The sequence below is a fragment of the Macaca nemestrina genome, chromosome 3 (genome assembly GCF_043159975.1).
Source record: "Macaca nemestrina isolate mMacNem1 chromosome 3, mMacNem.hap1, whole genome shotgun sequence".
Taxonomy (NCBI): Eukaryota; Metazoa; Chordata; class Mammalia; order Primates; family Cercopithecidae; genus Macaca; species Macaca nemestrina.
This window is the reverse complement of record NC_092127.1, coordinates 56,362,157-56,486,028: the sequence shown is the minus strand read 5'-3', so window position 1 is coordinate 56,486,028 and position 123,872 is coordinate 56,362,157. Positions and strand designations below refer to the sequence as shown.

The window sequence follows — 123,872 nt, the reverse complement described above, 5'->3', positions numbered from 1 at the left end:
GTTTTGTTTTGTGGGTGACGGGGTGTGGTTGTTTTAAAGGCTCTAGGGTAAAGAAGCACAGAAGACTATTAATGCCAATATCTGATCTTGGCTCCAAACAAAATGCTCTTGGAATTGCCCTTTGCTGGAGCTATCTAGCGGGAGGCGGAGGACCAGGCTCTGTTCTGTTCTGCTGGGAAGAAGACCCCACCGTCACCCCGCCGGTCCCTGGCTGGCGCCACAGAGACTAGAAGTCGGAGAGGCGAGACCTCTAGGGGACCTGGGCTCAGCGACGCTGGTGCAGACACAGACACCTATGACCCAAGAAATCTCGTAGAGCCCCCAAAAGGCGAGCTCTCCAAAGCAAAATTCTCTGGTCTGCCCTATGCTGATTTCGCCGCTAGGAGACGCCTGTAACCCACGTTTGCGGAGAGAGTTCCATTCAAACACAGCTGCTACCAAAAAAAAAAAAAAAAAAAAAAAAAAAAAAAGCAGCTCAAGTGTTACAGTGGATGTAGTGATTATTTACAGGCAAATCTGGCCATCTCATCTCCACCTCTGGAAGCTCTCTGGTTTTCAGCATACGCCCCAAGTCAGCTCAAAGTTCATCTGTATTTCGGGGGCAGAAATCCTCTTCCCCAATTTCTGGATCTGCATTGTCATTCAGCTGCATGTCTCTCACATGCAAACACGCGCGCACTCGCGCGCACACACACAAGTGTTTCCATACGTACAAATGAACACATTAGAAAATTACCGTCATTTTTTAAAAGGCTCCAGGATTCTGACGAGTCAGCTTGAAGAGCTCAAAACATTTCATTTCAACTCTGCAGATCTGAAGAAAAAGAAAGGGGGGAGGGGTGGGAAGTACAGATGCAATACCGTATTAATATTCAGATACACTATAATCTCCTTTTCATTGATCCACAGGTCCCTTTATACACTGCCGCTCCATTCTCAGCCGCAGACATGATGCTAAAATCATTTTAACTGCAGCGGTTTTCGCTTGGCTTTGGTCAGTCTTCAATTTACTGCAGCTGGAAAAGGATTAGCCATTTTTGCTGGCATCCTTTCCTTCTAAGCGCTCAAAGGCAGGACCCATCTTCATGAAAGAACGAAGTGCGGGGGCCGGGGGGACCCGGCGTTGCGGGGAGGGGGGTGGCGCGGAAATCGAGGCAGTGCATTCGCGGGACTCTCAGAAGCACGTCTCAGGCTACAATCACGCCCATGGACACCTGCCCTCCTTAATTCCCTGCCAGGAGGGAATGGCAACGTATCTCCGGGTCGGGAAAAAGACTCTACCTTTCCCGCAGGTTGTGGTGGTCGTATTCTTGGGTCATTCATTACCAGAAAGCAGCAAAGGACCTTCCTATCTCTTTGCAAAGGAAGGAGGTTGAATAGGGGCTTCTATCGTGAATAAACAACCAATTCCTTGCTAGTAGCCCGTTAATTAAAAATATATATTTACATATCTTTCCTTAGAGAATTGGCATTCTATCCACTCTCTAGCATTAAAGAGTTCGCGCTGTTTTTTAACTTCACAAGAACTATCTATGTAGATGTGCCACGTTGCCCCTGCGCCTCCGGAATGGGCACTGACAGCTGGTCAAGCGCGTCCTTCAGAACTCAGGAAGGCTCCGCTGGGGCTTACACATAGCTAAGCCCTGGGCCAGGGAGGATGGATGCAAGTACCGTGCATGTGCAAACGTGTTCGCAGATACCCGCAGCGGTGCACACTCGGGTCCCTCTTGTGCACGGTTCCTGCCCACCACTCCGCCCGCCTTCGCCGCCGCCCTACTGTCCTCACCCCGCGGGCTGACCCCAGGATTGGCAGAAATCAGTGGTCAAGTCTAGCATGGTGGGTAAAGGGATCGATCTCCAATTGCCAAAAAAATTAGAAAATAGTCGGTGTTCCCAGCCGCTGCGTGGCACTTGGCCGCACAAGGCGCAGGGATATCAGAGGCGCTTTGCAGCGCTTGGCTTTGCTGTGTGCCGGTTGCCCAAGGGCCCGGCGTTAGGATGGCGGGCTCGTGGGAAGCGGCTCAAATCAAACCCCTCAGTCACTGATAAACGCACTCACGGCTCGAAGCTAGGTCCTCGAGTGAGTTAATCTACTTGGTAAGTATTTTGTGAATATGTATTTAGGGAAGAAAGAGGCACGTCGAACGCGTCTGCCCGTCTATAAGCGCTGTCATCCCACATCCTTTAGCGTGAATTCCTCCGCTTTTTAGGAGCCACCTCCACCCCCCACTCCGTTTGCTTCACCCCTTTCCTCGCGGCCCCGTCAGACCCCTCACCCTTAGATTGGCACATGTCATATAATACCCACTTTTGAAATGCCCTGCCAATCTCTGCTAGGGTCCCTTAATTAGGTAACCCTTGCCAATTAGTGGCCCCTGCGCTACTTTTTCCCCTTCCAGATGATTTAGTTCCATGATCCGTATCAGGGAAAATACCTTAAAGGAAAAAGAATGTTAGCATCATTGGAAATCCCGCTCCTAGGAGAGGATACCGCAGCTGTTGCTATTATGTTTTCGCATTTGCTGATGCAAACAGGGGAACCTCTCTATTCCCTCCCCATTACCTGCGGCTGGGGACTGGGAACTTTCCGCGGCAGTGTCCCCAGCCAGCGCCTCGGGACCTGCGGGGCTGTTCTCGCTCTCACACTCACACTCACCCCGGCCGCTCGGGCGAGAGTTCTGTCCCGCCCCGCCCGGCTGCCCCGTGACGTGTCTGTTTGGCGGCCGGTTTGGCCAGTCACCGGCAGCCCGGTGGGTGGTGCTCCTCGGCGATTGGTTGGCAGAATGAGGGCGCTGCGCAAAAACGGAGAAGCCGAGCGCTCGGAGCTCAGAAACTGCCAGTCCAGACCACAAGCTCAGAGGCTGAAGCAGGAGGAAGGAAGGACTGGAAGGAAAAAGAGGTTAGAGGGAAAGAGGCTTGGGAAGAAAACAGCAGAAAAGAAATTGCTCATTACACTTACAGAGAGGCAAGTAACGGTGGAGATGAGGACAGAGGGAACCAAGACGATGAAAGACAAAAAATACAAATAGAACGAAAGAGGAAAAAAATGTCAAGAAGAACATCCATCCGGAGAAATGAAGAGAATGAAAGTTTTAAGCTGCAGAGCCGTTCTGTGCTTTTCCGGCACAAAATTCTGTCGCTGATTTTAAGCCCTTTTGCATTTGCCAGCCGTTGACATTAAGAGGCATGTTTAACGGTGCCAACAGCATCTCCTTTTCCTTCTCCTCTTCCTCCTCTTCTTCTTCTTCTTCCTCCTCCTCCTCTTTTTCCTCCTCCTCATTCTCCTCCCATCAGCAAGAAGAGAAACCGAGGACAGTCTTGAAATACCGAAATTTCCTCTTTGGGATTTGCCAGCGCCGCGTTGCGCCAAGACTGTCGGAATAAAGGACGCTGACTATTGTATTATTGTTATTTTATTAATTGGTCAGTGGAAAGATTACAGATGAGGAAAGGGGACGCCTGTCACCCTTCCTCTGCTAAGATTAAAAAAATGAGGCTGGATTGCGGGAAGCTCTAAAATGAAGCAAAAGGAGTAAGATTTTTAAAGACAGAAAGCCACAGGAGCCCCTACGTAGCGCACTTTTATTTGTATTTTTTCAGATTTTTTTTTTTCGTGGTGGTGGGGGAGGTGATTGGGTAGCTGACTGGCTGCGGGAAGCTACTTCCTTTCCTTTTGGAGATGATTGTGCTATTATTCTTTGCCTTGCTCTGGATGGTGGAAGGAGTCTTTTCCCAGCTTCACTACACGGTACAGGAGGAGCAGGAACATGGCACTTTCGTGGGGAATATCGCTGAAGATCTGGGTCTGGACATTACAAAACTTTCGGCTCGCGGGTTTCAGACGGTGCCAAACTCAAGGACCCCCTACTTAGACCTCAACCTGGAGACCGGGGTGCTGTACGTGAACGAGAAAATAGACCGCGAGCAAATCTGCAAACAGAGCCCCTCCTGTGTCCTGCACCTGGAGGTCTTTCTGGAGAACCCCCTGGAGCTGTTCCAGGTGGAGATCGAGGTGCTGGACATTAATGACAACCCCCCCTCTTTCCCGGAGCCGGACCTGACGGTGGAAATCTCTGAAAGCGCCACACCAGGCACTCGCTTCCCCTTGGAGAGCGCATTCGACCCAGACGTGGGCACCAACTCCTTGCGCGACTACGAGATCACCCCCAACAGCTACTTCTCCCTGGACGTGCAGACCCAGGGGGATGGCAACCGATTCGCTGAGCTGGTGCTGGAGAAGCCACTGGACCGAGAGCAGCAAGCGGTGCACCGCTACGTGCTGACCGCGGTGGACGGGGGAGGAGGGGGAGGAGTAGGAGAAGGAGGGGGAGGTGGCGGGGGAGCAGGCCTGCCCCCCCAGCAGCAGCGCACCGGCACGGCCCTACTCACCATCCGAGTGCTGGACTCCAATGACAATGTGCCCGCTTTCGACCAACCCGTCTACACTGTGTCCCTACCAGAGAACTCGCCCCCAGGCACTCTCGTGATCCAGCTCAACGCCACCGACCCGGACGAGGGCCAGAACGGTGAGGTCGTGTACTCCTTCAGCAGCCACATTTCGCCCCGGGCGCGGGAGCTTTTCGGACTCTCGCCGCGCACTGGCCGACTGGAGGTAAGCGGCGAGTTGGACTATGAAGAGAGCCCAGTGTACCAAGTGTACGTGCAAGCCAAGGACCTGGGCCCCAACGCCGTGCCTGCGCACTGCAAGGTGCTAGTGCGAGTGTTGGATGCTAACGACAACGCGCCAGAGATCAGCTTCAGCACCGTGAAGGAGGCGGTGAGCGAGGGTGCGGCGCCCGGCACTGTGGTGGCCCTTTTCAGCGTGACTGACCGCGACTCAGAGGAGAATGGGCAGGTGCAGTGCGAGCTACTGGGAGACGTGCCTTTCCGCCTCAAGTCTTCATTTAAGAATTACTACACCATCGTTACCGAAGCCCCTCTGGACCGAGAGGCGGGGGATTCCTACACCCTGACCGTAGTGGCCCGGGACCGGGGCGAGCCTGCGCTCTCCACCAGTAAGTCGATCCAGGTACAAGTGTCGGATGTGAACGACAACGCGCCGCGTTTCAGCCAGCCGGTCTACGACGTGTATGTGACTGAGAACAACGTGCCTGGCGCCTACATCTACGCGGTGAGCGCCACCGACCGCGATGAGGGCGCCAACGCCCAGCTTGCCTACTCTATCCTCGAGTGCCAGATCCAAGGCATGAGCGTCTTCACCTACGTGTCTATCAACTCTGAGAACGGCTACTTGTACGCCCTGCGCTCCTTCGACTATGAGCAGCTCAAGGACTTCAGTTTTCAGGTGGAAGCCCGGGACGCTGGCAGCCCCCAGGCGCTGGCGGGTAACGCCACTGTCAACATCCTCATAGTAGATCAAAATGACAACGCCCCTGCCATCGTGGCGCCTCTACCAGGGCGCAACGGGACTCCAGCTCGTGAGGTGCTGCCCCGCTCGGCTGAGCCGGGTTACCTGCTCACCCGCGTGGCCGCCGTGGACGCGGACGATGGCGAGAACGCCCGGCTCACTTATAGCATCGTGCGTGGCAACGAAATGAACCTCTTTCGCATGGACTGGCGCACCGGGGAGCTGCGCACAGCGCGCCGAGTCCCGGCCAAGCGCGACCCCCAGCGGCCTTATGAGCTGGTGATCGAGGTGCGCGACCATGGGCAGCCGCCCCTGTCCTCTACCGCCACCCTGGTGGTTCAGCTGGTGGATGGCGCCGTGGAGCCCCAGGGCGGGGGCGGGAGCGGAGGCGGAGGGTCAGGAGAGCACCAGCGCCCCAGCCGCTCTGGCGGCGGGGAAACCTCGCTAGACCTCACCCTCATCCTCATCATCGCGTTGGGCTCGGTGTCCTTCATCTTCCTGCTGGCCATGATCGTGCTGGCCGTGCGTTGCCAAAAAGAGAAAAAGCTCAACATCTACACTTGTCTGGCCAGCGATTGCTGCCTCTGCTGCTGCTGCTGCGGTGGTGGAGGTTCGACCTGCTGTGGCCGCCAAGCCCGCGCGCGCAAGAAGAAACTCAGCAAGTCGGACATCATGCTGGTGCAGAGCTCCAATGTGCCCAGTAACCCGGCCCAGGTGCCGGTGGAGGAGTCCGGGGGCTTTGGCTCCCACCACCACAACCAGAATTACTGCTACCAGGTCTGCCTGACCCCAGAGTCCGCCAAGACCGACCTGATGTTTCTTAAGCCCTGCAGCCCTTCGCGGAGTACGGACACTGAGCACAACCCCTGCGGGGCCATAGTCACCGGTTACACCGACCAGCAGCCTGATATCATCTCCAACGGAAGCATTTTGTCCAACGAGGTAAGGCTGAAGCGAAAGGACCACCATCTCTCATCTCCTCCATCAGAAAGCCTCCTCTAGCCCGGCCCTTGTATCTCTGGTGCACTGTGTATCTATTTTTAGGATATTACCTTATGTGTATCGTTGTGGGAGCGGAGATGGGCGGTCACCTTCTCCCACTCCTTGGTGTGTAACGTAACTTTCGCGTTGTTCCACCCCTTCACATTTATTTTCATTCCGTCCCCTTGGTACTTTGCCACCTTGGAGCTCCCTCCTTTGCTCTTCCATCTTTCCTTTAAAACCTTAATTCCTGTCAGCCCTTTCCCTTCTCAGTAACCTGGGGATAAAGGGAAATTGCGTGAAGGGAGAGGGAAATGTGGAGGAGGGACTTACTTTCTAGCACTGGCAAAGGTCTTTTTTCTTTGCGTCTGTCCCAGGCGTTAATAAAGTTGGCTCTATTTAGCTTTGTTTAACTATGCTTTCAGTCGCCTGTACAAGTAAGCTATAGATTGTTTAACTTTACACAGTTGTCTAACCTCGAATGCATGTTTTAGTGAACAAGTTATCAGATCCTTGTCCTCTGAACTCGGGTTGCAAAAAAATCCTTCAGTTCGGCTCTGGACAGCATTTACAGACGCTCTTGAAGCCGAGCGCCCACACAGTGTGAATTTGAATGAAGCTGCTTTGGCACAAACCCCTGTTAAGAGTAAACTAACGAAAGGCTTAAACAATTGTTGTCTTAAATATATCTTTTTAGCTAATAATCACCTTCTTGCCACTGTTTTGGATAAATCACTGCTGTTGGCTTTCTTCATAAAAGAATTTGGCTTGTCAATTCTGACTTCTTTTTAAAAGGATGGAGAAGTGACAGAGCTGGAGGGTGGGGGTTGGGGGGAGAACAAAGTTGGTTTATGTAAAAGAAAGTTTGGACCGGAAAGGTGTGTGGGCGGTAGAGGTGGGGAGGCAAATGCAGAGATCCTTTGGAGTGGAAAAGAATGGGGGTGTGGCGGGGAGGGCAGGATTATGAACTCCTTTCCTGGCAGGTTATTTTATTTGAGTCTTAGATATTATTAATTGACTTTCATGAATATTTGTACAGCTCATTTGTATCTTAAGCACATTTTGAAAATAAACAACAACATAATTCCACAAAATATCCAAACTTTTTGCTTATTGAGCGTGCTGTTTTTCTTGTGTCAACCAGTATGCACCTAAACACTTTTTTTAAGCCACTGAAAAAAAAGACTGCAGAATATAAACAGGTTGACTCTGTTAGAGACAATAGTATATGTGCTTTAGCCATGAAGTCATTTGTATTTTCTCTTTAAAAAAAACACACACACATTTAAAGTTAGCCAATTTTATTTTTTTAACCTTTACAAGTGACTAAAATGTGGTTTCAAGTGTCTCTGCCTATCTCCCCTGCCCTTACACAGAAATCACTAGGATGAGGTCTTAGGAGAGCTTGGAAATTCATAAAAATATATACAATTACTTAAGCTAGATATAGTCCCTAACCTCAAAAGTAGACTACTAGTTCAACCCATAGCATTCAAATGCTCTTGATTTATTTATTTTTTTTTCTAGACTAAACACCAGCGAGCAGAGCTCAGCTATCTAGTTGACAGACCTCGCCGAGTTAACAGGTATGGACTCTTTTTTTCCCTAGAAGTAATGGACAATTTACTACCTAGTAAAAGTAGGAAGTAGGTATATTATTCTAAATTAAAATTAAAATGTATAAAATATTTTCAATCAAGGCAGGACATAAATATGGATTATATTGTGTTTCCTAAACAAAACATTAAAAATTATACATTATATTTCATTTATATACATTTAAAATATATTTGAATATTTTGTCAATTTACACTCCTACAGGGCTTCTGATAGTCTTCCTTACTGTTCCAAATGTATATATATTTTATGAAAATGTTATAAACATGTATTTAGCTCCAATTGTAGAATAATGCCTAAATTTTATATGACTTAAGTGCTCAAAATGACTGTTAATCGATCATTTTTAAAGAGTTACGCTTAGGTTACAAAAACTAGCTTTATGCAGAAACAAAGCCAACTAAGAGGTCTGTGGGTCTGCAGCACCATCTGTGACCATGTGGTGGCAGAAGAATGTTTTCTGTGTTTCTTCACCTTTTTTATTCTAATATTCACATTTTTGTACTTCTAGTTCTGCATTCCAGGAAGCCGACATAGTAAGCTCTAAGGACAGTGGTCATGGAGACAGTGAACAGGGAGATAGTGATCATGATGCCACCAACCGTGCCCAGTCAGCTGGTAAGTGTGATCAAAGGGCAATCTAAATGCTAACTTTTATAGTTTTTATTTTTAAAAATAAACCCAGGAAGGATGATGTCCTAGGCAATTTTCCGTATGTTTAATGCTGGTAACTCTACAGAAAAAGAGTGTCACTCTACTTTGATAATTGCAGACTTAAAGAGAATTGTAAAAATGCAATGCTCCTTTGGAGAGTTAAAGTTAGGAATTCATTGTGGAGAGTTTCAGAATATGAAATATATCTTGCTTATGTAATGTTCTTTAATGGACACATTGCATACAGAAAGACATAGCTCTCTCACCTGGTCCAGTTACCAGTCTTCAGTCAATTAAGGTATTCTTAAACTTGTTTATGGATGAGATAACTGAAGATGGATAAAATTGATTGACCTGCACAAGGTCACAAGAGGATTAATAGATGACTGAACACTAGAATCCACATTTCTTGTTTTCCAGGGCAATGCATTTTACACACCACCAAGTATTGAATGAGAAAAGTAATGGTGATTAAAAGTCATTAATGGGTTGAAAACAGGGTTTCTAATCTTGAGTCTTAGGCTTCAGAATGTTAGGTAATACGTGATAATGTGTATTTTCTGAAGTGTCCTTGGTTTCTTCATATTTTCAACAGGGTCCATGACACATCAAAAGGTGAACTCTGAGAATATTTGTATTTGGGCTTGACGGTAGTCATTGACAGGTTCCAATGTGATATATATTTATTTTATTTCATTTTACTTTTCTTATTATAAGTCAAGTTTTATGAGATACTGGTAACTCTTATCACTAATACTAAAAGGAAACTCTTACATGAAATAAAATATGTGTGTTAAAATGAAAATGATTTAATAAACTTCTGGTGTCCTTCCTAATTATTTGGTTTTCATCTTTGAAGGGTATTTGTTGAATATTTTACTTTTTCTAACTAGTTTTGGGTTTATATGACACATGAAGAAATAGAAAGGCTAGTCAACTTTTCTAACTCCTGAAAATGTCGATCTTAGACTGTCTCTGGGTTCAACTCAGCTCTGTTGAGACTGGACCTTTATTTTAGTTAATAATATAACCATAGGTTCTTATTTTCAAGGTGATATTAGTCCTCGAGAGCACTCATTCCTTAACACACTTGGTGGACCTCTGGATGGTGCTGAGGCAGTGTGTCAAAGGGCAGCGTACACCCCGTGGTGGCCTGGCAGCAGTGGTTGCTACAAGCCTCTCACTTGGCTAATGTGTGCTGTGTCTGTGGCTGCCTTAGCCTTGGGAAACCCAGGCAGGAGGAAGGGAAAAAAGGCTGCTCAAGGGTCTCTTTATATTGCTGTGAGTCATTAATATGCAGGCCTAATGAGACTTGAGAACTGCCAAGAATCCCCGGAGGTCCCTGCCCCTTGCGGGCCTTCACGCTAAGTGAACAGAGCATCTATTTAGTGTCTGGGAACCTGACAACAAACCAGATCTTGCCAGAAGTTTATATGTGAGTACAAAGTCCCTTTCATTTTTGCCCTATATATGGCATATGATTTATTGTTATCTTTAAAAACTGTACATTTAGCATTGCTCATTCTTGTTCTTTTTCAGAGTTTCTAATTTAACTGTCAGTCTTTTAAAACTTTTAAAACAAAATGTTTAATGTTTTAAAAAGAGTATCTGTTGCATGTTTCTTTGGATGCATTTTACTCCTTTCCCACCCCACACGCCCGGCTTTGTTTTTCTTGTAGCACTTCAATCTCAATGAACATTTCAATTAGTTTAGTCCCTCAGACATAATGACCCATAATAACCTAACTGAAGAAAGAGTAATGAATAAACATCTGCAAAAAGAGCCAAATTTGGAAGATAGATGAGAACATATTCTTATCAGTACATCTTCCCAGTAGCTACTTTATTTTACAGTCACCCAGTGTTACAATTTCTGTAATGTTTCTTTCAAATTATTGGAGATGTCAAAGCATTTTAAAAAATACAAAAATGTTAAAATGTGTTGTGGAAAACACTTTAGCCAGGCAGTTTTCATTTTTATCAAAATGTTAAAAATTTTTCCTTATCTTTAAGTTCTTAAACATGTAAAAGTATTATAGAATTAGCAATCCGTTTATGTATCTCATTAGTAGTTACAGGGCAGCCACAACATACTGGGCACAATAATAGCTATTTTAGGATTGTAATAAAACACTTATGTTAAGAAGTGATTGCACCTTTGTGTGCTGAATTGCAATCAGATTTAATGTCTAATTTTATTATAAGAATGATTTTGAAGTGTTTTCTTTTTTAAGTATAAAACCTCAAATGCAGAGAATTAAGGTGCATTTACTTAAAGACTTTTTTCAATCCATACTGCTGTTACGTACTATAAGCCTCACATCAAGCAGCTAGACTACTTCCAAAAATTTAAGCCCATTTCAGATAAATCTGTTGTATTTCACTGTAAAGCCAGATATTAATGATCTTACTATTTTGCAAAATTAGGTAATATTACTCATAGCATAGCTTTCTAAGTTCAGGATAGAAAAAAAAAATTATGCTGTAATAAGCAAATCTCACTTAACTAGGTTTTAGTGGGGAAAAGTTAGATTATCAAGTAAAGCTAACATTGGAAAGATAAAGACTCCGAATTCTCTCTTTCAGTTTGTACCACATTCCACACTATAGTGTACAGACTGTTTAGCTCAGTGCTTCACCTGTTTAAACTTCCTTTTTCTTTACTACTATTTCTTTTTCTTCATTAACATTATTCTGTATTATTTATTTAGATATGCCTTCTATTTATTCTTTTATGAATAGTTTTCTTTTTTTGTTCTATCTTACACCCCCTCCTTCTTGCTTTTCTTTTTTCTAAGCCATTTGCCGTCACCAATGTTGTTCATAGAAGGGCTTTAAACACGAAGACAGCTGCACGGAGAATCACATAAGCTTTTTCAGTTTTCCACTGCACCTGGCTCCATGTGTGAAATTCTTCGCCTTGACCATTGCTCTGTGGCACTTTCTTTATATAGCCTTGTCAAGGTGCTTTCCGTTTTTTTCAGTGCACTATTGATGTATTGGTTAGATATGGCAGTAGTCCAAGGAGAAGTGGTAAATGCAAACATAAACCATCACAAGAGGAAAAACTGATTAATCACAGCTTAAATAGCCAAAGAACTGGACTTTAAAGATATATGTTTTCAACTTTATTATGTCATTAGATTAAAACATAATTATTTTTTTTCTATTTTAGGGTACAGATAGAATATTTTAAATTGTATATTCTTAAACATTTTAATATTATTTGAGGTATATTTAAAGTGATCTGTTAGTAGTGACAGGTTGCTTTTCCCATTATAAAATACCTACACTGTCAATAATGCTAAGCTTAATTATAGATTTATTTTTAATACCTTATGCCTTTAAAAAAATATGTTGAAGAATCCTAATGAGTGATTGAATTACTTGTTAGACATTCTCTGAAAATTATCAAATTTCTCTTCAATAATTTTTTCTTTCAGTTATAAGAGAACTTATCTTCCAACTATGTTTAGTTTCTAACTAATTATAGATATAGATATAATACATGGTCAAAATTTGACTATGAATTTTAAAAACAAAATGAGTTGATTGGTCAGTAATTTCAAATTAGTAGATAAAATATATCATTGAAATGCATTAAGCCATTGCATTACTACAATATCAGCAATAGAATTATTGGTTTATTATAAACACAAATACCTATTTCCAAACTCCATTAAGAATTTAGATAATTGTCAAATTTGCTTTTTGGTTTATGTATAAAATGAATTTACACCAGTATTTATAAAACCTTATTCACTGGTGAAACTTGGAGCTACAACTTGAAAATGTGGAGAGATTTATAACTGGAAGCAATATAGAAGACAAAATATTGAGGGGAAATGGTGAAAAATATATACATGTTGAAAGATTATAGGTAGGGAGAAAATTTTATGGACTTATTTTGATTTTTTCATGAGTGAGTTATGTTAATAACTATCTGCTTCAAAACCATGTTTTCCTAAAATATACTGCAATTTTTGCGGTTACAATTAATGTATCTTAAGTAGTTAAAAGACTAGAAATCTTCTCAAAATGTGAGAAGTTTTTTATCTTCTTTAAAATTAATTTATCATATTTGGAAAAAAAATGTTTTGAATGAAAGCTTGTTGCACAAAAAGAAATGTTCACACAATATTGTATTATGACAGTCACCAAAAAAATAGCACAAATTAAATTCTAAAACTTCTGAAATCACAATTTGGTCTCAATGGAAATATCCACTGCCTCTGAGTATACAGGACAAGTTACTTGCCAGTTGAAAACCATGTACTTCAAAATTTGTTTACATATATATTTGCATAACAGGCAGTCTATCACGTCAGCTGTCATCCCTTGCAGAACAGATTATTTCTGAAAAGTGGAAAAATAAATAACTAGAAAAAGAGATTGCAAGTAAAAGGTATATGTTGAAACATTTATTAGATATTACCAAAATTTCAAAACTGAGGTTTGGAATAGTAGATATTGGAGACTCTGAAAGGTGGGAAGACTGAAGACAGGTGAGGGATGTGAAATTATCTAATGAGTACAATTTACATTATTCAGGTGATGGTTACACTAAAAATCCAGACTACACCACTACACAATAAATTCATATAACAAAATTGCACATGTATCCCTAAAGTCTATTTATTTATTTATTTTTTTTTAATTTAATTGAGGTTTGGTCTGTAATTTTCTGTTGTAAAAACCCACAGTTTCCATAGTAAGGGCAGTTGAATGAGAAAAAGAAAAATTAAGTTAAACTTACCAACTTTTGAGGTGTCAATTTGAGCTATTAAAAAAATTGTAAGAGCAGTGTTAAAGTTATGCATTTTAATATATCCTAGCTACTGTAATATCTGGCATCCCTGTGCATCATAAAGTCATTTATCACAACAAAACTTAAATATACCTCTGGTTATTTGGTAATTAAAGTACTATATTTAATGGGACTAACAACAGATGATAAAAGATAAAATGTTAGTTATACAATGTCTTCCGAAGGTGAGGAATCGTAACGGAATAAATTTATGTGGCTCTCAAACTATATAACTATACAACAAATGAAAAAATCAATTTTCAATTAATTTTTCTGTTACTTATCTGAAGTTTATTGATTTACTATTAATGTTATGTTTTAAATGTTTGTTTCTATGTCTGATTTTTCTTCCTGAGAAATAGGTACACTTATCAATAAAACTGGTGAAACATTTATGTACAATTTGAGCCACCTTACCTTTCCTTCTAGTTATATGAAGCTGCATATTATTACTAAAGGACTTCCACTTTAAAAGGATTAATTCCTAGATTTATTAAGAACGTTATTTACATGTTTATTGCCTTGGTAGAGTGATACTGTTCTTTAAACAAAAAACTTTTCTATATCTTCACTTTTTTTTTTTTTTTGCCATGCACATGCTACAGTTTATTTTTAATACCAATTCTCAACGTGTGTGAACTTTACTATGTAATCTGAGGAAATTTTAACCAAACTCAAATAATCAAAAGAGACAGAAGAAAAACATACTTTCCAGATAAGAAAATGGGCACATTGGGGTATAAACTACATAAAAGTAATTTCTACCAAAATCAAGCAGTATCCTAATGTATGTTGACATACTAGATTATTAAAGTTATGTGTAGAATTGTCATATTCACAGGTAGAAGAGTAGTTGGGCCTAGGTGCAAAAAAATATGTGAAAGGTTGTATATTGTCTTATCTAGCATATTTAAAATGATATTTATTTGTCATGTGGGAAAAATGGTATTAGTTCTAATTTATATTGGAATGTAATTATATCAGCTATTCAAATTGAGTATATATTAAGTTTATTTTAAAAATAAATAATTGCTCATAATAATTTTACTCTTAAAGACAGTTTCTACTATCAAAAAAATCTATGTTCCCCTATCATTCTATTAACAAATAGGCAGCATTTATCATGTCAAAATATAAATCTTCTCTCTGGTTCTGTAGCCTCTACCTAGTTAGTATGTAAACGTGTATCAGGGACATTCTATTTCCCTTTCTCTTTTTCTTTTCACATATCTTATTCCTAAAATAGGATAAAGGAGTGAGTTTCTCTGGTGTCTAGTGAAACATTTACATGTTTTACATGCTGTTCTCAGTCAGATTCCTTAATCCCAGCTTCAGCTCACGTTTCTGTTCCTCAACAGTTCACTGATCAGTAATTTATTTCCAGACTTATACAGGAAAATTATCAGTGAAATATTATAATCAAAGTCAGAGTTAGCATTCTACATAGTTTAATATAAAATTTTTAAACAGTCATTACACAGTGAGATTAATATATGATAAGCAGCTTTGTGTTACTTTTTTTAATTTATGTAATTAGCTGTTCTTAACTCCAAAATACTAGAGTTAAGTATTAGATAATCTAGATAATCTAGATAGTATTAGACAAACTAATCTAGAGTGTTCATAATTTTGAAAAATTATTTTTAGACAAACTGAAGTGTTCATAATTTTGAAAAAATATTTTATTTTTTATATGCAGATAACATATACACACACACACATAAATCAATATATAACAGAATACTATCAGGAATTTAAAATCCAAAACTTGTTCAAGAGCTCAAATCACTTTTGATATTAATAGAAGTAACAATCAAGTATGTTCATTAAATAAATATTACTTTTTTGATTTAAAAAATGTTTTTCCAGACTGTGTATGGACTCGAGTTTCTTTTCTACAGACTAATAATATACTTTTGTTTTTCAAATTTATCCTGTTTTAAAATTTTTAAATTATTTTTTCTTTTTTTTAAATATTATTTAGAAAATAAAAGTGGCCTACTAGGCACTGTCATTCCACACCCAGCTCCATGCCAGTGAGCCGGGGAGCTTCTTATCCATTTAAAGTTTGAGAATAAGTTGAGATCGTTTCGGCCCTGTTTAAAATATTTGATAGATATGTTACTATGTTTAGAAAAACATTAAAATGCTATTTTTGTTTATGTGTTTTTCTGTGTAGTGCTATGTATTAGCATTCATATTAAATAGTATTCTGTATTGCTCGAAAATTCTTATGCTTTGCTTAAGAAACTGAATGACCTTTCTTGATCATAATCAGATAATATTTGTAATCTTGTCAATCTAAGGAAGACAATGAAATTTGAACTTGTCCTTTGAAATCTTGGTATTATAGGATTAGTAAGCAAACAACTCTTTGTTGACTAGGACAAGTGTGTTCCAATATAGAGCAAGTAATAAGGTATTTGTCAATAGTATCTGCAGTTGATTTACACTGCATTTGGTTACCTTGGTTTCACTAATTACAGTCGTTCGTTCTGGATTTGTCTAAGGTGGTAAATGATAAGTGGTTTTTAGTAATATGGACTACCACAGTGTCATTGAGGAATACCTTTAGGAAGTCATTTCCTAGAAACCTCAGAAAATATGCTTTTGGCTGCTAATGAAATTGTGTTTTATTCTTGATTTTTACTGATATTCCTCTGTGTATACCACATTTCTGTTGAATTTCACTTTCTGCTTCATATTCAAATTTCATAATCTAAATATTTTTGGTGCTTGGCATATTTCTTATGTTTATTTGTTTTTAAGGAAAAAATTCAGATATCATTGTTAGGGATCACGGATTTTAAAGCTTTTACACCTTGTTGTTTTCTCTATTATACACTTCATGAGAGATTTTTTAAAAGATGTCTACTTTTTTTACTCATCATTTCCCAGTTATTTAAATTATTTAGAGCCAGTATTTTTTCACAATACCTTAAGTAGTTTAGAAACTATTTCAGAGACCTCTTTGCCAGAAGAATCTTATCTTTTACATTTGCCGATCATTTTCTCTTTTTAAAGTGATGGACAAAAATGAGACAAAATGATATTTGGTTCCTGTCAGGATAAGCCAGGGAAAATTTGTTAAGACACCTTCACTTGTCACCCTTTATGCTGACTGTAATCTTACCCTGCTAAGTAACTGGTCATGTTGGTGAAGACTACATCTGTAGTTTCTTTTTTCTGCTAACAGGTATGGATCTCTTCTCCAATTGCACTGAGGAATGTAAAGCTCTGGGCCACTCAGATCGGTGCTGGATGCCTTCTTTTGTCCCTTCTGATGGACGCCAGGCTGCTGATTATCGCAGCAATCTGCATGTTCCCGGCATGGACTCTGTTCCAGACACTGAGGTGTTTGAAACTCCAGAAGCCCAGCCTGGGGCAGAGCGGTCCTTCTCCACCTTTGGCAAAGAGAAGGCCCTTCACAGCACTCTGGAGAGGAAGGAGCTGGACGGACTGCTGTCTAATACGCGAGCGCCTTACAAACCACCATATTTGAGTAAGTATTACACAAAGGGCTCTGTGAAAGTGTTCCCTTTGAGGAGATAAAGTTCAACATTCCACTCTTTTTGGTAAAAATGGAGTTCAGGTTTTTTTAAGAAACAAGGATAAAAGTGACAGGATGCTGGCAACACTTTAGAGCAATATTCTTTATTTATTTAAAATAATAGATTCCTCTAACATTGAGACATTAATAATCGCACTCAGCTCTTTCAAAATTTAGGACTATATTCTCCAAATTTATTATTTTATGTAATCATTGTGAAGAATAAAAATGCTTTGAGATTCCATAATGCATTTCCTTTGAGGATCTTGGTAATGAGAAATATAAATATTTTTCATTTAATTAATGGATAAATGTTACCGACAATTCAATATCTTGGTCAAACTACATAAATAATGTTTGATAAAGATAAAAACTCATGACAACTCAATCAAAAGATGACTTACCTTGTATAGCAGATCCATCCTACATAATGTTTTCTTTCATCTACTACAAAAATAACTGTGGAACTTATAAGCTAGAAACAAAAGATGAGACAGATTGTAGATATATCATTTCGTTTATGATCGATGAAATGGAAAAGTAAAAGTGTTTTTAAAAACCTAAAGAAAAAAAACAGAAGAATATTTATTTTAGCCCTTATGATGTATAATGTGAAAAGCAAAGATTGAATGCATTGAGGTTGTGGCTACTAATCTGGACAGAGATAATGCAAATAGACAAGTGTTATATGCTTAAAGGAATGGTCTTTTATTAGATGCATACATTGTGGTGACAACAATAGTCAGGGGGTGTTTTATGAAAGATTGTTTTCAGCTTTTCAAATTACTCAGAACCACAAATACCCCAGCGTGATGTAACACTTTAGCACTTCAGAACCAAAAAATCATTTGTTTTGCTTTATTTTTTAAAGTTATACAAAGAGAGAACAAATACTTAAAGACAGGAAATATTGAGATGTCTGAAATGCAATTTGGATGCTAATGTCTTTAGTTTAACTCACAAATCCACACATGATAGTGAAATAAAGTAGCCTAAAACCAAATTTTAGTAAGTGAGGAACATGATGCTGTCTTTGCCTCTGAAATTGAATTCTGGACTCAAAATTATATTTATTATTAAAAGTAAAACTTTTCCAAATTTTAAATAGTGAATTTAACTACTGTTTCACTTAAACTAAGAATATACATTAAAGAAATACATTATTAATAATTTCAAGGCAAAAAGTGAAGGGTATATAATTCAGATTAATAAAAATTTGTATTTTTAAATAAATACAATATTTGCTTTTACCATATAATAACAGGTAAATCTACTTCAAATATAGTGGGAAAATCAACTTGCCCTCTTTTGCTCTTAGTGCTCTTGGTGAAATTACACTTACATATAGACCTGGAATTTTTTTTTTTTTTTTTTTTTTTTTTTTTTTGAGACGGAGTCTCGTTCTGTCGCCCAGGCTGGAGTGCAGTGGCCGGATCTCAGCTCACTGCAAGCTCTGCCTTCCGGGTTTATGCCATTCTCCTGCCTCAGCGTCCCGAGTAGCTGGGACAACAGGCGCCCGCCACCTCGCCTGGCTAGTTTTTTTGTATTTTTTAGTAGAGACGGGTTTTCAACATGTTAGCCAGGATGGTCTCGATCTCGTGACCTTGTGATCCGCCTGTCTCGGCCTCCTAAAGTGCTGGGATTACAGGCTTAAGCCACCGCCCCCAGCCGACGACCTGGAATTTTAAACATCTACAAATGTCTTTTCTTTACTGACTAGATTTTTTTATTAATAAGACTATTGGAAGCAATTTTTTATTATTAAAATATTAACGCTGCATATATATTTAATACAAATTTTTCTATTTCTTAAGAATCTGGTATTTCATTTAGAAATCTCATTCAGGGATTATGAAATTTATTAACATTTATGTGTGTTGCTAAAAATCAAAACAATGCATCTATTATTTCACCAGGAAATTTTTAATTATTTGCACATTATTCATATATATATTCAACATATATATATGTATGTATGTTGGAATGAGTTAGTTTTTAATAGTAGTTTTTTTGTTTGTTTTGTTTTGTTTGTTTGTTTGTTTGTTTGTTTTCCCCCTAATCTGTTTTAGCCAGTTCACACTGCTCAAAATTTAGGGTTTGGGTTGACATGTGACCCGGGGTGGAAAATTTGCAGAAGAATAGCTATTTTGTTGTTTTCACTTCTACTCTTCTTAGTTCTTCATACAACTTTAATCATGTCTAGACTTTTTTTTTTTTTTTTTAACTTTTAGTATTTAATGTCATCTTAGAGCCATCCAATTATATTTAAAATTACACCATGGCTCTGACTTAATAATCATAAAAAATTTGTGGTTAGTCTGATAATATAAACTCTAAAACAAGACTACTCCTGACCATTTTGCCCCACAAATTCATATGGTGACAGTTACCGATACTTGTGTTCTTTTTCATTCAGAATAGAAATAGTGTCATCTTTTAAGTCTAAAAGCAAGTCCCTTACATAATTAAAAAAGCTAAAAATTGGCACTAATTACTTGCTTTTAATCAGAATATTTTTATAATTATTAAAGTTGTAGGTTTTTTTGCTAAATATGCAGTTTCATAATGAATATAATATACATTTTAATGTTAGGAAAAAAGAGCAGTATATTTAGTTATGTTTGTGTAAAGCTCTGAAAAGCCTAATGAAACTGTCACTGTCAATTCTACAATAATGACAAGGAAATGACGATATGCTTAAAATTACAAAAGAGATCATTGTCAATACAAATAACTTTTGATTTCTATACCTCCGATTGCTAAAGTTAAAACTAAAAACTGCAAGAAAACAACTTTTACACAAAAATAGGTGGATGCAAACATTAAATAATGTACTTCATGTTCTTAAAAATATGCTTACAGTTATGTTTCTTTTTATTTTAATGTATTAACAAAAGACACATGAAGAGCATAAATGATGTATTTAATAAAAGGAGACTTTTAAAAATCAGGAATAATATTGAACACATCTTTCAATACTTGCTAAATTATTCATGAGCACTTTCTGAGCTTGTTTTCTCTTATTTTTGTTATAATGTTATAGTTTGCTAAGTTGATATGGAGCAAAGGGATACACTCAAAGATTGCATAAATAAATTTAAACATGTAGAACATGGCCATATATTCAGAAATGCCATATTTACATTTACCTTAAAACGTTAATAAATTTCAGTTTTACTTTACCTTTAATTTTCATTAGTGTAATTAAAAACACTAAAATACCACTTTCATTTTTAATTAAAATTAATAATTACCTGCAGCACTTTAAATAATCATGTTAAAATGAAAGAAAATATTTTCTGGAGTTTTAAAATAACATTGCATTTTTATCATGAAAATTTTAAGGATTTGTTTAGAATCCTAGACATCTTACTTAAAATAATTCATTCTTTCAAATGACACAATAAGTTATGTGTAAAACCATCTGGATAATCTCCATAAATAAAAATATAAAATGAATATAAAGTCGATAATGTAATTGACAAAAGTTATATTATTAGTATAATTTCAGAAAACCCTACTAGTTAAAACACTTTAATATTTTTATAGTCATTCCTGCTTATGATTTTGGCTTTATACTTTGAACACCATCTCTTAAGATTTTTGTCAGTAAATGAACATGAAATTCAATTCCTATCAGCCTGAACTATACAGTAATAAAGGCGTAAGTATTTGTTATTTGGATACTTGTTGATTCTTGCCAATAAACATAATTAATTCCTAAAAATTGAAGACAATCATAAGATGCTCAATACAATTACATCAAAATATACTCATGAAAATATTTCTTTAAGTGTCATACAATGATAAATTGGACTGAATGAAGTGAAAAAAACTGCATCATAATGACTACATTTCTGAATCAATGGAGCTTTCTAGAGTCTAAAGGGAACAATTTATTTTCATGGCACATCCTGCCTTCATCTTATACAACATTTGGACTAGTCCAAGTATGCTAAAAGTCATTCTGGTTGTCTCCTGACCTAATTTTATTTTTGCCAACTTGTTAACCTTCTTGAAATTTCAACTTGACACACCCATATCATGATTAAAAAAATAAATTTCTATAACAGTTCATTTAAAATACTGCTAAACCTTTATCTAGACCTTTTATCGATAAACTTTAAATGGGGGAAATTTTTAGGTATCTATATTATGTCTATGTGCACTTCAAGTTTTTAGTTGATTGAAATTGGAGAACATGTTTTGTTTAGTAACATTTCTTCCAATCCCTTCATTATCTCAGCCTGCCTTCTGTGAGTTTTCATAATTTGTTGAACTCAGTAGTGCAGTAAGAGCATACACAGAATTCAAAATAAAATGATTTTTCTTATTGATACACATTACCCTCATACTTATGTACCTCTGTATAGTGCTTTCTCTAGGATTTGTATTTTCCTCTAATGTCGTAAATATGGTGTCACTATCCAATATTAAAGTCCAAAAATAAATATTTTTATAGAAGGCCTTGCTTTCATATAGGCCCATACACCACTAAATGAACGGACCTCTCTTTCAGGATTTTTTCTTTTTTACTTGATGTGTTAATTTCTGATTAGTTTTCCTCCATGTTGTGCTACTATGTGTACTCTGAGGGTGGGTTCTTTTTGTTGTTCTTTTACTCTTTTATATACATACAGATTGGTGAACCTAATTTTCTCACTTTTTCAGTTTATTTCTTTGGGACAGTTTTATGGTCTTAGAAATATACTAGTCATTCTATTTTATCATTAAATCCCTTTATCCAGGAATTATGAATAAATCTGTCATTATCAAAAAGTTTACTCACTTCAACTCCAGGAATAGGAAACAAATGATAACTAGGCATCAGAAAAAAAAAAAAAATTAACTCTGTTCATTTTCTCTATCTGAATTTTATTATATTTTATACTATTTTAAAATATTATTTATTTTATTGTATTTGGTGAATTTTTTATATTCTACTTCTCTGAAAAATGGTCATCTATTCATAATTCGTGTCATTCCTCCAGTTAACTAACTGTGCAGCAGTTGGTGGGAACTTCTCTGTAACACTAGATACATGAGATATTGTATTTTGTTTCTTTTTCTTTAATTGTTGTATAGTGGTCTATCTCAGCTAGTACAATTTAAAGTGAAAGCTATGAAAATCCTTCTGAGGTGCAGATATGAAACACAGCAGTTTTTTATATATAAATATCTGGTCATTTCTGTAAGCAATTTTTTTTTTACTTACTCAGACATCAGTACTTCTCTGTGACTTATTTCAAGTCATTTAAAATTTGTGCCTGTGGGTAATTTGGAACTAGTTAGCATGCAAGAAATTTCTATTGCCCCAGTTAAAGAACAATTTCATAGTTTCTTTTATCAGTATAGTTATCTTTATAATTATCTGCAATATTTAAAAGTGCCATTTTAATGACTTTCAATTGAATTGACTTTATTTTGATAATTTGACCTGTGGTTCACCCCAAACTTTATATTCTAAATATTCAAAACTTACACAATAATAAGTACTATGTTTTGTAACTGCTTTCTTACCATTTATTAACTTTGCTAAAATCTGCTCCAGCTCTACTACAATTTTTCTTCCCAATACAATTACTCTCTTGGCATATTTCGACTCATTATCCAGCTATGCATATTATAAATGCTAAATAATTATGTGATGAAAAATGAATTAATGGGCATTTTTAAAGTATGCAAAATTTCATTAATGTTGTCATTATTTATTCATTCATTTATGCACACACGCCGTTGTTGATACCTCCAAGCAAACTTTATTCTTTTCTTCCAATTTTTAAAAAATGTTTTAAATTAGTTATATTCTTTGTTAGCTACACCTACAGATTTTTACATGGGGAAGTAGAATTTAAACTAATTCAAGCTATTGAAATGCACCCAACTAGTGTGTTTGTGTAAAATATCATGGAGTGTTTCAGGACTTTGAGATTTTAAACTTCTTTTGATTTGTTCTAAGAACTTATTTCATATCCTAAGGCAGAGTTAAATTGTTTCATATTTCTTAACACTCTTAGAATTTTGATTACTCCCCATTCTTCCCCATCTGCAATACCATCTTTCTTTTATTTACTAGCAACTTAATATGTTAGCTCTCATGTTTCATCTTTTTATAAAACTAAGAGGTTTATGTTTTCCTCTAGTTTAGTCACTTTTTTTCTTTATTTAATTCCCATGTAGGATTTATTTATTTACATTTTAAAATTACGTTTTTGAGTTCACAAATAAATGGTTAAGTAAAATATTGTCATTTAAGGGCATGTAGAGAAAACATAATCGATAAAAGTTAATTATACTTTTATTCAATATTTTATAGCTCTTTAGTATGACTCTTCAACTGCTTTTCAAAGCAGTTTATCTCATGCATATTTAGGACTTCTTAGAATTAACATTTAGCATATTAATATTATTATATACCTCATTTTATATTACAGATCATTTTCATCCTCTTTCTTATTTTGTACATTGATATAAAACTGTGTAAGCATTTGTCTATCATATGAGCTTAACAAAGTAAGACTATCAATTAGAATATAAACAGAATTATTCAATGAAAAGAAATACCTACTTGGGAATTTTTTCCTGCCTCATCATACTGAAGATATATGAGTCAAAATTTGAATATGTTAAGTTATAAAGATATTGTAAATAAGTCTGGAATCTACAAATTCAATTGCCTATAAATATCATTAAACATTATACAATACTCAATGTGCCAGACATTTTTTGGGTGAGTCTTCGTCATCTTCAATCCTTTTAATAGAAATTAGATAGTGTCATTTAGATAATAAAGATTAGAAACTGTTTCGAACTCTGAGATTCACTGTTCAAGATTAAATAACATGACTGATTAAGATTAAACTCCGCATAATGTGAGTCATTTTAATGTTTCCTGGAGTGTAACAAAATATTTTAGGTTTGTATTGAGTTTTAATAAGACTTCCTAGTCACTGTAAATTAGCTTGACCTACTTCAATTTAGGTGAGGAGAGTGTAGGAAATTCAAAAACCTTGTCTCTCAAAACAGAATTACATACCAAAAACATAGATTAAAAACAAATTATAAGGTAGAAATTTTGCAGATAAAAATCAGGATTTTATTTATGATTCTATAATTCGTACCTTATATGACATAATGTATATACATTATGTATGGTAATAGTAAGACACTTACTCATACCCTTTCTCTTAGAGATACAATTCTTTTGACTGTATGGATTGAAGAGGCAATATTTGAAATTAACTTTGATAAAGTGTCTGTATATATATACAACACAGTGTTAGTCTGAATTATCAATGATAACTTCAAGTCATTCAATAAGGGATTATAAATTCATTTTATATGTTCTAGTTTCTTGATTCAGTCATATGGATACACTCATATACATTTAAATCCCATATAGAATCATTACATTTTTAATCAGTTATATTTAATTTTTAATTATATCTATGGAACAAACTTTGATTATGTGCAACATAGGAGATAGGAGTCAATGTATTTAACTAATGGCTACTTTATTATCAGAAGCTGTTAACATGACAATATGGTGCTTGTTGAGAAACAGATACATGATTCAATTCATTTTAGCATTTTAGTATATTCTTTTTTTTTTTTTTTTTTTTGAGATGAAGTCTCGCTCTGTCACCCAGGCTGGAGTGCAGTGGTGCGATCTCGGCTCACTGCAACCTCCACCTCCCAGGTTCAAGGGATCTTCCTGCATCAGCCTCCCGAGTAGCTGGGAACTACAGGCACATGCCATCACACCCGGCTAATTTTTTGTATTTTTAGTAGAGACGGGGTGTCATCCTGTTAGCCCAGATGGTCTCTATCTCTTGGCCTGGGCCTCCCAAAGTGTTGGGATTAGAGGCACGAACCACCCCGCCTGGGTAGTCTATTTTTTTTTTTAAGGTACTGATTGTTAAGTTTACAGTGCTTAAGTATGGCAAAATAAACTATGACACTGTAGATGAAACAGGTTTCTGGTACTAGTGTTTATGTATTATGAGAAAGGCAGTATTTTTAACTGCTAGTAAAAATGTTGTAGTCAGTAGGTGGTTTTCCCCACCTTAAGATTGGCCTGAATCTTACACTAGATTCCAATATTACCTGTGTTTGATATTCATCATATATTTTACGCAAACTAGAAAATTAGCTTTAGTTTATCACCAAGTGTTTTAAGGCACATCTATATGTCAGTCACTATATTTGGGCTGAAAATTACCACTTTATTCCATAAAAACGTATTTTAAAATGTTTTCATCATATTTTTCAATTAAGTTTCTTTAAACAAGACATAAACATAGAAGTAACATATAACTAAAATCAATATTAAATATATATTTTCTGTATTAAATTCTGAATCACCTTGGATACAGAAATAGTCAAGATAGAGGAGCTCGCCTCTTCCAATAAAAGATATGGGTTTGTTTCTTAAAGTGCAAAACATAGTAGAAAGTTCTGAGCCAACAATGGCAACAGTAGACAAAATAGATATAATAAATTTGTCATAATGATATACACCTGATGGTGTATGTAAGCTTAAATGTTTCACAGGTAGATTTAATATGAATGGTAGGAATAAGTCTATAGATATGAGAGTTAATGTTACAGCTTGGCAGTTGCCAGACATTGTACGCTTAGAAAATGTATAGGAAACTTGAGGCTGACCTGAAAAATTAGGATAAAATTCTTGTGTATTATTTTCACCATTAATAAGCCTAGTTCTGATTCCAGAATTAACTGCCCTGTTAGTCACTGGTAGTACAGATTTTAGGTCTATTTTCTTTAGAAATGCACATCAGATGATTATATTAGAGGTCATGAAATATCTTTATCCTGATTCTTTACTTACCTCAATCTTTAAAAAAAAAAAAAACAATGGTAACAGAGGACAATATTATACAAATCTAAAGAGTTCTCATAAGCAATATTTTTAAATATTTTTAAATGATGAATAATTTCAAGCATACAATGGTATAGAGAATAGTGTACTAAATCTTTCAGGTTTTCCATTGCTCAGCTTAAAGAATCAACTCTTGACCAAACTTGTTTCATCCAAACACTGATAAAACTGCTCCTTCATTCAGATGTTTCAAAGCAAATCCAGAAGGATTCTACCATTTAATCCATTAATGTTTACACTTTGCTTGTAAAAGATACAGTTTTTAACATAACCACAAGAGCAATATTTCTTCTTAAAAATAAGTTTTTTTTACTATCATTGGTTATCTACTTATTATTTAAATTTCCATAATTTTCTCACATATATTAATATTACTTATATTTCCAATTGATTTGATTCATGACTGAAATCAGCTTTACAGGTAGCAATTTTTTTATTTTAAAAAATTTTAATCAAGGTACAATATGCGTATAGAAAAGTACAAAAATCATAAATGTATAACTCAAGAAATTTTTACAAAATGAGTACACCTGTATAGTTACCAAAACATTGTCACATAATATGTCCAGTAGCCAAAATATTACCGCTATAGTATGTCAAGAAATCCATTCTTTTGCCCACTTAGAGTTACTACTACCCGAAGCATTACTACTATCCTAGTCTGTAACCAAAAATTAGTTTTTCTGGGGTTTAAACTTGATATAATTGGAGAAATAATGGAGTATGTTTGAGTTCCACTCAAATTTAATAGCCAGTGATTTCCTTGATAATATAGGGAAAAAACATCTGCAGAGCCTAAATATATACCAGTGTGTGAGCAAAGAAGACAATTTAGTTAGCATTAATTATCCAAAGTCACATTGCCTCCTACCCTTAAATCTAGAAGTGATACATGCTTTCTTCATCATTTTGGAAGATATAGTGTTCTCCTTGGATATAATTTCTCTATCTTTGGAGTTCTCTTTATGGCTAGTCTATCAGAAATGCTTTATGCTTGTCTTCATGTCTTATTGACTGAAATGTAATCCTTTGTTAACTTAATGGCTTTTATAGCAACAAATATTTAAAATATATTAACTTGAATACCATCTACTAGCAAAAGAGTAGAAAAAATGAGATGTTTGTATTTCATTTTTCTTTGAACACATATTAGAAGATTGTGACAAATTGTGGACTATGATGCATAAAGGAAATTTTAAATAGAGTAAAGAGATTAACATTTTGGGAAATAGCGTATCTGAAGAGAGTTTAAATGGCACAAGGAATTGTGAATTGAGAGGAAAAGTAAAGAGGTGACATAATAAATGTTAAGTATTTAAACAAATGATACACAGATAAGATGGTAATCAGTTAATCTGTCTTTATGGAGAGCAGAAAAGGGGGAATGGATCTATATAGCTCCTGTGAGATTTAAATTACACATTACAGGAAATATCCTAACCTTGACATTGGTTCTTGCTCCTGAGTGATATGGAAACATTTTACCTAGAAAGCTTTGTAAACTACATACGTATGCATATGCCATCTTTGATTTGGTGAAATATCACGTTCTAGCCCTGCATTGTATTTTCCCACAAAATGCCTTTCCTCATCTGCATCTGGCAAAGGAGAGAAGGGTTCAATTTACTTGAAGATGAAGAAGAGACAATTGAAAAAGCATTGATTTCATTTCCCTCCCTTCCTGTTTCTCTGGGAATGACTTTATCTTTCTTTCTTTGGAATTTTTTAGAGGAAAAAAATTTAGTTTCCTAAAGTCTTTTTTTTTTTCTCTCATCTCACATGTTGAATTGCAATGGAGAATGAAATGTCCAGGAACAAAAATTAAGATATTGTAATTTTAGAAAGAGATTTAGGGAGATGCATAGAGTATAAATGTTGAGTATGAAAATGTCAAATATGTACATATGTAATAAATACCATAGATTGTGTATATTAAAAAGTATGCATCATAACTCGCAGGTTTAAAACTTCATATTGTATGTAATAATAGTTTACACATTAAGTTATTATTGTACAACAAAGTCAGTTGACTCTAGATGAAAAATATCTTAACCTTGTCTAATATGGAGTCTTCTCTTTACTACATTGGCTTATTTCTCTTATAATGAGAATTTTCACTTTTGGTGTCACATCATCCTCTATTGAAGTTTAAGGCAATCCATGGTGGCAGTTAGTATAGAACGACTGACAATTAAATAAAAAGGAAACAGCCCTTATTAATCATTCAAAGTCATAATTGCCTGCTACCCTTAAACCTAGAAGGAATACATGCTTTCTTCATCACTTTGGAAGATATAACAAGCAGGTCTTATATGCCATATACAATTATTCTATCTGGAGTTGATGTTTGGAGATTAAATTATAATATAGCCTAACTTGGTAATGTGGAAGCATGAATTAGTCACACATTTCAGAAAAATAAAAGGAAAGAGAAAATAATAAAATGGAAAACTTACATTGGCTAAACATTAATACTAAATTTAGTAATAACAGAAGTAATTACCTACTGAGTGTCCATTTTATAGGCATGAGTAAATGAAATAAGACAAAATAAAGATATCACTTTTGTAAATTGTTACAAGGTGACAGTTCTCTTCTGTCAAGGATCACAGTAAGTCCTGTGAAATAGGCTATAGTAAATAATTTTAGAATCAATTTATAAATATTTTATATTATTATATAAATATACTTAATTTTATATAGGCAAAATGACTGGTATTAGACAATGCAGAAATGCCTTTTTTGATGGATTGGAGTGAATTCTAACTTCTTAGAGCTTGAATTAAGCTAATGATTGAGGAAATCTATAATTTTAAGTTATATTATGGAGTGGTGTGAAGATAATTATTTCTCAAGTTATGACAACATAATATTAATGCCTATTGAAATTATTACAAAAATTAAACATTCAGGCTTATATTAGAATTATTTTTAGCAAATACTTAACATTGAATAATTTAATATTTGCCTCTCACAGTTAAAATTGAGCTTGAAATCTAGTAATATATTCCTTGATAATGTAAATCACTCTTTGTAATAATTTTTGTAGAAATTGTTTTCATAATGCTTATAAAAAGTGTGCTTATATATCCAATATAGAGAAAGATTACCTTTTTTTTTTTTTCAAGGAAACATCTAAAGTAGTTACAAAGGCACATTGTATTGTTTTGAAGTTAATTTTAAGTCTGTGTTCTTTTTTCTAATATTTTAAGTTTCTTCTCCTTTAACTTACTTTCCTCTCTAATTTCAAAGGGACATCAATTGGCCCTATTATTTTTAGTGGTATTATTTATTGTAAAGAAGCACCATAACAATTTAAAACTGTAAATAAACACTTTTTAACCAGCTGCTTTAAGCAAGTCTTCCCAAGCTACTGACAAGAACAGTGTGACCCACATTCAAGAAAACTCATTGTTGGTCACAACTGTATTCCAAGCACAGTGGTCTTCAGTTTTGTTTGGCCTGGAACTAGATTATATAAATGTTCTCGTGGCCTGGAGTATAGGAAAATGCTTATGTTTCATGAACTCATCACAGGCTGATATATGGAAATAAGATTAATATTTTAATTTAAAATACCAATATAATAGTCAAATAAACTGAAATACTCTTAAGAGCTCTCCACAGGAAAAATAAAAATAAATACTGTCAGAACTCTGATTGATAATGTAAAGGGAATTAGATCAACTTAATTACTATTGACCACACATAGCCCAATGCATCCTCACTTGATGTTAAGTGATCTGTACCTACTGCACAAATAAAAATATTCCAATGAGGTTTTCTCAGTGTGATATGCTCTGGGTCATCCTAGAAACATTGAAAAATGCAAAACATGAAAAAATGCAAAAGTATTTTGAATTATTGTATCCTCCTTCCCTTCCCTAAACCTCATGCAAATCAACAGTCTTCCTTTGAGATTTTTAGCAATGAATAAACCAGCCTTGGGCATATTGGATTACTCCTGAAAAGTTTTCAGCTTTAAAATGTGCCTGAAGCACAACCTGCTCACCTGGTTGGATGTGGTATACTAAGTAAATACATGTTTGAAACATACCCTGTTCTTATTGATTTCAGAACAGTTTTTCCATAAGCATCACAAATTTTACCATTTTTATAGCTTGGAACTTTTAATTTTAGAAGATATCATATTTTATTTTGCTCTCCAAGTATGCTTTTAATTCCATTGAACTTATAGCATACTATGGATTTATGAGTGACCTTTGTACATGTATGTTCTCACTTCAGAGAAGCAATGTGGTGAAGAGCACCAGTTATGGGGTCAGTCAGCCAGGTTTCAACTACTGACCCAGTCAGCTACTATCTGTGGGACCTCTCTAATTTCTTTAACCTTCCTATAATTCCTTTTCTGCATCTGTGACATAGTTCCTCCAAAGCTCATTGTGGAAATTAAATTATTTAACATGTTTAAAGCAGTGAGTGCCTGCCCAAAAGAAGCACTCATTAAGTGTTCAAGGCAACCATATATTCAGTTAAAATTGGAACAATGACATCAGTCTGTGTATGGACAAAATTACAATTCTGGGCTTAAATAGAACTAATTATGCTCTCTTTTACTCCCAGAGAAAAATCAGACTCCAAATATTCTTTTCACTATATATCACTATTTTACATCTGCAGTATATATATTCTTTCACATAATACATATTTTAAAAGTACAGTCTCTTTATTTTCCTGTTCCATCCAAGAAACCAACGGAACAGACATTATAGAACTAAATACATAATACTCAGCAAAGGTTAAGCTTCATTTGTTTCATGTGTTAATCACAAAGCATGATTATAACTTTTAAAATTTCACATTCTCATTATTTTACTTAACTTGTATACTTATAATAACTAAAGATACTTCGTTATGTACAACAGTGAAAATCATCTGAAGAATACAAGCAACAGATTTTTATTTCAGTGTAGGAAGTAGCATATTATATTTGATAATTGTAGAAAAAGGATTTCTATTTGCTCAGGCAAAAAGAAATTAAAATGATGAAAATCAATGTCCATATAGAATTTGACTCGTCTATGTTTAGAGAATTGTATTGGCACATTGGTGCAAATTCTAGCCTTATACAAGATATTGTTATCCTATTGTGTCCTGATAGCCCTGTGTAAAAGACACAGATGCCCTAAAATGCTTAAAGTAAATGAAAGTCATCTGTTAATACGGAAAACCATGTCTTTCTGTAACATATAGCAAATATATCTATATCTGTCACAGATCAGTATTTGAACACATAAAAGCCTACAGATACTTTTGCCTCTTTGTTCTTCACCAAAATATTATTATCTGGTAAACCTGATTCTCTCAATCAGCTTTCTATTTATATTTTTGTATCTTTGTCTTTCAATGTGATACAGAACTAACAAATAGTGTCACAAACCCCTTTGAAAAAACACCTAAAAAACCACCCAAACTTTAGTTTCAGCTTGTAGTTTATTCATTGGGCTCTCTGTGTAATTCTCATATTTTTTTATTCTATGTGTTTCTGTCTTCTAACTTCTACATCAGTTTTGCATATATATCACTATTTTGCCCAAATAACAAGATACCTAACAACTAAGTTTTAGTGCCCAATTTCATTTCAGAATCATTCTCATTTATGTTTATTTCTCATATGAAAAGAAAAAAATTTCTCATTTTTTATACAGTGATAAGGCTTTTGCATTTAATATTGCTGTTTCTAGCTGTGGAAGAAGTTAAATATTAAATAAATGTAATTGTTTTTTAATCTAATATGCTTGTGAATATAATTACTGTAGTCACCTGCAATTAAGCATTTTCCTTTTATCAAAATGCACTCGTTTTCAATGAGTCTATGTTAAGTTTATCATCTCATTTACGGAGGAATATGATATTTAATTTATTAGAATAAAATATCTTTGGTTATCTTTGAGAAAGACTCTTTACAGTGTAATCAAGGAAGAATATGTAGAACTCACTTTGGGGCCACTATTCAAGCACTATCTGTGTGATTTTTAATGGATAGAGACCAAGGGTATTCTAGCAGCAGGAAAGTGCATGCACCAAAATGCGGAATTAGAGAGCAAATAATAAATATGGAGAAGTAAATCTTCTAACTTGTCCAATCTATCAGATATATCCAGAGGTATAGTGAAGGTTAAGATTTAAAAGTTGTTTTGGATAGACCAAGACACATTTTGAGTAATAGTACCAATAGTAATAGTAGCTAACATTTATTGAGACGGCACAAAAAGCCAGTGTCCTTTTTTTTTTTTTTCGTTCTTGTTGCCCAGGCTAGAGTGCAATGGCGTGCTCTTGGCTCACCGCAACCTCTGCCTCCCGGGTTCAAGTGATTCTCCTGCCTCAGCCTCCCAAGTAGCTGGGATTACAGGCATGTGCAACCACAAATGGCTAATTTTGTATTTTTAATAGAGATGAGGTTTCTCCATGTTGGTCAGGCTGGTCTCAAACTCCCGACTTCAGGTGATCAGCTTGCCTTGGCCTCCCAAAGTGCTGGGATTACAGATATGAGCCACCCTGCCCGGCCTTTTTTTTTTTTTTTTTTTTAATTAAAAATTTTGGAAGCAAAAACTAGACATGAGGAAAGATGATAACTTAAAATATTGTTAAATTGAAATGTAGCAGGGGTTATTTTTGCATAGGAGAGATTTAATCAAATGTATGTTACTTTTAATCACTTAAAGTATGTTATTTGAAATGCCGTAATTCAAATTATCCATATGTCTTTACTAATTCTGTGAGTTGCAGACCAGATCTTTCTAGGGTAAGGTTTACTTCCTAGGGTAAGAGACATCATAGAGAGACATAAATGTCTCTCTATGAAAGAAGAAACCTAGAAGCAATTATTTATTTTAAAAAGTTTCAGTCTCACGGTTATAAAGTGAATTCAGTATTAGTCTGTGATCATTATGTGCCTTATTTTTTCTTCATTAAATGTTATGGGAAAAAAATCCCGTACTCTTCTATAGGTTCCTAGGTTTTGTTGCTGTGGGAAATACCCGAGGCTTGAGACAGTGGCATGGAATCCCTTCTTTGAGCATCTCATTTCATCACTTTTTTCCTTTCACAGTCATCCTTAGAATCAGTATTCAGGCAGTCTTTGTGAGTGCAGTGTTTTGTTACATTTTGAAGATTTAGAGTAATGGAATGCAAACTTACATCCAGATATGGAAAGTATTAACCCTGAGTTCTCCCACTGTGCTCTGTGAGAAAGCAGGCATTTACTTTGTATTCCTCAAATCCAGTCCTTTCTAACTAGCTTACCAAAAGCAATGAGGACTCCTCTCCTTTACTATCTAGCTATAAATATTAACTAATTAGACTATTTCTCCAAAACATTTGACTCATGTTCTCCTCTTAATACATCTTTGAGGCTCTCTGTTGGAGCCACAGTAACCTCCATATTTATTCTAGTTTTTAAAGACTTTTATACTTAAGCTCTGCCTACATTTCTGTTTCACATCATTTAATGATTGGTCAGCTTCTTCATGGATACTTTTTCTTAAGCCCTTGTGTGTTTAGACATTCTGTTCTTCTGGCATCCTCTCTCATCTGAAAACCCGCTTTTCTCTCCATTCATCTGCATGACCGTCTCTTACTCATCAATCAAGATTCAATTTATTTTACTTTTAATGAGAAGACTTCTCAGACACTGAGATACAGACACTCTAACTGTAACGTCTTATAGACTCTTATACGTAATTGCTGTCTTTAGAATAGTTTGTGAAACAATTTTCGGTCCATTGGAGTGTAAGATCTTTTAGAGCTGAATCATGTGCTCCATGTAAAGGTTCCATGTTCCATAACTGTGCCTGGGATAAAGTAGAAGCCCAGAAATGCTTATAGACTACAGCAATGAATCAGTAAATGAAATATTCTGAATGGAAATGAGGTGCAATTCTTTTTTCTTCAAGGTACTTAGTCTAGACCTCTACCCTGACTTAGATAAATAATAAAATTACAGTAGTCCCTGAATAACATTTAAAAAAGCAAACTAAAGCAACAAAAAATCTTAACCATTTCCAGTCCTAAATAATCTCCGCTGTATTTTATCTTCTTTCAGATTTTCTTAATTTTCTGTTTTTATTCTGGCCTTATCTATACTAGTTCTTTTATTCTTTCTTCTGACATATCACTTTCTCTTTCACAAGTCCTTAAAGTTCATGTTTCACCATCACTCCCGGGTAATTTCACTAAGCTATTTCCTTTTCAATTGTCTGCCACGTATCATTTGCAAACATATACGTAAACAGTAAGTAAATATAAAGTTATCTTAAATATAAACATAATGGGTGAGCCATTGTGGATATGTATAATATTTATGAACATGAGGTTGTTGATAGTACTGGATACCTATGGCTGGAGGCGATTCATCTGACTTTTCCTTCAGGTTTCTGAAGTTTTTATGTAACAGTTTGTATGTATATGACATTCTTACTTATCGTCATTATTGCGTAAGTTATATCTGTTTTATGGCATTGTAGTAATGAATGGGTACGTCAGATGCTGTTTTTTAAATATCATGTTGAAGAATTTTACTTTCTTTATGAGAACATTATTATGAGATATATAGGTAGTTTTGTACACTTCTGATAGTTTAATAATAATGCATATATATAAGTATGCATTTTCAAAACTGTTTGACTAGAATTCTTTACTGGCCCCAACAAAGATTGATTAATTAAAATTTGAACTTTTATTTAAATTTATTGTAATACTTTGCATAGATAGTAAATATATAATGCAATATTTTTACTTTGCTATGTAATTAAATGTTTATAATAATTTACATGATCTCTAATTGAACACCAAGTTTAAAGTTTCCAAAAGTAACATAATGATTTAAGGATCTAAATCTTGGCATCTAATTAGAATGTAATTAAATGAATTTTAACCTTTAATAAGCATATTATCTTGTTTCAATAATTAAGCATTTTTGTGTTTTTTTTAAAGCCAAGTTTAATTCATTGCTTATCAGTTTTTCAAATCTCTAATTATCTGATGACAGGTTAAATTGAAAGGAAGAAAAGGAGGTGGTTTAATGAGTTTCTAGAGTATAACTAAAACTAAAGTATGTACCCAGGCTTTCATTCTAGGATAGGCAATTAAAAATTATACCTATTACACCAAGAAGAAATAATATTGATTTAATATGCGCTATCCATCTCACCAAAACAAAAATTTCACTCAAAACATGGGGATAAAATTTAATCGTAATCAAGGAAATAATTTAAATAACAGTTAAGATTATACAATATATGATAATTAGAAAATTAATCATTAAAAATTTATATTCTAGATAACTTAATTATGTTTTTTTATCTCTTTCTGAACTCACATGCCTTAATTTTAAATTATTTTGACACAGATATATAGAGAACTTATTATACGAACTAGTCCTATATTATAATTTAAAAACACAATGCAACATTTTTTTTTTTTGGCTTTAGTGGTAAGTAGTGTCATCTGTGCTATCATGAAGTAGATGCCCTGAGGACAGCATTGCCAGACTTAACAAATAAAATATACTTGGCACCCAAATATTCTATGAGACATACACCTACTAAAAATGATTCATTTGTTGTTTATCTGAAATTCAAATGTTATTGGGCCCTCTGTACTTTTTATGGCAACCCAACTCAAGGGGTTATCAGAACGTATAGTCTTGGTGCTTTAGTGCCGTGTTGTTTTTTCTACATCTCTTCTCTGTGGCCAGTTTTCAGTGTGTGAACCTTTTTAACCCCCTTCTTAGTCTGTCCTTCCTGCTTTTAACCTTCTACTTGCCTTGACGTAGAAGTAACCAAATTATGTTAGGGGAAATCTGATCATCAAGTATGCAAATAGCCATACATTTACACACTGTTTCTAAGTTGTATGTGTTGTGTCTTCTTTGAATGTATCTTTGAATAGGCTGTTTAGAAATATTTATCAACCCAGAGCTTCCAATTGTTTATGTGTCTTAAATCTGTTTGGTTGTGAGTAAATTATTTTGAAACTTTACCCTTTTTTAAGTAGGTTGTTGATGGATAATACTTTAGCTACACAGCTATATATTTTTTAATGAAGGTCTTATTATTTACTTGTATTTTTTTTCTCATCTTACTTTGTTGGAATTTACACTTGGTTTTCATATAAAAGATGAAGTGGTGCACATCACAAGTATTTGGAGTAAATATTGTGATACAATAGGTGCAAATACGCTTATACAAGCACAACATTCCTGTAATTACGAGAATGACCAATCCCATTCAGGATTTTCATGCTTTCTGTTTTGAAAATCAGTGCTAATTTCAACCTCACAGGAAATGTGCTAATTTAGTCTTCTTATAATGTTTTGTTGAAGGAAAACACTTGAAAAGTAAGTGCCTAAATATCACTAAATATTATCAGCTCTGCGCTTCTCAAAAAAAAGAACTGCGTATTTTTTTAAGTATGGATATTTTGTTGGAACTTCAGATACACACAATACTGATACAGTAACTTAAATGAAAGTATCCTTTGTTGTTATTAAAGTAAGATATAACTGAGGGAATTGTCTTCAAAATAAATTTTAAGGGTACTTCATTGCTAATGTAAACAATGCTATTTTCAAATATTTCTAGAACAAATCCCAATTTCCGTATTTTATTGGGCTGTGATGAAGGATTCCAGAAAAATCGTCAGTGATATTATAAACATGCAGAGAAAGATATATTATATTTACATTTCCTCAATATACACCAGTATAGGGTCAGCACATGTGAAAAATAATTCAGTCTCCAAACTTTACTTTGAGATACTAATTGGGCGATGGTGTTCTGTTTGTTGAATGGTATGGTGCCCAAAGGGGCTAGGTTAGGGTCATATCCTGTTATTTTTCTCCTGAGGAAAAATTTATTACGCTTCTAGAACATAATTTTTCACATTTTTAGAGAAACTTGAACTAAGTTCAAGAACATTTTACAAATTTCTATGCTAGTACATTGTCTTGGCTTCTTTTTTAAACAAATATATTAATATAAAAGTTTAATGTTTTTAGAGTTTCAAAAATAGATGTTTAGAATACTGACAATTCTTGTTTCTAAATGGAAAAGTTAAAAATGATTACTCTGTGTTTTTAGATATCTTCCTCAAGTCAATTCAAATAATAATATTCAAAGCATTTTGACTATAGGAGTTAATACACTATCACTAGTTTTTGTCATAGTTAAAAGCACTGTTGATTCATATAATTAATTAGAGGTATTATTAAATCAAACAAAACTGAGTTACTATAACTGCATCTACTCTCTTAATAATATGAGAGTAGTTGGCATAGTTGCACTAATCCACTGGGTAGATATTTCCTGGTGAAACAGTTGTAAATATACTATTGCCTTGTGACAAGGTAGTTTTGATTTACACATACACATATATGCACGCACACACACACATATAGAAATTTCTAAGTGCCTGCTGATCTTCTATCTAGAAAAAAATATCTGTAATGTTTCAGTTGATTCACTTTGTCATACAAAGCTATGTGAGGGTAATTGTATACCATTGTATCTGTGTAGTACACTTTTGGACAAATAAAAGCTCCTATTTTTAAAGCTGTTAAGTCCTTTGCCTAGCAATGAAATTTGGTTTAAAAATAAACACTGATCAATACTAATATCTGAAATTGTCTTGGTAGTAAATTTAGGGCCTTTCACAGTATGTCAACTCTACTTGATTCGGAAGGTACCTCACAGATTATGAAATAAGTTTATTCATTGCACACACTCTGCTAGGTGAGAAAATTAGGATGGATCCATTTTTAACTCAGAGCTTGAAGTGGTAAATAGTCTCTCCCACAACGGTAACATTAGAATTTTAGGAGAGATGGCCAACTATTTAAGGCTGCCAGAGTTGCTAGAATGAGAATGTCTATGATACAATTATTATGCTCAACATGCTTCTCTCTTCTATTTGAAATGATACATTTTATTCATCCATTGATGCATATTTCTATTTTACAAAACTGTGTTTGCCTATTTTCTTATTTTTAAATATCCCTGGATTTAAATTCTAATTTAATAACTATTCATTGCAAACTATGCTGTAAGTATTCTATATACATATAACTAAAGTAAAAATCAATACCTGGCTTTACTATGTATTTCTCACATTAATGGTCTAAAGGATTGTTTGAGTCATTTATTTTATGAGATTTACTTTCTAAAAGATTAATCAGGTTTACATGTAGTACATATTATAATACTACCATCTCCAAATTCCTGTTTTCCACCTATGTTCTATAATGTCTTATCTCTGTCAAAATAGAATAAAAAAGCATTAAAGCATTCTGGCTGGTGAAAGGAAAAAAACACATTTAGTGTAAGAGAGTATGAACCTTATGAATTAAAATTAAGAACATAGTTTGGTGAGGCACAGTGGCTCATGCCTGTAATTTCAGGACTTTGGGAGACCCAGGTGAGCAGATCATTTGAGGCCAGAAGTTTGAGACCAGCCTGGGCAACATGGTGAAACCCTGTCTCTACTAAAATTACAAAAATTAGCCTGGCGTGGTGGTGCGCACGCGTAATCCCAGCTACTTAGTAATCTGAGACAGAAGAATCGCCTGAACCCGGGAAGCTGAGGTTGCAGTGAGCCAGGATTGCACCACTGCATACCAGAGCGAGACTCTATCTCAAAAATAAATAAATAAATAAATAAATAAATAAACAAACCAAAGTAATCAAGGTTTTTAAATATATATATTATAAATCTATGTAAATAATATATAAATATATATTGTATAAAAATCTATGTAAATATGTATTTACATAGATTCATATATATTTAAATTTAAAATCTAATCTATTCATAATGTCTGGGGAGAGAAAGATAATGATTTAAAGTCCAAACAATATACAACTATATTTTAAAAAATAAAAGCAAATATGAGTGTTCAAATGGCAGGTAAATAAAAAATCAAGCAGTTACCCTCTTTTAATAGTTAACACTACTGTGCTTATTTCTGGATGTAAGGTTAAACTGAAAAAAAAAAATTCAAAAAGATTTTAAAGGGAACCCTTAAACATGACTCAAGAATAAGACAGAGGAAAGTTAAAAGAATGGATTATCTGTACAAATTTCTAATGGAGGCTTACTTTAAAACTATTCTGAAGTGTGTGATGTGCTTTTACATAGAGCAGAGACCAGATATTTCTGACTTCCACAGGGGGGAATGTGTTCAAGTTCTTGTACGCTAGATGCATTTATATGTAAAGAAGTGTCCTGATGATGAGGCTTATTGAACACTTGGATAAGCTCTGGAATAGGTTACTGATCTCAGCCTCCGGAAATTTTTCACTGCAGTGGAGAGTCTCAGGCATCAGAGATATTTGAAGGGTGTCCTTTCTTTAAATTGCAGAAATAGATTATTTCATAAACTTAATGTATTTCTTTAGTGTCTGAGGTTTATACAATCATAAAGTATAAAGTGTATTTTCTTTCCTCTTTTGCAAGTTTGACAATGTGAATATTCAATTTATAAAATTTTTATTTTAATGTATTATGTAAGATAATTTTTACCAGGCAATTACATGCAATAAATAGTATATCAGTACTGACAATTTTACAATTATTTTTGCAACATACATGTGATAGTTGTCTTAAGTTATTAGTCAATTTAATACCTTAAAATATTAATTTAAGTATTTAATTTTTTCTCATAGCTTAATATCAGTTGCAAATTATAAAAGGCAAAAATAGGATTCCACAATATAAGGAAAAAATATACACCATGGAATTTTTATTAAAAATTATATCCATGCTAAGTTATGAGAAGGTAGATATTTGAGAATCTCTTTTCCATTAAGGATACGTTTTCACCTAGTGTTTAGATATTAAGATAATTGTCTTAATCTAGCATTTATGACTCACTATGAAGAATAAATGCACTGAATGAATAAAATTGAAAAGGAACACAATCCTTTTCCTATTACTTCTGATTTTATTTGATTGAAAATAAAACCTTCTTTCCCATCGAGTGACCAATTCCCTACATGTTGATGCATCACAAGAAAAAAATGCTTTTGTGAAATAAAAAGAAAAAGAAATTCTCCGAGTATGCTTTGATAATTCCAAAACATACATAGAATACATTAGAAAACATAGAGATTCTCTGTGTATTTGACTCATTCTGTCGAACCTGAAATGCATCAGCAAATGTTCCATGTTACTTAACACTGGAATAATTGTCCTGGTACTGGCTCTAAAATGTCATCAATTAATATTTTTTTTGTGGGGAGGGTCAGATAATATTTGCTTGCTACTTGTCCAACATTAGCCCATACAACGCTAAAAGAATAATAGGTTTTGTTTGTTTTTTGAGGCAGAGCCTTGCTCTCTCTCCTAGGCTGGAGTGCAGTGGCAGGATCTCAGCTCATTGCAACCTCCACTTCACAGATTCAAACAATTCTTGTTCCTCAGCCTCTGGAGTAGCTGAGATTATAGGCCTGTGACACTAAACCCTACTAACTTTTGTATTTCTAGTAGAGACGGGCTTTCGACATGTTGGTCAGGCTGGTCTCAAACTCCTGGGCTCAAGTGATCCACCGGCCTCGGCCTCCCAAAGTGTTGGAATTACAGGCGTGAGCCATCATGCCCAGCCAAGAATAATAGTTATTCAGTGTTTAAACTCAACCCTTAAAAGGTTTGAAATAAAGCGGATGTGACTAAAACTTTAGTAATAGTATAAACTATTTCTAGGTTGGCAGGATTTTGGCTCCTCTGCATCCTTGGACTCCTTATCTGTGGATTCAATCAACTGTGGATTAAAAATATTTGGAAAAAAAAGTCCTGCAAAGTTTCAAAAAGCAAAACTCTAATTTGTCATGCACTGAGTACTATCTTGAATTTATGTGAACAAAGTGATGTGCCTGCTGTTAGGCATTATATTAGATGTTGTAAGTAACCTGAAGATAATTTAGCATATTTAGGAGGACATGCATAGGATATATGCATACACTACAGGCCATTTATAAGGGACTTGAGCATCCTCCGATTTGGGGGGCAACCTGGAACCAGGCCCTCACAGATACTGACGGATAACTCTTCACAAATGTACGATTAACTTCTGACATGGAGGAAATTTTCCTTCCTCAATCTAATTAGTTCTGACCTTCAGAACTTAGATCAGATCTAAGTTCAGATCTTATATTCGTCCTATCCAAATCTGCATTACTGAATTAACGCATAGGTGGGAGGAAGTAAATTTAATAAAAGGTGATTAAATTATTCAGACAAGTAGAATAGGTGTATTATTCAGACAAGTAGAATAGTGAACTTTAAAAAAAAAAAAATGTAACTCTAAGCAGCAATTAGAAGATGTCTTTTAAGTTTATATTTAAGATATTGAGTATAACATATGTTAAGCTTCTGTGTTCTTATAACTGTGAACCATATTAATACTTTCTTTTATTAAAAAGGAACAATTTCTTTTTGAATCCTAACTAAATCAAGTGAACATATAATATTTATGTTAATGACTTTTAAGCCATAAGAACTAGAAATGATATTTTATACTCTAAACATATGCTCAGTTGACTACTTTCTGAATTTATACTAAGATGTAGTTTTTCAGTATATTAGTTTTTTGACATAATGAATTAGTTTATAGGTTGACTATAGGCCACTCCTGAGTTTCTTTTGTTCTTGAACTAAGAAAAGAATGTTTCCTCTAAATCAGCATTTTCTGATTTTTACTATTAAAAAATAAAGGCCCCAACCCGGCTTATTTTGAAAGAAGTAATATTATTTGTAGGTGACAATATTTTCCTTGGTTGTCTAGAAAGCACAAAATCTTCTGTAAGTAATGATAGTGTTTCTTTTCATTCACCAGTGGGTCCAGTTTGGACAACAAATTATTTGGTGACCGTAATGATTTGCTCTGAGTCATTTTATAAACTTGAACTTCTATGGTTTCACTATTCTAATTTATTGAATAATTTTCAATTCTGATTGGTGTACACATTTATTTGAATTATTTCACATGTAAGTTTCTCATGAAACAGTTTGAACTCAAGGACACAGAAAAATAGGATTTCATTCCATTAAAATAATAATTCCATTTACTTGTAGAATATTCTGTGGAATATTATGACCTGGCTACTGTGTGGTACAATATTGTATCAAATTCATTTTATACTTCTTGATATCATATAATATTACAAAATATGTTCTGATTACTTTCAATACTAGTTATTATACTACATAATACATGTAGATATTTATTTTCATTTTCATTTCTGTTGATGATAGTGCCTGACTGCTATGGTTTTTGTTGTTGTTGTTGTTGTTGTTGTTTGAGATGGAGTTTCGCTCTTGTCTCACAGGCTGGAGTGCAATGGCACGATCTTGGCTCACTGCAACCTCTGCCTCCTGGGTTCAAGCAATTCTCCTGCCTCAGCCTCCACAGTAGCTGGGATTATAGGCGCCCACCACCATGCCAGGCTAATATTTTGTATTTTTAGTAGAGACAAGGATTCACCATGTTGGCCAGACTGGTTTCAAACTCCTGACCTCAGGTGACCCACCCACCTCGGCCTTCCAAATTGCTGGGATTACCGGCGAGAACCACCACATCTGGCTGACTCTATGGTTTTAATTGATGTGCCTGCTAAATGGTGAACTAGTAAACAACTGTTTCATGATCAGAAACTAAGCTTTTGAGGAAAAATAAATGAGGATAAATAGATAATTAGATAGACTTGAAATGAGTTGAAATACCAGAGAATAAGGTTGAGAAGATCAATGTGTTCTTATCTTTGTTTAAAAAAAGCAACCATTTATGAAATTAAAATAATTCAGTTTTGCTACTTAATGTGCTTTGTAACTTTAATGAGATATATGAAAATTTTATCTAAATTCAACTAGCTTTATTTTCAGCACATTTTTGTTATACGTCTGTTATGTGCCACATACTGATTGATATGATACAACTGCTCTCATTGTGCTTATGGTCAAATATTACAAAGTTTATGGATAAGGGAAGAAATATTATTTATCATTACAAATAAAATACTTAAAATTATGAAATCTGGACAATCAAATCTGGGCATTCTGCTTTGTAATTTAATATATTTTATATAACTGGAACAAATTTGATAATATTTTTCTCCCCTTTGCCTTTATTAATTCCTTTGTGAGAAAACTGATTCTCATAAATAAGAATACTTTAAAAAAATGTATGGACCATAAAAAGACTTGGTTTTAAAATTTTATAAATGAGATTAAATAAACCTAGAAAATGTGAGTCATCTTTAAATTATTTTACTACATAAATACTTCCTGGTACCATTTTCTGTAATAAATATTGGTTTAATATATATAATTTATAATTTATGAAATTAAATATAAAACAAGCTATTTATAGATTTTGCTAGAGACATTTTCTAGAAATGTAAGGGCCACACATTTTTTTTTTCTATACTCTTACATAATGAAGTGTAGGGATTGTTTTATTTAGATAACTTTAAGAAGTTAAATCTTGACAAATTTCGTCTTTGGTATATAAAATATCCATTTCCCATGCAAAACTAATTTATAAGAATATCAAAATTATCATTTTCAGAATACCAAACAACAGAATGGCTATGACTACTAGCAGTGAAAAAGTTTGACACTACATGTGTTTGGTATGAGGGTACAACTAGTTTCTAATTGTATTTCTTTCTTTTACAATAACATGTAATTCTAAACTCCAAAAATCAACCTATTTTTCTTAGAGTATTTTTCTTTCTTTTTCACAGCACGGAAAAGGATATGCTAGTCAATTCTACAGGACTTACCTGAAGCAGCATGATTTGCACAAAGTCGACCAACAAAAGCATCAACTTTTCAACTTCATTATCTTGGCCATCCAGTTAGTCATGTGTAACTGATTTAGATTTCGGGCGGAGTCATCATGGCCAATTATAGGACCTAATTGCTCTCAGCAGGCCTGAGAAATGAGTTGAAATGTGCAGAACTGTAGAAACTTTAGAGGCAACTGATTTTGCCTCCCCGATCAGTGTGTGCCTGTTTACAGCACTATCTATCTTTCTCTCTCCAAATGTCACTGAGCCCTTTAGATGTTTATATTCACCTCGAGAAGCCAGTCATAAAGATAAAGGAAATTTGTGCATTATAAATGCAATATCACTGTTTTAAACTTGACTGTTTTATATTATTTTTGTGTGATCAAGTGTCCCCCAAACTATTCCAACTTTACAAGAGAAATTGTGATTATGTTCTTTTCACCTGTGGGTTATAAAAAATGTTGTATTCTGAAGACCCACAAAATATCAAAGACATTCTGTAGTTTATACACCGTGTTGCAAAGTGTTTACTGTACTATTTCAAAGCTTCTAAATAAATATAAAATATATATATTATATTATATAATTTTCCTAAAATGTGGTACAACTCAGTTGGTTTTTAAATGGATGCATACAGTCCACATAATACAATAAAATAAAAGGTAATTCAGGGTCCCAACGACAAACTTACTAAGAAAAAATCATTAATAGTTTTCTCCCAATTTTCATATCTTACTCAACCCTGTTTTTCCTTGTTTAAAAGAAAATGATGCTCTAAGCTACAAAATTTTGTCAAAAACTCATACTGAATTTTCAATGCCAAAGACGTAGCTATTAATGTTATCAGACAGAGCACTGACTATGTACTATCAAACTATCTAACAATCTACATGAATCTGATTCTATTTCTATGGCTTTGAATTTAGAATCACTTAAAGCTTTTATAAAGAATCGATAAATTCACCTCTATTTGTTGTTAGAAAAAAAAAAAACACTGGGTGTCTGTACATTTTGTGGTGTAAAATATGTAACTGAAGATTACTATTTTAAGAAGTCATCAGTCATATAACTCACACAGAATTTTATTTTGCATAGTTTTACATAGTTTTTTGACTTAATTACACATGAATATAACATCTATAACTCTATATGAATATATGGAGATATATAAACATCTGAACTGGTAAAGAATAACTAAAATATGAAAGATCTCTAAATTTAAGATAAATTTAGAGATAGAAACATATTACATTTTTGTTTCAGTATTCCATGTGAAAATTTTATAGCTTAAATGTAGTCAGTGTTTGATTAATGAAAAAATTCTTCATGAGTCAGCCTTCAAAAGTTAAGCTTGCCTTTTACTTTTATGTCAACAATATTAATTATTAAATTTAGTAAGAAGCACTTTCCTTTCTTTTATATATTTTTTCTACTGTTTATGCTGGTTAGAACACATTGGAGAGAGGGGAAAAAAATCAGACAATGTAAGATAATCTTTCAAGGAAAAAACAAAATTGTCACAGCTCCCCTCACCCTTTAAAACATTATATCAAAACATTATATCAAACCTTCAACATTATAGCAAAATGTTTGCCCAGTTCAAATTAGAAACCTGTTTTGAAATACTTCCCTTAATTTTTAACTGATCTTATATTCAATGACAATTTGAGCTGCACTGTGTTATTAAAGAATAGACTAAAACTTAACACTTGACAAATGTTCTTCATCACATTTTATGTAACTTAAGTGGAAATTTTTCCTTAGATTTAACATTAAAATGCGTATAGACACACACACACACATACACACACACACACACACACACACTTAGGTCCTGATATGTACATTTAGAGTGATATATTGGTATCTCTCATTTGACTGTTATCAAATTAGATATTAATATATCATATTCCAGTCAGTTCATATATCAAAATAATGTATGTAATGTTCCAGCCTTTCGAAGTCTCTTTAAACATATATGAAGCTAACAGATCATATGTAATACAAAAAGCACATAAATTCACTAAGTGCAGCAGTAACATTTTCTTAAACTTTTGGCATTGCTACTACATTAGTATTTTGAATGATAGACTATTTTAGTAAGGAAATGTTTATACATAATTTAACAGGAAAAAAATCTATTTGTTCCAATTCTTTTGTTTAACAAGAAAATGATTTTCTTGTTGAGTCACTCTGCTTTAATTAAAACTTTTCATGCATCATTTTGCAATCATGGATGAATATCCACATCTATCTTCCTTACTGCATGCATTGAAAATAAGATTATGCTCACTTCATGTATAGTAATTATATTAAGTCACTTACTTCAAAGACATTTTTCTTTAATTATTTAACCTTTTATATCATTGTATATAATCTCCCTTGAACCAACTTTTTATATTATATATTTGTGTATTAGTTATTTTCATATATCCTAGTAACCAGTTATACTAACTTACATTTTAGTTCTTAAATTACACCATCAATCTACAAAACCAAAACCAGAATTTCTTCCAAATTTGGGGGACAAATAGTATTGTTTAAGGATAAAATGCTAAATTATTAGGTCATTAATCAACTATCTGTTGCATCCAAAGTAAATTAGAAGTTACAGCAGAGTAAGGATATGATTCTAGTAAGTTGGTTAAAATGTTTTCTTCCCATGAGGGGTACTATAAAATGGAAAGTGCAACCAACAAATAATGAAAGTTTCTAATTAAGCATTTACTAGATTAATATATCAAGGAATTTTAGAATAGGCTTTCTATTTAATCTGGTCATTCTAATATCCAATCTTACATAATTTTATATACATCAAAGAAAAATAATATCCATCTTATTAGACAGTATTTCATCAGTAAATTATTTCAGAAAAAAATAATCATGTCATTTACTCCTTGTTAACATGGTTAGTTTTAGAGCAGTCAAAGTCAAAAAAAAAATTTCCTGTGGAAACAGTGTCTTAATGTTTCAAAGGTATGTCAAAAGACAATTTTTAGAAAATATTTCATCCACATGTAGAATTCTAATTTTTAACGTGTGAACATAGTTTGGTGAAATCATCTTAAATCATATTTAAATATCACATCAGAATTACTTCACAGATATAATAGTGTCAATATGTGTGTCTTTTCTCGGCAAATATTAAGGAAATGTGTATTTTATTTTATAAAGATATTAAATGCAATGCCTTTATCAAACATTGCAAATTAAGAACTATAGTTGAATATTTGAATATTTTAATTTCTCATTGTTTTATTTGTTAATTGGGTTGTAATTTGCCATCAGATTCTCTGTATTATAGAAGCTATCTTGCTTCTTCAATTAAGAGGAGGAAAAAGAATCTCACAATTCTCAACATAATCTTTAACAACTGTACATTAATTGTACCATTTTACCTTCTAAACATTGTTTACTGGAGCTCAGTTAATCTTTAAAACAATTACTCAGGCAGAATGTGGCAAAAGTTCAGCAAGATCAAGAAAAGTATTTAAGTTACTGACTGATCATAGCACTGTTATTTGTCATTGCATGTATTTTCCCCCCTCATTTTTCTATGTGTGCTATTGATACCCAAGGAACTCAAAAATACTTAAAATATTGGTATACTTGATGATTTTTCTGAAAATCTTATATTTTTCATATTACAATTTCTTGGGTTCTTTATCTTTTTCAAGTCTAATTTTGTAGTGGTAAAGGCTTTGCACTTAACATCCTTTTATGTTCCTTTTTAACAAGGAAAAACAGAAAATAATGGAATTCCATATTTTTTACACCATGAAGTAGTAAAATTATTTTATATATTGTTAGTACTTCAAGAAACATCCCTCTGTGAAGTCAGACAAAATCCTTATACAGTAATTTGTGAAACTGTTCAGTAGAGTATTTTTTTCTTCAAATCTTGGCATAGGTTTTAGATTATAGCATTCTGTAAGAATGCGGGTAGATGGGTGCCGCCAGAGTATTGCAGGCAATAATACGACTAAAATTCTAATACTTTTAGTGTGCATGCATGTATTTCTAATCACTGTTATTTTTTAAGTATTTGTAACATTAGAAAAATTGCTTTTATTTCTTGAAAATTTGTCACATGCTTAGTTTGAAGTTTTACTCTCCAGATGTTTTTGAGTTGCATAAAAATCTTGCATTCATCATTCAAAAAATACTAAATTTCACATGAGACTCAAAAATTTCTGAATGATAGAACTCAGACTTCCAATACATTCATACATGCTAGAGCTGAAAGTAAGCAGGGAATTTCAGCTCTAAACACATTTTTGAGACAGTTATCTGTGAGTGAAAACAGGGTATTATAACTAAAGATGAGTTTCAATCTTAACTATAGTGTTTGTTACTGTGAATGCTATAATAATACATAAGTAAAATGAGTGTAAATGTAATAAATTATTTTATACTGCTGTATACATATGAAATAAATAAAACTAGGATACATATTATGCCATTTTTCCATGCATGCATCTTCCACTGACGCCTGAGGGAGCTTTGAATAAAAATCAGTGGCAAATATGGCTCTAAGTTTAAAAACATCTAATGCTGATTTAGTAATTTCAGTCTTAATATAACAGGTCTAAGGGGACATCTGTTCAAAACTGAGTCTCATTTGAAGCAGCATATGCTAGGTTTTAAAGAATTTCATTATATTTATAGTTTTGAAAGTAGACATTTCGTTGTATATGATTCTCATGATACCCAAAATGAGTCATAGAAGCATCTATTTTTCCACCTAATGCTGTATTTACTTTTTAACTTTTTTTTGATGTGTAGTAAATCCAAGGGTCCACAAAGATTAACATAGAGGTTGTACTTAAGATATGAGTGCCTTCAAGCAATAAAAGAAAAGGATTTTATCTAAAACTTTAGAAACACAGCATTTCATATTTAAAGTTGACAGAAATGTAAGGAAAAAATCCATATGGGTATCATTTTCCAGGTAGAAAATGTGAATTAAGGGACAGATACTTTTTACAATATTAAAATAATCAAATTAACCCCATAGAAATTTAGGTCTGAATTAACTACAAGGTAAAATAAGAAATGTGCTTCTTAATCTCATGTTTTTTTCTCTGTAACTGATTTTCTTGAGTTCAAATTGCACATATCTGAACCAAGGTTCATTTTATAAGGCAACAAGTTGGCCGGGGGGGAGGGTGTGGCTAGGCGTTTCTCTTGCTTTGAACATCTAATAAACCAATTCAGTGGAAGAGAAGGGAATGAAATACAGAAGAATGATAGTTCTCAATGAAATGTTAACAGCTATGATTACAAGTTGCCTTGGTTCTCCCTGTATATCTCTACCTTTTATCCCTTACTTTCACTCTTTCTGGGAAATATAACATAGACTCTTTAAAATTATGAATTTTCAGTGGTAAAATTAAATTGTATTAGATGACAGACATATACTGAGGTCTGACAGTGAGAGAATGTACGAATGAATGGTACTATTTGCTTTTAGGAAAATTCTAATTTCCAAGGAAATTGGAGGAAAATATTAAATAATCAAATAATTAAGTGATCAAAATTTATGGTTGAGAGTTATCAGTGGCCCGAGATTATAACATAAAAAAATAAGTAAATAGAATAGAAAAATAGATTAGAAAAGCATCAAAATACATCATTTATGTAAAAGCAAATGGTTCTTTGTGAAGCTTTTTTCAGATATATGTATAAAATAGGTCACAATGTAAAATATATTTCTTACTGTGAATCACTCCCCAAAATATTTGAAAAGCACTACACCATATGATCTGTATTTCAAATTTAAACTTATTTAATGCTGTGGAAACAGGGAAGATATTTTTGAAGTTAGCTCACATCTGAATCTTAATCTTTTACCCTTTGTAAAATATGGATAAGTACACTTAGTTGTAGAATAGATGTGAGGATTAGATGAGCGGATAAATCTGAAATGCATAGCACAATGCTAACACAGACTTGTAACTGCCCAACAGGTTCACCTTGCCCACTGCTTAGACACAGCCAATTTATCATGACAGGGGAATTGCAATAGAGAAAGTTGTTCATGCAGAGCCTGCTGTTAGGGAGACAAGAGTTTTATTATTACTCAAATCAGTTTTCCAGAGTATTTGGGGAATCAGAGTTTTTAAGGATAATTTGGTGGGTAAGGGGACCAGTGAATCAGGTCTGATTAGATGGTTCAGAGAAGAAATCATAGGAAATAGAAGCTGTTAAGCTGTCATGTTGCACTGTTAGTTCCTGGCTGGGGGTCACAAGACCGGATGCACCAGTTTATCAATCTGGGTGGTGCCAACTGATTGATTAAGTACAGAGTCTCCAAAATATCTCAAACAGTGATCTTAGGTATTACAATAGTGAGGTTATCCCCAGAAGAAATTTAGAAAAGGTCAGAATCTTGTAGCCTTCAACTGCATGACTCTTAAACCATAATCTCTAATCTTGTGGCTAATTTTTTAGTCCTACAAAGGCAGTCTAGTCCCCAGACAGGAAAGGGGTTTGTTTTGGGAAAGGGCTGTTATCATCTTTGTTTCAAAGTTAAACTATAAACCAAGTTTCTCCCAAAGTTAGCTTGGCCTATGCCTAGGAGTGAACAAGGACAGCTTGGAGGTTAAAAGCAAGATGGGATTGGCTAGTTTGGATCTCTTTCACTGCAATAATTTTCTCAGTTATAATTTTACAATGGTAGTTTCACAATGAAAGTAGTATATGTTATTACTTTTTTTTCCCAACATTTAACCACTGATCTTGGTTACCAAAAGTATAGAATACAGTCTACAAACAAAAGAAATTCTTTTCTCTAAATTCCAACCTGCCACAGAGTTGTGTCTAAGCAGTGCAAATTTCAAACCCTCAAGATGAAAGTAGACTTGCCTTTGGTATCCACTCATCAGCTCAGTTCATATTTGCCTCTCCATTTATCAGTAGTATGGAGTACAAAAAATAAAACACATCTGGCTAGCTTCACTTTCTTCCACCCCTTCATTTTACGACTCTCAAATAGTCCTCTATCTCTACTGTTGAAAAATACATGTGTATGTTTGCACTAGGACATATTTAACTGACCCTAATGTCCTTTCTGAATATGTATTTCCATACAAATAAATGCTTGTTGGAAATACCGAATATTTGAAAGAATCATTTTGTTTGCATATGATTTTCATAAAAATGAATTAGGGCAGTGTTTAGTATCTGCTCAATAGAATTGAATTTTAAAAGTTGCTGTAATAGTAGACTTCTTGAAATTGTCATTACTTAGCTTGACAGGCTCTGTTCCCTAGAGGTGTCCTTTGGGTGTTCAGAATATAACTAAAATCTCCTTTTTTTTTTTTTTTTTTTTCTTTTGAATCAAAAGTTTTATCTCCTTGTCAGGAAAACTAGGTTTTAAATTTCCCAGTTAAGGTAGTTCAAATTAATCTGTAACTTAACTGATATTTCTAAAGGAGTATTCATATTGTGAAGGGAATTAATTGATCCATATTGAAAATATTGTGTAGGTGAAGATATTTTTGTTTTGGTATGCTTCTTTATTTTTTGTAGAAAACATCTGATGATCATTGGGCAGTTCCTCAACCAATCTGTCTGAAAGATAGGAACATTTAGATAACATTGCAATCACCTAATCTGAAACACAATCCCCATCTCCATTTTCTCCCTAGCATTATGAAAAACTCTTATCTTGATCATGAAAAAAAGAAGTGTTGGCATGGTGAATTGTGTAAGCCCACAACTCTAAATGTTACTTCAAAAATGTGAGAATTCTCTTATTCTCAGTTGTGTTTCTTAATTAATAATAGAGTGAATAGCCAATTTCAAACTTCTCTAGCAAAATATTTCTCTCAAAATTGTGTGTGTGTGTGTGTGTGTGTGTGTGTGTGTAATTGGGAAAAGTAATAACAGGCTCATATGAAAGAATTACATGAACATAAAGAATCATATTATAGGTAAAACATCCACCTTTTGTTCCCCTCTAATGTTAGTCTTTAAAGTATCAACATGCCTGTTTGGAAAGCAATAGTATTTGATCATCAACAAACTGGCATGGGCCTTTCAACACCACGCAATCAATGATTTATTTTAACATTACATGAAAACCACCCTTATTTATGACAGGGCTACGAAGACTCAAAAAAAAAAAAAAAAAAAAAAAAAAAAAAAAAAAAAAAAAAAAAAACATGGTTGTAACAGAATATACCAAATGAAACTGAATTAAAAACAGAGAGAATGAGAGGTGTGTGAGAGTTACATTTTAAGATACATAAGTTAAGATAAGGAAAAAAGTAATGAAAACAAATGATAAGTAATTCTATTTTAACCTGACAAAGAATGAAATAAAGTGGTATAGTACTCCTTAAGCAACATTAAGAAGTATATTAAATTTTATTTTAAAATGTGGTAATATCAAACCACCTCATTGAATGCCTCCATAGATGCTTACGTTGCTTCCATTGCCTCTTTGACAATGATGTATGGCCTCACATGACAGTGTTTGCAAATATTACTCCATTTAAAGGTGTCTTCCTGATGCTAGGATGATGTCCTTATAACTTTAGAAACCAGAATAGGGAAACATTGGTGATACCACTAACATCATGCAAAAATATGTAATACTGGCCTAGCTTTTTATCAAGTTATATGATAAGGCTACAACAGTGTGGTTATTGGTTATAGATGTTACTGCTGAGGTGAGAAGCAAACTTCTAACTGGAAATCAGTTATTGGGAGTGAAAAGGATATATTAGGTGATTTTTTTACTTTAAGATGTATTTTTGTGTGTGTGAGAAAGCATTTTTTAACACTCTATAGAAGTGTCTATCCAAGTCCTACATATAATAACAATAAAAGATAAAAATAAATGCTACAAATAACTAAGAATTGACTAATTTAGAGTTAGCAAGATAACTTGTCTGGCTGGCGGCTCATACTTGTAATCCCAGCACTTTAGGAGGACGAGGTGTAAGGATCGCTTGAGTTCAGGAGTTGGAGATCAGCCTGGGTGACATGGAGAGACTCTGTCTCTACAAAACAATGTTTTAAAAATTTAGCCGGGAGTAGTGGCGTGCACCTGTAGTCCCAGCTACTTGAAAGGCTGAAATGGTAGGATCACTTGAGCCGGAGAGGTGGCGGTTGCAGTGAGCTGAGACTGTGTCACTGCACTCCAGCCTGGGTGACAGAGTGAAACCCTGTCTAAATAATAATAATAATAATAATAATAATAATAATAATAATACGTTGATTAATTAAATAGCAAGATAACTTGCAACAATGGAAAAGAGAAAAAGAGATGTTGGGGTAAGAAGAGACTACTGTGAATCTCTAGGTAAGGAACAAATGAACCCAATTGACTTAGAATGAACTGGTAAAAATGGAGGGGAGAGGGTAGAATTGAGAGGCCTTTCAGAGGACAAATAGACTGTACTTCTTCACTACCTTGATGGTCAGTCAGCTGATGAAGACGAGGGAGAAATGATGGAGAGGACCATAATGCCATTAAACAAGTTAAGGTAAAGGAAAACAAACAAACAAAAAAAAAAACAATGTGCAGAAAGGTATCTTATTTGTAGAAAGGCTTTCTAATTCTATTATTTAATTTTACTATGTTTTCTGCCAATGTGGGGCCTGAAGTACATTATAGTTGAACAATTCCACAGTTGTTGTTAATTTTTTATTTTTTATTTATTTAGTTATTTTTTGTTTTGAGACGGAATCTTGCTCTGTCACCCAGGCTGGAGTTCGGTGGCGCAATCTCGGCTCACTGCAAGGTCCACCTCCTGGGTTCACACCATTCTGCTGCCTCAGCCTCCCCAGCAGCTGGGACTACAGGCGGACGCCACCACGCCTGGCTAATTTTTTTGTGTTTTTAGTAGAGACGGGATTTCACCATGTTAGCCAGGATGGTCTCGATCTCCTGACCTCGTGATCCACCCGCCTCGGCCTCCCAAACTGTTGGGATTACAGGGGTGAGCCACCCCGCCCGGCCTTTAATTTTTATTCTAATATAAAATGGTACTATCCATGCTGCATTCTGCTTTATTCTCTGTGTAATAACTGATGGTTATTAATACTATTTAAATTAAATATCTTAAGTCAAAACTTTCTCATTAATGTTTAGAAGCAATTTTATAAATATATGTAAATTATAAATAGTTTTAAAGTTTTTTTGTATGTATAACTTTGACTAGTATATGTACCCAATTAGGCTTGACTCATGTAAAAATAACACAGGTTAAGTCCAACTTTCTGGCTTTTTTGTTTGTTTGTTTGTTTTGTAACACACCCATAACAATAAGTAATAAAGATAAAGAAAATGTTAATAAAAAAATTAAAAGATGCAACAATTGTAAAAGGCATTTTAAAATCTTTCCTATAAATCTGAGTTCAACTAATGTTTTCAACAATTATTTTTGAAGAAGTCTTAACACCTTCAAGTTGTTAAGTCTATGTTCATCAACTATCTTCTAACCTCTACTAGCAATTAATCTCATTTTCTATTTTTTAAGCAGGTCCCACAGGATGATAGAATTTTAATGCAGAACAGGGCCTTAAAAATATTTTGGTCTGAATCCCACCTATGAAGAAAATAACACAAATATAAGTCAACTCATGGAAGAACCTAATAATAAACCTAACAACCTACACTAATCCTTTCTCTTGACTCTGAACTCTCCACCTGTGCCAAGCTATGTTTCCATTCTCTGTGTCTTATTTTAAATTGAAATCTTGGGAGTAGTTATATTTGAAAATATGCAAGTAAATTATAACATCTAGAACCTCACTTTATATTTTAAAATTTCCACTTCTTAGTATGTTCATCCATAATGATGATTCTCTCATAAAAGGCACTGTTAAATTTGGTCTAAGTAACTAAAGACAGTTCTTACTATTCTTTTATAGATTTATATTAAAATGAAATGTAGGCATTTTTATTCCTCTTAATGACAAGTTATATTGGTAGTGAGTAAGCACAATTAGAGCCAAATATGAGTATGTCTCCCAGAGAAATCACATTGAACAAACTGCTGCATCACCAAGAGTAAATCTGACTAACCTGATTTTACAAAATCATCATCATTTCACCCAATAATTTCACCCAAGCTAGCTCAATATACTTCAACTAATTTAGTGAAGCATTGAAAGAAAAATAGGAAGGCATGCAAAGGGTAGTTTAGTCATGTATTATTCACCCCATTGAAGGAGGCATTCCCACCATAGGGTTATGGGAATGGAGACACACACCTAACAGTGGACAGATGGATGACAATGACAGCAATTTTTTAGTCAAATATTCTCACAACCTTGGGGAAGAACCTGCACGACAAAAAAGGCCTTGCTGGGGTTGCACTCGGGGACAGAGCAAACAACCTCCCACTAGAGGATGTGACTGAATTGTTTGAGTAATTCTCTGGGTCTGGGCCTGGAACTGAAACCTCACTACTTAGGGATAAAAAGGAATTATGCTGGGCACGGTGGCTCATGCCTGTAATCCCAGCATTTTGGGAGGCCGAGGCAGGCAGATCACCTGAGGTCGGAAGTTCGAGACCAGCCTGACCAACATAGTCTCTACTAAAAATACAAAACTAGCCGGGCATGGTGGATCATGCCTGTAATCCCAGCTACTCTGGAGGCTGAGGCAGGAGAATGGCTTGAACCTGGGAGGCGGAAGTTGCAGTGAGCCGAGATCATGCCATTACACTCCAGCCTGGGCAACCAGGATTAAACTCCATCTCAAAAAAAAAAAAAAGAAAAAGAAAAAAAGGAATTGTGCTTGAGGATCCCTAATAAAGACAATTCTTTGGCTAGGGGAATCTTATCTTTGGGATCAGAATGCAGAAGGCTTAGGGCATTTGAGGCTCTCTCGGTTATATAAGATATCAAGGCAGCACGTAATATTGGGCCTTAATTTTAGACCCCCACTATCTCCTTGAAGCCTTGGCATCAGTTTATATCTTTGTCATAAGTAGATTGCTATGCAGTGGAACAAACTCCCTAGGATGTGAAGTATGCACTTGACCAGGGTAAAGAGGGCTATGAATGATGGAATCTTCAAAAACATAAACTTTAGTGGTGTCCCGCTTATGACCAATAAAGAAAAGTGAGGGACTTGTGTGGCATTATTGCAGAGAATACAGAGGGATGTGGATTTAAGCTAATCCATACCTATGGCAATAGCAGGGGTTCTATTTACCAGTTAGTAGCTTAAACAGCAATTCTTTGAAGATAGCATTATGCCTTTTACTTAACCTGGCTGTTCAGGGTCTTGAGGGTACATGGAAGTTGCACTGAGTACCTTCTTTAAGAGCCCAACATTGTCTATTTTAAGAAGTAAAGTAAATGCCTTAATCACTATCAATAATGTTTACAACTTTAAAGGAATAAGAAGTGTTCTGGTGAGGCCTTGTATTGTGGCCCTAGTACATATAGTGACATTTGTTGCCTTGATTTTTATATTATGTCTCTGTGGGGCAAGAGATTCTCAGAGATCTTTACCTCCAAGGGATCAACTCTTAGACAACAGACTGAGAGATTATGAAAATGTACGGAAGAAGGCATTTTCCATCCGGGGCTTTTGGTACAAAACTGACTGCCTTATGTTTGGCCAGTTATGCTGACCCTTTCATCCTGTTGTTTATCAGGGACATCCTGACAGAGGAATTTTACTGAAAAGCAGTAAAATTCCATTGAGCTCCATCACGTATAATGGTGGTAGTTGATCCATAAAGTGTATCAACATGTTCTCTCAGTTGTTCGCAGGTTGTTAAGAGTTCCACAAGTGAGTTGATCTCTTCTAGCACTGAGGCATCAGACAAGAGGCTGAGGAGAGGTGAAGCCACTCATTCTTGCAGGGAGGCTATATTAGAGGGTCCAGTTTGGTGCCAGTCTGTTGAAGGAAGTCCTAGGTAGCTATGCAGAACTTATGGAATGCTAATTTCATGACTCAGGGCATAATGGCCAGCTTGGTATGGAGGATCAGAAGCCAATATCTATGAGAGTTCTCTATTTCCAGAAAAGCCCAGTATGTGACCAAAAATTGCCACGCTAAAGATGTATGGTGTAGGGCCAAGGAGAAGTCCACTGTCAGCTTATGCCATGGTATAGAGATTCCAGAAGCAATGAGAAGTGGTCAAATTATATACCTTTATTTGAATTTTGTTCTCTCTCTCTGTATCCAAGATTCCTTCCTTCTTTTTCTAACAAATTTTCCCTTCTATACTCTGCTCATAGTTACAAACTTTTTACTTTAGCAAACCTTAAATAATTATCATAAAGGTTAGGGGCCCTTTCCAAGGAAATGGTTGTATCATAGGGTTTAAGAGCCCCAGACTTAAGTTGGGTTTTAAATAACACCTATGCTATGCCATAGGGGTGTCATGGGTATTTTACCCTGTCAAGCTAAGAATCATGATCTTTATTGCGACAGAGAAACAGACAACATTTTGGCACAATGGAAGAGTTCTGGGGTCATGACCCAGAGGTCATTCTCAAAACCATTGTCTACTATAGGCATGCAGCCTCTCTCCTTTTTTTTTAATCTCTCTGTACAAATTTCCTCAGAATATTTTGAATTTCTAAACATATAAAGTTTAATAATCACAGCTTTCAGTCTGTTTCCTGATCACTCTAGGTGGACACCTTCTGTGTGGTTGAGGGTAAAAATGTTGGGAGCCTAGTAGTCCACCTGTAGACAGCTATCTCATTCCCCAGTGAATATCAGTCAATCTCTTCAGTGCTGGAGACCGCATCTAGTAAGGTCATTTTGACTGTGAGGCAGGCATGGCAGTGAAGTACTTTTGCATGCTGGTAAACAGCAACACTAAGAAAAGCCTAGGTATTTTGGATAGGGTTTTTCACTGGGAGAGTAGCTGCATTACCTCTCCGTTGTTTTAAGAGGGGCTGGTAAGAAATGCTCCTAAACTCTCTCTCATTATTTTTCCATCAGTGTCTTGACCATGGGCTGCCATGGATGTCTACCTTTGTACCCCTGGGAGTCAGGAGGATGCATGGGATGCATTGAGGGAAACAGTTACACAGGAAATGGGCAAGGTGGCTACCTTTGCCTGAACGGCAGCTCTCGTTAGGCAACCTGGGAGCCATGCTTAATTCTTTCTAGGGTATCAGTCTTCTTCTTTTCTACAAACCTGGCAATGTGTCATCCCATGTTCCTCCTGGGGGTGTACAGTCACAGTTAATATCCACGTGGCTGTCCCACGCAGCTAATGGAGGTCACTAGATTAGATGCCATAACCAGAGAGCTCTAGATTACCCTTGATAGGCAGGACTCAAGCACCAGCCTACCTTTAAGGTGCTGTGTTGTCACTACTTTTATGGGCAGGAGACTCAGGGACACTTGCCAAAAACAGACCAAACCCAACAGTCAGTCATGCCTAGGTATAGTCAATTAACAAGAATTCTTCTTTTGGAGAAAAACAAGAGTTTCCTAGAAAGGGAAGAGAAGGAACAAAGTGGTACTGGAAACAATTAGTGGTTTGTTCGCATGTGGCCTTCCTAGTATCATGAAAGTACTTAGCCAAAAGCAATGAATTAAAGTTGACCAGGTGTCCTTGGTCATGGTTGGAGGTCATTCTTTAAGAGGTTATTTTACTTGCCTCCTATTCACTCTATTGGTGAGGGAGACATTCCTGCCCTGGGATTATTGGGATGGAGAATCTGCAGCTGGACACTGGACAAATGGCATCTACAACAATTTATTAGTCACATCTTCTCACATCCTGGGAGAGGAGGACACTACATTCTGCACAGGACCATGTGGAGGTTGCACTTGGAAACAAAGGGAACAACCAGGGACTGTGGGAGAAAAGCTTTGTGTTTCAAGAAGTGAACCCTGGTTCCAAGGGGATGATGTGATTAGCTTATTTGAATAATTCCATGTGTTAGCAGGGAACTGAAACCACTACTAGGAAACCCAGGATAAGCAGGGCCTGTGCCTGGTCTCCTTGATAAGGAGGATGGTTTGGTTAAGAGACCTCATCTTCTGGAGCAGAGTGGGAAGGGAACTTGAAGTTAGACTTTTTGAGTCCTTCCTCGTGATGCCAACACATAACAATGGGCCTTAATTTTAGGCCTCAGACACTAAGGGTGAGCAGTATCTAGTATGAAAAAGACCAAAACTCTATGTGAACACTTGAAGAATTTAGGTCTTGGTCAGGCTTGACTCTTGCCAAATTTTTCTGTTGTTAAGCTTTGATTCTTTGAAAGGGTTTCCATATCATCTTCTAAACAAAGTGGACCATTTTTGTAAATAAACTTTTCATGAACACAGGATCCCCCAGCTCTTTTGTAAACTTGTGAGATAATCTCTTTGTGATTAAGGTCTGAAATCTGGTATTGTGTAACTTGATGGTCCATTTTTATCTGTGTTGCAGGCACTTTGTCAGCTCTTTCAATCTTCAAACCCAAGTCTTTCAACTTTTGGAAATTTTCTCGAGTTATTACTCTCATCATTTCTTCCCTTATTTTTCTTCATTTTTTTGGATCCTTCATTATTTGGATGCTGAACCTCCTCTACTGCTCTGTCAATTTTCATTACTTTTTCTTTTCTATATTTTAAAAATGTACTTTCTGGGGTATTTTGTTATGTATCTATTCCAAACCTCTACTGAGCTTTTTATTTTATTATTACTATTATTATTGTTACTTGAATTCTAAGTAATTTTTGTTTTCTGAATGTTCCTCTTTTAAAGTACTTTTAACTCTTTGTGTATGCAATACTTTATTTTATTCATCCAAATATATTGATGACAGTTTATTTTACATTTCATTTTTTCCAGATAGTGTCTCCTATAATTATGTTAGAGACTTTTCATAACGTTTTATGATACTTGGCTGTCATCTCATAATTAAGAATTTAGGTACTCTAAAATGCTGAAGATAAATTCTGCCCCTGTGTGGAGGACTTGTTGAGTATGTTTGTCTGTAGGATAATCTGGCTAAAATTTAATTGGAGAACTCCTGGTCAATATGTTTAGGCCTATTTTTCTTCTTGGTCTTGTTAGATAACCAAGAGAAATATTTTCAGGTCTTCTGCCTGGAGGTATAAGGGTATAAGCCTGGGTACTTGAATTCTGAAAACTAACTAGGAAAAAAAATCTGCAAGACCCAAGATCCAGACTTCTTGGTATGACGATTGCACTTTAAACTGTACCTGCTGTTTTCTAATGTAGGAGCGCTCTGTTTCAACCTCCTTAGAGAATAATAAATCTCCTGTCTTCTAACCAGAGGGAATAGTTGATCGTCTACATGTGCACAGTTGATGAGGACATCTGGAGGTCTAACTGTTTCTTAATAACATTTTTGGTCCTTTTTATTAGGTTTATTTTTACCCCTACTTCAGAACTAATTTGTGCTATCAATTACTGAGCCTTTGGAATTTTCTGTGGGATAAACCAGGTTTCTTCTTTACACTCTTAGATTCCAGCTAAGGTTTTAAAACTTTTGCAGTTAGTATGTCAATTATGCCTTTTTATCTACTTCCAAACGTTCAGAATGTTGTCATAGTTATTTCCTCAATTGTTTGTCTTTCATTTGTCATTGTAACTTTTTCATTAAACTTTTTTTCACGTTCATAGAGTTTTAGGAGGAAGGAATGTTAGTGCATTAATTGACCTCTCCCCTCTCTGTAACTGGGAGCTTGAAAATAATCTATGGACATAATAAGCAAAGTCTTATAAGCGTAACGCAGAATGTCATGTGGAAATTTGATCTTACATTATTGAGAGTTTGAATATGGGATTCTCTTTAGTATTTTTTTTTAAATATTTTTGCTGTTGTTAGGGCTATATAGAAAAGCATTGATATGTTTGAAATTGAATCACAATTTGGAATTAATAACAAATTTTAAATATAAATAATTCATTTATTTCATTACATATCAATAAATAAAATAATAAAATATGTAATTCATTTTTCCCTATGTCACTATTACAATAACTTATTTTTACTTTTTTTGTAATATCATTATCTTGAAATCTAAAGTAATTTTAAAACAATAATGTTAAAACCAAAGGGGTAATATGCATTGTTATATTTGTTATAGATTAGAATAGTGATTATTTATTCAATTGTCTTTAAGGTTATTATATTATATTACAATATAAAACTTAATATAGCTTTTCTCTCATTGCATTGGTTTATTTACCATATTACTCTATAATGAATAGCGGCCTGAAATTAGTGTCCAAATACTATCAGACAACTAGCAAGCTTCAGCACTTGAGGTCAATTTAATTACACTGTGCATGACAGAAACTAGGCCATTTGGGCATTGCCTTTGCCACCAGCAATTGACACCTGAGTGTTAATGAGCTGATAATTAAGAGTTGGCACATACAGACACATTTTACTGTTTAAGACTAGGATAACCATATGCTGCGTAACTTCTGTGCTAAGTACTTTGTTAGCTCCAGAATTTACACAATTATATTTGTGAGTTGTGTTTTTTTTTTCAAATTTCAATTTTTCATGTTTAAAAAAGATAAAAACTGTTACTTACAAAATGTAAGTAACTGTACTCATCAATTACAAGTTATGAAACTTTCTAAAACTAGCAAGATTATATTTGGAGAGCAATATATTTGGGGAAAAGGAATGCAGAGTTTGTTAGTAAAATTACTTTTAGTTTAAAACCACATTGACGGAACTTGCATTCTGAAATGCCTTTTGCAATATAAAAAAGTACCTAAAGCAATTTAACATGACTGTGTTTATGTAGGATTGACAGCTTCTGTGATGGCCCATAATGATTTTCACATCCTAACATTGACAGCCTTGAGTAATACCTCTCCCCTGAATGTAGATGGGATATAGTAAACCACCTCTAAAAAATCAATGTGATAAAAGTGAAGTGATTTCGCACTTGACATTAGGGTATCGAAATGCTATTGTTTCCATTTTGAAGAACTTCTTATGTACTGTCTTGCTATTTTTTGGATTCCTTGCAGAGCTGTTGTGGAGGCAACTACGTGGAGAGACCCATGTGGCACAAGATCAAGGGCTGTCAACTACCACATGAGTGAGCTTGGAAACAGACTCCCAAGTTGAGCATTCAGATGAAACCACAGCCCCTGCTGACAGTTTGACTGCAACTTTCTGAGAGTCCTTAGCCAGAGGCACCTAGCTAAGCTGCACTAAAATTTTTGAACCACACAGATTGTGCGATAATAAATATTTGTGGTTTTATGTTGCTATGTTTTGGGGTATATTGCCATGCAACAATAAATAGTTAATACATTATGTAGGTGAGAATCTTATTGTCTGATACAGTAATATGAAGTAATATGAAGTATTACAGTAATATGAAGTATTTTTTCTGGTGTGATGTGGCCATTTTCAAAAACAATATGTATAATGTACACATCCTGTTGCTTTACTTTCTCTTCAATTTTCAGTTCTTGCTTACTCCTCTTTTCCTGACCTTGCACACAAAAAATCATCCCCACCATTTTTGGGATTGATCTATCGGCTTAAAAAAAATAAAGCTGTCCTCATCAGATGAAAAATGTATTAACTTTAGTGAATTTTAGTTGTGGGAATTACTTCTAATTTTCTTCTTTGAAACAGTTTGCTTTCCATAGAATCCTCTGTAGGACATATAGCCTTTTATATGCAGATTGGTATAATTATGCTTTGAAATAGCTCTGAATTCCCTGTAGCTTAAACTGAGAACATGAAAGGCCAAATGTTATGTCGAACTGAAGGATATAAAAGTGCACGTACATCAATCCAAAATGAGATATAGAAATGAACAGCTTTCACACAGTGATGTCAGTTTTTGACAGATTATTGAAGGGTCTTTATAAGTGCAGAGACTGCCATGGGTAGCATGAAAACTCTGCCTGGGGATAGCCTTATCAGCTAGTATTTTGTATTTCTTCAAAACCGAAAGGTGATTAGATGTTAAGCAAAACAAGAGAAATACTCTGTGACGAAAGCATTAACTGTCTTCCCAGAAATGACATCTGGTTTCAAATGGCAAAATACAGTGCGATCTAGTGATGGAATCATCTACCCAATCTGACATTCTAGAGATGGCAGCCTAGATGAGGTGCTTACATTTTAAGGTCGATAGAAAACCGACATGGCAATCTTCACCTCCATAGTGATCCCAGTGACAGACAAAGGCCTCTTCTGCACAGGAGGGGAAACTATTGAGCCGGTGACAGACACATCAAGAGTATTTAAAGCACCCACATTCTGTTTTACTAACAGCAGGAAGATTTAAAAAAAAAATAATGGATTTTTATATGTTCATAACTTGAAATCAATACTATGCTTATTTAAAAACAGATTATAAAGAAACTCAACTTTATACTGGAAGAGTACGTAGTGTTAACTTTTAATATCCGATAATTATCATACCTATTTTGAATTAAGTAAAAATATATCTTAGAATTGTTCTCTTGCATCAGCTATTCATAGGCAATCCATTTTTTTTCTACTTACAGCGCGTATCCTCTCCTGAAATCATATCCAAACAAAGGAATTGAATATCCACATTATCTGGGTTTGTTAGTAGAAAGAAATATTTTTTAAATTTAAGACAAAAATCCCCTTAATTCTAGTGTTTCTAGAATGTGCAGATATTAAGTAGGTACAATTGAAATCAATATAAGAGGAGGGCAAAAATTTTTTGAACAAAGCATACGCTTTGAAACTAATGCTGATTCAAAGGGAATTGTGTATGTGAGGAATACAATACTTAGGTATTCATTCTAAGCCAGGAAATTCTACCAAGTTTTGCACTTTGCAAACTTTATCACTTATAATGTGTAAAGTACGTATTGGAAGGAAATGATAACTCAAGTAATAGTTAAGGAAAACATAACTGTTAATTAGCTCTGACACTAAAATTTTTTAAAAATCCAATCTACTAAAATGTTTTTTTCCTGAAATAATTAACATAATGTTTTTAAAAATTAAAAGGTTTCAAACCTATGCCTTAATGTATGCATTAGGTTAGTTCTACTTAATTAATTGATACTTTAGGAAATACACAGACAATATATAATGGATAGCATGATGACTCTAAAATTATTACAAACTGAACTCTCACTTTACTACTTAAAATCATGTGACCTTGGTGAAGTTTTGCTAGTTAACTCACAGACACAAATTATTTCTAATATCTGAACTACGGTCATGAATTAAATTTTAATCAGAATGATGTTAGACAAAATAATTTCCATTTTATAGGGAGAATCCTTTATGATCTGGGGACATACTCATTGCATATATTCATGTGGAATTCCCTGTTCAGGGAAGTTCTGGATAGAAATAAAAAAGCATAATAAACCGTTAAAATCTTATAATACTCTTAATGACTTATTAAAATTGTTCCTGTCATTGGTGATGGGCAATAGTGGTTTCTAGATTTTATCAGCAGGCATGACAAGTCATCTCTTCTTAAACAAGATATTTAGACCTCATTTTATTCCAGTGAATAAAGGGAAGTAAAGAGCATCTCTACCATGAGTTTTTATACAACTCCATACCAAGATATGCACCAAAAGTAATAAAAACATTTTTTTGTAAGAAAATGCAGCTCCAAACTGGCACAAACCGTGACAAGCATATAAGAATCATTTAAAAATAAAAACTAAGATAGTTCTAAAGTTCAGTGAAAGCTGATACTTATTGAGTGCTCCTTCTGTGACAAGTGCTATGCTGGTCATCACTACACTTACATGAGAAATGTACTATCTTTAATCTGTTTAAAATGATAAAGATGTGAAAATCATGTAAACTTTATTTCTTAATTTTAAGGCTAGTGAGTATTGGAGCTGAGAAGTGGCCTCTGGCCAAATGACACCTGCTGTTAGTTCCCTTAAGTGGTATGGGAAATAAGACAAAATAAAATGAAGTAATTCATCACTTAATGTTTATTAAAAAGGTCTAAAATAGGTATCTTATGTATTGAATTTTAAAGATAAATTATTTTAGATACATTAACCCCTCCCATATTTAAACCAAATAGCTATGTAAAACAAAGTTAGTTCATAGTTCAAATAATGGAAATGATCAAGACTTTAAGGCCTAAGTTGTAGGTTTTATGCTTTTTCCTACATCTCCAGACTATGACAGCATATCTCATATTATACTGTTTGTGTGTGTGTGTCTGTGTCTGTGTATGTGTATTTCTGTGTGTGTGTTTGAGTGAAAGAGAGAGAGAAATGAGTTTAGAATAGATGGTAACACTATTGGTAATGAATAGAATAGTATACAATGAAGCACAATATAATACATTGGAATAAAATGAGATCTAAAGATCTTGTTTAAAATTCTCAAATGTATGCTCCCTAAGCCTTCAGTTCCACTAGATTGAGGGTTGGGGTGGAAGTGAAGTATTGGAATTTTTATTTTCAAATGGATACTGCATCCTATATCAATTCCTGAAAGATGTACAATTCCTTAGCTACAGCCTGGAGACAGAACGAGACTCCATCTCAAGTAAATAAATAAATAAATAAATAAATAAATAAATAAATAAATCTCGTGAGTCCTTCAATTAAAAAAAAAAAAAAACTTATCTAACACTTTTTAGCCTATTATTCCTAATCACTGTTCATGAAACTTTTTTTTTTTTAATAAAATTAGCAGCTACAAATGAAAGTTATGAGGAACATACTTTGAGAAAGGTTGATTTATTTTTCCATGTATTTTGCAGAAGTGGAAAATTAGGGCCAGAGGAGTGTGACTTAAGGTCCTTTGGCAAACTAGTAGCAGAACTGGAATTGAAATACACAAAGCTGATACCTTTTATGCATACATCAAACTCAGGACATGGAAGTAGATGTCCTGGGTTGCCATCCGTCTTCTAATACTTTAAATCCGTGTGACTTTTGAAAAATCACTTAACCAAACTGTGCCTTAGTTTTTTATTTTATGATTTGTGACTAATTATTTAACTTTCCTCACTGGATTATCAGCACGTTCCATGGAAAATGCATATAAAATTTATATGCATCATGGCTACAATAAATGTTGTAGTATGTTATATATGTTTAGACAGATTATAGAAGAAGTGAGAAGAATTATTACAAGGTACTAAAGGTTCTACATAGCTCCTTTTCATTAAGTTTGCAAACAAAGCTCTAGGATCGTGTTTATGTATTTGTAGGAAGCAAGAGATGGTCCTGTTGAGAATTCATCTTAAGGAAAAAAAAAAAAAAAACACCTTTTGACATTATCATTAAATAATTACATGTCTGACAGGTGAGAAATAATTAAAATTGTGACATGGCTTTGGACAGTATCTATGTGGGTTCAGATCCTGGCTGTATCACTTACTAGTTCATTAATGGAAGTAGCAACAACTATACTCATGAGATTATTGGAGGAGTATTGTATTATGCTGCTAAGAAGAAATAAATGAGACTGGGTAATTTATAAAGGAAAGAGGTTTAATTGACTCAGTTCCACGTGGCTTGGGAGGACTCAGGAAACTTACAATCATGGTAGAAGGGGAAGCAAACATGTCCTTCTTCACATGGCAGCAGGAGAGAGAAGTGCAGAGCAAAGTGGGGAAAGCCCCTTATAAAACCATCAGATCTCATGAGAACTCACTCACCAACGTGAGAACCTCATGGGGGCACTGCCTGCATGATCTAATCACCTCCCATGAGTTCTCTGTCCCAACACGTGGGGATTACAATTCAAAATGAGTTTTGGGTGGGGACACAGAGTCAGATCATATTGATTATAAATGTCTCTCTGTAAATTATAACTTGTAATAAGGTGCTAAAAATCTTATTTCTTGGTCCTTATTATATACTTAACAATTATTTTTATTTTAGAAGTCAAAGGTAGTCAGATCTCCTACCAGGGACTTAATGATGTCAGTGTTTTTTTATTTTCCTATTTGAAGACTTTTTAAGAGAATAATATTTGAGAGAAGGAGATAGATTGTTAAAAGCACATGAAGATAATACAAATTGCTTATCAGTTTAATAATATTTGACTTTAGAAAAGACTCTAAAAAGACTATAATTATAAGAATGTTAAAACACCTTTAAAATCTCTTTTTAATAGCATTCATGTTTGGTTATTTTTTCAGAAAAATATTGCTTATCTTCACCTGTTCCTTCGTTTCTCTACATCAGATAAAAGGCAGTACAAATTTTATATCAACTATGTACACTTTACTATAAATGTCTTTGAAGTTTACCTAACTATGCCTTGAATACCTGTGTAAGAGGAGCTTTAGCTAAGTGTTCTAACAATTTGTAATTCTAATGACTTTTGTAAAATTATTTTCTATTATCAATATATACAGTTTTATCTACTTGCTGAATAGTCTTTACGTGGCAGCCAGGTGACCCAGGAACACATCAATAACATAAAAAAATCATCTTATAAATTAACTTTTAGCAAATAAATTATTTATATCAGGGATTACCAAAAATAATGTTTATTCATATGTTTTGAATAATACAGAGGAAAATAAAATTAATGCCTTATCTTTCTCCATATATGGATAAAACACATTTTATTTATTTTACTGTTGTAGAACATTCCTTTTTTTAGGTAATTTATATAGAAGTACAATGAATACAAACATATGATTTATTTTTATTTCACACTTTAATATATTCTAGCTCTCTTGATCAGAAAGTGTGAATTCTAAATAAACATTCTTTTACAAAGTTGGGTCCAGGAAATACATGGTCACATTCTGTACAGTCAGCTTTCTGTATCCATGGGTTCCATATCTATAGATTCAATCAACTGTGATGAAAAACATTTTTAAAAACCAAAACAATAAAAATAATAAAACAACAAAAATACAAATTTTAAAATACAACATAACACCAATTTATATAACATTTACATTGTATTAGATATTATAAGTAATCCAGAGGTGATTTAAAGAGTATGAGAGTATGTACATAAGTTATACACAAATACCACACCTTTTATATAAGGGACTGGATTATCCTTGGATTTTGGTATCCATGGGGGTCCTGGAACCCATCCTCCACAAATACTGAGAGATGATTGTATATACTGAGTGTGGGTATGTGTATACACACATATTTTATACACACATATATTTCTATTTTTGTATATATATATACATACATATTGTTATGTAATGGTATTTTACCAAATTACCTAAAAGTATATCTATTGCTCTTCAGAAATAGTGTGAAAAATAATACTATTTGTTTAAAAACAGATTATTAGTAAGTAATTGATTTGCATGTAATCAAGGCCAATAAGGAGCTCTTGAAGACACTGATAAATTATATTCATCACTTATTCTTAATTAAAAAGGAGATTGAAATAACACCTCAGAGGAGAGAAAGGAATTAATGTAAGTACTGGAAAAAATTATGATTTTTTAATTTTATTACAGAAAGGCTTTCTAACATGATTTACATGATTAATATTTGATGTGTGCAATTATCAGTAATAGCAGGTCATATAACAACGTTTTCAAGTTTGAATAACTCTAGTATGTGTATATTCCAAAATCAAGAGACAAGGAGTTTTAAGCAAATTTGATAATCTGAAAGATATTCTCTTAGTAACTCTATAGTTAGCTACATTTCATTGTTTATTATCACATATACTTCTATTCTCCTTTCTTTCCTTTACATTGTTACAATGTTTCCATTACTATTTTCAGACCTGCCTCACCCACACCATTCAGTGAATAATCTTGCTTTCTAGTTCAGAGAAATAATTTAGGCATCAGAAAAGATTCTGTAACATCCTCTAAGACACTCATAATCTTACCGCACCCATCTTTACATTTTAAGAGAAGCATTTTTGATGGTTATCTGTATTAGTCAGGTTACAAGTAACAGAACATCCACCCACACTGGATTAAGAGAAAATGACAACATTGGTTCAGGTAACTGGAAGGATTCTGCATGAGTTCATTCAAGGATCCAGATGAGAAGACTAATTTTTAAATTCTATGATTCATCTATTCATTAGTGCTTTGAATCCCATTTCTTCCTGCTTGCCTCCTTGGATGTCCATCAATCATCTACTCCTTTTCTTTATCCCCTCCAATGTATTTTCCCTCAGTAAATAAACATGTCCAGTCTATCCAAACTTATATATCCTTCCACAGCATCTAAATTCATTGTTATGTGTAATCTCTCCCTTTGTCTTAAGATACCCTAGCTCAAATATTCAAATGCCCTTTCATTTCAAATCTTCTTTTAAAAGCCAACTCCTCAAACTCAATATATCTGAAAAATTAAAACCTTATTTTGAATCTCCTTAGAACTTTTCCTCTTTGCTTTAGATTTTAGGTCCCCTCTAAAGCTAGCACATGCATAATTCAATTGCTAACTATAATTGGCTTTTACTTCTGCCCACGTTTTAAGAGCTGGTAAGCTTCTCTTCCAACTCAAATGAGTCAAGTCCTCCCCTTACTGAGGCATTATTTGCATGAACATGAAACCGTGATCTTAAGACAAAAATCCTCAAACTTAGAAGGTACAGCCATTTGTGTTGGACATGGGGTTATGACAAGAAGATATCTGGATATTTGGGTTACCATTCTAACTATAAGGTTCTCCTTTCATATCTAAGATATCAAATAACATTTTAAATGATTTTTGCTGCTAATATTACTTGAACACCACACTGCTTTACAGGTTAAAACATAAACTACTTCATTGTGTATAAAACATTCTCAACTACTTTTTACCCAAAGAACCCCTATTAATTCTTCACTCCTTAATGTGTCATATGATAATTTTCCAGAGCTGTCTTTGACCTATCTAGATTTGATGAAAACTATTGTGATTTGAAAATGAATCAAATAATGACTTTCGGCTTCGGGGAATTTATTATCTAGGGACATCTAAGAACCATATGCAAGTCAGGCATAGTAGGTCATGCCTGTAATGTCAGCACTTTGGGAGGCTGAGGCGGAAGGATCATCTGAGGTCAGAAGTTCAAGACCAGCCTGGCCAACATGGTGAAACCTCGTCTCTGCTAATAATACAAAAATTAGCTGGGCGTAGTGGCGCATGCCTGTAATCCCAGCTACTTGGGAGGCTGAGGGAAGAGAATCTCTTTAACCCGGGAGGCAGAGGTTGCAGTGAGCTGAGATCATGCCACTGCATTCCAGTCTGGGTGACAAGAGCAAAATTCCATCTCAGAAAACAAACAAACCATATACACAATGTTTAGGAATGAGAAAGATAATATGTAAGAATTGTCTAAGATGTACTTAGGAGGTAAGAGATTTTGGAGTGAAAGCAGGCAGAGGAGAATTTATTTGTAAAGGTTAGATTTAAGTAGAGATTACAGAAGACAAATGAAACTCAATTACGTGTGTGTAGATTACCTCTATTGTAATTAATAGGTAATAAATATGTATGCTCCTGCCATAAGTGTTGTGGTGGGTAGTACTTCACTTTATTTTGTTGATGTGATAATACTTACATATTAAGGCAATATGTTGATGAAATAAAGAATTTAATATAACAACCACAGAGGAATTTTAAATTTGTGTAAGAATAGTTAACTTTTGGTTGAATATATCAGTTACTGTCTTATCTATTATCATCAAATGAACCCTAGATATTTTAGAACAATAAAATGAAAAGCATTTTGAAGTTTCTTTTCCATGTTAACCTAAATTACTATTTTGATGATTACTATTTAGGAAAACTTTTATTTGCAGGGTTTTGTTTGAAATCCTCTCACAATCAGGAACTACAAAGAATTCATTTTTTTTTTTTTTTTAACCCAGGAGCTTAGTGTCATGCCCAGTGCTTAGTACAGTTTAAATAAATATAAATTGAAAGGATTTGTGAATAAAGCTACTCAATTCAGATTGATGTTTTGCATTAATCTGAGCAGTAATGTATTTTTTTTTATTATGCCGTAAAAGCAGAGACAAATTAACTTTGGAGCAGAAGGGGTACCTGGATAGCTTTCCTACTCCTTTTAATTATATCTTCCTAATGTGACTTAATTGTCTTTAATTAAGTGATGTGACTTCTAGGAATAACTGACATATTCTGCAGAGAAAATTGTACAGATATACAATAGTTTTCCAAAGAAATATTCACTATTTTATGTTATACTTTAATATTTAAAAAATCAAAATATTTGTCATTTTTTTCCTATGGAATCTGCGTGCTCAGTGTGCATGTATCTTTTTTCTTTGGTAGTTTTCTATTTCTTAATAAAATATATTTTTCTAAATATCTTTTTGACTTAGTCAAAGAGAAAAATTTGGCTTCAAGCAGGATATTCTTATGTTTTTTCTTTCTTTTTTTTTTTTTTCTTTAAGCTAGGGGAGAAACTTGAACAGGCATATCAACTTTAGTTGTAGAAACAGAATGGTCAGTAAATTACCATTGTGCTCATCTGATAAAAATAATAGGAAAGGCAGACAGCAGCATAATCTCTGGAATGTCTTGGGAAAACAATATTTCACACTAAAGGTGGTTTCTGTTATTCATTCATTAACAATTGTTTTAAACAAATCTGTGTTCGATGTTTGGCTTTGCCACTTTCTGTCTTTGTAACTGTGGGTAATCTCCCTAAGCCTCAGAGCCCCTAGATAAATTTGGGTTTGTAATGACTTTTCTCAAGCATGGTCACACGAACATATTACAAAGTGACAATAAACTGTTGCTCTGATATTAAATGATGGCAACAATAGTGATTTTTAAGTGAGCCACTACTACAGGTCCTGAGATAAGACCATGAGATTCAATAAGTAAGACAGCTCTGGAGTTCAAAACCTAAATTCTGGCTGGGCATGGTGGCTCATGCCTATAATCCCAGCACTTTGGGAAGACAAGGCGGGAGTTTGAGACCAGCCTGGCCAATCAATATGGTGAAACTCCATGTCTAACAAAAATACAAAAAATAGCTAGGAGGGATGGTGTGCGACTGTAAGACTGTAACCCCTGCTTCTTGGGAGGCTGAGGCATGATAATCACTTTAACCCCAGAGACAGACGTTGCAGTGAGCCAAGATCATACCACTGCACTCCAGTCTGGGCTACAAAGTGAAACTGTCTTAAAACAAGCAAACAAAAACTTATATTCTAATGTTTCATTATGCACAAATTTTCTATAATTGTGAAGAACACCAAAATGCAAACCATCGAGGATCGAATTGCCTTCATCTGGTCTGAAAAATTTATTTTCTCCTTATATCAGATGGAGCAGAATAGCATCGTTTCTGGCTTGAATTCAAAATTTAGCAAAATAAGCTTGGAGTACAACCAAAGAGAAGCTGTTTTCCTTCATTCAGTCATCAAGTATATCTTATGTTACATACTGTGTTTTAAAGCAGGCAATCAGAAATGAGTTTTTAATATTTTCTGAATTATAAGTGAGGCAGAATGCTGTTAGTCACTTCACACTGAAGGTTAACATCTCTAAAGTAAGTTGCAATTGACAACAAGGATGAATTGCAAAAGATAGCCAGTCATATTTCAAAATTCCCAGGAATTTACTTTGTTTTTAAACTTTCTAGTAATGTATTTTATCTATAATTGGTTAACTATAGCTCATGCTTCATGCAAGTTTGAGAACTTCTCAATAATCATGATATTCACTAACCTTTGTTGAACCTTGACTGTATCCTAATCATGGTGTTAAACAATATACATTACATGTAATTCTTACCACAAACACTGCTGGTCAAAGTACAATTGGGGAAGAAAAAGTCCCTTGTAGGTATTTTAAGCAGGAAAGAATTTGTTAAAGATTATTAAATGGCTCATGTAATCCTGGGTAGTGCTAAAACAGGAGAGATTTTTGGTTGAGATTTTAGGAAAGCCATGTTGTAAGATTAAGTTTCTAGGAGAACTACTGTCATATCTCTGGTGACAGCTTTGCCACTGCCATACTCAAGAAACTACCATAATCAGGAAGATGCCATTACATTGTTGTAAGAAAAGTTTTATCAAGTAAGACACAAAAATTATTGAATTATTGAATTTCTCCAAATTATTGAGTTCTATATTAATAAAATAATACATTTTTTTGTTTTTACAATATACATGTAAGCATACGGCCACCAAAGAAGAACTTATCCTCTCTGTAGTAAAGAATAATATGCTTGTTACTTATTAGTTCATAAAACTACAGAATATATGTTTCTTGAGCATATTTTCTGGTTTAGGATCTGCTGTGAGCTCCAAGGCAGACAAACTATTCTTTGAGTTTGAAATCAAGTCTAAAATAGAGAAAAATATGAGTAGCCTAATAAAGTTCATAATATATAGACAGGCAAAAAATGCTGCTTTTATTTTCCCATCGAAGCAAGTTAAACATTAGTAGTAATTGATCTTTATACTTAAAATATTAAAAGAAATCTCTGATAAACTTAATGATTCATTAGTATTGAACTTTGGGTGTTAAGAGACAAATGTTTTTTATGAGAAAGTATTTCTCTTTTTTGTGTCTGTATATTGCAGTAACATAAACCATCAATGTCATTTCACTCAGAAACACTTTAAACAATGTAACTTTTATATCTTTTACTATCCATTATAAAAATATCTTGGGCCATCTAATGAATGATGTGCTGGACAAGAAAGCCTGCTGAAATCTCCTATGTACATCTGCTCCTGATATTGTTTGTCATTCTGTATCCACCATAGTTTTTTACATTTTCAGACATCATAAGAGACTACTCATACCCAAACACATGAAACATTACTGGGTATATATTACAAGGACTACTGATGTTACACAACTTTATAAAGTGAAATCGATTATGCACAAGGATTTAAGAAATACAATTGCCATCTTTAGATTACTAACTTGGTGTTCTTTCAAATCAATATTCTTTACTAAGTGGGTCTTGTTGGAAATTTACTAAAGATTGTTGTAGGGAAAACAGAGTAAAAGGTATGAATTTTATAGTATGCCTAGTTTCTTATGAAAATTCTCACTAAATAGATCTCTCTCTCGCTCTCTTTTTTTTTTTTTTTTTTTTTTTTACTTTCTTGACACGGAGTTTAGCTCATTACCCAGGCTGGACTGCAATTGTGGACCTCGGCTCACTGCAACCTCTGCCTCCCGGGTTCAAGCGATTCTCCTGCCTCAGCCTCCTGAGTAGCTGGGACTACAGGTGCGTGGCACCATGCCCGCGTAGTATTTGTACTTTTAGTAGAGACGAGGTTTCACCATGTTGGCCAGGCTACTCTAAAACTCCTGAACTTGGTCTCTCAAAGTGCTGGGATCCACCCACCTCAGCATCCCAAAGTGCTGGGATTACAGGCGTGAGCCACCGTGCCCGGCCAGTAGATCTCTTTTCTGTATTTCTCTACTCTGCCTTCCAGCCTCTGTGTCTCCATTTCTCCATGACTCAGTGCTTTCTGTGTGGGCTTCCCATTACAGGATCTTCATAATGAGAATGCAGTGTTAGTGTGTGATTTTCTGTGTTCCATTATAGTTAACTCTCTACAGTAGGTGTCAGGATAGCATGGTCTTGTCTTACTGCAATATTTTGCTTGTTAAAACTGTAAGAAAGCCTCGAAGGTTTCAGGTTGGCACTTTAAAATAATGGGTTCTATAATATGCAGCTTTAGAATTGTTTTCCATTTATGTTATAAAAACAAAACTGAAGTAAGTAGGTTTAGCTAAATACGCATTGTTTAAATATGCATATATTAATGTATGTATGTGTATGCATTTATGTATATGTCTTGACTACTACTTCACACCATACACAAAAATAAAATACCAATGAAGTGAATATTTTAGAAAAAAAATTATGTAGTATCTTTATCACTTTGGAGGACTTATGATGTCTTAAATGGAACTCATGATAAAGGAAAATGGTAATTTGGAATGCCTTAAAATTAGAAGTTCTGTTCCTCAAAAGACACCATATAGAGAATGAACAGGCAACCCATAGAGTGGGAAATTGCTTCACAGTATATGTACCCAAAAAGAAAAAAAGAAATTGTATTCAAAATAAGCAAAGAACACTTACAAAGTTTAAGAAAAAATAATAAATAAACCCAAAGAGCAAAAGATCTGAACAAGATTTTTTACTTAATAAAAAAGATCCAAGTTGCCAAGATCAGCAAACATATAAAAAGGTCTAAACTACATTGGTTATCAGGAAAATGCAAGTTATGACCACAATGAGATACACTACAAATTCACTACAATGTCTACAAGGAAAAACAGCAACTACAATTTCTTGGGGAGGATGTGAAGCAACAAAAACTCTTATTCAGTATGGAAAAATGGGCAGTATTGACCAAAACTGAACATCACATTTTAAGAAGGAACCATTTCAAGAAAATGTTATATAAGTTCACCGAAACCCATTTTGAGAATATTTTCTAGAATCTGTATTTGTGGGAAACACAAAAAGAAATACATTAAAAGAAAACAAAAAAGATAGCTCTCATAAAACAGACAAAACAAAAGTCTATTCAAGTGACCAAAGTAGATGTATAGATACAGTATAATTATCAGTATACAATGGAACATTATACAGCAATGAGAATAAATCACCTATAATTATACAGGATAATATGCGCACTCTCACAGATATAATGTTGAACTAATAAAACATAACACAAAGTAGCACACATTATAAATTATCTTGATATAAGGTACAAAGAGAAGCTAAATAGTATATGGTATTAGAATTCAGGATAATGGCTACCCTTCGATGGGGACTATCCAAAGGCGAATGAGGAAGGATTCTGGGTGCTGGAGTAATCCTATTTCTTGACCTGACTGCTAATTATTCAGTTGTGTTTAGTTTGTGAATATTCAGCAAGCTTTATGATTAAGATATGTGCAATTTTCTATACGTGCAATTTTCTAGATGCATTTTAAAGTTTAGCAAAAAGTTAAAGAAACTATAAAGCACACAATTGTTGAAAAGGCATAAAAAAATGAAAAGGCCCTTCTTGAGAGAATGCTGGAGAATTTTGCAATAGGAATGAACTGCATATGATGCATAAAGAGGAAGTAGCCATGCGAATTCATAATAACTTATACAGAGCCAAATAATCACGTGTAAAAAAACTACTGTACCACGTAATGTGGAGGTCCAAATTAGGTGTTTGCTGTATAAATCTAAGTTGGAAACATCCCTCAATAAATAGAGAGATATTTTTCTCAGATTGAGGGAATGATGGGAGCTACTGCTCCCAGCTGCATAATATTAACTAGCAGTTTTTTTTTTTTTGTCATTTTATATTCCTAAAATGACTAGAAATTGTAACTTGAGAATGCGTAGATTGTTCCTGATGGAGTTACATACGTTGACGAGTTACATACCCTTTAGTTTGCACTAGGTAGTCATATTCAGTAGTGCTCTCAATTTAAGTTGTGAGTTGTAAGTATAATATCTTCTGATTTCTGAAATTAAATTATATTTGGCTCTACTATCTCACTGACCAAAGTGGAGAGATGTCCACTGTCAGGCACTAATGTGGACCTTTCCTCTTAACTGCTGTTATTTTGTAAAAAGCAGAGAGTTATGTACACACATGCTTATCAGTCAAAAAATAATTGATATGTAACATACATTTTTCTATTGTTCTGAGTGCAGACATCTTAAATACCAAATCCAGCTTGCATTCTGACATTGTCTTCTAACTTGATATATTGTTAACACTTAAAATATTTTATCATCAAATATGGAACTGTCCTTTTAATTGCATTGTGAGATTTTTTTTTTTTTTTCTGATCTTCCTAGGTCTTTAACTATAACTTCTCCATCTCTCTCTCTTTCTTTCTCTTTTTCTTCATCCCTGCCCATTCAATATTGGGTTTTCCAAAGTTTGTTCCTAGACCTTCTTTTCATTTTACTCTCTATGCACTGTATGAAAGGAATCTATCTACTCCCATATTCTCAACAAAATCTACATGTTTGTACTTCAGACCTGACAATTTCTTAGACTTTCAATCTAAGATTAACTACTGCCTAGTGATCATCATGATATATGGCAACTTATTGTTTTATAGGAATCTCATAATCAGTATGAATAAAACTGATTTCATTGTTCTGCCTAAAGTGTTTCTCCTTTTGTAATATTTGCATGGCATTATCTTTTTTTCTTATAATTCATCAATAAAGCATAGATTTAACCCATAAGTCTCTTTAATATGTCAGTCCTCTTCCATCACACTTAAGAAGGTTTAAGAATGTGATTGAAGTTTCCTTCACTTTTTTGCATACCTCGCTGCAATAACTTTTTTTCCTACTTCTGATCAAAGCAGAAAGGTGTAAGGAATAGTCACATCTATGTCTGTTTTCAGGAAAGCAAAAGCTTTCATAAAAAAGTGCACAGCAGATTTTTGCTTAATTTGTATCCTCACAACTGAGAACTACTTGTGCTCTAACAGCAAAGGAGCTTAGAAAATTCTAGACTGCTGTTATATTTGGCTTAAAACAAATATGATCTCTGTCTCCTAAACTACATTTTAAGCAAAGATGAGGCATACTGAGTATTATACAGAGAAGTATAGGCAAACAGCACTGGATGTCAAAGATCTGGACGTTGAGGACTCATGTCAAGCAGTCTAGGCAGAGGGAAACTCTGTAACAGTTTTTGTGGCATCTGAGGAATAAGGGTAGGCTATCGCGGCCTGATAGAAGTGAGAAAGATGGGTATACAGATGATCAATTCTGAGATATAGAAGCTAGATTACAAAGTCTACCCCTGCATGAGATCCTCCAATTCTCAAGTTGAAGAACCGTATTCTATGCATGTCTTTATCCTAAGCACATTTTATAGTCTAGGGTAGTAGTAAGTTTAATAGTTTTTAATGAATGAATTACTTGTAACACTCTATTTAAGTACATTAAAGTGATCTGTGATTTACTTTCTTATACATAGTTTAAACTATTCACAAGAATATATATTAATAGATCAAAACTATCTCATGACTGATATTCATTTTCTTCAGCGTAGATTTCTCTAAGGTTAATCATATTATTTGAAACCACAGTGACAGACTGGATTAAGAAAATGTGGCACATATACACCATGGAATACTATGCAGCCATAACAAAGGATGAGTTTGTGTCCTTTGTAGGGACATGGATGCAGCTGGAAACCATCATTCTCAGCAAACTATCACAAGAACAGAAAACCAAACACCACATGTTCTCACTCATAGGTGGGAACTGAACAATGAGATCACTTGGACTCGGGAAGGGGAACATCACACACCGGGGCCTATCATGGGGAGCGGGGAGCGGGGAGGGATTGCATTGGGAGTTATACCTAATGTAAATGACGAGTTGATGGGTGCTGACGAGTTGATGGGTGCAGCACGCCAACATGGCACAGGTATACATATGTAACAAACCTGCACATTATCCACATGTACCCTAGAACTTAAAGTATAATTTTAAAAAGAAAAAAAATGTTTAACATGTAAAGAAAATCTACAAATAAATTTTTAAAAATAGAAAAAAAAAAGTGTTTACAGTCAGTTGCTTCAATTCCATGGTCCATCCTTTTATTTTTTTTCAAAAGAAGCCATATGAAAAAATTACATTGAAATATTGGTCTCAGTGATCAAAATAATGTAATAAATTTTCTATGTATTTTTAAACATGAAGTTCTGATCATATTTGATGTTGCACAGCTGTAAAAAATTTACAAGTAATTTTGTTCAATGGTATTTGATTTTAAAAATTACAGTCACTGATTTTTAAAATTGGGCCCTGAAGTTTGGATAAATGGACTATTTAACCAAAATGTGAAATTACATATATAATACATTAACATTAATTTAGATTGTGTATAATTTTTCTCATATTGAACTGAAAAGAAATGATTGTTACTATTATTTTCTTTGCAATTTCCTTTGAAGTTCTCTTTAAACACAAAGTACAAGTTCCAATGAGGAAACTATTAGCAATGATTTCTATTATGGTCATAACAGCAAGCTGTTTGTGAATGTAATTTATAATATGCTACAGTTGGTTAAATTTAGTACCATACTATGTGTTACAACATTCAAAAAAGGTTTTGTAATTTATTTTTTACACAATCTATAAAACAACCGAATGGTTTCCAATTTTCTGTTTCACTTCATTGAGACCAAGATACGTTTAAAACATATGCATATTTACACACACATATACACACTCACAAAGAAATGCAAACATTGTACACGAATGTATACATGTTTTATATTATACAAGTTTGAATATGTAGACATTATATAAGTGCATATATGTATACACACATATGTATATATACACACATACACACTTTAATTTTTTTATGTAAGCCCAAATGAAAAAGATCGTTGGTAAATTTTGTGTAATTAATTATATTTTAAAGCATAGATTTAGTTTCCAGATTCTATTATACCATATACTAAACTACTTTAAAAATGTAATTTTTATTTCCTGTGTTTTCCATCTGGTCTTCTTACATTGTCATTCTAAGATCTGTTTCCAAAATAATGTTGGGAAATGGAGTGTTGATTTCTTCTTTACTAAAATATATTTTCATTATTTTTGAAGTAATGGAAACATATCTATTTTTGTTTAGTTAGCTGACAACACCTTTTTCCATTATTTTATTTTTAGATGGCTAAGTTTAAACTTGACTGTGTGCCTTTTAAAATTCAAAGTGAAAGCCGGGCGCGGTGGCTCAAGCCTGTAATCCCAGCACTTTGGGAGGCCGAGACGGGCGGATCACTAGGTCAGGAGATGGAGACCATCTTGGCTAACACAGTGAAACCCCGTCTCTACTAAAAAATACAAAAAAACTAGCCAGGCGAGGTGGCGGGTGCCTGGAGTCCCAGCTACTCCGGAGGCTGAGGCAGGAGAATGGCGTGAACCCGGCGAGGGGGAGCTTGCACTGAGCTGAGATCTGGCCACTGCACTCCAGCCTGGCGACAGAGTGAGACTCCGTCTCAAAAAAATAAAATAAAATTCAAAGTGAAATAATCAGACTACTCTTTCATTTGCTATCAACTGAAGGATTAGCAACTTCAACTAGAGTACAACATAATCAATAATGGCTAAATTTATACTCAAGATCACCATCCTTGAAGCTATCCTTTTTCTTCTTGGAAGCATAATAAAGTCCATCATAAATTTGGCCAGGAAGAAGACCCTCAATTTCTTTAACTATCTGTCACTCTCTTAAAGTCCACTTTTATGGAAGGAAGTAAAATAATAAATCACAAACCATTAGTTATGAAAGGTCAGTCATATATTTTTAAATATACTACTCTACCATTTAAAGTCTAGATAGTTTTATGTATAGCTAAGCAGACAATGTTTTGCTATTTTCATACTATTAAGATCAATAAAAATACATCATAAACCAGAATTATAAGGATAACTTAGATTTACATTATTTTCTTGGATTGCAACAAAAATAGAGCAGGTTTATACTTACTTTTGTTACTAAATTATAGCTTCAACCTTCATATGATCCCAGAGTATCTAATAAACATTAAATAATGACTCTAATGCTTATGATATCTTCCAGGTTCAGAAGCCACTGGAGATGAAAAGCAAGGTTTTACTGTGCTTGCTATACTTATTCTAGAAATATGAAGCTGCATCTACTTAGAGGAAATATTAAAGTGAAATAGTATTACTCACTTATTAACTGGAAGCAAAAGCTATTTAATCTCCATAAAATGCTACATTTATGTAGTCTACAAACACAAGCATGTATATTTATTTTTTTCTGAAAATAAAACTTCCAAAAATACTTCAATATGACATTATTTTCTTGAATTAAACATTAGCATTTCCGTAGGTACCATAATGTGTGGCTATATGGCTCCTTCCTAATGCTTCCCACCCCAAACAAATTCACACATACATTTCTCTTTATTTATGACAAACTAGTTCTACTCTTCTAAACTAGAATAGTGCATTTTCCGGTGAAATAGTCTGGTCTCAACTTTTTGACTTCCAAAAGTTTGTTCCAGATAACACTCTCCATTTAAGAATTCTTCATATAAATGAGAACTACTCAAAGAACTACGTTAAATTATCCTTTCCATAGACAGAAGATCTGTACTTTCTTTAATCTTTTGTTGCTGTGCCAAATCTTGTAGCATTTTAATTATCTTCTAAACCGTCTCCAAAGAGCATTTTCTTGAATTAAAACTGCACATAATCTCCCAGCAAAATTCTAGACATTGGTCTAAATGATAGGACATTATTATTTCTTTTCTATCTTGCATCACTACATCAAAATTGATTTAAGATACTATACTTTAAAACTCACAGTGGTGTCATCTGGCACTATTAATTCATCTCTCCTCAAAGTACTCTCTTGTTTTGGTTTTCAAGACATTGCATCCCCTTTCTTCCATATGTGTATCTCTGTCTACTCAGTTTTTTTACATATGCTCCTTTTTCTTTATCTATACATGTTCTTACTAGGTCCTACCTCTCCAATCGTCTCTTTACTTTTGCTGAGTGATCATATTCATGGTCATTTCTTAAATTATCACTTATATAACAATGCTTTAAAGATTAAATTTCAACCTCCCTCCAGATATGCCCATCTGATATTCCCATTTGGGTATTCTAATCTTCCATTTTATCCTCAGCACCTCCAGATGAATGACATTACCTGTTCCCAAAGTTCAAAGACTGAAACTTGGAAGCCACTCTTCATCCCAGCTGTCTCTGCCTCAGTTCAGGGAGTTCCCTTGAATTTTTCAAATAACCTTCTTATTCTGTTCTCTGTCCCTATTTTCCTGCTTTCTTCTTTTTCCCTTCCACCAACCTGTTCAGTTTCTCTTTAAAAATATTACGACCGGGCGCTGTGGCTCACTTTGGGAGGTCAAGGTGGGTGGATCACGAGGTCAAGAGATGGAGACCATTCTGGCTAACAGGGTGAAGCCCCGTCTCTACTAAAAATACAAAAAAATTAGCCGGGCGTGGTGGTGGGCGCCTGTAGTTCCAGCTACTCTGGAGGTTGAGGCAGGAGAATGGCGTGAACCCGGGAGGCGGAGCTTGCAGTGAGCGGAGATAACGCCACCGCACTCCAGCCTGGGCGACAGAGTGAGACTCCGTCTCAAAAATAAATAAATAAGGCTGGGCGCGGTGGCTCAAGCCTGTAATCCCAGCACTTTGGGAGGCCGAGACGGGCGGATCACGAGGTCAGGAGATCGAGACCATCCTAGCTAACACGGTGAAACCCTGTCTCTACTGAAAAATACAAAAAAACTAGCCGGGCGAGGTGGCGGGCCCCTGTAGTCCCAGCTACTCGCGAGGCTGAGGCAGGAGAATGGCGTGAACCCGGGAGGCGGAGCTTGCAGTGAGTGGAGATCTGGCCTCTGCCCTCCAGCCTGGGTGACAGAGTGAGACTCCTTCTCAAAATAAATAAATAAATAAATAATAAATAAAATATTGCCACAATGTTTTTATAATATGCCAATTAGATGACATGCTGTTGCCCTTGCTTGGACTGGCCTTTCTCACCCTCTGTTCCAAGTTTCATGTAAATATTACAAAATATTTACTAACTTCCCCAGGAAGTTGATAGAACATTCCACTTCATATTTCCATTAAACTTTTCGTAAGTGCCATTCTGTTGAATCCAAAGTACTGGTTACCATCTTGGTCTATAAGGCACAGTCTCCAGCTCTGGCCTATAAGGCAGAGACAGACATTGTCCTTAAGTGTGAATATCTTTAATACTTAGGAAATTGCTGCAGCAGAGTAAAGACTCAACAAGTGTTTATCAAAAATGAATGAATAAACGAAAGAACGAACATATACATGAATACATATGTTCATCTTAGGCAGAACCTGACATGGTAAACACTTACAATAGGCAGATATAGTAGCAGAAACTTAAATTTTCTTAGTTATTCCAGTGATTTTTCATATAGTAGGTAAGTATTAATGCTATCTTAATTTATAAGAAATATTTCAATTTAAGAATCAATTTAACAAGATTTCAGTAAGTGGAATGCTCAGATTTCCTGTTTATGTCATTATTCCTCATATGGAGCAAGACTGGAAGATAATTAATAATGAACTAATTAAATAGAAGACTACATGAGGAGTAAAAATTAACAGTCAGGGAAGTAGATGCTTCATTAATTTATTTACTCAACAAATATTCATTTAGCGTGTTCAGTTAGTTGGGCTCTGTTAGATTGCAGATTCACAGCAGAGATAATATGGTCTTCTGTGTTTCCCTATAACTACAGACTTTTCTATAACAATGCTTACTCAAAATTTTTACTTGGATGTAATATGACATTCAAACATATTATGTCCAAAACCGAAGATGTTTTCCCAAACATCTATTGCTGTGTGGTTTCTTTTTGTCATTCGAATCTCAGTTCAAAATTCACCTCATGGAGACATTCCTATACCTCACTTAAATTCTTCTGTACTATTTGCAAGTCTCTTTCTAGCTTATTTATTTCTTTTATTCTTTTCTAACAACGCTAATAGGAATCTGGAAGTATCTTGTCTATTTTGTTTACCTGTGTGGTCTCTGTATGCAGCCAAAAGTACATAAACTCTATGAGAGCAGACATTCTGAATGTCTTATTCATGCTCTGTCTTCAGTGTACAGAAGAAAGTGCTCTCGTGAAATTTAAAATTTTGGAAAATATTTCACTTTCAGTCTCAGAAGAAGTGTACAGAAGAAAATGTACAGAAGAAAATGCTCTAGTGAAATTTTAAATTGTGGAAAATATTTCACTTTCAATCTCATGAAGAATCTTGATGTACGTACTTTAAAATACACAATATTGTTTTGGTACTCTTGACGCTCTGTTCTGGAAGGACTCTTTGTTAGAAAGTGCCCAGCTCATGCTGACAACAGTTTAGCCTCTTAGTGAAGTCAGTTCAATTGCTCATACAGAATTTTATTTAGTTTACCATATCATATATATTTATATATTTATGTGCATATAGCAGTGGTTCACAAATTTTTTGGTGAAGAACTCTTGAACACTCTAAAAATTTATCGAGGACACCAATGACCTTTTGTTTACATGGGTTTTATGTACTGATATTTTCTGAATTAAAAATAACAACTCAAATTATAAATATATCTGTAGAAACTTATGAAAAGTTTAAAAAATTAAAACCATGGTATATTAATATAAATAATATACCTTTATAACTAACAACCATATCTTTCAAAACAAAAAATAGAGGCCAGAAGCAGTGGTTCACACAGCACTCTGGGTGCTAAGGTGAGAGAACTGCATGAGCCCAGGACTTCAAAAGCAATATAGTGAGACCTTATCTCTACAAAAATGGAAAAAAACAACAATAGCCAATCGAAGTGGCACATATGTGTAGTCCCAGCCACTCAGGAAGCTGAGGTGGGAGATTGCTTGAGCCCAGGAAGGTGAGGCTATAGTGAGCTGTGATTGTGCCACTGAACTACAGCCTGGGTGACAGAGTGAGATCTTGTCTAAATTAATTAATTAATGAAAAAATAGAAGACTGGCCTTGTTTTATATCTTTGCAAATCTTTTTAACATCTAGCTATTATAAGAGAGCTGGATTCTTATCAATGCATCCATTTTTAATCTCTTGCTATGTAATTTTGGGATTAAAGAATATAAAGTAGATAGTTGACACGTAGTTGAAAAAGGGAAAGGTATTTTAATACATTTCTTAGATAATTGTAGGTATTTTTCCTGATACTATACGAAAACTTAAATGGTTGTTTTTGAAAGTTACTTACAATGCAAACTCTGAAGCCATGTCAATCAACTTTTTGAACTTTGTATTTTTATGAAAATAGTTTTGATATTGTGGACCCTGTGAAGGTGTCTAAGAAGCCTGAGAGTTTCTGGAATATACTTTAAGAACCACTGATGTATAAGATCATATAATTTTAGACCAGGCATTACTATGTACAAGGCATGGTTTTAAATGTTTGGAACACCTAAACTGGAAAGTTATCTATTAACTCTCAAGTCTGCATTTGTTTCTTACTCGTAGTATTAATTATTCTGGCAGAAAAAAACCCGTATGAAATGCATTTGGAAATTGTATTTCCAAATGTATAAATACAACGTAAACAAGGAAGGCTAGCCAACCAGTTGAGAGAGTACAACGTAAATCTAGGAACGTGTTGACTGAGTAGGTAACCACTGCTTGTGGTCCTGGCGTGATTATTGCTCATTGAACCACACTTGGAGTATAGGCATGTAGTCCAAAGTGTCCCATTGCCCAGAATTTTCTGAACTGTAATTAGGTAGTGTTTACCTTCTCTTTTTTGGATTTTACCTAACAAGAATATTAAGTCTGAAGCTGCTGGAATTCCTTCTTTCCAAGCAAGTAGACACAGGCTATCTGCAGAGAAAGAAATGAGAATGAGACAAAAATGGAAGGTAAGCAAAACTGAACCAATGAAAGAAAAAGAAATCTGATGTTATTATTTGAATTTTAGAATTCAGGTGAAATAAATTATCATTTTATCATTAATTAATTTGTGATGGTGTTCTATTTGGCACCAACTGTATTCTGATTAATATAGAAGTTAATTAATAACTTTTCTTCAAGTAAGTATTAGACAAATAAATCAATTTACAAACATTACATCTTTGGGAAGTTCTTACTTTTTCCTCTTCATAGAGGTTGAGTACCCAAGAAATATATGGAGGAGATAATGGAAGATGATTCCATGTTCCGTTTGATTTTTGTAGGGCTTATAGAAAAGACTGCTTAATGTCTTTCATAATAGGTCATTATCTATGTCTTTTCTTTTGCAAAGTGATATAAATCCTTTATTACTTCATTCAATATTCGATTTATGACTTTCTCCAAATGTATTTCATATGGCTTTTTTTCCTGCCAGAATAATTAATACTACGAGTAAGAAACAAATGCAGACTTGAGAGTTAATAGATAACTTTCCAGTTGTTAAAATTATTCCATACTTTGTCTCCCATTAGATATGGCCACAAAGTTGACAATCAGTTCCTTTCTTTACAAAAATTTACTATACTGATGATGGGCATTTTCGTTAAGCTTGGGAATTTTAACTAGTAGTGGTTAGTATAAGAGTAAAGTTTTCTGTGCCCTATAGGTGGATTATGAAAGATTAGAAGCTCTTCAAAAATAAGCTTCTACATGACGAGACATTAATGGGTGTCACATAACACATTACTGCTACAGTGTTTTGATAGATTGCATGTGGTGGTAACTTTTAAGAATAAATGTGCTCTCTGTATTATCTATATTTTCACTAGGCAGTGAATCTAGTTTCAGAACCAATGGAATACTTTACAAAGCTAATTTACATGTGTATACTAGATTTCCTAATGAAGCATGGCTTTAATATAATTTCATTTTGAAATATCTTTTATTTATTTACAAAATACTTCAGTGGGAAAATGTGTTAACAGAGACTGCTTCACAAATACTGTGAGGGAAAATGCACTTCTTTTTTATATAATCTATTGTACAGTCAACATTTTGACATATCATACTACAGGGGGAAAACTTATCTATTAATATTATAATTATTATCACTTTCTATCCAATTTACTGTGATTAGCACCAATTGTTCATAATTGCTGTATACCAACAAAATACTTCATTGCTTTATTTTACCTAACATAAAGTTAAACAGAAATGTTAACGTTCTTTCATTTATAAGTTGGCTGCTTCCTATTTTCTTTTCTTTTACAAATGCTTGAATCTATAATCTATTTGAAAAGAAATCTCTCTCATTTTGCATTATGATTGCTACTTAGATGATTATTTTAATAATTAAATCTAGCAGTGTGCACAAAAATAGTTGATCTTTCTCTCATAACATTGACCAGTACTTATGGTCAAGGTCTTATTAGTTTTTGTTATTGTCTGCTGAAAATATTTTACAAGGGTATACTTACAGACATCTTCTCTATTTTCTTTCAACTGTTAGTTTTAGGTGAACACAAATGAATTTTTGTGTGATTCTTTATATCCAGTCCTTAGTTTGTTTAGTTATCTGCTCATGGAAAGAACCGTCACTTAAAATCATGAGAGAGTGTACTTTATAGGTCTGGAGCATTCCATTTACATAGCTCGCAATTGAAATGATGCCCCTTGTAGAACAGGCAATTTACACAAAATGTCTAACCTTGATGGAACGTAGTAGGTTTGGCTTTGATCTGTATTACTTTCCTTACACTTCTTGTTAAGGCCAAATTTCTTAATATTGGAATATATCTCCAAGTATCACAGCCCCGAATGCTCCAAGTTTGACAGGTTTTGAATTTTCATTAACAGAGATGCTGACAATTGATAGTCAATGTGGAATTGCAGTCCCTTGTGCTTTCCCTATGACAATAATATACTATATGACAGAAACCCAGCTTGAGTAGACACTGACAAAATTTTCCACCAGCACTGTATGAGGATTACTTCATGTCCTTGCAAACACTTAGTGTTGTCAGAATTTTTGGTTAATCTAGTGTGTGTCATCATGTTTAAAGTGGGTTTAGGTTTTTGTTGTTGTTGTTGTTGTTGTTGTTGTTTTTTTGGTGGCTGACTAGACACGGTCCGGAAGCGTCACTTTCATGGAGACAGACAAAGGTTTTGAGTAAACAAACGTAATTTGAACAGATCTTCGGAGAGAAGACAACAATAGTGGGTGGAGATGTGATGCAGACACTGAGGCTGAGGAAGGAGGCTGGGAACCCTACGTGGGGTATCCAAATGCAGGGGCTAGCTCCTGGCCCCAAATGGCTCCTGGGAAATGAGTGAGTAAAGGGAGTGTGGGCCTGCTCACCTTCTCTGAAAACCTCTGGAATCCTGGCTGAAGGTGGTCCCATGTCTTCCACGGACATTTGAGCTGAGAGAGGGATCTGCCCAGAGAGTAGACTGAGACAGGGTTTCAGCTGGTATGGAACCAGGGGTCTTTGTGCATGGTGTAGCTCTGATGGAGTGTGGCCATAGACTTCCATTACCCAGGGCTCCCCATCTCCCTCCAATAATCTCTAGTCCCAGCTGACCGCCAGGCAAAGAGAATGTGGCACTGACTTACCCATGGGACTAGGGCAAATCCGTTTTGCAGTCCCTCCCATGGCACCTGTATGACCTCCTTGCAAGACCATGTGCACAGTGCAGCCTCTGCTGCCTAGTCTGAGTGCTTTGATCCACCTGATTATGTTCCTGGCAGCCTGGGAGCACTTCAGATACCAAGTCACACTCAGAATCTGACTCAGAGGGTTCAAAGGATGGAGCTGCCAGCTGATTCTGGGCCCTCAGCACTGAAACATGTAACTTAGGAGGGCCAATCTGAGATCTATGGCCAGCACTTGAACAGGAAAGAAGCCCACACTCTCACAGCAATAATACAGGTGAGATGTGTGGGTTTATGGGCTGGAGCGGAAGTGGGATGTGCCTTCCTCCCCAGGGCAGTCCTGGAAATGGTGTGGATCTATCTCCCTGCCATGGCCTCTGCCTAGGGAACCCCACAGCCTGGAACCACTAACAAAATAAATGTGGGTACAGGGCCAGTGATAAGATGGCATTGCCTGAAAGTCCAGGAGTGGGCAAGGTAAGAGGGGTCATTTTTCTGCCCCTTGCACTGCAGAGCACAACTGCACCATTTACTGAATTGCAGCCTAAACTATAACACCAAAAGTATTTTTCTAATATACCTCCCTGTGAAATCAAGGGCAAGAATTCAGCCATAAAGACCCTGTCCAGAGCCCTGGCCCTGTGAAAATATCTAGAAATGAAGACAATTGACTATACTCAAGTTATACCACAGTTAAAAGAACACCAACCCTCCCAGATGAGAAAGAATCAGTGCAACAACTCTGGAAATTTAAAAAGCCAGAATGTCTCCTACTTTCAAACAAGTTCACTAGCCCTCTAGCAACGGTTCTCAATCAGTCTGAAATGTCTGAAGTGACAGACATAGAATTCAGAATCTGTATGGCAAAGAAGCTCATCAAGATCTAGGAGGAAGTTGTGATCCAACATAAGAAACCTGGTAAAATGATACAAGAACAAAAAGATGAAATAACCATTTAAATAAAGAACCCAACTGAATTTCTAGAACTGAAAAATTCATTACAAGAATTTCATAATACAATTGGAAGTATTAACACTGGAATTGATCAAGCTGAGGAAAGAATCTCAGAGCTAAAAGACTGGTTCTGCAAATCAGCTCAGTCAGACAAAAGAAAAAATAATTAATACAAATGAACAGAGGCCGGGCGCGGTGGCTCAAGTCTGTAATCCCAGCACTTTGGGAGGCCAAGACGGGCGGATCACGAGGTCAGGAGATCGAGACCATCCTGGCTAACACGGTGAAACCCCGTCTCTACCAAAAAAATACAAAAAATTAGCCGGGCGAGGTGGCGGGCGCCTGTAGTCCCAGCTACTGGGGAGGCTGAGGCAGGAGAATGGCTTAAACCCGGGAGGCGGAGCTTGCAATGAGCTGAGATCCGGCCACTGCACTCCAGCCTGGGCGACAGAGCGAGACTCCGTCTCAAAAAAAAAAAAAAAAAAAAAAAAAAGAACAAAACCTCTGAGAAATATAGGATTGTGTAAAGAGACAAAATCCATGACTCATTGGCATTCCTGAGAGAGAAAGAGAGAATAAACAACTTGGAAAATATATTTAAGGATATTGTCCACAAAAATGTCCCTAATATTGCTAGAGAGGTTGACATTCAAATTTAAGAAATATAGAGATATACAGAATCCTGGCAAGATACTATACAAGACAACAATCTCCAAGGCACATAGTCATCAGATTCATCAAGGTTAACGAAAAAGAAAAAATATTAAAGGCAGCTAAAAAGATGGGTCAAGTTGCTTACAGAAGGAACCCCATTAGGTTAGCAGAAGACCTCTCAGAAGAAACTCAACGAGCCAGAAGAGTTGGAGGACTTATTTTCAGCATCTTTAAGAAAACGAATGCCAACCGAGAATTTTATATACCATCAAACTAAGCTTCATAAGTGAAGGAGAGATAAAATCCTTCTCAGATATGCGAAGACTGAGGAAATTTGTTTTAAGTAGTGCAGTCATACAAGAGGTTGTTACGTGAGTGCTAAACATGAAATCAAAAGAATGACACCTACTGTCCCAAAAAACACATTTAAGCATATAGCCCCCAGGCACTATGAAGGAGCTACATAATCAAGTTTCTAGAACAGCTAGTTAACAACATGATGACAGGGTCAAAATCTCACATATCAAAACTAATCCTGAATGTAAATGGGCTAAACACTCCATTTAAAAGATAGAGAGTTTTAGCAATAAATCAATATATTTATAATAAATTAATAAGAATCTGTTTCTATTAAATATAAAATCACAGTCATATATTATCAATATTATTAAATACTGTATCAAAACTAACTTTGTAATGCATTTTTTAACAAAAAGTTTACCTGAAATACATTTTATACTAAAGATTCTTTTAAATAATACCTTAGAGTTTTCATGTGATGATATTTTGATTTGAAAGGGGCTTCCAGTTCAAAAAGAGTTTGAAAAGTATTCCTCTATAGTACAGATGAACAGGAACTAGAAACTAGGTTTCAAAATTTATATGAATTTGTCATTTTCACACTTAAATGTCCAGAAAGAATACTTAGAAATCACTGAAGAATGAAAAGAAAATAGATGTATCCATCTGTTGTGAGAAAAGAAAGAAGGTCAGTGTGGACGAAGTGTAATGAAGAGAAGGGGAAAAGTAGGAGATAAGGTAAGAAAGGAATTAGATTATGGAGTAAACTTTAAACCATAAAGAAGTTTGGGATTTATTCTACATATAACAGTAAGGCTCTGTGCTTTGCAAACAGATGGATATATGTATCTCTGATAATGAATAAAAAGAAAAAAACAAATAGTAAGACTAGGCCTGTTGAAAAGTAATAATCACATTTAACTAAAAGTAAAAATAATTCAAACAATGAATTGTTATCAGTACTGAAAAAAAGCAGACAATGATTAGAAATTCTAAACAGTACTCTCTGTGAGACAGAAATATAATATCCCCAAAGACAGAATAATATGAAAATAAACGAAAAACAAAAGAATAAATACTTCTAATTTAATTTTTTTAAAAAATAGAAAATAGACCAGAAAATTCAAGAGAAAAACAAGTTTCAAAATAATGAACATATGTTTATATAATAGACATAAATAAGACTTCAACCTAACCATTAACAGGCATTGTTAATAAAAAATTAAAACAATTATAACTAAAATTACAATAAAAATGTTATGCAAGAAAAAGTACTAGAAGTGAGAAAAGTTATGAATCCACAAGTGAAATTTTTGTTATTGCTTAATATTGGAGTGTCAAAGGAAATCTTCTAATAGGGATTGTCACTGGAGCTAAAACATTATATAATTCATTCACCATACAAAAGTCTAGTGAAGATTTCCAGGGACAATTTCTCCAAGTCTAAAGAGAAAAATCCTAGTATTGGCAGAAAAGAAAGATGATCAGTGTGGATGAAGTGTAATGAAGAGAAGGGGAAAAGCAGGAGATGGGATAAGAAAGGAATTAGATTATGGACTAAACTTTGAGCCGTAGTAAGATTTTTATGGTTTATTCTATATACAATGGTAAGGCTTTATGTTTTATGTAACATAATGATATCACTAAAGTAACTGTATGGGAAAAACCTTATAGAGGTGTTGTAGTAGAAATTTGAATTTCTTTCCTCAAAACATTATTACATCTTCTATTTTCTAGCGTTGGAAAGCTAAGTCTATTTTTCCAACCTCCTTTTCAATCAAGATTCTGGGTGCAAAGAAAGTTCTATCATTAAACACTTTACATGGAAGGAAGTCAAAGGAACACTACCTCCTGTGGCTCCTGGATTTTAACCAATATCTGACAAAGTTTTGGATCTTTTGAAAAAGATTCTAAACCTGAGGTCTCCTGAGTTTCAAGAAACAGTATCACCATAGGCAACCTCTTGAACGGATACCATAGCCTCAAGTCAGAATTGTGCCTATTCTCCAGCTCGCTGGTGTCAGAGTCTTCTGTAGGCAGTGATAATTCTAAACCCTGAAAGTCATAGCTACAGTCATGACTGCAGTGATAGCAGTTACATTTCTGAGGACTGTATATTATTCTGGGAGTGTGCCTCAGAAGCACAAGCTAATACTTGCTCCTTCAGCCTTTTTAATAATTTGCAATCAAAGATAAGCCTTATATTAAAGTGTTTCCTACTTAGAATGACTACAGTGGTTATTTATTTATTTATTTATTTTAACCAGAATTGTTTCTTAATTGATTATAAGAGTGGAATCAGGAGCATCAGTTTTAAGAGTCTATTACAGAAATCTAGTCTTGTGAGGAGAGCTCAGAGTCCACATGTTGGAAGTGAACATGTTGAGATATAATCTTATGTGAAATGTACTTGGAAGGCAGAAGTATACTATCACTGCCAAAGTGTAAGATGCTCAGTTTAAGGAATTCCAATTGGTCATTTTTATTACAATATCTCTTACTCTACGGGTAAAGAAACCAGTGTGAGTGTTTGACCAACTGTTAAGTATGTGCATTCCAATCTGTATTAAGGAAATAAGAAATGATCAATGCATATGTTCAAGCATCAGGAAGAGTGAAGAGTTTAATTTTACCTTATTTTCATGCTAAGCAATTAGTCTGACAGAGTTTCATTGTTATTGACAGAAGTTATTGTGTTCTTGGGTCAGAGACAAAAGATAGTTCATTACCAGAAGCAATAGCAATAGCAAGAGTATCATCATTTTATATCAATTCCTGAAGCCCTCATTCCCACAGGGCAACATGAAGAGGGCAAGAATATACCTGGGTTGCATTACAGGAAAGGAAGTCTTTCCGTAGGGAATTTCAGTCTTTTATAATAGGCAGTAAGCATGACTTTGCTTTCTTCCATAGGGGCACACTTTCTGTTATATTGGGCAGCAAATACACTTGCCATTTGCTCTAAAGGGAGATATTATCCTTATCTTCCAAGGCTATGAGAAAACCTGCTCTTGACTCTAGACAGAAACATCGACTCAGTCTTCCAAGCTTCTGCACTATACAATGTCCTCAAAAAGAACAATGGGCAAACAATGACAGTATCTCACTCACAAGATGTGACAGAACTATAATATAATTTATGTCCTACTGGGAGAACTTTTATTAACATTTCTTGAAGTTCTCATCTTTGCTGATATATTTTTTTCATCTTTTATATGTTTAATATATCTTTTCTGCCCTTTTGTTTTTGAAATATGCAATTCCATTGTGTTTTAGGATGCCTTGCTTCTTCCAAAAAAGCCTGACATTATTTTTACATTTTCTCTGAACATAATGTGCTCTTTGCTCTGACTGATTTAAGATTTGATTTTTACAGCTGTTTTTAATCAATTTGATTCTGATGTGCCTATTTTTGTGTTTTTTATATTTAAAATGTGTTGAATTTCTTGGATCTGCGGCTGCATAGTTTTAATCAAATTTTGAAAACCTTTGACCGTTGCTTCTTCAATCATTTTTTCTTCCACATTCTTTTTCATATCAACTGAAGAATACAATTGTATGCATATTAGGTCACTTGAATAGATTCTATATTTCACTAGTATAAATTCATTTGTTTTTGTTTTTGTTTTTTTAATCTGTTTTTCATTTTTGGTAGTTTCTATTGCTATGCATTCAGGTAGCTAGTGAGAACAGAAGCTATCTCAGCCCAGTGTGATACACAGATATTGTTTCCATTGATTTGGGGGCGTGGTTTCTTACCCCATATTGGGTATTGTCTTCATGGGTACATGCTGGAGTTCTCAGCTATAGACTTCAAAAAGCTACCTTCTTCAGATCCACAAATGTTTCTGTTTATATAAAATTAAAAATGTCCATAATGAGATGGCTGGTATGTAGGAATCATAAATGACTCATATATCTATAATAAAGAAAGTAAGGGGCTAATGAACTCAACATTCACACAAGTTATTATCTTTCATTTGTTGCTCATGAGGGTGGACAATTCTGAAAATACTCACTTTCTAATCTCTAAGGTAGGCAGAGAGATGTTTATATTATTATAATCCTTAAACTATATGAATATGTTTTACACAGTCTTTTTATGCATGTAACATGCTTCATATGCACAAGTGCATACTTACTCTCTTGGACAACAATTGAGTGTATGGTAGATGTCAGTATAAATGAATAAAATCTGACTTCTTGACAAATGTATACTAAGATAGGAACAGAGTAGTATCTATTTAATTTTCAGTAGAAACACAGGAGTATACTAAGACTCAACCCTAGGCAAGAATGCCAATTCAAAAATAAGAAATCCGTAAGCTTTACAGGATTTCATTTGGATAGTTAAAATGCAACAATAGCAACATCAGTGTCAAAAACTGTCACCTCCATTTCCCTCAATGAATAAGAAACTGAATTAATATAATATTTTTAAAGGCATATATTATGATATATAAAATTTTATTTAAAATAAATTTATTAGGAAGCTAACATAGCTACAATTGCAAAATATTTTCCAAGTAAACTGTATTATTTAAGTTTATCTCATGGATATATGTAAGTTGTGTGTTATAATAAATGGACTTTTGTATTTTGAAAGCCAATATAGGTAGATGGCTTTAAATAATATCCATTTGCTTTTCTATTTTTTCCTGTAACTCCAATTAAACTCCGTGTTCTTTCTTCAAATAGACATGAATATTTATATCCCCATTCAATGAATGCTGAAGCTTTCAGGAAGAAAAATAAGAGATGTGAAATTAATGTGTATTTGTGGAAATCAGACATTATATTGTATTGATGTTTTCAGGCTGTCACACTTTAGGTTCTAATTCAGTGTCTTTCAAGTCTTTTGAAAGAAACTCTTGCAAGAAATGCAATTTACGTTGCATTTATATATATATAAAAAAAAACATACATAAAAACAAATAAAATTAAAACATGATTCATAAAACAATTCTTGGTTCTACTACATATGATAAATACTCCTGTATTTATTGATGCATTTTCTGTTTCATACTCTTTTATGCTTGCTAAAACTTGGATATTATCTGTCAAAAAGCCAGTTTTAAAAATTACGTAAATTTAATAAATGTCCAAAATGAGAACTCTTTTAAGCAAAATGGATTTATAAACTGTTTGTACTTTTATTTAAAACTGCAATTGTTCATCCAAATGGTTGGATAGATTGTTATTTATTTCAAAGAAAGGCCTGTCTTCATAAAGCATATCATTGTTATTCTGAGTAGAATGAAATACTGGGCCCCAATTAATGATTGGGTAATGATTAAGACATTTTGGTGGGCTTTAGTGAGATTTATTTTAAACAATAATCAAAGATTATACAACTAATATTTCCTTCAGAGTAACAGAAACAACATTGTCTCAAATCAACTGCAGAATATAGAAGCAATTCTGTGTTATTACTTTAGAATTCTGTTCTTGTCTGCAAATAGGCACCCCTTTTTACCTACCATAATCACCTATCATAGTCACCTTGTTCAACCCCTTAAACTTGTAATGGTATTTGATCACATGAAAATAATCCAATTGTACATTCAAGGACAGATTTTTGCATTAATTTATGTTTAACCTTTAGGGTATTTTTTTAAAGTGCCGTTGGCTCTCAAAGGAGTTAGAAAAAAAGTTTTGAAAATGTTTGAATTAATTTCAACAATATTGAAATAAATTCATTATCTTTCAAAGGGTTTATTGGTCATTGTATTGACTTAAATATTACATGCTGACACACACCATACTCACTATACATAAACACGTTTTACAACAAACATTTTTTCTGGTCTATGGCTCTGTATTTCTTAGCTTTCTTTTCTAGCAACTGGAACTATGACTGGCATAGACTACATACTCAAAAATAGTTTTAATTAACTGAACAGCACTACATAGTTTTATATAATTATATTTCTGTAAATTATGACATAACATTAAATGTTATATTGACCAAGAGGAAATAGCCTTTCAAGAAAGTAAAAACTTCAAGAAATAAACAGTGCTATTTTAATGAGTTATTGATGAATTGCTCCAGGATAGCAGAAAAGCATTTATATACTGCAGCTAGTTTAAAGACAGGTGACCTTTTAAGAGATTAGTTAACCTTTCAGCAATTTTGGAGAGTTACTGTTTTGAAAGATAAAGGTCAGAACAGAACTCAGAATGCAGTTATCGTCTTCCCTGTGTTTGTTGCCATGCTTTTAATTTCCAATAAATTAATTCAAACTGTAGAGTCGCTGTAAAGGTAGATTTGTTTTTAAAGTAAAAGCAATCCTAGTTGCAAGTATTGTTCAGGTATTAGATATAAATAGTCAAAATAAGAAAACTTGAAAATCTTAACCCATTTGTAAATTTCACCTGTAATCCCAATTCATTCTAAAAGTTGCTAAGACAAAAAAGTAAGTTTCGTTGAAGAAAAACACATGTTGCTTATGGTTATTTTTTCTTTTTTAAAAAAAGCTCATTTCACGTTTTTTTTTTTTTTTTTTTTGAGACGGAGTCTTGCTCTGTCGCCCAGGCTGGAGCGCAGTGACCAGATCTCGGCTCACTGCAAGCTCCGCCTCCCGGGTTCCCGCCATTCTCCTGCCTCAGCCTCCCGAGTAGCTGGGACTACAGGCGCCCGCCACCTGGCCCAGCTAGTTTTTTGTATTTTTTAGTAGAGACGGGGTTTCACCGTGTTAGCCAGGATGGTCTCGATCTCCTGACCTCGTGATCCACCCGTCTCGGCCTCCCAAAGTGCTGGGATTACAGGCTTGAAAAAAAAGCTCATTTCACGTTTTTGTTTCATCTACAAAATCTTTTCTATTTTTTTTAGATTTAATATTTCTAATTGTCTTCCTCTAAGCCCCTGCAGTCATAAGCCTGATGTTTACATATTTTCTTACAAGTGTTAACACCAAAAGGAAAATGGGGTTGTGTTTAGAAAATAGTAGTGAAAAGTAGCATTTCTGTGCCAATTTTTCAAATACTTGAAATTTGTGCAGAGAAAATAACCTAAAAAGTATTTTAACATTTATAGACTTTGGTCAGCTTGTGATAAGCAAAGGATCATTACCCTGACCTACATACTCTTTTTCTTCTTTGTAGTTTCCTATATCCATATTATCAAATGCATGTAATTTACTTCTAAAGAAACCACCTTCTAGTTTGAAAATAAAGAAAATGTGTTTTCCTGCTAGATTTGATGCTATTTACAGAGAGGTCAAGCCAGTTTTATATTACCTGGACATATAACTTAGTTTCTCATGTTTTATTCATATTCAGTCATGAAACAAATATGGATATAATACAGTGCCCAGACTTAAGAAAGCATTAAAAAGCCCAAAGGATAAAAATCATATTGTAACAACTATAGTTCTATTTAAGGAACTAGTACTATTTTGGAGATGGTAATAAACCTACTGGCAGAGTTTTCACCTATTCAACAATTTGCCATTATTTTTACAGTAAATTTCACTTTACATGGTAATTATAATTCACTAGTTCTCATCATTTTAACATCAATGTAGTCTTAAAACTGAAAGAAACCTTGAGTAACACTTGAATTGTCCGGGCATTCATTAAACAAGCACAAACAGGAAAAATGAAGAAAATAAAGATAGGTAAATTATGTTTTTAATAAATAAGATACATTAGTGTGGGGTTTTCTTGGCAGTGTAATGATTCTTCTGTATGAAAGTCTCTCTGTGTGTAGGAATGGTGGAAATGCATTAAAAAGTGGGCATGATCTTGGCTGGGCACAGTGGCTCATGCCTGTAATCCCAGCATTTTGGGAGGCCAAGGCAGGTGGATCACCTGAGGTCAGGATTTCAAGACCAGCCTGGCCAACATGGTGAAACCCCATCTCTGCTAAAAATATATTTTAAAAAATTAGCTGGACATGGTGGCGGGCACCTGTAATCCCAGTTATTTGGGAGGCTGAGGCAGGAGAATCACTTGAACCTGGGATGTGGAGGTTGCAGTGAGCTGAGATTGCACCATTGCACTCCAGCCTGGCCACAGAGCAAGACTTCATCTCAAAAAACAAACAAACAAACAACAAACAAACAAAAAGAGCATGATCCTCATTGGTACACAATTCTGTAAGAGGGCTGCATGGAGAGCAACCCCCAAATAACATCTCTCATGTTCAAAAGACAGGAGGTAGCTTTTGTTTCAGTTAAAGGTTTTTCCAGGTCAACATTCTAATATTCTAATATTTAATAACATTCTAATAGTCCATATTCTAATATTTAATAATATTCTAATATTCTAATAATGTTCTAATATTCTAGTAATAATATTCTAATATTCCAATATTCTAATATTCTAATATTCCTGAGTGTGTGCACTTTGTGCTCTGTCGTCTGAGACGACAGTAAAACCTTCAGTATTTATTTTATTTTATTTTATTTTATTTATTTTTTTTTTGAGACGGAGTCTGGCTCTGTCGCCCGGGCTGGAGTGCAGTGGCCGGTTCTCAGCTCACTGCAAGCTCCGCCCCCCGGGTTTATGCCATTCTCCTGCCTCAGCCTCCCGAGTAGCTGGGACTACAGGCGCCCGCCGCCTCGCCCGGCTAGTTTTTTGTATTTTTTAGTAGAGACGGGGTTTCACCGTGTTCGCCTGGATGGTCTCGATCTCCTGACCTCGTGATCCGCCCGTCTCGGCCTCCCAAAGTGCTGGGATTACAGGCTTGAGCCACCGCGCCCGGCAAACCTTCAGTATTTATATCACATTCCAGGCAGCTGAATAGAGGACTAGACAAAGACACAATATCAAGTGGCACGCACCATATACCTTAAACTCTCATTATACTGTTAGGGTGCATTGTACTTAATTTTGGTTTTTGAGTATAGTTTTGAAGATTTCTAACTTTTTACAATAATTAATATTTTAAAACTATCTTAGAGTTCTTCCAAAGAAAACAGAAAAAATGTACCTTTGTTTTAAAGTAACAGAATAAAACTCATTGTATCTTAACCATATTTGTATGAGTCCACTAAACGTTATAAATCTCAGATACCTTATGGGTTCGTGTCTTAATTTTGCAATGTCTTTACACTTTTTTCTATCATCTTAAGAGTTATTGCACTACTCATCAAACATTTCAAAGTATACAAAAGACCACGGAGCTATCAAAAAATGCTATAATAACATTGTAATTCTTCATATTTCTTATTGAAATGCTCCAAGTATTAGATAATTATTTCAAGAAGGTATAAAGAAAGTCTATCCTTAAAGTCTGCCTTCAGCTTTCATTGAGTAGAATTTTTAAATTTGCCACCTATCATGAGAAAGAGAAAAATATTGGTAAGGTTAGACTTTTTACAATCATTAAAAAACAAATGCAAAGAGACATATAAATACAGCTACACTATCTAATATGGTAGCCACTAATAGTAGCCACATCTAGCTATTGAGCACCAGAAACATGTAATATGTGTATACTACACACTGTATTTTGAAAACTCAGTATGAAAACAAAACAAAAAAGACTGTAAGCTATCTCATGATTTATACTGATTTCATGTTGAAACATCCAATATTAATACCTTTTTGATATACTGTATTAAATAGAATATGTTTAAAATTAATTTTACCTACTTTAACATTTTCAATATAGCTGTAAGAAATTCTAAAATTACATATATGGCTCATGTAATTGTATTACACAGCACTGCTCTAGAATATAACGATGGTGAAATTTATTGAGTATGTAGACTCTCAAACAATGACTATCAGTATTATATCTTAGCTAATTTTCTTAAACTCAAGAATCAACTTGCGAAATATATATTTCTTAGTAAATGAAAAGATGCATAATATTCTCACCCAGTTGATGATATGGTAGACTTTACCACACAATATATTTCTAAAATAATTTAGGCCATTCTTTTTTGGTATAAAGAAGAATAACAGTCTCCTTTTAGCTTTTACGATACTTGTATTTCAAAGTTTATGTGAAACAAAAAGGTTTATTTTTAATTAAAATTTCTAATAAAATTGGTTTTGACTATCCCTTTATGATTACTCTAGTACGTTATTAATAAAATTACTTAGAAAAATCCAAAGAGTCTATTAGAGCCAGGTGGTAACTGATTATATCTATGTTTCCTAGTAACTGCAAGTTAAAGATATTTTCTAATCTTAAAAAAAAATTAAGATATTTCATAAAGATTTTTTTTACAGCAGATGGCACTTAAAATTTTATATGCTTAACTGTCCAGAACTTTGTCACTTCTAGTGGTAAAAGGGTTTCTGGGGATTGTAGTATTCATTTTGAATGACTATGTGATTAGCTAAAACACTTACATTTTATTTCTAAAGAAGTAGAAGAAAATAGATACTGAGGAAGAAGTATACTATTCCCTGCCAACATTCACATTTTTCCCTCTAATTAGGGATTAAAAGCTTTGAAAAAAAGTGTTTCAAATACTTACCATCTGCAAATATGATTTAAACTGCATCAGGATTAAAAATGTACTACTCTTTACTTCTATTGAAAGGAAATAGATGACTTTTCACATTTTCTACTTTCTCTAAACCTACTCTCAGGAATCCCTCTCCCACCTGGTTGTTACAGCAAAGGGACTCTTAAACTCATTAATTAAGGTATCTTGATCAGTTATTGTTTCAGACAGCTTTCCTCCATTTTAACCAGCCTCCTTAGAGCCACCTCCTTATCCCTCTTTCTGTCTCAAAAAGGACTTTGAGTGTGAGGAGAAGTTCCTGTGACTCCTGATTATGGAGGCGGAGACCCCATAACATAATACAGAGGTTTTATTCTTGGTCCTTGATTGAATTGAACTCCAATGCAAGATTGTTGAGTTGAGTAGTTTCTAAATTGCTTGCACTTATACCTGTCAAATGACCATTGATAAAAGTTTCCATTATTTTGTTGGGTGAATGCCTAGTGCTTCTTTTTGCTAAACCCAGTTTGAATTATATAGACTTTATAGACTCTTCCTCAGTTTTAGTCAGGTACTCCACCTGAAGCCTGGCTCAGGTTATCCATTCATTATCCTCTATGACAAGGTCATCTCTTCCCTTGCATGAAGGTCCTGTGGATCTCAACTCAGCCTTGAAGCATGTTGGAAATTTGAGGATTATTTCACCTCTGATCCTCTCTCAGCCTGCTATGTCATGCTGCCATTTTTAGTTTGCTTTTGTTCATCTGACTTGCTTTAAGAATTTCTCTTTCATCGTCATCTCCCAGAATTCTGTAGTGGATCAGGGCACAATCTCTAGAATTTCCATCCAAATTATGTAATGTTGGAACTGCTAAGATTTTGTCATGGAGAATAAGAGCTAGAACATATTTGTCTGATTATGTCAATTGTCTTCAACTATCACCTTCATTTTTCTCCCTTTACTTCTAGGAATGGAATCATTCTATTTTACTTTCTCTTTGCATCTGGTACAAACATCCCCTCTGCCATCATAACCTTTTCCTTCCCATGATTACATTAATTTATCTCATTCCTTGCAATTAAAAAAAGTCACTGAAGAAAGCTTGCATATAGTAAAAATCTTACTATGAAATTAAAATGATTGATAATATTTTAATCCCATTATAAAATTACTTATAATTAAATAAGCTTACAACCAACCAGGATAAAATAAGTTTTAATTTGTGATAATAATGTTAATTACAAATTCAGCTTCATGTGGCTAAGAAAAAGTGCCTGCACTTTTCTTTGTGTTATTTTTTTATTGTGCTATAACTCTAGTTTCTAATGATTTACTTACTGTTGAAATTACAAATTCTGAACAAACACACATAATTTTGCCAAGAAATAATCTAAAACCCCAGTGGAAAGTATAAGGATGGACAAAAGACAAATTATCATGCATATGAAAAAAATAATAATAATAAGGCCAAGCACAGCGTCTCAAGCCTATAATCCCAGGACTTGGGACGCTGAGATGAGCAGATTGCTTAAGTCCAGTAGTTCAAGACCAGCCAGGGAACAAGGTGAAACTCTGTCTCTACAAAAAATAGAAAAAAAATTTAGCCAGGTGTGGTGGTGCATACCTGTAGTCCCAGCTACTCAGGAGGCTGAGATGGGAGAATTGCTGGAACCAAGGAAGCAGAGATTGCAGATCACACTGCTACACTCCATCCAGCCTAGGTGATAGAGTGAGACCCTGTCTCAAAACAAACAAACAACAACAACAACAAATTCAAAACAAGATGGCATTTTTAAATAAATTAGGATATATAGTCTCTTTAAAATATGTATTCTATGGTACTAGAGGATACTTCAGAAACTTAAATTAGACACTAAAATACGTAAGAGGTAAAATAGTAGAAACAGGCCAGGCGCGGTGGCTCACGCCTGTAATCCCAGCACTTTGGGAGACCGAGGCGGGTGGATCACGAGGTCAGGAGATCGAGACCATCCTGGCTAACACGGTGAAACCCCGTCTCTGCTAAAAATACAAAAAATTAGCCGGGCGTGGTGGCGGGCGCCTGTAGTCCCAGCTACTCCGGAGGCTGAGACAGGAGAATGGCGTGAACCCGGGAGGCGGAGCTTGCAGTGAGCCAAGATCTCGCCACTGTACTCCAGCCTGGGGGATGAGCAAGACTCCATCTCAAAAAAAAAAAAAAAAAAAAAAAAAAAAACCAGTAGAAACAATTTAAAGCTGGGATCTGAGGAATGTACTGAAGTAGGGAAAGACCTGAGGTACAATACATACTTAATGGAGTAGCTAAAGATTAGGTAATAGAAATTGAATTAAAGCAGTAGCGGCAGACACTAGCAATGTATTTAAGAAACTGAATGCTGCAGTAGGTGAAGTGGAAAGAACATGGGTAATAGTGTCAGCCATACCTGTGACTGAAACCCACACCTATTTATTACTTATTTGACCCTTTGTAATTTCTTTAACCTTTATTCCCTACTTTACTTCTTTTTGTTTTTCTATTCAAACATAAGAATAAAAATAACTGACAGAACTATTGTAAAGATTAAGAAAAATTAAATAAGAAAATGTAAGTGCAATATCTAGAAATTTACAGAACCCAAAACGTTTTAAGTTCTGATAGTACTAGCTAATTGAATGGAAATGAAAAAGGGAATAAATCTGTGGATACAAAATTTAGGCACTAGGAGAATATTGATATTACCATGAATCATGAAGAGTAAACAAACTTTTGAGGTGGAAGCAGGCAAACCAGGAGCTGAAATATCCATTACTCCATTCTAGGCTGAATCCCAAACCAGAAATGGATTTGTGAGGCTTCATGCCATTTGCAAGTCTTTTTATTTGCTTTCATCTCACCTAGAACAGGAATAGGCATGGTCTTCTGCTGTTTGATTGTGTGCAGCTTCTTGATGAATGTCAGAAGACAAATTTGCCAAAGTATAATAGTTTGCTTTCAGGCAAAGAGAGCTCAGAAAGTAGAGAGAGAAGGATGTAGCTTTTATAAAAAGCTTTAAATGGATGTATTGACTAATTCTAGTTAATTTTAGATCACTTCACAGATAAAACAAACAAACAAAAAAAACATCTTGGTTTATTCCTTGATACATTGACATTGTTATGCAACTTTAGAAAATACGCTTCAGAGGCCAGGCATGGTAGCTCACGCCTGTAATCCCAGCACTATGGGAGGCCGAGGTGGGCAGATCACAAGGTCAGGAGATCAAGACCATCCTGGCTAACACGGTGAAACCCCATCTCTACTAAAAATACTAAAAATTAGTCTGGTGTGGTGGCATGTGCCTGGAGTCCCAGTTACTCAGGAGACCGAGGCAGGAGAATGGCTTGAACCGGGAGGCAGAGATTGCGGTGAGTCGAGATTGCACCACTGCACTCCAGCCTGGGTGACACAGGGAGACTCCATCTCAAGAAAAAAATAAAAGCTTCAGAAAAATGTCATAGGTTTTTCTGTGTTATTCCATGGATTGCTGTTGTCCACTATTAGTGCTCTAATTCAAGTCTGACTACCTAATATTTAAATAGTCCCTTAAACTGTAAATACATTTTACCTCAGGTCTCTCCTTTGCTCTTTCAGTTTTTATATAGTTCTGAAAACCTGAAGAAATGCCATATATAGTTTTTCTGATAAAAGCAGCATCTCTCATATCTGGAAAATTCTCCCAACCATTTGGTTCAAATGGGAAGTTTTACCTTCTTAGAACCCTCTGTCTTGGAAATAAGAACTTAATCTAAGCTATGCTTAGGCCAGACACAGACATCTGTCTCAAAGTGGGCAAATCAACACCCATTCCCAGGCTAGTGACCTGTGCTTCCTTTTTAATAGTGAAGATACGAGAAACTAGAGCTTTTGGTAGTCCTGGCCATTGTTGTTTTAAAGAAGCTTATCCGGTCTACATATAAAAGAAGGATCATACAGAAATGACAGACAAAGGAGTGCAGTGAAAGGAAAAACGAAATGGGTGAGGGACAGAGAAACGAGAAAGAGAAAGAAAGATGGTCAGAGTGATGGATGGAGAGAGGAAAGGATGGAGGGAAAGAGAATGGGGACAGGGAAGAGAGATGGTTCAGTGAAATTTCCTTTTTGGCCTAAGGATTTTTCTAGTTAGGTTTATCTAATTTGTAATTGAATAAGTTTTCACAATTACATCTCAATTTTCTGGAATTTATATCAATATTCCCACAGTACTCATAATAATTATTTTTCTTTTTCTCTTTTCTTTTTTTGAGACAGGGTCTCACTTTGTCACCCAGACTGGGGTGCAGTGGTGTGATCATGGCTCACTGCAATGTCAACCGCTGGGCTTAAGGATCTGTCTTAGCTTAAGGATCTGCCTTAGCCTCCAGCAAAGCTAGAACTACAGGTTCCAACCACCACGTTCAGCTAATTTTTTTTTTTTTTTTTTTTTGTAGAGACAAAGACTTAGTATGCTGCCTAGGCTGGTCTTGAACTCCTGGATTCAAGCAATCCACCTGTTTCGGACTCTCCGTGTGCTGGTATTATAGGCATGAGCCACTGCACCTGACCTATGGGATATTCAAATAACAGTTTCACTAGCATGTTATTTTGTGAGATTTATATACTGTTTTTATTTTCAAATTAAATTTTTCCTTTAGTCACAAAGAATTACTGAGCAATGATCTCAAATGTTTTTTAGTTTCACAAAAATTCAGGCTGGGCGTGGTGGCTCACGCCTGTAATCCCAGCACTTTGGGAGGCTGAGGCAGGCGAATCACAAAGTCAGGAGTTTGAGACCAGCCTGGCCAAAATGGTGAAACTCTACTAAAAATACAAAAAATTAACTGGGCGTAGTGGCGGGTACCTGTAGTCCCAGCTACTTGGGAGGCAGAGGCAGAAGAATCGATTGAACCCAGGAGATGGAGGTTACAGTGAGCTGAGATTGTGCCATTGCACTCCAGCCCTAGCGACAGAATGAGACTGTCTCAAAAAAAAAAAAAAAAAAAAAAAAAATCCGTATTTATTATGTGAATAAAGAATTTTTCACCTTAAATATCTGACAAAGGACCTGCAATTTGAAAACAAATTAAAATAATAATCTTGCTGAAAACTTTATGTCTCCTTTTATGTAATACCCCATCTTAATATTTTCTAGCTGTAGCTTTCCCATACTTTCATTCTTATATTATCAGTCTAACTTCTAAATTTTATATTAACAAGATAATTTTACTTGCTTATACAGAGTATCATCACTTTCTTTCTGAGACTTTCAAATTAAATAGTGTTCTGTTATAATGAATCATGCAGCAGAGTAAATTACTAACTTACATATGAATCTCATCGAATTAGTAAAAAGTATTGAACAAAGGAGCAAGCATATTAACTGTTTTAACATTTTGTCAGTTCTGTTCAATTAAATACCTGATTATGGCACTCAAAATTACAAAGTTTTTAAAATGCTAAAAGTTGTACTGTTACTAAGAAAAAACTATCAAACAGACTGTTTTCTATTATACTTGTAAATTTGTCACCTGCAGTATGTTTTTCTCCTTCCAATGAATTGTGTCTAGTTTAACACATAATCATTTTAAGAACTAACAATAGAAAGAAAGAAAAGTAAAGGCCTGTCTGATTTTCAATATGGAAAATTTTCATTGGTGATCATTCCTAGTGTGATACATTAGGATAGATGATAATGTTCATTAGGATAGATGATAGTAAAGGTAGTATTATTGTTATTAGAGATGGTTTAATTTTTACAAATGAAGCATAGGCGAATAACTAAGCAACATATTTCTTCTTTGATCAAAATATTACTTTCTTACTTTTCATCTTGTTTTAGCCATTTTTTTCCTTTCTCCTTTCCACTCTTTTTCCCTTTTTCCTGCCCCTTTTTGCCTCCCACAAATGTTTATTGTGTGTTCCCTCTGTTTTTAAGGCTCTGCTAGAAGAAGACGAGTAAATAAGAAATTGAAAACCAAGCCATGTTCTCTTGTAGGGTAAGTACTTGGTTTCAAGATTGCATAAATTCATACATGAAAGCGTCCAAATTATGTGTACTTGATGTCAGAAAAGGTGACCCCAGGGAAAGAAAACTGATGAATAACTAGTGCATATAAAGAAAAAAAAGTGAGCATGGTGGGAAAATATTTCCAGAGAAGAAAATATCCTTCTCTAACGTAATGAGATGTGCTAGAACATCATGAACATGTCACCTATTAATGGTAATAAAAATAATTCAGAAATGTACTTAGAATGCTACGCTGAATCTTGATCACAAAAAAACTTGTAAATCATGTTAAGAAATTTTGACTTAGAACAATTTAAGGGTTTAAACAAGAGACTGATATGGTCAGACTTGCTGATAATTATTTTGATAATTACTTGATAATTACTTTGGCTACCGGGTAAAGGATGGATAAAGGATGAATTGAATGGCTGGTGTGGGCTATTAGGTCCAGGGACACCAGTTTGAAGGATTTTGTTGTCTCACCAGTTTGTAAGTGTTACAGTGGTCAGAGCAGAATAATAGCCACAGACATTGAGAAAATAAAAGAGCATAGGAAGAAATTTTAGAGGTAAAATTAATAGAAATTAATAATTGTATCAGGAATTAAAAATAAAAACACCAATGAATCCAAAATATATACTTAAGTTACAGTGCCTTTCTCTGTCATAAGGAGCACTGAAGGTAAAATAGTACAGTAAATAAAGTGTATATGAGAATGTGACAGTAAACATTTAATAAGATTTAGACAGAAGAGTAACATTTTATAGAGCATAGAGATAAGTAAACATCACAGGAGAGTCTGCATAGACATACCTAGAATATCTAATGTCCAAGGTCTAGGCCAAGACAGGACAGAAGAGGTCAATGGTATTCTTAATAAAGATTTCAACCTGTGTGTGTGTGTGTGTGTGTGTGTTTGTGTGTGTATTATATATGTTCAGTTTATTTTGGCTTAATTCGAGAGTTAAGTTCAAAATTCAGTGTCTATTATTAGTGTTTGTTAAGTAACAGAAAACAAAACACCCTGGAACATGAGAGGGAAAACAGGAATCACAAAGCTAATCAGCCACCCTGAAGTCATACCACTGATCACGTAACATAACCACTGAAGGTCTTTTCATAGCACGGAATGAAACTAACAAATAGCCCTGAAAACAGGATCTGGTCATAGATTATTGTAGTTGAAAAGGCCGGGCTGGGCGCAGGTGGCTGACGCCTGTAATCCCAGCACTTTGGGAGGCCGAGGTGAGTGGATCACGAGGTCAGAAGTTTGAGACCAGTTTCGCCAACATGATGAAACCCTGTCTCTACTAAAAGTAAAAAAATAGCCAAGTGTGGTGGCGCGTGCCTGTAATCCCAGCTACTCATGAGCCTGAGGCAGAGGAGGCGGAGGTTGCAGTGAGCCGAGATTGCACCACTGCATTCCAGCCTGGGCCACAGAGCAAGACTCATCTCAAAAAAAAAAAGAAAAAAAGAAAAAGAAAAGGCCACATAAGGGAATGAGTACAAGGGAATGAATCAAACTTTCTATGCAATACCAGAATATCTAAAGAATCTTGATAAATTGTTAGCCTGTATGCGTTGTATTTCTAAAAACCTATATCTACTACATCCAAAACTTCCTCCCAATTATAAATGGAAATGCTACCCAAAACAAAAGTTAAATTAATTTGGTGATTTTTTTTTTTTTGTAATAATCTCGTGTTGACTACTGAATCAACTATGGAAGCAGTACTAAAATTATTATGGAACAGGAAAGAGAGAAAATATAAATTGCCAACACTTGATATGAACTGCTCTTGAGAATACAAACATGGATCCAGCAATATTTTAATGGCAAATAATGAAATATTAGATTTCATATTTACTTTTAACCTAGTCCATCTAGAGTATTGAATGTCGTATGTTGTGTGTAATATAAAATACTGAATATTTGATCATTAACTCTGTAATAAATAATTTAAAAGTCAATGTTATGCTTCAATTTGTGTTAATATATGCATATTTAAATGCATTTACAAATCAGAAACTTTTGACATGTAATTTAATATAAAATGATACCATTGGGTCATAATCAAGAGAATTTACATATTAAGTTACAAAGAAACATAATAAAATATACCTTCCTTAGAAGGCAGTTTTCTTAGGTCTAGACCCTGCAGATAGCATTACAATGAGTCTCCACAACAAATATCTTTTAGCATAAAGTATTTGAAAAATAGACACCTTCAACCTGTTCCCAGCTGCTACATTTCACATACTTATGGCCCTTTAGGACTGGTGATGCACAGGTTAAGTATTGAAATTCATAACTTGATTATTTTTTAGCATCTTGTACATAAACAAAAATAAAGGATAAGTCTTGTATTTTAATATTTAAGTGGTAAATTGTGATAAAAACAAAAGTAATTCATCACAAACATACATACTTTAATTTGTTCATATTTAGAGTTTAATTAGATATGCACTATAATTTATTGGTAGCTGTAGATAATACTGTACAAGGAACAAAAAGGTATTCTTACATTTTTTTTTTTTTACCAGTTTTACATGAGCCTTGTTAGCTAGATGGAAATAATATTTTAGTTTCTCTTCACTTTTCATATCCAGATGCGGCAGACAATAAATGTACATGTTAGTGTAAAAAAGGGAACTATCTGGGTATCGATAAGGCTTCTGTTACATTGAGTAAATGATGATAGTGAATAGCTTAGACATTTGGCTCAACCTGAAAAATATTTTTAATTCAGAAAAATATTCAGGTATTTTTAAATGTTCATCAAAATACTTTTTCTCATTTAGATAGAGGGCAAATGGCCACTATGACAATAGTGTGGATACTGTTATCACACCCTTAACTTCCATTTAAATATCAGATCAGCTATCATATAATAATTAATGGTATATATAGTTGTCTTGATAAATACATTACATTTCTAATATAAATATAAATTATAAATTATATTTTATATGAATAAATTAATTTAATAGTAATATTCATTAAATAGTAATTCTAGCAGGCTGTTCTGCTTTCACCTTTTATATGGCTGGACTTTGTTAATCTAATTGTTTGAAGCTTTTCAGTTTTAATTTAGTCAAAGGATTCTTCAAAGAATTTAGGCTTAACAAATATCAATATATTTTAGCCTTGGTAATTTTACCTAGTTTATCTTTATGAAATATAAGCTATTTTAGTATCTTCACTTTAAAAGTGCAGAAACTGAAGATCAGAGAGCTTAAAGTATCTTGCCCAAGGCCATAGAACTATAAAATGGAAGACAAGACTCTAAGCATAGGCCTTTTATTCACATCCAGTACAATTTCCATAGTAATTTGATTGCCTTGGTAAAGTAATTCATTTTTGTGACAGTCATATTATAATTAGAATACTGACTTATTAACTTATTTTAAATGCTAACATCAAGTGAAACAAAATACTGATAGCTAATGAGTTCTTTCTTTCCCTGCTAAAGACCACATTTCTTTCTTTTACCAACTATCAAGTGTTAAGTTTCAAAAGATGCTTTCATAAGACTCTAGCAACTTAAATTTTCATTTTTTTCTCACGCAGATATAAGTGCAAAATCAGGCCTATATCTAGTGTACTGTCATTAATAAATTGGTATAACACTTAAAGTGGCTTACGTTTCTGTTCAACTTAATTTTTTTTTAAGTAACACTTGCACATTGATCAAAATTCCTTCTTACCTCCACTTCTCTAGAACTCCAACTTTTGGACATTCCTATTAAAAAGCTGCTGATAGATCTTTAGTATAATTGGAAAATTTTAAATAACTTTAAAAAATCCACAACAAAGAACAGCTGAACAACCAAAATAAATTCACAAGAGATTAACAACTCAATCAGGTATTGTTAAACACCAATATATAATTCTGGAAACAATGAAAAAGAAGGCCACAATTATAAGAGCTAGGGAATAATCTTGTGAACCCAGAAAATAGGAGACAGGTCTCAGTTAATTTACAAGTTTATTTTGACAAACTTGAAGATGCACCCATGGCAGCCTCAGGAAATCCTGATGACATGTGCCCAAGGTCGTCGGGGCACAGTTTGGTTTTGTACATTTTAGGGAGATATGAAATATCAATCAATATATGTAAGAAGTCCATTATTTCTGTCCAGAAAAGCAGAAACAACTTAAAGCAAACCCAATCAGAATATACATCTATCTCTGTGAGCAGAGGGATCACGTTGAGTAGAATGCGAGGGAGAATTGCCCTGAGTGGTTTCCAGCTTGAAGGGGCCCAAGATATTTTCCTTAAACTTTTCCCCCTTTTCTTTTTTAAATCTGTTGTAGAAAGCATTTTACAAAAAAATAAGTCTCTGGCCTCAGGTTTCATCTGATCTCTCATGGCTAGGATGGTTTATTTCTAGATGAGTAGGTCCCAAAAGCTCATTTTTTAGCAGATTGTGAGGTCTCATGTCCTGTGAAGAGAAAATAGAGGGGAGAAAGGGAGAAAAAACAACAACAAACGAACAATCCTGGGAAAATTAATATAGGCCCCATTACTCTGAAGTCCATACATTAGTAGGCAGGTATGAAAGTGGTTTATGTATGTAAATGGGTTACTGTTATTTTCTTCTGAAGTGTAAGTTGTCTGGCTTCAGTTCGCAGGGTTTCAAGAAAGTACACCTTAGTTTTCAGTGACTTCAAATTAGGAAAATTGGAAAAAAAGAAGGAAAAAATTAAAAACATTATTTTGAAGAGTCATCGCCTAGAAAAAATAGAATTCGGTCCAAATGGCAGAAAATAATAAACACTGAAAAATAACGTTAGGCAAGACTAGAATCTAACAATAGGCATACAATCATTATAAAACATAAATTTTTTTCTCTCTCAAGTTTCTCATTTTACTAAAGACAAATCATGGTAGGACTGGTTTGCTTACTATACTTGGCCTAATTGTTTGTATACAGCACAGCAAGAATAATTATTTTTTACATAAGCTTTAAATTGGCTTTGATGGAACTTTGTTCCATAGGATGAATCTCAGACAAGACTTTTTAAAGCCAAGCCCAGCCATGACTTTCTGCCATCAAATACCTATGAGTTGGGTGAATTTCCTCTCCTCTTGAGGTTCCAAGATGAACCTGGGGGCTTCTGTGCCTGTCAGAAAATAACATTCTTTACTTACCACAGGTCAGAAACCCTGCACATGGACTGTGTACATAAAATATGACGCCAGTTTTTCAAAAGGGCTTTATTGACTCCATAAGTCAAGTTTATTCCTTAAAGGAAAGCACACCATTACAGTCAAAGCCTTGGTAAAATAATTTCCCCAATTGTGTCCATTTACAAATGAAAACATATTCTAATTACACCTATGCAAATAACTGCATTGCCATAAGTTAACAAGAGTCACAAATAGTTTCCAAATTCCAAAGGTAGAAAGAAACAAATATGCTCCAAATTTTATTCATAAGAAGTATACTAAATTATTAAAAGCTGTCAATAGCTCAAAAGAAAAGTTTTAAGATTCTGAAAAACAAAACAAAGGGTCAGCAAACATTTTAAGCAAAAGTCAAAAAGATTGGTTCCCTCCATGAAGTTAATTCCCGTTCTGCTTGATACTCATGAACATTTTAGCTCTCCATGAGTCCTGAAAGTTTTTCTTCTATTCTGATGTCACTATCTCCAAAGTTATCAGAAACCTGCATTTCAGAGCGCTTACTGGCATTTTATAGCCAATTATAAACCACCTTCTAAAGAGGCCCAAAATAAGACAACAACTATCCATGGATGAAAAAAATGTTTTAAGGCAGCCATAGTTCAAAGACATAATTGACAAGGAAATTTGTTACCTCTGTGGCACACAATAATTTTAACATAACAATTATGATTACTACTGATAATGTACACTGTTATATCAGAATTACAGGGGTTTCTCATAATTTTGGAAGACATACCGATAACATATTCATACAAATACAGCCTAAAGAAAACCAAACACCATATCATATTTGACAAATGCTTCTTGTAAAATTTTTATACCAAATAAGCCAACAAATGTGATTTTTGGACTTTAGGAAATCTAATGTCTTAAAGGTTTAATTAGGTTAGAAAAAGACATAATTTATACTTTAATTTTAGGAAGTTCATCAAATATAAAACATTTAAGACACTTGGTGTGACAAAATAGGATTACAGGTCATTGGAAAGTCATTTATTTAACCAAAGTGATAACTGGAGGATTTAAAAATAAATAAATAAATAAAAATGAAGACTTTTATTCTTTGAGAGAGGAGATTTAATTTTCTAGACAAGAAGCCCTAATAAAAACAGCAAGAAGCAAATTATTTTTCTTTTTCAAAATTTTGTGATCTATAAAATTTAATCTTGATTATAAAATATAACTTCCATAAGCCTTTTATAACCTTTATTAAGGAGCTGGTTAATGCTTCAAGAAAACTTTGTTAATCTGATGCAGGGGGCCATATACTGGTTTTGCATCAGTGTGCCTTTGACACTAATGATTAATTTATAGATAAACTGAATATATTTTATTTTTCAAAATCAGCCCTTGTAATCTTACATGTCCACCTCTTCCGTGACAGTCACTGGGCCTTGAGGAATTGAATAGCTTTAATTCTTTTGCCCTGTGTCTCAGGAATGCAGTTTATTTTGATTGGCATCTTCTGCAGGGCCTGAAGATGAGGCTTTAATTGCTGTCAGTGTTTAAGATTTAGCAGGACGTGGTGTCCTTTTTAGACTTAGGAGTTAAAGCGCTGTAACTCAGTGTTACAAGGACTTTAAAAGCACATACAGGAAGATACATGGATGTAATAGCCTTAAATTAAAAAAAAAAAAAAATGTATCTCACTTTTGTTTTCCTTAAGTAAACCAAAACTTCATAATAATATGACAATGTAATTACATAATGTAAAATATATATATATATATATATATATATATATATATATATATATATATCTTCTTATTGTGACTTACACCGACTGTTCATCCCATGTTCAGACTTTTTGGTTTTCCTGAACATCCCTCCTTTTTAAACAACCAGTTATTTTATTTTAGGACTAAATTTACCACAGAAGATTATTTCTTAAATGACATTATTTATCTTTAAATGTTTTACCTCAAAAAAAACCCTCTTCATTTTTATAAGTTTCTTTACATATATATTTTTTTTACTCCTGGTTCCTTTTACCTTGTTTTGTACATAACCTTTAAATAAACTTTGAATTAAACAAAACTTGTTCACTTTTTTATAAAAAAGAACACTTTTTTTTTTTTTTTAGCAAGAATCTTTCCCTACAGTATCTATTTATTGGAAATACCCAAATAATGAAATATCTATCATTTAATTTAATATAGTCATATATTCTAAATTAAGACCAGTTTGATTACAAGTATTTATCCCATTACATTTAGCTAATTATTTTATTTTAATTGTTCACCTAGATTATTTATGAAAACTGTGATAGCCATGATTTAAAGTTATGAAACTACCATTGCAAAATTATAACTGAGATGGTGAAAAAAGATTGGACCTAACTGACTCCATCTTGCTCTTAACCTTCAAAGTGTCCTTGTTCATTCCTGGGCATAGGCCAAAGTAACTTTGAGAGGAACTTAGAGTTTAGCTTTGAAACAAAGATAATAGGAGTCCTTTCCCAAAACAAACCTCATTATTGCCTGTGGACCAAACTGCCTAAAGCCGCAGGATTAGAAGTTAAGGTAATCTTACTAAATTCAAGATGCAGCTATTTTCATTAAACCCATATAAATGTCTAATTTGTTAAAAATTACACAAACAAAGATGATTCTGATTTGGGCTGGGTTTATAGTTTTGTATCTCCTATCCCGAATTTTGACACATTTTAGTATTTGGCAGAGATGAGTATAAAATTTGCTTGATTAATAAATGCAACACAAATGTATGCTGATAATTCCTTAAGACACTTTTAATATTACTTTACCAATAATTTTAAAGCTACCTTATTTATTAAATATTTTACTTAAGTTATATAAACTTGAAAAAATATTTGACTAGTCGCTTCTTTTATAGTAGCTGATTTAAGGGCTTTTATGTTTCTTTAAGCCAATTAATTAGATCTCTTGTATATATTTTTAGTAGTGAAACATTTTGTACAGAACATATAAATACATGTAAATGTATATTAGGCATGACCATAGAAGTATATTTTATAGGTTTATAAAGAAATGCACACCGTACTTTTTGTTTTCTTTCTTAGACTTTCAGATTCTTGATATCCTCTTTCACAACCCTAGGCAGTAGTCAGCTAAATAGCCTTACATTTGCACTTTAAAGGAAACAACTGAGGTGAAAATCAAATAGCAAAATTTGCATCATAAGGTACAGAGAGAAGAAAATCTGGTGGTGCTAGAGGGAGATGCTTTTATTTTTCTTTGAGCCAAAGTATACATAAAATTGAACTGCACTTTATTTTTGTGTGTGTGATGGAGTCTTGTTCTGTAGCCCAGGCTGGAGTGCTGTGGCACAACCTCAGCTCACTGCAACCTCGCCTTCTGGGTCCCAGTTCAAACAATTCTCCTGCCTCAGCCTACCAAGTAGCTGGGATTACAGGGATGCATCACCATTCCTAGTGAATTTTTGTATTTTTAGTAGAGATGAGGTTTCACCATGTTGTCCAGGCTGGTCTTGAACTCCTGACCTTGTGATCCATCTACTTCGGTGTCCCAAAGTGTTGGGATGACAGGCATGAGCCACCATGCTCAGCCTCACTCTTTCTTAAAAAACCAGAGTAGCCTTGTTGCAATAGCTATTAAAAAAAAAAAAAAAAAAATCAGGTGAAAACAGAATTCAGTCCACTAAGAAAAAGAAAAAAATAAATAAAACATTTGCTCCAAAAAAGAAAAAGATATTAGGAGAGAAAAACAAACACAAACATGAAGTCCTTTCCAATGCAAACTTGCACACATACACTCACACATCTTGGATGTTAGCCTTTTAATTAAGTTAGCTTTTAACCATTGAGCTCCTTAAAACTTTTTTTTTGAAAATCTTTTTACCATATTTCAACTAGGACAAAATGCTGCTATTTCAGAAGTACAGCCATTGCTCTTTCAGTTTGGTCTGCCTGGCGTAAAGGTGCCCTTATTATGTAAATAAAGTCCCTTAAGCAGTTAAAAATAAAAATCTTTTTTTTTTTTTTTTTTTTTTTTTTTTGCTTTTGCTAGCTGTTTTCCTCCCACTTCAGAGGCTTTGTTCCCCATAATTTAAGGTTCCCCTTTGGATTTGACCAAGACAGAAACAAACAAGAAAACAGCTAAGCAAAACTAACAATGAACACACGAATTATACGATTTCTGAGAGCTCTAAGTGTAAGTTGAAATTAACACCAGCTGGTTGTTAAATGCTAACTTTAGTCGTTTAAAAGCAATCTGCAAGACAGAATCCCAAACCGGTTTCTTACCTGGTGATGAGTCTCAGGCTGTAGACTGCTCTCTACCATCCTAGAAGGAAAAAAAAAAAGAAAAAACTAATCTTCCCTGTTGGAAGCAAGCTCAAACTCCATAAAGGAGTTTCCTGCCTTCCATCAACATGGAAACAGGAAAATCTGCCTTCCTGTTGGAAGCAAGTAAAACTCCCTCAAAAAGAGGAGTTGTACAGCAAAATAAACTTTTGATCTCAACCAAATTTTCAGAGGTCACGGATTCTCTGGAGGGGGTGCTCTCAGACCACAGCAAACTGTCCTATTGGTTTGAGCCATAAAGTTAGCTCATGCTGGTACCAAGCATTGATAGGATATTCATCAAAGTCAGGGGTATCACCACTCAGAACCCCCCCCCCACGCCGTGGTTACCACAGTGTGAACCCAGAAAATCTGAGACAGGTCTCAGTTAACTTAGAAAGTTTATTTTGCCAAGGTTGAGGGAGTGCACCCATGACACAGCCTCAGGAATCCTGATGACACGTGCCCAAGGTAGTTGGGGCACAGCTTAGTTTTACACATTTTAGGGAGACACAAAACATCAATCAATATATGCAAGAAGCGCATTAGTTCCATCCAGAAAGGTGGAGACACCTTAAAGCAAGTCCCCCCCAACCCCCACCACATCCTCCCCACCCCCCCACCCCTGCCAGCCACCTATGCCCTCCCCACAGGGGGCTTCCAGGTCACAGGTAGGTGAGAGAAAGATGGCTGTGCATCTATCTCTGTGAGCAGAGGGATGACTTTGAATAGAATGGAGGCAGGTTTGCCCTGAGCAGTTCCCAGCTTGAAGGGACCCAAGATATTTTCCTTTCACAATCTTAATCCTTAAACGAGGGTCCTTTTTTTACGAAAAAATGTTTATAATTGGGATCTATTTTGAAAGAGATAGCATTATTAGTTATTTCTGTGACCTTCAACAAGTCACTTAATCATATTGTGCCTCAATTTCCTCATATATAAAAAAAGTGGTAATAATAATATTGTAGGAGCCAATGAAAAACTTCTCCATCACCCTCTGAAGGTCCATTGAAAATCAACTGGAGAAAAGCAGATTAATAGGAGAAAAGGTATACAACATTTTATTTTAACGTGCATAGCATGAAGGAATCACAGAAGAATAATTACCCGGTACCCCAGTGGAATACAGAAGTCTTTTTCATAATGTATGTGGGTATGGGGACAGGAGAGCGTTCTCTCGAGGAACAACCAATAATTATTAAAGGGAATAAACGGACAGAATTCACTTGTAAGTTATTCTCTCTATTGAATAAGTCCAAGTGGCAAGTATTATTTTGTGAAAAAGTCTCTCCAGATGCATTTGCATTCCAGTCCTCTTTTCTGACATAGATCATAAGATTTCACGAAGAAGAGAAACAATTGTGTTTCTTTTGGAGAGATTTGTTGGTAAGATGTAAACATCAAAAAGAAAACCCCTCCCTACACTTGGGAGTTGGGGGACACCAGACAAAATTAGAGGTACCTGGATTCTAAGAAAGCTTCCAAGGCCTCTCAGCATGTTGAAGTGTCAGTCTTCCTTTCTGAGTCCCAACAGTATCGACCTCGCTGTGAATATAAAAAGAAGTACTTTAGGACATGATCCAACGCAAATAAAAACTTACTGGGTTTGCTATAATGATTATTATTGACTAAATCAGTAAAATCATGGATAAGCCAAACAAATATGATGTATCAAATTTTACACACCTTTATAAAAGTAGCAATAGAACAGGAGAAATCAAGCCTATTATTCTTCTTCGTGTGTCTCTTCATCGCTCTACTCTGGTTTGCTCATTATTCAGTGACCAATGCTCTTGGGCACCTCTGATAGACAAGTTGTAGCTAATTTCTAATTTTCATTTGTTTATAATTCATACTTTTATATAGACCTTCAAAGTATTTCTATAGATTCTCACTCTCCACTCTTATAAATATCTATATTAATTCATGTCGTCAACATAAAGGAAGACGCTGAGACAGAATTAATAAATATAAATAGTATTTGGTCCAAGTTTGAGGACTGCAACACCAGAGCACAGATTCACGGTTACCTGAATATATATGTTGATTAACAACAGTTACAAGTGGGTTTTTAAAAGAAAAAAGAAGAGGCAGTTTCTAAGTTGTTTACCAAAATTTCATGTTAAAATAACATAAGCTATTCATTGGCTGTACGTTGTTGTGTATTACAAATTCCAGGAACATGAAGATAATGAATGAGGCAGCTAGTCAAGAAACTACTGGAGAGGAAAAAAAAAAAAAAAAGAAGAAGAAATGCTTTTAAACAATTGCCATTGGGCATAGTTGTGAGTAGAGGTTAGACAGCTGAAGTCAGGTACTCATGTCTTTCTCGGCCTGAAAAATTTTACATACCAAACATAGCTCACGCTGCTCTGATCTATTTTCTTTTCTCAATGTTTTTCTACTCTTTTCATGATAGATGATTAATTAAGTTTGCTCTAAAGCTGCCTTTTTACATATTTTGAGTTTGGTCTAAAGGTTTATTGGTACATAGTGACTTGTAGCCTAACTGGATGTGTAAACAGACTGTAGCCTACTTTTGTAAGAAATAGCTGAATCTCAACCAATCACAGTGGCTGAGTGTTTGCAAATCACAGCCAGCTGACTGCTCAAACGGTATTCAGATAAGGCAAATGCTGAGCTGTAACCAATTATCCTGTTTTCTGTACCTTACTTTCACTTTTATTTTTCTGTCTTAAATATTACCTGACCATGTGGCAGCCTTGAAGTTACTCTGAACCTATTTTGGTTCTGTAGGCTGCCTAATCGGCAAATTGTTCTTTGCTCAGTTAAACTCTGTAAAATGCATTTTTTCTAAACTTTACTTTTTAACATAGGAAAAGTCAGTTGCTGTTCTTTGCCATATGTTAAGAAGATTTTTACCTTTTGTTTTTTGCATCTAAGCAGTCTGTTCTATCTAATTTGTGTTCTATCTAGTTAGGAGGATAAGAGTATGTAGAATGCTCTGACTTTTTACAACAAACAAGATGTTTACAATTTGAGTACTATCTACTGCATTATAACTTATAGCAATATGGAATAATTCATCTGAGATTTTACTATTTAAAAGATTTCCTATTGACCTGTGGAAGCTACAAGCAATCTGTATTATAATACACATAAAATAAGGCTTACAAAAATTGAAGTTTCCTATTTAATTATGCAATGTTTTGTAAATTTTTATAACTTTCATTTAAACATTGTAGAACTGAAAATGCTGCAATGAAAATATTTTTAAATAGTTTGTCACTTAAGATGTTTTAAATATTTTATATAGTTTTCACTATTAAACTCAATAACTTTATGTATTAATAAAATGTGTATATAAATGATACTAAAATTGCTAAGATACTTAATATATACACATTACCTTGACAGATTTCTTTGTTTGAGATTGCCAAATTGATATTATACAAAACTACATAAAATTTCGAATTCATCAGATGTTAAATTCATTACCTTTTTAAAATTCCGCTTGTACTTACTGAAATTTATTCTAAATCACTTCTTCAGATCAAACACATTCCCTGAGATATAGACAAGAAAAAGATTAAGCAAGTTAAAAAAAGTCTAATTAGTGTTTTTTCACCTTCATCATCAAACATGAGTAGAGAAGTGATCAAAATCTTTTAATGGTCAGAAGTGGGCAAGTTTTGGGGCGTTATCTTTCATCTAAAATAACTTTTTTCTGCATTATTTCTTAAGGTCGGTTTGTTAGCCTGGTTTGAAAAAGGTTCAAAAAATCTAGATTAAAAAGAAAACTATAGAATGCTGTTTTAAAAACTTTACTTCATGCATACATTTTTCATTATTTGAAGTATGTTGAAAAAAACTTCAAAAGTGGGAGAATTTAATTCTATACAAATTTTACAATGAAATAATCTGAACTTAATTGCAAAATTAACCATTAGTACAATTACTTAGTTATTAATATTTTGTCTTTTATGTTAACATGTTTTTGATTTTTGAAGCAGAATAATCTAATTTATAACTTCAAATGGCAAAATAGATCTCTTGAAACATAAATGCAAATTAACCTGTAAACTTTAAATTAAATCTGAAAAAATTTAAATAAAAATAAAGAAAATTAAAAGCAAAATCAAACATAGGAATTCTTGAAAGACATAGATGATTTTCTATCAAAGAATTTTCCATGATATTAATTGATAACATTCATTGATTACTTACTAAAATCTAGACACTTTCTGTTATATAAATTTATTCATATATTATCACATTACGACAATTTTTTATATTTATAAATGAGAACATTCAGTTAAAGTGTGATACTGGGACAGAATCAAGATATCTAACAAAGACAATATTTAAACACACTGTTGTACAAACTTTCAATCACTGCATTATGAGGTGGCTACCTCATAATAAACTTGATTGTTAACAAAAGAGAAACACTGTATAGTTCACAATTTATGAATTGGCTCATAAAATGTTCTGTACTTACAATTTTTGAGTGGTCAAACAAGCCTATTTCACTGGAGTGAAAACTTTGAACAAGTACATGAAACCATTATTCTTGCATTAATATTTTTGAATTATGTATTTGTTTAGAGAATTTCTAAATTTTCAAGTAAAATAATAAAATGGCCAGAAAGAATACAACTACATTAAATGCACCACCTAACAGGCAATTACATCTCAATATCAGAATCACTTTTGAAGGTGAAATAACCACTATGCTACTGCTCAAGAAGTTAAAAAGAACAAAAGACCAAAACAAAAATGTTGGGAGTATCGCTTTTCGGCCTTTTGGCTAAGATCAAGTGTAAAAATGTTGGGAGCAAGCCCCCCAAAGTCTGGCCATAAACTGGCCCCCAAACTGGCCGTAAATAAAATCTCTGCAGCACTGTAACATGTTCATAATGGCCCTCAGGCCTAAGCTGGAAAGTTGTGCGTTTATGGGAATGAGGGCAAGGAACACCTGGCCCGCCCAGGGCAGAAAACCAACCCCTTAAAGGCATTCTTCAGCCACAAACAATTAGCATGAGTGAACTGTGTCTGAAAGGCGCATTCCTGCTGCAGTTAGTTCGGCCCATTCCTTCATTTCCCATAAGGGATACTTTTAGTTAATTTAATAGCTATAGAAACAATGCTAATGACTGATTTGCTGTTAATAAATATATAGGTAAATCTCTGTTCCGGGCTCTCAGCTCTGAAGGCTGTGAGACCCCTGATTTCCCATTTCACACCTCTATAATTCTATGTGTGTGTCTTTCATTCCTCCAGTGCCACTGGGTTAGGGTCTCCCTGACCAACCTGGTCTCGCACATAAAGGACTTCTGTTTTAAGAAGTTTGCAATCTAATTGAGATGAAGAAATAAACACTTGGGAATATAAAAAATAAATATTAGAGCTGACAACCTGGATTTAAATGTTACTATTTCTTCATTCTTAGAATTTAAATCTGGGATTTTCCTAATGCTAACCCTTCCTAACCCTGATTGCATTTTGAAATGCTGACAATTGTCTTAAATACCCATATGCCTTTCTACTACTACAATATACTGATTCATATTTTTGGTATCTATTTATTTGTGTATTTCAGATACCAAAAAGACTGAATATGTGATTCTGTCTTTTTGGTATCTGAAATATGTATTTATGTATTTCAAAAAATCCTGCAGCGTTAGAAAACTTTATTTTAGGAATACCTATTTTGGATATGTGTTCTCCATGTTGGTTCTTTGTAAAGTATTTTTTTTACTCTATTGAATAATTTAGTTGGCCATAAAATTATTGATGGGCACCTATTTTCTTCTAATTCTTTGAAAATATTTAACTTCATTATGGCTTCCTGCTGCTATTTTCATTCTTTTGTAGGAAATCCACCTTATCTCTCCACAATTGTTTTTATTTTTAAAAAGTTCAAATTGCAATAAGGGAGGAGACTACCTCTCATATCGTTTTATGCCCAATTTCTGCCTCCAAAGAAAGAAGTAAAAACTAAAATGCAGAAATGAAATCCGCAGGCAGACAGCCCGGCGCCGCACCCTGGGCCTGGTAGTCAAAGATCGACCCCTGACCTAATCGGTTATGCTATCTATAGATTACAGACATTGTATAGAAATGCACTGTGAATATCCCTATCCTGTTTTGTTCTGATCTAATTACCGGGGCACGGCAGCCCCCAGTCATGTACCCGCTGCTTGCTCAATCAATCACAATCCCCTTACACGCACCCCCTTAGAGTTGTGAGCCCTCAAAAGGGACAGGAATTGCTCACTCAGTGGGACTTGGCTCTTAAGACAGGAGTCTTGCTGATGCCCCTGGCTGAATAAACCCCTTCCTTATTTAACTCGGTGTCTGAGGAGTTTTGTCTGCCACTCGTCCTGCTACATTTCTTGGTTCCCTGACAGGAAACGAGGTGATTGGGGGATGATCGAGGCAGCTCCTTAGGCAGCTTAAGCCTGCCCTGTGGAACATCCCTGCCGGGGACTCCACCCAGCCCTAGCGACAGGGATCCCGAGAGTGCTCCTGGGTAGGCATTTGCCCTGGTGGGACGCCTGGCCAGAGCAATGTGGCAGGTCTCTGTGGAGGATCAACACAATGGCTGAATACCGAGAAGGAACTGGTTCTTGGAGTCTGAACATTTGACACTTGGTAAGACTAGTCTTGAGAACTTGCCCACTCCATTTGAGTGGAAGCATGGCCTGATCACCCACAGCGTGTCTTTATCGGCACTTTGGTTTTGGTTTTGGTTTTGACTTGGTTTAAATTGCTTAACAGGACTAGTGTTGGAAACTTGCCTGCTCCATTTGAGTGGAAGCATGGCCTGATCACTCACAGTGTGCCTGTACGGGCACTTTGGTTTTTGTTTTTGAGTTGACGTGGATTGCTTGATACTTTGGTTTTGGTTTTGACCTGGCTTAGATTTCTTGATACTATGATTTTGGTTATGATTCTGGTGTGGCATAAACTCTAAAAGTGTGGTTGTGCCCTTTTTACTCATTCTTTGTTTTGTGGTGTGCATGTGGTGTAAGCGTGGTGTTTTGTCTGGAGGAAACATGGGTCAGGCACAAAGTAAGCCCAATCCACTAGGAACTATGCTGAAAATTTTCAAAAAGGGATTTAAGGGAGACTATGGAGTCACCATGACACCAGGAAAACTTAGAACTTTGTGTGATATAGACTGGCCAGCATTAGAGGTGGGTTGGCCATCAGAAGGAAGCCTGGACAGGTCCCTTGTCTCGAAGGTATGGCACAGGGTAATTTGTAAGTCAGGGTACCCAGATCAGTTGCCATATGTAGATTATTGGTTACAGCTAGTTTTGGACCCCCACAGTGGTTAAGCGGACAGGCAGCAGCAGTACTAGTAGCAAAGAGACAGTTAAGGAAGGACCTCGCTCCACCTGCTGTGGGAAGTCAGCACCAAAAGTCCTGTCTGACCCAACACCAAAAAAATCATGGCAGGAACCGGTACCAGCAGTATCCCCTTCTCATCGGGAGGAAGGACTCCCGACCCCTGGGCCCACAACACCTCCACCTCCACCAGATGACCACACCCCTAGACCACCCAGAGTAGATAAGAGAGGGAATGACCATGGGAGAAACTCCTCCTTTGGCAGCTTGCTTACAGCCCAAGAGTGGAATCCAAATGCCCCTGAGAGAGCAGCAATATGCCAGCGTAGACGAGGACGGGCGTACGGTGGAAAGGCGTGCTTTTGTGTATCAACCTTTCACCTTTACTGACCTCCTCAATTGGAAAAATAATACTCCTTCTTACACTGAAAAGTCTCAAGCTTTAATTGACTTGCTCCATACTATTATACAGACTCATAATCTTACTTGGGCTGATTGCCACCAGCTGCTCATGTACCTCTTTAATACAGATGAAGGCAAAGGGTGCTCTAGGCAGCTACTAAGTGGCTAGAGGAGCACATCCCAGTCAATTACCAAAACCCCAAAGAATACATAAGAATTCAACTGCCAGGAGCAGATCCCCAGTGGGACCTGAACGAGGGACCAGACATGGAGAGGCTAAGATGGTAGCGTGAGGCATTAATAGAAGGTCTAAAGAAAGGGGCTCAAAAGGCTACAAATGTAAATAAGGTCTCTGAGGTCACCCAAAGAAAAGAGGAGAGTCCAGCATAATTCTATGAAAAGACTATGTGAGGCTTACCGTATGTACACTCCTTTTGATCCAGATAGCCCTGAAAATCAGCGCATGATTAACATGGCCTTAGTTAGTCATAGCGCGGATGATATCAGGAAAAAATTCCAGAAACAGGCTGGGTTTGCAGGTATGAATACCTCACAGTTACTGGAAAGAGCCAATCAAGTGTTTGTGAATAGAGATGTAACAAGCCGCAGAGAAAGCCGTAAGGAAGGCAAACGCCAGGCTAGGCTAAACGCCGACTTACTGGCCACTGCCATTAAGGGAATTCCCCCAAAAGGAGAGGGAA

At 34.6% G+C, this 123,872-nt stretch overlaps 1 protein-coding gene across 2 annotated transcripts; it reads left to right on the top strand.

The window, feature by feature from the left end:
- Window positions 1-2,828: 2,828 nt before the first annotated feature.
- LOC105486073 (protocadherin 10) lies at window positions 2,829-65,147 on the top strand. Of its 2 annotated transcripts, none has more exons than XM_011748751.3 (5): window positions 2,829-6,310; window positions 7,877-7,935; window positions 8,478-8,584; window positions 16,624-16,929; window positions 61,635-65,147. In XM_011748751.3, exons 1-5 carry the CDS (start codon window positions 3,680-3,682, stop codon window positions 61,703-61,705), a joined length of 3,174 nt encoding a protein of 1,057 aa, XP_011747053.1. In that variant the 5' UTR covers window positions 2,829-3,679; the 3' UTR covers window positions 61,706-65,147. The 2 variants fall into 2 exon arrangements, with proteins under 2 accessions (XP_011747053.1, XP_011747054.1); XM_011748752.3 differs by lacking the exon at window positions 61,635-65,147 and adding an exon at window positions 43,639-53,986.
- The last annotated feature ends 58,725 nt before the right edge of the window (window positions 65,148-123,872 follow it).

Bases quoted from the DNA above. Each gene is read 5' to 3' on its own strand.
- LOC105486073 (XM_011748751.3), top strand. From the start codon at position 3,680: ATGATTGTGCTATTATTCTTTGCCTTGCTCTGGATGGTGGAAGGAGTC. The intron at 7,936-8,477 runs GTATGGACTCTT...TTGTACTTCTAG, and splicing joins AGACCTCGCCGAGTTAACAG to TTCTGCATTCCAGGAAGCCG. The intron at 16,930-61,634 runs GTAAGTATTACA...GATTCCTTGCAG, and splicing joins TTACAAACCACCATATTTGA to AGCTGTTGTGGAGGCAACTA.